The sequence below is a fragment of the Equus przewalskii genome, chromosome 5, assembly GCF_037783145.1.
Source record: "Equus przewalskii isolate Varuska chromosome 5, EquPr2, whole genome shotgun sequence".
NCBI lineage: Eukaryota > Metazoa > Chordata > Mammalia > Perissodactyla > Equidae > Equus > Equus przewalskii.
This window is the reverse complement of record NC_091835.1, coordinates 15,561,212-15,705,390: the sequence shown is the minus strand read 5'-3', so window position 1 is coordinate 15,705,390 and position 144,179 is coordinate 15,561,212. Positions and strand designations below refer to the sequence as shown.

The window sequence follows — 144,179 nt, the reverse complement described above, 5'->3', positions numbered from 1 at the left end:
ATTATAAAATGGATTTCTCCTGGAAATGTATCTTGTTTGTATATGTGCTCCCAACCAGTTGGTTAGTTCGGTCAGGGTTTCTCGTCGTCAGCACTATTGACATTTGGGGTGGGGTAATTCTTTGTCATGGGGGGCTGTCCTGTGCATTGCAGGATGTTGAGCAGCATCCCCAGCCTCCTACCAACTAGATCCCAGTAGCAACTCACACCCCCAGTCCTGACAACCAAAAATGTCTTCAAATACTGCCATCTGACCCCTGGAGGGCAATTATATAATGAAAATTATAAGGAGAACCTCTGGGTTAGGGTTAGGTTAGAACTGAGTCAGGATCAGAGCTTTGACAATCCTTATCACACTATATTAAAACAACCAATTTATTTATCAAATTACCCCAGGAAGCTGTATTATTTTCAAGAGCAAGGATCCAAAGTTTACCACCATATTTTCCCATAGAGAAGCTCAAAAGTGCTTGATGGGTGAATGAGTGAACAAATATAGAAGAAATGATCAAACCCACAAGTGGGGAAGAAGTATACAGACAGCATTCTTGAAAATAAGTTTGGATTCAGTCAGGGATCTTGAGGAAATTTTTTAAATACTGTTACAGAGAAGAAAGAGAAAACAGAGATAAGGGCAAAGAGAGAGGCCATCCTTGCTGGAGACATCAGTTACCTAGCACAGAGAAGGGCATAGTAGAAAGAGGTGGCATTCCGTTTGAAGAACTTGGCACCTCACTGTCACCAAGTGTTCACAATTGCCCATTTCTTACCCCTGCTTTGCTTTGACCAAACTCTAGTCAGGTTCCTCTCTTTCCTACAGGCCCCTAAACCTGGCTTGCCCACAACCCTGAGCAAGCACAAAAAAATGTGGAATGTCCGTCATCTGTCCCCGGCCATCAGCTGCTCCTGGGAACTGGCTGACCACAGCGGGACACTTTCCTGTCAGATTCCACTGGTCACTTCCCCGTGCTTGTCCAGCTTCCCCTCCAAAGATCCTGCTTATCTCTGCCTGTTCCATAGCAAAATATTACCCTATAAAAGAAAACCCTTTTTCTGTTTGATTTTAAGACACATTCAAATTTCTGCAATCAGAGCATTCTCCCTATTACAATAGCCTTTCTTCTAAATAAACCCTCTCCCTATGGAAGTCCAGATTTGTTTTTATTTGACACCAGGTTTCTGAACCTGAGTTTTATATTCTGCAAAGGGAAGAGGCAAGAAAAAATGGCCTGTACGGGTCCTTTCCAGTCTATGATTTACGGAAACCCAATCTCAGTTGGTCTGTTTCAAACACACAGTTCAAAGAGCTGGATCAAGTGGTTTTTCATTCAATCAAAGGTCGCAGTAAGTTAACATTTTTTACCACAGCCTGGAAATGTCTCAATGCCTATACAATGTGGATTTTAACAAACGGTATGCTACTTTATCATGCATAGAATAACAAGATGTAATATACGCTGATTCCTTTCTTTTCAGGGCCTTTGGCAGCGTTCACAGTGGGCTGCATGAAAGTCACCTAGGATCTTCTGGGAGAGCTGGCTTTGGGGGTCTTCTCAGCAGCACATGCAGCTTCTCTATTTCTTAAGCATTTCACAACTAATACTTGGGTGTGCTATGCTGGGTTTTTGGGTTTTTTTTAAGATTGGCCCTGAGCTGGGGCCACCCCATGGCTGAGTGGTTAAGTTTGCTTTGTGGCCCAGGGTTTCACCAGTTCGGATCCTGGGTGCAGACCCAGCTCTGTTCATCAAGCCATGCTGAGGTGGCGTCCCACATGGCACAACCAGAAGGACCTACAGCTAGAATATATAACTATGTACTGGGAGGCTTGGGGAGAAGAAGAAAATAATAAATAAAAAGTAAAAATAAAAGAAGATTGGCAACAGATGTTAGCTCAGGTGTCAATCTTAAAAAAAAAAAAATAACATAAAAAAAAGATTGGCCCCGAGCTAACATCTGTTGTCAATCTTCCTCTCCTTTTTTTTTCTCCTCCCCAAGGCCCCCCAGTGCATAGTGGATGTGTTGAAAATTTTTCAGAATGTTTATTATAGGCATGAAGAAAGTCAAGGGGTAAGTCATATGAATAGTGAGAATGCTGATGAGAAAATGGGACTCATAATATGACTGTCAGGGTTTTCCCAGAGAGTATGTCTAGAACTTTCTACTTAACACCCAATTTGTCAATTCAGTCCGATGATCAGTAAGTTTAGTGAAGAGAGGAATTAGTTCAGACACAATTAATTTTGGCTGCATTTTAAAAATTATCTAATCACTGGGAAGGACTGAACAAACCTGGTATTTTAACTTCAGGAGACACACAGTGAGAAGAAAGAAGAGAACTTGACCTCACTGATGTGTGAAATTTGGTGCTAAATGAAATTATCGCTCACATATCAAGCTCAGAATACTGATAGAAGATCATTTTCTGTATAGCTGAATCCAATCTCTATAATGTCACTCACATCTAATTACTACTCTAAGTTCTAGGCAAATTCTAAAGTAAATTTAGCAAGTGTAGGATAAATGTATCTCTAATGCAAAGGATTAGCACTCAGGTTTGGAAGAAATTTTAGGATTATTGACCATCCATGGTTTCAACCATCATGACATGTGAGAAGTTCACACAAAATAATTTGTGATTCTTCTATAAGAAGATATTTACTTCTTATTTCTTTTTGATGATATAAGAACTAATAAATTGAATTAAATATCAGTCAAAGCAATTATCTAGTACCAATTAATTATTCCCTGATGGAGTGCAAGCTCTGTGAGGGTAGAGTTAAGCTTGTTCATTATAATGCTCCTTGTGTTTACCCTAGTTCTTGCTCCATAGTGTGCACTTGATTAGCATTTCTTGAAAAAAAAATGAATTAATACAATATAAAAAACAAGGTAACTTTGGGCTATCAAATTTTTAAAAATTTGGTCATTCTATTTTTATATAGGTACAAACTAATGTTTTCCTGTTAAATGCTTTTAAGAACATTCTTGTTACTTTCCTTTAAATTACAGGGTAAACTGGTAAGTGCCAGTCCCATAATTCACGATACATGGGACATAAATGATCAAATAAAATTTCAAGGTGGTTCTAACTTTTAAACTACAGACTATCCCAGAAGCTCATCTGTGTTTAGTGCTAAATGCTCACTAAAAGAACATGAGTACAATTCTTTTTCCAAGAACTTACTAGTCGTGGGCAAAGTACTCTGCATGGTGGTATTATGTCTCCACAGTGAGCAAGTGGATACCATTGAGAAATGATCCGGTGGGAGCTTTGAAATAAGATTTTAGATAGTATGACTACATGTAATTCACGTACTGGGAAGGTAATTACTGGGTTTAGATGGAAAAATCTTAGATTCAAAGCCACTCTCAGCCTGCCATCGGAATTGTTTTTCTTCCAAATCCACCACATGTACAGGTCTTATTCAAAACCAAGTAATCACTGACAAGCTGTTTAAGCATCTGTACAATTAAATCAAGATTCCAGGCTGGAATAATTTGCATACTAAAAGGGAATCTGCCACTTGATTTAATCTAGTTTTCAAAAGCATCAATCTAGTATAACATTTGTTCAAGGGAAAACTTGTTGGCTGAACAAGTGGCTCTTGAAATTACAAGGCCCATTTGGACCACCTGCTATGTTTTCTTCATGGGACCTAGGGTTATTTATGGTTTTTGTGATGTTTAGTTGGTAATTTTTTGCACTGAAATGCATTTTCATTGAATCACATAATTTTCAAACGCTTGTATCTGTTTTTTAATATGAAGATTTTTGGAAGGGATGTAAAAATAGTTAAAATCTTTCATTTGGTTTCATATTTTGAAATAGATTCAAGTTACAAATGTTTTAGCTAAATTACATGGAGGAATTCTATTGCATATATGTCTGATTAAATTTAAAAACCCAATACAATTATTTAAAACGAATTAATTTCAGATTGAATCAACTGTGAAAGGAAATAATTTGTGGGTTTTCCAAAAGAAAAATATTCGACTCTGAAACTGCTAACTTAAACAATCAATGACCCAGTGAACATTCTTCAAATAAGTCAAAATACATTAAATTGACCTGTGTTTTCACTCACTGATATGTCTCATTTAAAATGCGACTGCTAAACCATATCTATATCAAATAATGTTCAATTTTTTTCTCCAATGTTTGGAATATTTGGTTTAATTTTAGAAAAGGTTAACTAACTTTAAATTCTTACCATAATATATCACATGCCATGGAATGTTAAAATACAACATTTCACTATTCCATTTATCCTTCTTTCCTTTTTCTCTGCTAGAAGAGCTTATAGCAAGAAACTGCCAACAAAAGCCTGGGTTTCCTGAGCAGAGCAGTCTCAGGAACAACACAATTTACTGTTCTGTATTTAAAAGCCCACGTATGTGTTCTTTCAAAACTCTTTCCGTTTGCACAATGTTAGATTTTAGATTGCCCTTAATCTCAGCGTGCTCTGAACACTATGCTCTGGTGTTTGGAATCAATACCTTCATTGTCTTGGTGATCCAGACCATCACGACTGTGGCTGTGGTTGACAGCCAGGAACTAGGGTTTCCGGTCAACATTCAGGTAAGTGCAGAGCTTCTGTGCCCCCACTGACACAGGGGAATATCTTTAAAACTGTATGTATACAGACATACATATATTTTTTAATCAGATTTACTGAGATATAGTTTATATACATGAATACACACCTTTTTATGTACAGTTCTATGAATTTGGGCAAACATACAGCTGTGTAGCCACCACCTCAAGGAAGATAAAGAAGAATTCCTTCACCCCAAACAGTGCCCCATGCCCCTTTGTAGTCAATCCCCTCTCTCAACTCCTACTCCCACCCATAAGCGACCACTCATTGGTTTTCTGTCCCTATAGCTTTGTCATTTTAGAAAGTCATATAAATGGAATCATATAGTAGGTAGCCTTTTGTCTGGGGTTCCTTTCATTTAGCATAATGTCTTCACTGGAATAATTTTGTATTCGGACATATAAATATGTCGTAGTTAAGATATATTCTATTTCTTAAGAAATCTTTTAATTACAGTGACCTTTTCACAATATAAGTGAAAGAATAAAAGAACTACGTAAGATAGAGCCATAAAGTCCTTCCAGTTTAAGTGGTTCTCATTACCTACAGATGAAGGTTTTTCCTTGCCCTCGCTAAAGTTCAACCTTATTAAAGCTTAATTCACAAGTTCCATAAGACTACACATTCTCCTGGATAAAATAGTCAGTCTTAAAAATCTCTACAAATATTCAGTACAAAACATTTAGAATACTGAGCTATCTTCTTTAAAAACAAAAAGATAGGAAGAAATCATTTCAGAAAACACAATTAAATGAAATAACACCAGGACACTAAAAAAATCTATTTTAATCTCACGCTTGTTCAGTAGAAGGAAGGATGGCTTCATTTAATATAAAAACTAAGATTCGTGCAGGTCGATACCTTTTGAGATCCTAAAACAAGCAATTGTTACTTTCTAAAAGAAAATTTGAATTTCTGATTTATTCTCCAGTTTGTGATTTGCTCTCCAGTTTTTCAGAAATTACTAAGTGTGTGGTATGATGGAGAGAGTACAACTTGAAATCATCAAAATTTGGATTTGAATCTTAGAGTTTACTAGTGACTTTTTATCTTGGAAAATTTCAAATACATTTTTTTAAAATAGAGAGAATAGAATAACGAAGCCTCGTGTACCCATCACCCAACTTTACGATTAGCATTTTATGGTGACTCTTGTTTCTTGACCACTGTTTCTTGTTTCATTTGCACCCACCATGCAATTCCTCACCCCGCCCCAGAGATGTAAACTTTTTAAAAATTTCTCAGTTTTCTCATCAGTAAAACGGAGAATATAAAACCTGCTTCATGAAGTCTTAGATTAAAACACACCATTTCTGTCTCGTGATGTCCTCAATATGTGAGTGGGTTTGTCTCTTTTCCTAATAAATGACATATATTCACATTAGTCAACTCTGTTAGGAGGCATTTATCTTTTCTAAAGTCCTCTACCTTCATCATCTCCAAATATTTCCTTTACTTTTCCACAAATCTGTTGTCTCCTAATTTGAATTAATGAATCCTATACCTGAAGTAGGCAAAATAGAACTTGAGATGAAAATTACCCATCAAATCTGTCCATCCTCCTTTCTGCACTATTTGGTATAACCTGATTTAAATGTCTGCTTTGTTGTCAAATCAATACGTTTTAACCTTTCCAGGGAGTTCACACAATCAAAAGCTAGGGAAAAAATTAATTTTGGCAGAAAACATCAAGCTTCACCTTTGTTTCCCCTGATAATTCAAGATTCCAAACCTTTTCACCTCCTTGACCAAGGGAAATTCAGACGTAAGCCACTCCTTTTAAAATCGTTGTATTTATTTCTGTCATAGCTCCTCTTCTAGTCTCTGCCAACATCCTCAATGTGAGAGCAACTTTCATTGAGGTTCTTTCGTGGAAATTATTCTAAAACTCAGCTCCTAAAGAAAGGACTAGTTTACCCAGGTGCCAGAACAGGGTAAGCAAAAAATATACAGGACAAAATCATAACGGAAGACAAATCCTATTTCTATAAAATATTTCCCTAGATAAAAAGGGGTAAATGCAGATCCCTGGTTTTGAAAAGCAAGCTTTTTAAAAATTGACTTTTGGTAGGAATCTAATTAAATATGCTTGAATTAAATTTCCAAGAGCCAAGAATACAGAGGTATATTGATTAATAACTCCAAAATCGCTGCCATAAATGTTCATTTATCATTAATTATGCACTTATGATATCCCATGAGCTCCTTAATATAATGCCAAATGCCATTTTAAAAGATTGGAATTGAAAAATAGAAAATACAGCCAGAGTCAGCATTTTCACACGACACAGGGATTCATCAGAGAGAAGGCTGCATTGAGACATCTTGAAGTAATTCTCCATTTTCTAAGCATTTCTCTGTTGTCATTATGACAACAGAGGCTATTGATGGATTTCTCAGTTTAAGAGGACCATGGAGATCTTAAAAAGAAGTTTCAAGCACATCTTCAAAGATTACGGAAAGGTCAGGGGGGAAAGCCCCATGAGAAAAGCTAAAACAATCTTTTTATTTCCCCTAGAAAAAGCTAAAGAGTGATTTAGTAATAATCTTTAAGTATATAACTAGTTATATAAGGAGTGGTAACTATAGAATCTCTGTCTTTAATGAAGGCGTAAGAATATACCGGTATACTGATGATATAAAATAATTTGGGGGGATTATTTTTCTAAAATAGATGAAATTCATAAGTCTAAATTACGAGGGGATTTGGAGGGAGTGGGTGAATAATCACACAACCTCTCAAAAAAGGTTAATTTTTTAAAAATAATCCTTTAGTTAGGTAAGTGAAGTAATAACACCCCACAAATTTCACACCAAAATACCCCACTATTCACAAATTGGTTGCCTGTTACCATACGTCTCCATCTCGCTCATCCTCATCCCCTAGTTCCACCCTCCAATTTGCAGCAATACCCTTTGGAATAGGGAACAAATTGGGTAAACATCAATTTCTTCTTGATTAAGGCCATTGACTGTAAGACGACCTCCCATTCATGAATCTAATTGCCTTCACCCTCTGCCTCCCTGGATCGTCTTGAGGCTTAAGATATGAAAATCAACTCTTTTTTTTTTTTTTTTTTTTTTTTGAGGAAGATTAGCCGTGAGCTAACTGCTGCCAATCCTCCTCTTTTTGCTGAGGAAGACTGGCCCTGAGCTAACATCCGTGTCCATCTTCTTCTACTTTATACGTGGGACACCTACCACAGCATGGCTTGCCAAGCAGTGCCATGTCCGCACTCGGGATCCAAACCAGCGAACCGGGGGCCACTGAGAAGCGGAACGCGCACACATAACCGCTGCACCACCGGGCCAGCCCCTGAAAATCAACCCTTGATACAGTAGATGGGAAAAAATATTTTTTCCTCCTACTCTATTTGGTTCTCAGCTGGGTCTCTGTAACAAAAGACAGATTAATAAGAGAAAAGCATATAAATTTGTTTGATATAGGTTTTAGGTAACATGGGACCCTTCATATGGAAATGAAAACACAAAGAAACGGGTAGACCTGAGTGTTTTTGTACTAGATTGGACGAAGAGTGGAGAGTCATGGAAAAAAATGTGATAGGACGAAAAGGATATGAGCTAAGAATAGTAAACTAGGGGGAACTTCTTAGCATGGCCTGTTCCTTCAGATTCCTCTCAGTGTCCCTTTGTCTTTAGAGTGAAGGCTGTTCCTTTCCTCTGGGTTTAGGGAGGGCACTTCTCACATAAGGGTCTTATGACCTGCTTCAGGGGAAGGTCAGAGAGTCTTTCTAGTACCTGCTGTGTCTCAAGTTCCTTCAGCTAGACATATTCAGTATGCCAAGTTTCCATCTTTTGGGGTAGCACGTCCTAAAGTCTGTCACCACCAAGTTTGGAAAGTCCACATGAAAAAGAAAAGGGAAAACCAGTGTGCAAAGTGGCCCCTTGATGTCATGAAAACCACAGCTACTTTGCTGCGCCATCTTTCCTGTGCTCCCTGGGAAATGAAAAGCGATCCTCTCTAGCTCCCTTGGCAGGAAGCCATTGCACTCAGCCACTCTGGGACCAGTCAGATGGACCCTGATTACACACTCCATTAGATTATCCAGCTAGGATAACTGGTACTTTTGTCTATCTTAAATTAAATAAAAATTAGAATCATGAAAATGGATTTTTAGTTGCAACCCCAAAGGGCTTTATAAGGGAAGGGGCACTTTAAGTAGAAAGATGACCTCACGAAAAGCAGTACAGTGATGCTATTATTTTAATTGCATGAAATGAAGATTCATTCAGATTTTGGGCAACCTCACATACATCAAAATGGAAATTTTTCAGATGTGTTTAAAGCATGTAGTATTTTCCAGTCCAGATAGCTCTGATGAGCATTTTCATTTCATATCCATTAACTCAAACATGAGAATAGTGAAATAGTGAAACCTTAGGTTTCACTGTTTCATAAACTGTTTTGGTGTCTCAACTCAAATAGCTGAGGTTGAAAGCCGTATTTTCATTCTCAAACAAAAGAGCTACTTATGTGGATTTTCAGGAAGTTTGGGTCCAGCTCATTTAGACAATGTCTTGTTTTCTTACTTTTCTGTTCTAATGGAGATGACCTCAGTCCAGGGACCTTCAGGGTACTGGGATTGAGGGACTGAGCTTGACAAAGGAGAAGGGAGGGTTCTGGGTTGTTTGAAATTTAAACAAATTTCAACAAGTGTTTTTGAAAATATTAAATTAAGAAAGACTTATCGCCATTAAAAGCAACTAACTCTTAAAAATATTAAAATAATAAAGGCTTACTTCCATTAAAGCAACAACAGACTAGCTATCGGAAAAATTCTTATACTACAAAATGCTTAAAACTCCTGGATAATATTAAAACACTTTTTTTTTTTAAATAAAGGGCTGAATTGGTAAAACAAAAAAACAAGAAAAATCCTCAGAAGCCAAAGCAGGAACAGGAAACCAGATAGATAAGGAAGCACCGAATCTGTCATGTGCTCAAGGCATCTGCTGATTCTCCCGGTGACCTGGAATTTTGGCTTCAGTGGCCACTCCAGAGGGTTACCTCCTCAGTCAGTGGTGAAACAGAAGAAAATATCAAATTAAAGGGGGGAGAAAATCCCAGTAAAGAAGACTAATCTGGGTGGTGTCAGAGGAATTTACCCTAGGAATTTGTCTTCATAAGCTAGCACTCACGTAATTCTGGGGCCCATTTCCTACAGGCTAGATTTTTTTTTTTTAAGTTGAGAATTTAGTTGAAAGAACTCCTGAACAGGAACAGCTCTAAGCACCTATATGAATCAAAGGCAAATGCGCTCTGGAAGAAGATCCTACAAGACAGGGATCAAAAAACTGCCACAGGTAAAATTCCATCAAATATGAACTTGCGATTTAAAAAAATCCAAAATTATATAAGGACATAAAGTATCGGGAGCAAGGCAACTGAAATAATAGGTGGCAGAATCAGACCAACAAAGACTGAGACTGAAAAATTACCAGTATTAGAATATAAAATAACATGCTTATATGTTTATACACAGAGAAAAATAATAACATAAGAATGGAACAAGATACATCAAGAATGATCATGAATATTTGGGAAAAATAAAACTAACCAAATTAGAAAAAGTAAACACGTTCAGAGCAATTTAGACAGATATATAGGAAAAATTATCGAACTGGAAGAAATAACCTAGAATGTAGCACAGAGAGATAGAAATGGAAACCTTATTAACACCCATGGGGATTAAAGTGAGAAAGTTCAACAATTGTCTATTTGGAGTTCCTTGAGGAGATAATAAAGGTGGTAAAGAGAGGTAGATAAAGAAATATTCACTAAGAATGTTCCAGAAGTAATAAAAGGCATGCATTCTCGGATTTAGGAAGCCCCAAAAAATCTCAAAAAGAATAAGTGAAAAGAAATTCATATCTGCAGAAAAATAAGGAAAAAGATATCTTAAAAACAGTCAGGGGAATGAAAGCAACAGGAGTTACAGAGAAATGACAACTAGACTGACAAGTGACTTCTAGGTAGCACACAGCAGAAGCCGGGAAAACGATGGCTTCAATGTGTTGGAGAAAATAATTGTCAGCCTAGAATTATACACAAAGAGAAACTATGTTTCATCAAGGAGGGGAAAACGAACACATTTTCATAAAAACAGAAACAGAATGCGTGTGTTATCACCAACAGACTCTCAGGAAAGCAGTTTCTCAGGAATGTGCTTGAGGGAGAAGGAAAATTATTCCAAAAGAAGGTATACAATGCAAGAAGGAACGTGAGAAAAGAGATGAACGTGTAAATCTAAACAAACACAGTAATATTTAAATATTACATCTTCAGGAGTTTTCAAAAAGATGAATAAAATACTGAAAAACAATAGTATATCAATCAGTAGAAGAATGTTCAAAACTAAAGATTTTTGCACTGTTCTGGAGGAGAGTAAAGATTATTGATTAGACCCTGCTAAGGTGGCACACCAAGCAGAGTGGGATAGCAGTCCATCTGGCAGGGAGGTCTGTTTTATCACCATCATTGTTTAGAATTGCTGGGACATGGCAATAACAAAATGCAGACAGACTTTTAATCAGTTTTATTATTGTTTTTAAATTCTCTACAGACAATTCTCCTCCTTACAGCCTATGTCCAGAGCACACAACTCCCACCATCATCGCCTTTGTACACCACTGCTTTGTTAACTTCAGAGTCAACGTTTCAAGTGTAACTACTAAAAAATTATAAATAGATTATGTCATGTCTTTACAGAAGAGAGGAATAAAACATATGATGTGAAAAACATTAACACAAAAGAATTCAAGAAAGGAAGGGGAAAATTAAGGAGCTTGAAAATTAGGAAAAATATGATGGTAAAAAAATAAATACAAATTTGTGAATTATCACTAAAATCATAAATGAGCTTCTAGAATGAACTGGCAATTCACAAGAAATAGAGGAAACAGAAGAATTCATTAAATGACTTCTAAGGATGTCACCAAAAAACCTCCAGAATCTGGGAAACTCTATAGTTTTTTCAACAAATAAAATTCAAGGGGAAAAGACAGAAAGATTGATAATGTCTTAGGAGGTCTATCAATCAGTTGCAATGTGTTAATCTTATTTGAAAATATGAGAAAATATTATCATAAAAGTATTATGAGGGGCTGGCCCCATGGCCAAGTGTTTAAGTTTGCATGTTCTGCTTCGGCAGCCCGGGGTTTCACCGGTTCAAATCCTGGGTGCGGACATGGCACCGCTCATCAGGCCATGCTGAGGCGGCGTCCCATGTACCACAACTAGAAGGACCCACAACTAAAATATATACAACTATGTACTGGGAGGCATTGGGGAGAAAAAGGAAAAATAAAATCTTTAAAAAAAAATGTTATGAGAGGGAAATTTGAACATTGACTAGACGATATTAAAGAATTGTTCATTTTTTTAGGTGTGATAGTGGTTTTTCGTTATGCTTTCATGAGTCCTTATTTTTAAAGATACAAACTAAAATATTTATTAAATTATATGATACAGGATTCAAATTAATCTATGTAGGGAAAGGGTGAGTGGTTGGGGCATTGATGAAGCAAGAGTGGCTATGAATTGGTAATTGATGAAATCAGGTGATAGATATATGGGCATTTGTATATTATTCTGTCCATGTTTGAGAATGTTTATGGTTTTCCAAAAACAAAAATCAAACAATTCTAAGCTAAACTACCCAGTAAAAAAAATAAAAATAAAATTTTGTCAGGCTGGATTTTAAAAGAGTCATAACTACGTTCTATTTATAGGAAACACATCTAAAATATAGACACATATAAAGTGGGAGGAGGGAAGAGGAAAATTCATACCATGCAAACAAAAATTTTAAGTTAACAGTTAAATTTTTTAAAAGATAAAATACAATTAAGACCTCTTGATTTAGATACATAAAGAGAGTCATTAAAAATGATCAAAGGATTAATTTATTCATTAGGAATATATAAAAATTCTAAACTTCTATACATCTATTAATATAATTTCAATATTTTGGATAGAAACACTGTGCAATTTTTTTCAAATATATTACATTCTAGGAAAAATGAACTCCCAATTTCATATGCTAAATGTGAATGTGAAGAAAAAAGAAAAGCAAGAAGGAAGTTTATATATATATACATATATTTGAAGAGTTTCAGTTAAAATTTATTGAATTCTAACTATCCAGATACTCTTCTACATGCCTTATATGTAATAACTCATTTAATCCTCACCACAAATGTGTGAGTAGATATTATTCTAATTTTACAAACAAGAAAATTGAGACAGGGAATCAGTGACCTGCTGAAAATCTCTCAGCTAGTAGGAAAGCATTATTATATATTTTAGTGTCAAACATCCATTTTTATGTGATTCACTGATTTCTCTTTCTTTTTCCTTTTTAGTTTTTGGTTTATGGAAGTTATTTTTCTGTCACTGCTGTAATTTTCCTAATGAGAAGCATTTACATAATCTGTTCAGCCAAATGTAGAAAGAAAATGTCTAATTCTACTACTAGTCAGAATCCAAAGGAATCAGAGGACTCAATTCCTGATATGAGCACAACAACACGATTTTAGCCAGGGCCTCAGAGGCTGGGCTACCCGAATATTTATAGTGCTAAACTACATGGCATTTTAATGTTTTGTCCTAGATTAAAATACCACGAAAGGCTGAATCATCATAAATCTCATCAACACTACATCAAAACCTCAGCTATTGGCTAGTGAAATAGGTACAATCGAAAAATGGAGCTGATCAAATTGAAACATGCCATCTACCTGGCCTCTGTGAGCAACTGGGGCTTCAAATACTGTTTCAATACTTTCAAGTCCACCCCCAAAACAACATGGAAATCAGACAAGCGGGACCAGCTAAGAGCAGAAACATGAACTATCCTAGAGTGAATGATACATATTAGCCTTCCGTGACCTATCTCTTAAAGTGTGATTTGTTTTGATTTGGATAATAGATAAAGAAATGTATAGTGCAGGCATGGTACATATTAAGTGATCAATATACGATAATCATTTTATTATGATACTAATAGTGTTACCAGTAAAAAGTTAGAATGGGGGGAAATGTTTAATTTCCACAAACTGGGGCAAAAAAATTAAGGAAAAAATTTTAATTAAACTTTACCATGACCCTGCATGGAAAAATGGAATATTGTCATGATTTCAATTTTTCTCAAACTAATTTATAAGTTCATTGCAATTTGTGATGGTCAGTTTTATGTGTCAACTTAGCTAGGCTATACTCCTCATTTATTCAGGTACAAACCTGGGTGTTGGTGTGAGGCATTCTGCAGATGTGATTAAGGTCCACAATCAGTTGACTTTAAGTAAGGGCTATTACCCTAGATAATCTGGGTGGCCCCGATTCAATCAGTTACGAGGGCCGAGGGGAAGAACTGAGACTTCCCAGAAGAAGGAGAAATTCCACCAGCGGATAGGAGCTTCTGCTCATCCCTGAGAGTTCGAGTCTGCCCATCCTGATGGCCTGCTCTGCGAATTTTGGGCTTGGCTTCACCAGCCCCCACAACCATGTGAGCCAATTTCTTGAAATAAATCTCTTAATATATATCTCAGCGTTAACAGACTGGTTCTGTTTCTCAGGTTGAACACTGGCTGATACAGATTTTGGTGTTGGGAGTGGGTGTAGAGGACAGAATTTTAGGGGTGAGTTTTCTGAACTGTTTCTGGGTTTTCTAGACCTGGTCATCTAAGCTGGCTAGGTTTAAAGTCACTAATGAATCTATTTCCAGCTGTAAAGAGGGCACTAGAAGTCATGCCATAATGTGGCTATAGACACAAATTATCACCATGGGATGCACCTAATCAGATACGATATTAGTTTCGTAGGGTTTAATTGCCTTAAACTGTGTGGCTTAACGCAATAGAAACTTATTCTCTCACAGTTCTGGAAGCTAGAAGTCTGATATCGAAGTGTTGGCAGAATCATACTTTCTCTGAAAGCTCATTCTTGGGGAAGGTACTTCCTTGCCTCTTCCTAGTTTCTGGCAGTTGCTAGCAATTCTTAGCATTTCTTGACTTGCAGATGCATCACTCGAATCTCCTCCCTCCTTGTCATATGGTGTCCTCCCTGTGTGTCTGTGTCTCTACTCCAAATTCCCCTCTTCTTGTAAGGAGACCGATAATAGGACCCGCCCTAATGCAATATGACCTCATATTAACTCGATTACCTCTGCAAAGTCCCTGTTTCCAAATAAAGTCACATTCACACGTTCCAAGTGAAAATAAATTTGGGGGGGTGGAGGGGAGCGGAATATTCAGCCCAGTATAAATGCCTATAGAAGGTAAGGTCCTGGGTTGCCATGTATTTGTCACCTTAGAAAATTTTAGTTAAACTAAGGAGTATAATGGAATTGTTTGGTTGTTCCTAACAGGACTGGAGAAAACAGAGGGAAAAAAGGATGAGCTCAGGGCTTCAAATTTCCAGGTCAAATGCTGCATTAATGGCCTGAAAGCTTCAACATCTGCCCTGAAATAAATGCTTGTCTCCTGCAGCCACAGAGCTGAGATTTCTGAGAGCCAAACCCAGAGTCTCATTCTACAAGTGGCTGAATTACAATGCAAACTGAATTCTTAACCTGCAGAATGTCTTCTGATAAAGTGAGGGCGTTCATCAGGAAGGAATGGAATCCTGAACACTGGAATGGAGACAGACGGTCAGATCCCAAGGATGCTGGAGACATCTGACTCCTATATCTGCCAAGGCTTCTTTGCTGGTAAAAGCAGCCCTTCCGCCTCTGCCTAAGGAAGTGGTCCAGTAATGGCCTCCCCTAGGATAATGCCTTGCAAGGCATTGCTGCACCCCTCTTTGCTTCTGGACCTGTAACTGTTCCTCGTTGCTTCTAGCCTAGAGTCTCACCAGGCCCCGAAAGGTGAGGTACAAAGTGTGAGCCATGAGAAGATGCACTAGACTCCGAGAGAGGTGCATGATTCTTCCAATTGTTTAGACAGTAATCTGAAGACTATGTCTGGGAATGGATCTTAAGGGTGTGGGATCATGGTAGAAGGAATATAAAGTTGGATCGAGCAGAATATGTTGAGATGGATGACTAAATAGAGATTCTGGACTCAACGTTTTAGCATCAGAGGGTAGAAAGGGCTCTAACAGTCTGGTTGCTTGGCTGAAACATGGAGCCACAGGTGGCCTACACTAAATAAGTTGAAATGCCAGAACTACCTTGGTATACGTTGCAGGAAGGTATTGAAAGGCTTAGGGAAATTGTAATGTTAGAGTGAATTTATGATGTAAGATTTGCTCAACCACCTTGGGAGGGTCCAGAGGTCACAGCTTTTAGCATGACTGTGAGAAATACGTTTGTGAGGGGAGGCCCAGCATTCTCGAAGAATTCTATGGTTGCCTTTCTCTGGAGGTCAGAATTTACACTGGGAAGTGCTATCATTGATAGTACTAACACTAATGGAGTTCTTAGAAAAGAAATAGATAAGCAGTGTATTAAATTCTTACTTGATCTGTATCAGTGGAAGTGTTTTAGTTAATTTTAAGCAACTCAATATTCACTGACAGTCATAATGCAAAACTCTGATGTCATTGCTTTGTGATAATTTGGAGTCCAATGTTTCTAATAGAATAAAAGCTGCCTGAAATTTAATCCACCCAGGAGTACCTGGAATTGAAGTCCAAGGTGAACAAGTTTGGGCTTAGGGAAAGAAATGCTTGGGCCCAGGAGGCAGCCCATTGGGAAAATCTTCAAAGTGTTTTTCTCAGATAAGATGTTATGTTGAGACAAATGACTTCAGTTTCTACTCTGGTCTCTGTCTCTCTCTGCTGCACGCTGAGTGAACACCTCGTATGTATTTTGCAATTCACAAATTCTCTCTTTGATGGTGTTCTCATTTATGTTGTTTGAGTTTTTATTTCAACTCTATGTTTTTTTATTTCCAAGATTTCAAATTGGTTGTTTTGATATAAACCTATTCTTGTTTCACTTTTACCTGTTTTTACCTTATAAATCCTTGTTCTTTTTTATTGAAGTCTTTCTTTTATTTATTGCTTTGAGGATGCAAAAACTCTTACTTAAAAGACATTGTCAGTTCTATAAAGTCAATTTCATCTGAAATGAATTCATCTTCCAAGTTTTCTTTTGTTGTCCTTTCTTAACATTAGATGTCTTCAAATGTGTATTCATTATTCATTACTACATAACAAATTACCCCAACACTTAGTCACTTAAAACAACACACGTTTATTATCTCATAGTTTCTGAGTCAGAAATCTGGGCACGGCTTAGCTGGGTCCTTTGCCATAGAGTCCCCTACAGCTACACTCAAGGTGTTGCCTGGGCTGTGGTCTTCTCAAGGCTTGACAGGGGCAGGATCCATTTCCCAGTTCCAGTGATTGTTGGCAGGATTCAGTTCCTCAGGAGCTATTGAGCCAAGGGCTTTAATTACTTGCTGGCTGTTGACTGGAGACCACCCTTAGTTCCTTGCCATGTGGGCCTTTCCAACATGGCAGCCTGCTTCATCAAAGTGTACAAGCCAAGAAATCACAAGTCAGCTTGAAGATGGAAGCCACAGATTTTTGTAACCTAAACAAGGAAGTGACAGCCTATCACTTTTGTGGTATTCTCTTCATTGGACACTGGATTCAGCCAATACTCAAGTGAGGTTGATTACACAGAAGGCAGTGATCATTGGGGGCCATCTTAGAAGCTTCTTACTACATGTATTTTTTGAAACTTTGTTTGCTGACTCACTTTAAGTGTAGAGTGTTTTGCTGTTGTTTTCACTACCTCTCACTCTCTTTTCTCATGCAACCCCACTTTTTGCTTCACATTGTCTGGAAGTTTTGCAGGTATCTTTTCCTGCCCCATCTCTTGGCCACATCCTACAATGGTCATGGGCTATCATAGATTATTCTCAAACTTGTAGATGATTTAAGTCAATTTGTGGTCTCAGGGCTGTGTCCATATCCTCTCTAGTGGACAGCAGTTTATAAGTGATAATTCCAAGCATCAAAGAGCAGTTGATCTTTTTTCAAGACCAAAGGGGCCCTGCCCTGGCACCTCACCTCAAAAGTGAGGCTGGCTCTAGTCCCGCATCTCACATGGGATCTCTAAGTGATCCTATGGTCATGCAGAGTCTGTACAAATATCCACTCACCCAGACTTCTGTTGCTAAGACTCCATTAAGGGAGAGATTTGGAGAGAGTTTAGTTTAAGAAATTGAGTGATAAGATTAAGGATGTGCTCCTAAGTTCTTCACTTCTTGATAAACCCGCAGTGGATTAATCATTCATCAATTCACCTACGTCTATCGCAAACAAATTATCCAGTTTTTGATTCATTGCTGCCTTTGCACACATAATGTCTACCTCTTCTGTGGGGATCAAAATGCATTTTCCCTGTGGACAGACAGTTTAGAGACTGGAAAGAGAAAAAGACATGACTCTTTGAGGCCGATTTAGTATCCTTTATTAAGAAAACTGTTGCTCTGCGTTATGCAGAGATGACATTGCAGTGGTAAGAACAGGACACAAATAAACACAAAGTGAGAGGCATTTCAAGGAGGTGGAACATTCCTTGTCTTGACTCTATTTTGTAGAGGACGTGACTCGGACGGTAACTGACAGAGAAGACTGCACGTTTATGACTTTGGTTGGTGTTTATGAAATGCAGGCAGGATCACAGAAACTACAGAAATGTGAGATTTCCGTGGGCTGCTGATGAGGCTAAAGTCATGCTTGTGACTTGACTTACAAGTCAGAGAGGAGCAGCCAGGCGGGGAGGGGGAGTCTTACCTGGAGCAGGGTTACCTGCAGCACCTCCCCAGAGGCCAGCTGGCCCGCCTAGTGGCAGCATTGCTTCTGGCAGCAGCACTTCTGCTGGCAGCAGCACTTCTGCTGGCAACAGCCCTTCCCACAGCCGCACGAGCCACACGAGCCACACGAGCCACACGAGCCACAGGAGCCACAGCCACAGGAGTGGCGGCAGCAGCAGACCACGGGGACACTGCAGCAGCCCCCACAGCAGCCACAGCAGCAGGGGCAGCAGCCGGAGCAGCAGCCGACCCGGTAGCATCTGCAGGTGGTGCAGCTGCCGCAGCCACCACCACAACCACCACCACAGCCGCCACCGCAGCCACCACAGCCACCACCGCAGCCACCACAGCCACCGCAGCCACCACAGCTTCCACAGCCACAGCACCCCATGGTGTCAGTAGAGAGGACTCAGGAGAGGTGAGGACGGATGTTCAGGAGGTGAGGGAGGTCTGATGCCACCTTCTGCTGGGGGAGGCCCTTATATACCAGCTCTGGGGATGGGGGGGAGACATGTGACCACTTCCCTGTTGCTATTTGGCTCTGTTTACATGGAAGAATGCCATTGTTTCTTATTTACTTCCCTTTTAGGTGTCTGCACCACCTTTTCAATTTTGTTTATTTTTTCATAAAACTGTGTTCCACTGTGAGTAAAAAAGGCCTAAACGTTCTAGGGAAGCATTCTGGGAACTAGGCTGTCAACAGGAATGGGGATATTTCTCTATCCTCCCACGATGCCCAGGGAGCACATGCTGTGTATGAGCTGTTGGCAGGACTTGCAAACACACACATCATCAGTCAGCTACTGGGCCAGGTGATCTGCGAGTGCTGAGGGGGTGAGTACAGTGAAGTTCAAGGTACAGTCCCTGACCTCAGAGCTTGCAATAGACAGGAACACTGAGCTAGAGACGTGAAAATGGCAACAGACTCAAAGGCGTCTACCCAGGTCCAATGCCATGATCGTATTTGTCGACGACCAGCGGAAACGCTGAGGCTGGAGACGTGAACTTCCTACATCTACATTTGAAGCATACCATTGTGATTTGTCTTCTCACACCCAGGCCATAATGATTATTTTAAAAACAGAAATAACTTCTCTCAAGAGTCTGCATTTTGATGATAAAATTCTTGGTATGTTTTGCTTTGGATGAGGAGCTAATGTTTGTCCTTGAGTGAATGACATCAATTGATATCTGCAACACCACTGTGTTGACCAGCCTGACCTAGGTGATTTTGAGAGTTGGGGGGGGGGGGGGTGGGCGGCCCTCACAGAGTGCAGGTGCAGAAGCTAGGGAAGTGGGGAGAGGCCTGACTTGGGGAGAAAAAGAGTTTGTGGCTACAAGAAGAAGCATGTAGCTGTGGATCCTGGCGGGATCTGAGGGCTGGTGACCACCAAGGCTTTAAAAACATAGGGCAAGGAAAATGAGGGTCCAGGAGGGCTCTCCATCACATGTGCTGATGTAGGAGCATCTCTGGCCATCAATGAGAGCTCAGAGGACCTTGATGAGGAGGTTTGGTGGCCACCAGATCCCCCAAGCTTTATTTTGTACCAGGCTTGCTGCTCAGAGCCCATTTTCCCAATTTGGTAGGATTGTTCTTCAGAAATTTGAGTGAGAGGAAATACTGTAATGTCCCTAGAGCTGACTGGCTTGTTATCAACGATCCCAAACCACTTCTGTTGTAAGTAGACCAACGAGAGCATTTCAGGGGGGTCCTTGAACTGGGGTGAGGTGTACAGTGGAGCTAGAGATAGGAAAGTAGGTTTGAGAGCTTTTAAGGAGGCAGAATCAACAGAATTTGGTGAAAGACTAAATTTGGGGCTGAAAGAAAAGAAGGATTCAAAGTTAATCTTTTTTTAAAGGATTGCCAACTTCATGAATAAGGAACGGTGGAGGAAAAATTTGCTCATATTGCTGGTGATGGGGATTAAGGAAGGAAGATTGTGATGTGGGTCTGGGGCCAGCGGCACTGGAGAGGCCCCGAGACACCTGGGGGGAGATGGTGGAGTTATGAGTTGGCTCTCTATGGATCTGAAGCCTGGAGGAAATTCTAAGCTGGAGGGAAAATACATGTGGAAATCGGAACTGTGGGAAGGATGTGAGCACTAAGGGAGAGACAGAGTAGAGTGAGAGAAGGGAGCACTGGAGAAGAAAAGAGGGTCATTTAGTTTAAAAATAATTCAAATATCTTTGGAAATATAGCTGTGAACATGTAACCTCACAAGAACTAAAATGGCCAATTTAGTGAGGTGTAAGGCACACAAAAATAGTGGATGTGAACATTTTTGAAAGAAAATGACTTGTTCTATGTGGATATTCATATTTACTTTTCCGCATCTGGGAGGTTTCTGTTAAAGCAGGATGATTTCGACTGAATAAATGGAGAGAAAACCATCAAGGAGAAGTGGAAAAGGAGCTGGCAACAATTGAGTGCCTTCTTCAATCAAAATCTCAAAGATTCAAATGGTGTTTCTGTGAAAATGAAGCTCCCCTCCAAAATGTTATCTCTTGGCTTGCTTTTAAAGTGACTTTAAAAAGAAAAGCTAAAATTAGCAAAAGTATTGGGTCAAATATGTCCCATAGGAATGTAAACAAGGAATAGCCGTACATTTGGAAACTGCAATAGCAACAATGAGGAAGTGACCGCCGGTCATGCGTCTTGGGTCACTCCTTCTCCCTGTTCCCAAGATGGTATTTAAGGGCCTCCCAGCAGAAGGCAGCATCAGACCTCACTCATCTCCTGAACTTCCCTCCTCACCTCTCCTGAGTCCTCTCTACTGACACCATGGGGTGCTGTGGCTGTGGAAGCTGTGGTGGCTGCGGTGGCTGTGGTGGCTGCGGTGGTGGCTGCGGTGGTGGCTGTGGTGGCTGCGGTGGCGGCTGCGGTGGTGGTTGTGGTGGTGGCTGCGGCAGCTGCACCACCTGCAGATGCTACCGGGTCGGCTGCTGCTCCGGCTGCTGCCCCTGCTGCTGTGGCTGCTGTGGGGGCTGCTGCAGTGTCCCCGTGGTCTGCTGCTGCCGCCGCTCCTGTGGCTGTGGCTCCTGTGGCTCATGTGGCTCGTGCGGCTGTGGGAAGGGCTGTTGCCAGCAGAAGTGCTGCTGCCAGCAGAAGTGCTGCTGCCAGAAGCAATGCTGCCACTAGGCGGGCCAGCTGGCCTCTGGGGAGGTGCTGCAGGTAACCCTGCTCCAGGTAAGACTCCCCCTCCCCGCCTGGCTGCTCCTCTCTGACTTGTAAGTCAAGTCACAAGCATGACTTTAGCCTCATCAGCAGCCCACGGAAATCTCACATTTCTGTAGTTTCTGTGATCCTGCCTGCATTTCATAAACACCAACCAAAGTCATAAACGTGCAGTCTTCTCTGTCAGTTACCGTCCGAGTCACGTCCTCTACAAAATAGAGTCAAGACAAGGAATGTTCCACCTCCTTGAAATGCCTCTCACTTTGTGTTTATTTGTGTCCTGTTCTTACCACTGCAATGTCATCTCTGCATAACGCAGAGCAACAGTTTTCTTAATAAAGGATACTAAATCGGCCTCAAAGAGTCATGTCTTTTTCTCTTTCCAGTCTCTAAACTGTCTGTCCACAGGGAAAATGCATTTTGATCCCCACAGAAGAGGTAGACATTATGTGTGCAAAGGCAGCAATGAATCAAAAACTGGATAATTTGTTTGCAATAGATGTAAGTGGACTAACGAATGATTAATCCATTGTGGGTTTATCAAGAAGTGAAGGATTTAGGGGCCCCTCCTCAATCTTAGCACTTCAATATTGTAAACTAAACTTTTCCCAAATCTCTCCCTTAATGGAATCTTAGCAACAGAAGTCTGGGTGTGTGAATAATTGGGCAGATCCTGCGTGATCATGGGATCATCACTTAGCAGCATGGTCACTTTTGAGGCTCATTGTTTATCATGGTCACTGTTTGTCTACTCCCAGAGTCCTTTCTACTCTGTGTTGATCTTAGTTGTCATGGCCTTATTGCTGAGAATTATTTCGAAATGCAACATAAACAGAGGCCTTGGGTTCATCACATATCTTTGTCCTTTAGCTTTGTAGTCCACGTTGCTTTCCATTCAGCCATCACTCCTCACTAAGCACCTGTGTCCTCTAACTCAGCTCTCCCAGAGCCAGACGACCAAGTTTGGCTCTAGTCATAGCAAGGACCATGGAAGTCTGTCTATCAGCCACTACAAACTACAAAATCAGCTTTCAGTTATAACATGAGAAGATGAGCATTAGATTCAAAATAATCATAATGGGCAACTTTCATCCCACCCCTTCAGCGTTCTCTGAAAGATTCTCCATACACAATAAAATGTGTTCCTAAACACCCCTTCTGTTAATTTCCCATAGTGCTTCCTGGCCATCTTCTGTGTAGACTCCAGATTCTTGGTCCATCCCGGTTGGTTTAGCAGCAAGGTAAGAGGGGAAGGAATCAGGGGGCTTCCAGTTGTGTTGGGTGGTGGGAAGCTGAGCACCTTGGGTGTGTCTCCCAGGAGAAGGATATTCTTGCACCAACCCCATAAGGCCCTCTTGGGGTGTTTCCTTGTCACTCGAAGCAGAACCTGACATAAGATAGATGCTTAAACAGGTTGAGCTGACCAAATGGAATAAAATAACCAAAGGAAACATGAGTTGAGTAATCATGTCAAATAAGACTTCCAAAGGGGGTCTTCCCTTCCCGTTGGAATTCAGAAGCTAGCGTTTGAGGAGGTGGGTATGAGACCAGCCTCCCCAAGTTCTAGGTTGACACAGTTGGTTTGGGTACCCATGTGGCTCCGTTTCTGTTTCTTTTTCCACCTCTAAGAGCCCTGAGCCACTAGTGGCCTGAGGCTACCCAGCACTCTGTAGTTACCCTCAGCTTCTAGCATTTATCTCTGGGGTCCCCACTTTCTGACTCATCTTTCCCCTCCCAGACTCCTAGACTTAGAACCACCTCTGGTCATGTGTTCAGCTTGGAGGGAAGGGTCAGGGGAGATGCCCCAGTCCATCTCTCACCCAACTCTTCCTCACTGACAACTCCTTGAGGCAGTTTTCCCACAAAGCAAGGCTGATCGGCACAGTTCTAGGACATGCAGCCTCTCTCAGCAATGAAGATGTAACCCTTCTTAGGCTCTTGCTCCCCTGGCCCAATCACTAGAAACGTGAGTTTGTTTTCAGTGAGTGTGAATAGAAGATGTGGGGCTGTCTCAATTTGCTGAGGTGTCATTACTCAGTGTTGACATTGATTTGCAGAAAAGGACCCAGCTGGCAGGGTGAACCAGTGACACTTCTGAACATTTATTTGCCAGGAATCGTGCTGGGTCCTATCGGGGTACTCCAAGACAATTCCTTCAGCTAAATGTGTGATAATTTGATATGGAAAAGAAGATAAGTGTAAATCCATAATGGCTACTGAAAAAAAAAAAGCAAAGTCATGTTATATGGAACATAGGTCACTAGCAAAATCACATGAATGAAGGACAAAGCATTTGACATCTCTATGTTTCGTTACTTTCTTGTTAGGGGCTGAATTGCGTCCCGCTCAAAATCTGTATGTTGAAATCCTAACTCCCAGTACATCAGAAGGTGACTGTATTTAGAGATAGGATCTTTAAAGAGGTGACTAAGTTAAAAGAAGGTCATTAAGGTGAGTCCTAAACAAATATGACTGGTTTCCTTATAAGAAGAGGAAATTATGACACAGACATATACGGAGGACCAGGTGAGGACACGACAAGAAGGTGGCCATCTGCGAGCCAAGGAGAGAATCTGGAGAAGAAACTAAATCTGCTGACACCTTGATGTTGGACTCCCAGGCTCCGGAATTATGAGAAAACAAATTCTCGTTGTTTAAGCCACCCAGTCTATGGTACTTTTTTATGGCACTCCTGGCAAACTAATACTCTTTTGGTCATGTGTGATGAATGTCAACGACACAAACGTGTTTGTGTGGAAGCTGAGCTGTTGGCCTAAAGAGATGCTGTGGCTTAAATGAATCTGTGTGACTGATCATCCTTGATGTTTAAATGAAAGAATTGTGCTGCTGTTGTATCCACGATGTGGCACGTGGATGCACTATAGTTCCTGGCTTTCCTTGACACGCTCAGCTCTCTCTTCCTCCTCCTGAGCAGGGTCCACACTAATTCCCACCACATGAAGCTACCATGAAATGCACAAGGAAATCAGACAGGATCTACACATGGGGCTTTGTGAGAGGGCCGGCAGCTATAGGAAGAGCACTCTGCATGCCCACATCCTGCATCTCACTTCAGTTGGTGAATGGTTGTAGGTTCCTCTCTGTAGTCCGATTGCGAATTTGGGTCCTTGTTTAGGTTACCTGAATAATTGGCATAAACGTGATCTGCATCCTTTACTGTGGGAAATTTATAGGCAGGGCCTATAAGGATTTGAAAACCAAGTGAGAATAATTTCAGATTGAGAAGTGAAAATATTTGCTGAGCTCAATTGAACTATAGAAATACTTTCTTTAAATTGTGGCCCATCTTTTTCTCTGCAGTACTTTATCCACCTGAGAAACTCACACCTTGTGGCAAAGAGATGAAGAAACTTATTGCAAAGACAGTGATGGCTGGCCTGACATTGCAGGGATGACAGCCTCTGCCACTCCAAAATAGACCAAATGTGACAGAGAAAAGATACACTAAGTCCACAGAGAATAAGAAGCCACAAGATTCAGTGCTATGAAGCCATCTGGATGTTTTCAAGAACTATCTTCCCACCTCTGATGGAAATGCCCACAGCTAGTGTCACACTTGGCCTTGGATACAATCCCTTGTGCACAACCCATCACACCCAAAGACACTTCAAGGCAGGATGTGCTCCGTCTTTGAACTGGCCTCAGCACTTGAGAGCTTCACTGATATCTAGGAGTTTCTCAATGAATATTTGTCAACAGAAAGCAGACTCTCCTAAAATATTTAAATCCTTCTAAATACTACTCGTGGTCTGAATCATAAAATATCATTTGTATTTCAGTTTGTATCTTCAAAGTGAATGATGTTTATTGAGGATTAAGTAAGGTCTAGTTTTCTCTCTAGATATAAAACAAATAGATCCTACACATGTAGCAGTTTTCCTATCAGGAAGGGACTACCACAGTCTGGTCAAAGGACAGGGATTAGCTGACTGCTCAAGGCCCCTCTAGGCTTATGAGTCTAAAAAATGGAAAGAAAGAAACAGAAACATAAATCATGGTTTAAGTTATTAAGTAAGATCTGAAATGAACTTGGAAGAAAACCCAAGCCGTAAAAATACCCAATTGATGTTAAATTAATTTAGACAGAAAGGCAAATAGCAATTCACTTGAGGCCCAAGGCTGGAGCAGGACAACCAAGATAAATCCCACATCCGCCAATGCCAACTCATTTAGCACAACCTGATGGCATTATTTTTTGTAGTTAGGGATATAGAAGAGCTAAACTAAGAACACCAAAGTTCTAAATGTGCGCTGCTGGCTGAATTTATAGAGAAAAAAATAAAAAGGCCTGCACTGCATGGGTGGAACTTTGCCCTCCAAGCAAAGAGTAAATGGCTCGAGCAGATGGAAATCTAAAGCAATTCAGCCATCCATATTTTTGGTAGTAAGTACGTTCCTGAATATTTGTTTAAATTGGTCCTTTGTGAATAAAATAGGACTTTTTAATGAATTAGGGACATTTCTCTATCTGCAAATAAAGCTGTCACTTCAATATAAAATCCAAATTGTAGATAAAGCCACACTTTCCAGTGTTCTGTTTGCATTGTAAGAGAATGTGTGGACAGCGGTGGTGGGAAAGCTATTCTCATGGTCCCTGTCTTGCTCTGCTATCTCTGCCCATCACCAAGGGCCTTTGAAAAGAGATTAAGATCTTTAGGAAGTGGGATATGCTCAAACCAAAGTAAAGGCAAAAAGAAACTTTGAGTGATATATTTATTTTATTAGGAAATTTAGGAAACAGCTGTTGACAAATAGGGATGCAAGATAGAAAAGGAGCCAAGATAGAAGCACATGAATGGGAAGGAAATAATCAGGTAAGTTTAAAGAATATTGGGAATTATGATCCTACTTGATGGAACTCAGTGACGTCAACTGTTTTTTAGGAGCTAGGCTGTCCTCATCTCTTTGTTTTGGCTGTTTGCTGTTTGATTGGAAACTGAAAACAGCCAAAGCAGAAAGGCCAGGAACCCAAATGCAAGAGCAAATTCATAGTCCAAAAGGATAAGTCCCAGCATACCAGAACACAGGTAGACCAGGCGGACGGAGTGGAGGACAGTCCTCAGCATCTCCTGCCCAGGGACAGAGGCTCTGCTGGCTGCCTAAGGGCAACACTGCTTCTTGCAGCAGCCCTTCCGTTGGCAGCAGCCCTGCCCACAGCCATACGAGCCACAGCCAAAGGACCTGCAGCCACAGGAGGGGCGGCAGCAGCAGACCACGGGGACACTGCAGCAGCCACAGCAGCAGGGTCAGCAGCTGGAGCAGCAGCCAACCCGGTAGCATCTGCAGGTGGTACAGCTGCCGTAGCCACTGCCACAGTCACTGTAGCCACTGCTGCAGCCACCACAAATTCCACAGCCACAGCACCCCACGGTGTCAGTAGAGAGGACTCAGGAGAGGTGAAGAGGGAGACAGGAGATGAGAGAGGTCTGATGCTTGCCTCTGCCAGGGGGCCCAATACTCCCTCTGGGAGAGTATTGACCCAAGACACAAGGCCACTTCCCTGTTGTTGAGGCAAGTACCCACAGCAGAATCTCACATGGCCTCTTGTGCACTTCCTTCATGAGTTCTTCTGACTTGAATAACTTGCTAAATTTAGCTTTTATGTGTCTTTTTAAAGCCATCTTTAAAATAGAACAGGAAACAACTATTAACTCCCTTTTTTTTTTTTTCGGTAATTGTGAAAGTCTGATTCCCCTCAGTTACTTTCACATTTCTCAGTTATTTCAGCCCAAGACAAAGATTTTTCATTCTTGCACCATTTACAACCATTTACTACGTTGTGAAACATCTCTTTAGACAGAAGAGAACATTTTGAAACTCAAAAGGGAAAGGGTGATCTCAGGTCACATCATTTCATCCTCCCCAGGCTGAGTGCCTTGGGTATTTCTTCATCCTGTCACATAGGTTAGGAGCCTGAATCAGAGGAGACGGGATCCTGGGTTATCAGAGTTTATTACAGAGCATCCTTAGCATCATGCCAGATGATAGAAGTACATCCTGTGCACAATATTCCCGAGCCACTTGCCAAACTCAAGGAGGCTTCTGCTATCATCAACCTATTAAAAAAGAAAGACAAACCTAAAGGCTCGTTTCTGACAGTTGCATGGTGCCTGGGTGATCATGGCGCAGTCCCCCATGGAACTTGTACTTGAAATGGTTCCTTCCCATTGGCCATCCCTACACCAACCACTCTTTTCTGTTAAAGGTAAACAGTGACAGTAATCAGTGGAGTCTGCAGGTCTGTCCTGTTGGCTGTTGTCAGAATAGAGAAGAGCTCTGATGGGTCACCCAAGCCAGTCCAAGCAGCACACTGCAGAGGAAAGCCAGGGGTTCTCTCAGCCCTCTGAGATGAAGGAAGTTGTAATTCCCCTGGAATAGTGTTATGATCTGAGTCTTTAATACTGGGCTCTCTTTAGGTTAATTTTTAGTTACGGTTAAGGAAGTCTTAAAGATGACTTCTTTGAGAATGCAGCTGTGCCCTACTTATCAAACTAGAAAGATAATAAAATGGTTTGGCACACCGTGGTTCAGTTGTACAGCCTCTAAACCCCACCTACACTTATCTGGCATCAATAGTTACACTTCTAGGATAACCCCTTCATAAAATAGCCAATTCATTTCTGGTTGACACTTTGTTGCTGAAATTTTGGAATATAGTTATGTCCTGTGAATGTTTGATAGTTTTTCTTTCCTATTCTAGAGTAAAGACAGAACAGTAAAATTATTTAAATAACTGTCCTGGAAAACACACAATGAACAAGGATGTCCTCCATGCCCTCAGCTAGTATACATTTCATCCCAACCCGCTAATCTTCAGATTTGCCTGTTTTTATTAAAAGGGCCCATGAACTTCTGCTTTAATGCACCTTAATACTTTTCCATCATATAAACAGGGGGGAGGGGGCAATATATTCAGTTTAATAAACATGTATTGAATTATCCTTCTCTTATAAGGAAGTGACTCTGCAGGGCACTGTGAGAACATAACAAGATGAATCCACAGGCTCTCGGTGTGGTAAGAAATTCATGTAAAGAAATTCCAGTAGAATGGGATAAGAACAAGAATAACCCTACCAATTGACTTTCTTAGAGGTATGGGGGGAAAGAGTTGACTCTGAGTGTGTGTGACAGGAGAATTGGGAAAACTAGGACAGGGACTATGTATCACAGGGTAGGGCTTTCCATGTAAGAGCTTCAGCAGAGACTGGAGATAGGAAAATGTGAGGGTGGCCAGGCAGCCCCTTCTATAGGCCTACAGGTGAGACCTACAGGATGGGACTGGAGGGAGGCATGGAAGCTAAGAAAGTGAGATCCGAGCCTGGGAAAATAGAGTCAAAAGGTATAAATCCGAGCCAGCCCTGATGGCCTAGTTGTTAAAGTTTGGGGGGCTCTGCTTCTGTGGCCCGGGTTCAGTTCCTGGGCATGGAACCACACCACTCATCTGTCGGTAGCCATGCTGTGGTAGTGGCTCACATAGAAGAACTAGAAGGACTTACAATAAGAATATACAACTATGTACTGGGGCTTTGGGGGGAAAAAAAGGTATAAATCCTTGGGTGCCATATTGAAGAAGCGTTGGAAGTTTGGAAGTCAGTGGGAACTGGGATTCATGTTTAAGAAGGTGACTGACAACACAACCAGCACGTGGGAAGGTGAGACTGATATTGGGGACCAGTTAAAAGGCTTTTGCAACAAACAGTCTTAACCAGAGAGAATATGGGTCTCAATGGGCCAAAGGCTGGGGAAGTGAGGGATGGAAAGAGTGATAAGCTGGACACAGAACATTCTCAGGGGAACGTCATTGCAGGAGAGAAAACAGGGTCACATTAAGAGTCTAAAGATCTGCTATTTAGTCAGTTAGTAAGTGGCCAGTAAATACTTGTTAAATGTGTTGATCACTGGTTGATTAATTAAATTAAATCCACCAATATGTGCTGCGTGGGTCCTCTTACCCTCTTCAAAGTCCTCCTGCTCCAACAAATATTATTCTGGGGGGGGTCCTCAAGAGGTGTCAGTGTGCTCAGGAACACAGCACGCTCAACTGCCCTGTAGAATGGCCCTTTCATTTGCTTCATAATCTACCCAGAGCAGTCTCCCAGGGCCAGCAGTGATGCATCTCTGAGGCCGTATCAGCAGAAAAAACCATGAAGGCACATGATGGTACATTCCTGTAGGTACTGGTTGAAGGTCCTAAGCCACAGCTGTACTGTGATGGAGCCCACCACTGCCACCAGCCACCACATTGTGTTGTATTTGCTGCCAGTGCCAATACTCCTAGCCGCATCTGCACCAACGTCACCCTGCCTTGATGTCACTCTGCTGCAATGAAGAGAATGTCCTTCCCCCACCTTGTACCACATTCTGTTACGTGGTCCCAAAATGCTGCCCTGGACTCTCCATGTCTTACAAGGGATTTTCCTCATTGCATTTTCTCTGCATGCCTCAGGCACAAGACCATAATGGGGTACAATTATTATAGGTCCATGACATGAGCCACTCAAAAGATCTCTAGTAACTGCGGCATTGTCATAACCCCAACTTCACTGCCTGATTCCTTTCCCTTATAGTGACTGTATGTGCTTTTGTTAGGATGTCCCTCAGTGTCCATCTCAAGGGACCCCTGACAGGCCCAGTTCACCATTTCTCTAAACCTCAGCAGACAAGTCAGAATCAACAAAGTTTAAGTTCCATTTGGGACAGTCACTGCCTAAGTGTAAATGACGTCATGGAAGTAGAATTGATAAAAATCTGTGGTTACCCAAATAGTTTTCCAATTACTTTTCTAGCTTAAAAAGCTAGTTAACTTTATACCTTTTCCTCACATATTTGCTACTTCTCACTGTTTTTGTACCAATCCTCCATACAATTAGGTTAAAATGCAAATTTCTTCATGTAGTACATGTGCTCAGTGTATTTGTGGGAAGTAAAGTTGAAAAAGTAAGAGTGATGCTTCGTTAGCTTCCCTCACTCTCCAAGCCATCTTTCAAACAAGGTATTCAGAAAATGAATAAGGCAGTAACAAGCCTTCATTTAGAGGCTTTGGTCTTGATTGAACTGATATGGAACTTGATTTGCTCTTGCTATCTATAAGGGAAATTGAATTATTTGTTTTTATCTTGAATATCATAACTGTGCATTTTTCCCTATATTTTGTGAGTGAAAAGGTGAGAGAATACTTACGTTAATGAAAAGTAATCTGTTTCTCTTTCCTTCTTAAGGAAAGGTAGAGAGTTTCTGCACACTGTTGTAGAGGAAAGAACAGACATTGATGGATGCGGCAAAAAGATGTCTATCAGGGACACTTCACAGAGCCAGAAAAGTGACGGAAAGGACTGGTTAAGCTGCGAAAAGGCAGATAGAGGCTAAAGAAATAAGCACTCACAGCACACTGAGATCACCTCTAGATCCTAGACCGCCATGTTAAATCCTAGCAACAATGCTTTCCATTGTCAAAAAGGATAGGGATCTCTATAATTCCCTGAAGATTAAACTAGGCTCCTACATAAATACCATCTGGTGGATTCTTTGCTTTTCTTGAACTTTTTAACTAAAATCATAAAAAATAACATGGGGCAATGATCAAAAATCACTCAAAGTGTGTCTGCATTCAGATTCACCTACATATCGGGCCATCAGCTAGGCTCCACTCTGTGGGGGTAGACAACAGTCCCAACCCCCATTCAGCCAACTTGTACAATGTAGGTCATTGGAAACCATAGGCCACTCAAATGTGTGAGCCATTAGTCAGTAGCATAAATTCCTACATAAAGCATGGCTCAAATGCATGAGCATGCCAGCTAAAAATAACCAAGTGTTGCTGACCTAAATAGAGGATACTATTTAGCGCATCTATCAATTAACTTCCTGCCTATAGTTCTATTGCAAAAGACAAACATTTGAGCAAAAGTAAACTAAATCAACAAATATTTGTTGAACCCATTTTATGTGTAAGGCAACATGGGTGACACAAACAAATGTACTTCTAAGTAACTCCAAACTAATCAAAGAGATGACCAAAAAAAAATATTGGATAAATTAAGAAAGAAAAAAGATTTAAATAATAGTCCAATAAGAAAAGAGTTGACCCAAAGTACTGGCTGATTAAGTTCCAAGTGAATATTAAGACTTACAAGGGTTCCAAACATTGGAACTCTAAGTTCCAATGACGTGGTGAAGAAAGGAAGGCTTTAGGAAGAAGGCAGAGCTTGAGCTGGTCTTGCAGGGGAAACTGGACGTGCATAGGTAGAGAGCAGGAAGGAGGGGATGGTGGAGGGTGTAGTCTGGGATCATCCTGCATGAGCTGCTTTCTCCTTCCACCTCCAGGTGTGTGACCCTGATCTTTCTATACCTCAATTTTCTGATAAAAACAATAATACCTATATGAAAGGTTATTGTGAAATGTAAATGTGAAACCACATATAAAACACTTAGAATAGAGCCTGGGACTTAATATGTGCCTAACAAATGCTAGCCAGTATCAGTATTTCGAGGTAGGCTACCCAATGTATGGGAAAATGCAAGATTTGTTTGGGAGACTGAAGGAAAGCAAATTTACATAAAGTAGAAAGTTTATTCAAGGGAGTTAGTAGGTATTCAAGCTAAAAATGAAAGTTGAGAATAGTTATGAACTTTAGGGCATGGAAAATTTGATGCTTCCTTTGCAAGTGAATTATATGGCATGGTAAAAATGTATTTCTGGAAGATGTAGCTGGCAGCAGCTCACAGGATAACTTAAAAAAGAAAAGCTGGAGAGAGACCAGTTAGATGGCTATAGGTAAAGAGTTTCATCCCCATTAAAAATGCAAGATTCTCACTACTCAGCCATAAGAAATGGTGAAATCCGGCCATTTGCAACAACATGGATGCACCTTGAGGATATTATGCTAAGTGAAATAAGTCAGAAGGAGAAAGTCAAATACCATGTGATCTCACTCATAAGCAGAAGATAAAAACAATGACAAACACTTGGAAACGGAGACTGGATTGGTGGTGACCAGAAGAGAAGGGGGGAGGGAGGAGGGCAAAAGTGGTGATTAGGCCCATGTGTATGGTAATGGAAGGTAATTAGTCCTTGGGTGGTGAACATGATGTAATCCATGCAGAAACTGAAATGTATAACGATGTACACCTGAAATTTATATAACATTATAAACCAATGTTACTGCAATAAAAAAAAAGCAAAACTCTCAAACGCAAACATTCTTACTAAAATTCTTGTTCATCACAATATGTTACACTAATGACTACGATAAAGATACTCCTTCAAAGCAACTACAGTTGACAACAGAAACACAAGCTGATGTGCTCCTTGTCATTCCCAGCTGACAGAACAACCAAATCATGTTGTGCTCTTCTTTGTCAATCACTGTGCTGGGCATTGGGCTTGGGTGGGGGCCAGAGGGGTCATCTACACAGGTGACTGAGGCAGGGCTCCTGCTCTGTGCTTCCATTGTCTCATAGTCTAAGGGGAAACTGATCAGATGCTCTTAGTCCAATGTCAAAGGGTTTTGTTAGAGATGTGTGAGAGGGCCATGGGTCCTAGGAGAGAGCAGTCTCAGGGCCCAGGCTTTGGAGGGAGTTGAGAGCTGAGGAATGAGGAGAGAGCCCATGCCCTGAAGGAGCTCAGATTCCCTGCAGGGTCCTGCCAAGTCAGGCTCTACCAGCACAAAGATGTGCTTTTCCCAATTGCAGAGAAAGTCAAATTCCTATTTCAAGTTCTTCCTCCATGATGCTTAACACTTTTCTGGTTCTCGGAACCAATATTTTTGAGCCCTTATAACATTCTAGATACAATTCTAAGTATTTTACACATATCACTTGACTTAATTCTTGTAATAACCTTCCAAAGAGTATGCTGTTAATTCTCCCATTTTACAGATGAAGGAAAGGCCAGATACTGGAATATTTACTGTCTGAGGTCACAAAGAAATTGGAGAGGCAAGAAACAAGCCCAGCAGCCTGGTCTTGGAGCCACCCCTCTCAACCACTATGTGACACCGCACCTCATATCTTCAAAGTTCAATGTCTAGATCAGGAATCAACAAACTAAGGCCCCCTTTTGGCTTGCCATCTGTTTTTGTAAACAGGTCTTATTGGAACAAAGCCACTCATACATTTATACGTCATCTATGGTTATTTCAAGTTACAATGGCTGAGCTGGGTAGTCACAACAGAGATCACATGGCTGGCAAAGCAGAAAATATTTACTATCTGGTCATTTACAGAAAAATTTGCCAAACACTGGTCTGGATCATGCAGAATGTCTAGTCAAAAAGGAATTTTTGAGCACAAGCAAACTGCTTTCGGCCTGATTTACTGTGACGAGCTGCAATGCAATACACCTTTGACCCCTTCTTCTCTCTCCCACCTCAAACAAGCCTCACACATCTCAGAATGTGCAGCTGACTTCCCTCTGAAGTGGAATCTGTTTTGTTCCCATAACCAGCATTAGGATGACTTTCCTATTCATTTACCAGTCCTTAGGATCACTGATGCCTAGTCATGGTCTGAGAATCACCAATGGGAAGTAGTCATTCTTTCCAACAAATGAATATCATGTCACATAGAAAATTTATTTAAATCTGCATAGAAACAACAGTGGTGGGGTAAGTAGAGAATATTTAGATCCATATAATGCTTCTTCCCAGGGCCAGGACTCGGGTGAGGTGAATGAAGCACTCGCCTGGGATGCAAAATTTAAGGTGGCATCAAAAACTCAAGTAATCAAGAAGAATAATATTTTTAAAAATCAAAATTAATGCTAAACATCCATGATGAATAAAATATCAAAATTTGACATAAGGGCAAGACTGGACTCTGTACTTGCCTGAGTCAGCCTCCCCTAGTCCTGGCCCTGACTCTTACTTTACAGGAGTTTGACACAGTTTCGTACTGACTGAGTATTTAAATGGCACCGTGATTCTGCAAATATGAGCATGGCTCCACCTCCCACCTATTGAAGACAGTGGCAGGATGGAAGATACATATGGTTAGCGGGAATCCAAAGAACTTAAGGTCCCAGGTCCCATGGAGCAAATTTTCAATTATATTCACTCCAAGAAGGAGCCCTCCACCATGAATACGGTGCCAGGTTCTGAAAGTCCACAAAGATGAGCAAGGCTCACTTCCACCCCCATTCCTTCTCTACAGACTGCACAGTCTGGGAGTTAAGAAAGCGAGCTTTGGTGTCAAGGATAGTGGATTTGCATCCTGGCCCTGCCATGCAATGGCTGAGAGACATCCCCTCACAATCTTGATTTCCTAAAGTAAGCAGTGGGGATGATATGTGCCTGTTAGATTGTTGTGAGGACTAAACAGGATGATGCTTTCGGGCAGTGTCAGCTGCTACCATCATCATCACCATCTCAGTGGGTGACCAGATGATCCATTCACCCTGCTCCCCAACCTGTCCATGTTAGATCACCCACCATTTATCACCACCCACTCGTCAAAGCTGGAACCATCACTCTTGAATTCTCCTTGGGTCTACTAGTGTAGTTCCCACTCTACATTTAAGCATTTCTCAAGTCTCTCCATTGCACTGCAGTTTAGGCTCCCACCATCAGTGCCTAGATCACTATAGCAGCTTCTCATCTGTAATTCTGCCTCTGGACTCATCCCCCTCTGGTCCATTCTCCCTGGGCTGCCAGGCCGATATTTTCTACAAAGTATGTCACTCCCCAACTAAAATCCTTCAAAGAAGCCTTCAGTGTGGAGTACAATGTCCAAACACTTGAGTGAGGTCTTTCCTGACCTGGACTTTGCTCACCTTTCCAGCCTCATCTCTCCTCACATTTCGCTCACACTCAACTCTGCAGCCACACTGAGCTCAGGCCATTCATCCAGTGGGCATGCTGCCTTTTACATCTGGTCTTTGCACACATAGCTGCCTCTGCCTGAAATAGACCTCCCCCTCCATGTCTCCTGACACACCCTCATCCCAGCAATTGTGTTTATCCTTCATGACTTGGTCTAAGTGTCACTTCCTCCATGAGCTTTCTATGGCTCTCTCACCTGATTCAAAACCTGGGCTAGGTACCCTTCCTGTATTTCTTTACACTCTGGGCTGTTCCCAGCCATAGCACTTATCACATGGCACAATATTTATCCTTTACTTGTGAGTCTCCCCCATCAGACCATGGGCACCACAGGGCCAGGAGCCATTCCTTATCGTCTTCCATCCCCAGTATTGACACAGTGCATGGCAGATTGAGTTGAGATTCATTCTGGAGCCTGAATAGACAAATACATCAGTGAAACAGAACAGAAAAGTTATACACGTATATATAATTATAAAAAATTATATATATACAATTTTATGAAGACGAGAGTCTCTATCATCTCCTGTTCATAAGTAACAATAGTAAAATACAGCATATATTATCTGATATCAAAGAAACAAAGAAGCATTATGGGAGCTCAGACAGAGATAACTTCCCTGGGGTAGGAGTGGGGAGTTTTAGTGGGAAAGATGGGACTTAAGCTGAAATCATGCCACCTCTAAATGCTCTTAGGTGGGTGCAAGAGGCATAAGTAATAAGACTTAAAAAATAGCTAAAATTCCGCCAACGTGGGACCCATATTTCCTAGGAATAGATAGTATAGGTATACTTCCTACATCATTTATCATGGAACCCAGGTGAATACAGTGACTTCAAAACCACTTCTGGAGACTGTTAAGAGACTCGTCTTCCTTCCAGTGTTAAGCGTCGGTAGACATTCACATCTTGTCAGTAATGAGCTGATAAAGTAGACAACACCTGAGTAAGCAGAGAGTATGCCCTTGTGCAACCAAGAAATATCCCTGAGGAGGACTGAAAAGGAACTAGCTGGAATGCAGCTCTCACCCAGCAAGCGGAATTCAAGGACTGCCTGGCAGTGTGAGAACAGCCAGATAAGAGCACGTGGATGCATGACCTTCGGAAGGTGAGACAGGCAAAAGAAGAAATGAACAAGGATACAGGTCTAAACTTCAAGAATCAATATGGTATAGAAAAAGGATTGTCAGATTTGGTGTCAGAGAACCCTGGGATTAAATCAGGATTTATTAGTTTCGTTTCTTTGGGTGAGTTTCTTAACTGTCCCAGCCTCAGTCTCTTCCTCTGTGAAATGTGTCTAATACAACCCACCTGGAAGGGTTGTAGTGAGGAACAGAGTAACCCTGTGTGTAGAGGGGGTTCAGGGGAACTCACCACCCACCCCTTCTTCTATGAATGGACATGGGTACTGGGTGCAAATGAAAGTGAGGATCCCTCTGCTGCAGTGCTGTGGACTTGGGCTGGAAACTAGGGTTTGGACCTGACATCAAAATGGAGCTCCCATTCCTGCCTACTGAGCTGAATCAACTCACCCAGTCAGCAGCTGAAGAACAGTAGGTCTCCCCTCCACAAGGGCCTGCCTGGTGAGGGTACTGCGAATAATCCACAGAAGCAGAGAGAAGAGGTACCGCTGTGGAGGCAAGGCCAAGGACACTAGCAAGAGCAAGAGCCTTCCAGAACCCTCCATAGCGCTCAAGCTTGGCCACCGTGTTCCAGGGTATGTGCATTCTTCCTTCCTTCAGGGCCCATTTTTCATTTCTTAGGTCAGTTTCAAGAAACAAAGACCCACGACCATCACTGATCCCCACCACCTCCAGCCCACCCTGGAAAATCCTTGGGCGAGTCTGAGCACTGAGGTCCCCCAAAGTGTCATTTCAGGGCAGCAGCAAAGGGGACTGTGCACCCCTCTAATAGACACTATGGATGCAGGTCCAGTCCCAGGGCTGGCCTCAGGAAGGTGCAAAGTGTAAGACCCAGAACTGAATTTGCAGTGCAGTGGCCAGCGTAGCCAACAAAGGAACTGATACAAACGTGACTAATGAAGAGATTTGATTATGCATCAAGTCATTTTATTAGGAAATTTAAAACAGCAAATATAGACAAAGCAACAGAAAAGACCACTCAGGCAAAAAAAAACCTCCAAAATGGCCAAATCCAGGCCTGAGTATGTATAAAAGAACATTACAAATGAGTAAACTATTAGGGTTTCTGGAAGACATTGAGTTTGTCCAAGCTATCTTATCATCAGCTCTTGGGTTGCATAGTTGTTTCATGTTGTGTAGTTTGGGCAAAATTGTGCCAAGTTTGGGCAAAGGAAGATCTCAGAAGGACAAAGCATGAGGCACAGAAGCAGGAGGGGAAAAGCTGGTGACAACGAGGTCAGGAAAAGGAGTCAGTGGAATGGATTGAAGCAACGTCTTACCAGCAGGAGAGAGTGTGGCCTCCCACAGCTCCTGGGCAGGGGTGAAGCCGGCCGGCCACCTAGGAGCAGCATTGCCTCTGGCAGCAGCACTTCTGCTGGCAGCAGCACTTCTGCTGGCAACAGCCCTTCCCACAGCCGCACGAGCCACACGAGCCACACGAGCCACACAAGCCACAGCCACAGGAGCGGCGGCAGCAGCAGACCACGGGGACACTGCAGCAGCCCCCACAGCAGCCACAGCAGCAGGGGCAGCAGTTGGAGCAGCAGCCGACCCGGTAGCATCTGCAGGTGGTGCAGCTGCCACAGCCACCACCACAACCACCACCACAGCCACCACTGCAGCCACCACCGCAGCCACCACAGCTTCCACAGCCACAGCACCCCATGGTGTCAGTAGAGAGGACTCGGGAGAGGTGAGGACGGATGTTCAGGAGGTGAGGGAGGTCTGATGCCACCTCCCACTGGGGAGGCCCTTAAATACCAACTCTGGGGACAGGAGAGGGAAGACACATGACCACTTCCTTGTTATTGTTTATTTCAGTTTCTATAGGAAAGCCTCAGGCTCCTCCTGTTTATTTCCCTACTAGACACCTGTAGTCTCATTAAGTCACATATTTTCAGTTTAGCTAAATTTGCCTCCATTTCACCCAATGGGAATATTTAGCAAAGGACCTATCCCTGTTTTAAATACAGCTGATCTTGGAACAGATGAGCCAGGGAGACCCATCTGCCCGTTGACGATTTCCTTGCTCACTAACACTTTCCCAGGGGATTCATGTATTTCCCTTGATACTTCTCCAGGGGAAGTTCCTAGGGGTTCTTTCAGTAGGAGAAAGAGAACATAGAACCTTAAACAAAGAAAGTTGCTTCCAACATTGCTATTGCCACCATTGGTCTGGATGTCACAGATCAGAGGCCAGACACATCTGAACTAGTGGATCTGTCTGTTTCTTCTGCCTGGGATAGAGGCGGTGCCTGCAAAGGGTGAACTCATTCAGTGAATGATAAAGTCATCCTCAGCGGGGAAGCCCTCAGTCTCCAGATCCATCTTCAGGACCTTCTCATCCTTGAACTTCTGCCTCATAATTAATTCTTCTTACATGAGTCATGTTTGTAAGTCCAGTCCTAATCAGAGAGCAGGTGACAGGCAATGACAAGGTGAGGTTTCAGAGGCCCTGGGAAGCTCCTCTGTCCCCAAGGGGTCTCCCTCTGATGCCTGACTTCTGCAGCACAGCTCCAGACTCACGTAGATCACTGGGCGCAGAAGGGCTACAATCAATCTTGGGTTTCCCAAAATTTGTTTGGTATAACAATTAGTTTGGTAGAAGGTTAAAATATACAACACAAAAAAGATTCAAATATGTTTGAGAAGGAATACATTTAAATAAAGTCAAAAGCTTTTTGACTCTGGATCTTTTCAGAGGCTTTACTTGGTCATGAGTTCTGTGACTCTCAAAGGGGCAAACCTACTAAGCCACTGAACTTACTTTCACTCCAGAAAACCCTGCTTTTCTTCAGTCCTCAGGTGAGAGAGCTCCCAGGACTGTCGCAAGTTCAGATTTTGATGGTAGATTTAGCAAAACACATGAACATTTTTACTGCAGAGAGTAGAAAAAGTAGAGCAGTGGTTCTGAAACCTTTTAGTCTCCAGATTGCTCATGCTCTTAAAAAGCCTTCAGGACCCCAAAGAGCTCTTCTTGTATGCCTTATATTTATTGATAGTTATTGTACAGTATTCAAAACTAACACTGAGACTTTAAAAAAATTTGTTAATTCATTTAAAAATAACAATATAAGCCCATGACATGCTCACATAAATGACACTTTTTTGAGAAAAATAACCATATTTTCCAAAAGTTTACTGAGCACAGTGGCATTGTTTTACATTTTTGCAAATCTCTCTAATGTCTGACTTAACCAAAGACAGCTGGATTCTCATATCTACCTCTGTGTTGAATCTAACGTACCATGTTGTTTTGGCTGAAGTACGTAAAGAAAACCCAACCTCACACAGATACAAAGGTGGAAAAAAGAGCATTACCTTTCTAGCCTCAGGGCCCCCAGGGGTCCTTGAACCACACTTTGAGGACTGCCAGGGCAGAGATTCGGAAAATCTTCCTCTCTGAGGAAACGAACAACTTAACATTGTTCCCAACTACTGACTGTAGCCTCATCAAGCATAAATCTCCATACACGGTCAGCATCCGGCACAATGACGACCTAATGTCATTTTATGGAATTTCAGTGCTTCTTTATTTAAAAACCTACCTTGAGCTGCTATGTTTTCCAATGGTGCACATTTTGTTCCTACTCAACAATCCTCATTTGATCACCTTTGTCTTTAAAATAAAGTCCAGAGACACCAGAATGGCATTAAACGCCCTCGACAGTCTGGCTTCACTCTGCCCTTGCAGCTAATCCAGGGCTCTAGGGTAACCCAAGGCTGAAGCAGAAGGGAGACCTTGGGAATTAATGACACTATCACAAGAGGTAATTCTTATGGTACAGGTAGTACGTGCAGAACAGCGTTCTAAGCACTTAGAAATGAGACAGAGACAACAGCAATGAAACAGGCAAGATTTAGCAAAGAACATGCAGCACAAGGAGGAACGGTGTCAAGACACCGAAAGGCCCCTTGGGAGGAAGGTGACAAATCGCAAAGTTGTGCACTTTAAATTTCTTACCATTTATCTGTCAATTATACCTCAATAAAGCTGGGGGAAAGAATGAAATAAAATAGGAAATGAGTGGGGAGCATGAATGTGGGAAAGTGCAGTCAGCAACGTATGCATAAGATTATATACAATAAAATGTATTGGCAAATCTTTTAAAATATAGAAAAAATGAAGAAACAACATATTACTCATAATTTCACTATTTAAACCAACTTCAGAATGCATGCATATACATCTTTAATACAATTTTTGCTTTTTCTAACATGGCAGCCATACGTGTTCATTGTAGAAAATTTGAAAAATACACAGAAATACAAAGAAAATAAATATTACCCACAATCACACCTTACTGAAATAACTACTGTTCACATTGTAATTTTCTTCCAGAATTTTGTGTACAAACGTATGCATTATTTAAAAACAAAATTGGGGATTATAGTGTATATTCTGGGTATATTATAGCAATATACCATAATATTGCTATAATAAATATAAATCTTCACCAAAATCCCCCCAAAACTTCTCCACTCCTACCTGGACAACCACTTCACAGGAACAGCTCTATCTCAAGTCCTTAATGGCCTCCGCGTGGCTAAGCCCGACGTATCCTGTTCTCAGCACGATGCAATTGGCAAATCTCTTTGTTGACACACTCTCATCTCTTGGCTTTTACGAGACAAGATTCTGTCTTTCTCATCCTACTTTTGTCATCCCTCCTCAGTCTACTTCCAAAAAATGACTCTATTTCAGAGGCTTGAGACTTGGTTTATAGTCTTGCTTATAGTTGTCTCTTTGGGAAAAGTTCACTTTCTTTATGTCTTATTTACTCCTTTGTTGAATACTGTAGACTTTATTATGTGGATCTACTTTCTTTTAAAATCTTATTTTTCTGAAGACCTTCAGTCTCAAATGTTTTCAATAACGTTTTTCTAAATGTGGAATATTTGTTCTTTCTTGTGGGGAGGTCAGGGGGTCTCACCAGGTCATCTGAGAATGATCTGGATAATGAAGGAGCTATAACTCTCCATCCACTAACATCTAGACCAGCACTGATCAATGGAACTTTCTGCAATGATGGAAATGTTCTATTCTGAGCTGGCCAATATGGTAGCCACTTGCCACATGTGCTATTGAGTACTAATGAGGCTGAAGGATAAAGTTTTTTATTATTTAATTTCGATTAATTTAAATTTAAATAGCCATACGTGGGTAGTGGCTACCATGTTGGAGAGCACAGTTCTAAACTGACATCACCTTGAAAGGAGGGACCACGCCTTATCCTTCTTGCATCAATTCCTCAAAAGTTTAACAATTGTCTACTACATTCCAGACACTGTGTAGCACTTGGGAGAGTAAGATGAATGAGAGATGAAACTGATCCTAAAGAAGCATATAAAGTCCATCAAAAAAGACAGACACAGAAGCAAACCATCTTAATATAATATGAAAAGCCCTATAACAGAAGGCCAAATGGAAAACATACAGAAGATCAATTAATTAAATTCCCAACACCTAATATAATATAGTCAGTTCTGCTATAACACTTCTTTTGAAAATGCAAATTTGTTCCAAGCAAGGGATTATGCTAAATGAAATAAGCCAGACATAGAAAAACAAATACTGCATGTTCTCACTTATATGTAGAATCTGAAAAAGTCACACTCATAGAACCACAGAGTAGAATGGCGGTTGCTGGGGGCTGGGGGGTGGGGGAAACGGGGGACACGGGGGAAATGGGAGACATTGGTCAAAGGGTACAAAGCTTCAGTTATAAGATGAGTAAGTTCTGGGATCTGATATACAGCATGGTGAATACCGTTAATAATACTGTATTGCACACGGTACTTGAAATTTGCTTAAGAGAGTAGATCTCAAATATTCTCACTACACACAAAAAATGGTAACGATGTGTGGTGATAGATGTGTTAATTAACTTGATTACAGTAATCATTTCACAATGTATATATATATATATATCAAGTCATGTTGTACATCTTAAATATATACAATTTTTACTTGTCAATTATACCTCAATAAATCTGGAAAAAAATTTGTTCCAAGAAGATGGATATATTAGGAACAATTTGAGCATAGCGCAAATTTTGTGTTTGCTTATGCAGGATTTTGTCCATGAGAAACACCAAGAAATGCAGAAAGCAGCACCCAGCTAAAACATGCACACACACGCTTCAAACACTACCAGCTACCTGTGCACCATATGTATTATGACCTACGCTCATCCACACCTACAGCTATAACTTCTGCTCCTATTTCCAATACGTCCCCTTCCACCACTTGACAATACCACAAGCTGGAGTCCTTCTCAGGGCCACTTCCACAGGCAAACTTCAGGTGTTTTACAAGGTAAACTGCCATAGTCATTAAACGACTTACATATTTTTAAACATGTGTGTAAAGTCGTGCACAACGTTTATTGTTTCTATTTTTTTAATAAGTCACTGATGAAGTTTTTGAGTGCTGTTCCCCAACCACATAGCCCTGTGGTTTTTATTGCACAATTTTGTAGAGCGCCATGGTTTTTAGGAACACATGTGTTGTGTCATAGCAGAACTGACTGTAGGTACAGAAAAAAAATCTTAGCAATGAGCACAACTGGCACCCAGATCTTGCATTCTAAAAACCATTCTCCATTAAAAGGAACCAGACTTCTTGGAGAAAAGACTGATTCCAGGTCTCAGGCTGGGAAAGGATGAAATGGGCCATGAACATCTTGTGCCAGAATATAAGTCAGAACTCAAAAAAAGGATGGAGATGTTTTTAAAGCTACAGAAGCCATCTGCAAGATGTGGCCGCTAGCAAAATCTGAGGCAACTTGAGCATCAAAATAATGATGGTAACAGATTATAACTCATTGACTAGAATAGAATTATTCTCTTCATTAACCTCCACTGAAATAAATGAATAAATGGGAGAATGCACATCTTCGACGTGACCAGATGTTGCTGAATTACTCTGCAAATAGGTCATAGCAATTTGCACAACCACTGAACAGTGTATGAAAAGTCCAATCACTCAACATCTTCACCAGTATTTGGTATCTTCACATTTGAACATGATGGCAATCACGGGGTTACAAAATGTACTGCACTGTGGTTTTAATTCAAACTTTTCTGATTACTAGTGGGGTACAAATCATAGCCTTCAAAGGATTTTCTGTGGTTTTTCTCTTAAAAATTGCTTTGCTCTTTAGCCTGTGGCTAGTTTTAATCTTTGCTTTAAGTACGTTTTTTTGTAAAGATGTTTTCTTTTCTTTCATGTATTTTTCATTGAATCAGTCTATTGCTTTTATGTTGAAGAAGTACTTTACTAATTTGATGTCATAAAAATGATTTTCCATATCTTCTTAAAATGTTAAGTTTGTGGGCCGGCCCGGTGGCATAGTGGTTAAGTTCACGTGCTCTGCTTTGGCAGCCCCCAGTTTTGCTGGTTCAGATCCTGGGCGCGGACCTAGCCCCACTCATCAAGCCATGCTGTGGCAGCATCCCACACAGAAGAACTAGAAGGACATGCAACTAGGTTACACAACTGGGGCTTTGGAAAGAGAAAAAAATAAAAGGAAGATTGGCAACAGATGTTAGCTCAGGGCCAATCTTAAAAAAAAATGTCGTTTTCTTTTCATTTTTGGATCTTAAAATCATACGGAACTTATTTTGATGTGTGGTATGAAGAACCCCAGAATTATTTTTTATCCATATAGATAATGTTATTTCAGCATCAATATTGAATAGCAGTATTTTCTCCTGATTTGTAATGCTTCTGCCATATACCAAATTCCAAAATTTGTGTGATTTTATTTCTGGGATCTCTATTCCCATCCATTAGTCTCTCTCTATCTCTCAGTAAGAAAATATCACACTGTTTTAATGATCATAGCTTTAGAATTAGTCCCAATATCTGATAAGTGAATGCCCCCCCCCCCATTCTTCTTAAAAAATGTCTTTGACATTCTTGGGCTTTTGTTTTGTCAAACATATTTTAGGGGAAGCTGTCGAGTTTTTCTTTAGAAAAAGTAAAGAATGAAAATAGACAATTTTTTAAAAAATCTCTTAGGGCTTTTAATAGAGTTGCGATGAATTTATTAATTACTTTAGAAAGGATTGACATCTGTATTAGGGTTCTTCAGAGAAACAGAACCAATAGGATAGATATAGATATAAACATACAGGTTTACTATAAAAATTGGCTCACATGATTATGGAGGCTGAGAAGTCCCACGATTTGCCATCTGCAAGCTAGAGACCCAGGAAAGCCAGCAGTGTAACTCAGTCTGAGTCTGGGGGTGTGAGGACCAGGGGAGCTGATGGTGTAAATCACAATCTGAGTCCGAAGGCCTGAGAACCAGGAGCACTGATGCTCGAGGGCAGGAGACAATGATGTCCCAGCTCAAAGAGAGCAAGTTTGCCCTTCCTCCACTGCTAGCTCTCCTCAGGCCCCAAGGGACTGGATGATGCCCACCCGCTTTGGTGAGGGTTTTAGATCTTCCTTACTCAGTCTACAGATTCAAATGCCAATCTCTTCCAGAAACACCCTCACAGATACCCCCAGAAATAATGTTTTATCAGATATCTGGGCACCTCTTAGCCCAGGCAAGTTGATACATAAAATTAACCATCACAACATCTTTTAGATATTGAGACTTCCCATCCATAAACCTAGTATATTTCTCCATTTATTTCTTTTTGTATGTCCTTCAATACAATTTAATAATTTTCAGCATAAAAATCTTGCATGTCATTAGATTTATTCATTGTTATAATTTTGTTGCCATTCTGAATGGGTTCTTTTTTCAATGACATTTTCTATTTGATGTGTAAGAAATTTCTTTATTGCTGAATATTGATCTTTTTAAAGTTTTTTTCTCCTCCTGGACTTATTATTATCTCTAATGTATTAGTGGCAATTTCCCAAATGGAGATGTAAGATATAGCATTTCCTAGGCTTATTTGACTATGAAGTCTTTTGAATAGAGACTCTATACCCCTATTGCATTGGGTTTTTTAGGGTGATTAGATGAGATAAGGTACATAAAATGTATATAATTAGACTGAAAGATAAAATTAGAGTTGGGAATCTTTCCTCTGGGCGGCTATTACTCATCTGTGAAAGGAGAGGAAAAGCTGACCTCCTCAGCTTAGATCATCTAATACTAATCAAAAGAATAGCACCCTCAGGCAGACATACTGAAAAAATGCGGAGTTTTATTAAATATTTCAGTCAGTTCTGATTCCATTTTTGAAATAGGAGTGAATTTATCTGAAACTGAAAAAAAATCAAGTTGTGTGTACCCACAAGGAAGTAACAAACAAGAAATAAGCATCTGCCACAGAAACTGGTCAAAACAACAACAAGGAAGTGACTACGGACCATGTGCCAGGCCCCCAGAGGGAGTATTTAAGGGCCCCCGTTAGGGGCAAACATCAGACCTCCCTCACCTCCTGCACATCCCTCCTCACCTCTCCTGAGTCCTCTCTACTGACACCATGGGGTGCTGTGGCTGTGGAAGCTGTGGTGGCTGCGGTGGCTGTGGTGGCTGCGGTGGTGGCTGCGGTGGTGGCTGTGGTGGCTGCAGTGGCGGCTGCGGTGGTGGTTGTGGTGGTGGCTGCGGCAGCTGCACCACCTGCAGATGCTACCGGGTCGGCTGCTGCTCCGGCTGCTGCCCCTGCTGCTGTGGCTGCTGTGGGGGCTGCTGCAGTGTCCCCGTGGTCTGCTGCTGCCGCCGCTCCTGTGGCTGTGGCTCTTGTGGCTCATGTGGCTCGTGCGGCTGTGGGAAGGGCTGTTGCCAGCAGAAGTGCTGCTGCCAGAAGCAATGCTGCCACTAGGCAGGTGGCCCAGTCTCTGGTAGCATTTGCTGAAATTGCATTCACCCGTTGGTAACTTTCTTGCAACCCTCCCCATTTCTCTTTCTGTGACCTAGAAGTCACTCGCGTGAAATCAAGGGCTGTAATTTGATATTCTCCTCTCTGTCACATCACAAATCGATAATTTCAAAAGACCCTGCTATTAATGTGAACCAGGAGAACTACGAAAACAGGAGACAGCCCAGTTGCTGGAGACAAATTCGCATAGTGAGCAAACTGAAAATGGAATCAGTTACTAACTTTTCTGTTTTTCTGAAATTGTTTCACACAAGCTCAGTGCCTGAAACGTCTTTTCATTGTGTGCATATTACATGCCATTTCTGCTATATTCTTATGCCCGACAGTCTGGACTGCTGAAAATTAAATGCATAAGTAGAATAATGTACCATGCATTGATGGCTAAAGACCTTTTTTACTTTTATTTATTGTCTTGCTATGAAAGGACCTTTTGTGTTCTGTAAATTTATGCAAGTTAAATAAGCAAACCCTTGTCAGGAAGAATTTCCCCCATTGTTAGATTCATTTACGATCGCAGTTGCACTGAGATGCACTATGGGCCCAACACCCAGGGCAGAAGCACTGTTCACAATGACAAGCAAGTCTCGGAGCAGCTTTATATCCAAGTTCCATTTCTTTGTCTCACTGTTAGTGACACTCTTTTCTTTGAAGTCAATGGGAATGTTATTTTTCTTTCCAAAAATGCCTACATCTCACTTCGGGTGGAAGGAACATGAACCGCATTTGAGTAGTTGCCACTCTACTTAACCCACCCCCGAAAAGGCTATTCTTAGGACAAATGTAGTACATTTTCAAAGCTGCCATAAAAAAAGACAAAATCTTGCCATTTGCAATAAGATGGATGAAGCTTGTGGGCATTGTGCTAAGCAAAACAAGTCAGAGGAAGATGAATAGCACATCACCTGAGTATGATTTCACTCACGTGTGGAAGATAAACAAACACATGGACAAAGAGAACACATGGGTGGTCACCAGAGGAGAAGGGGGTGGGATGAGGGTGAAAGGAGTAAAGGGGCGCATGGGTACCGTGACAGTTGGAAACTAGACTGTTGGCAGTGAATATGATGCAGTCTCTACACAAACTGATATACAATAATGTAACCTGAAATTCACACAATGTTATAAGCCAATGTGACCTCAATAAAATACGTTTTCTAAAAAAAAAAAAAATCTGCCTTGAATCTTTCTTTTTCAAATCCCAATTGGAAGTATACGGCTTTCAACACAAAATGCCTCTCACAGAGAGTGAGTTTAGGAAGAGGTCTTGACCAGGTCAGGACAGCAGGTATTGGCTCTTCTGTAGAAGCAGCTCTGAGCCAGGATGGGTTGAGATGGATTGGGAGTGTAATGCAGGTGCCATCAAAGTTCACTGACTCCAAGTTAGGCCTACACCTGAAGATTCTGGTCCCAATCTCTTCAATTTTACTCTGGCATCATTCTTAGAAATGGTGAGGGGCTGGCCTGGTGGTGCAGCGGTTAAGCGCACATGTTCCGCTTCTTGGCACCCTGGGGTTCACCGGTTCAGATCCCGGGTACAAACATGGCACCGCTTGGCAAGCCATGCTGTGGCAGGCGTCCCACTATAAAGTAGAGGAAGATGGACACAGATGTCAGCTCAGGGCCTGTCTTCCTCAGCAAAAAGAGGAGTATTGGAAGCAGTTAGCTCAGGGCTAATCAACCTCAAAATAAAAGAAATGGTGAAAATGTTTTAATTTTGTCTTTGCCGGTTTCTGAGAACAATTCTCCACCTCACTCCCATGAGAAGAACAAAGTCAATGAGCAAAATGGATTTAAGATGTATCAAGAACCCATCACACTATCTACACACATATGTGTGCAAGAGGAAGATTTTTGAAATCTCTGTGTCGGACAAGGATGGCAATGACTCAGCCAAGCCAAGAATATACCAAGAGCACCTGATTGTTAAGACCCAGGAAGATTTTCCTCACATGTAACTAAGGGAATACAAGTCAAACACAGAGAGAAAACATCTACAGAATTGAAGAATTCAATGACTATGCTTAGTTGACTTAGAAATTGGAAAGAATTAGCCTATGTCAACTTAGTGGCATATCCTACATTTTTAGAAATTTAATCATTTACCTTAAGACAGAAGGACTTCTAAACAGGACAAAGCATGGCCCATGGCCTATTTTCTTTGGAAGGACTCTAGGTATAGAAAACCCATTGGCCCACCTGATGCACTGTCCTGGTACTTAATGTCTTCCATGCGTACAACTGAAATCTTCTCTGCTTTCATGTTTCCCCTTGTCCAAGGACACCTGAGAGTAACATCTAAGAGTCTGCTCATCAAAACTCTTTATTGATCTGAGAACAGTCTGCAGCCTTTTTCTTGCAATATCTAACAACCTCGGTTTTTTTAGCTTTCAGTGGAGTTAGTAATAGGTTCTATTAGTAGATCTCAATGTGAGGCCCCCCAGGACCAGCAGCATAAGCATCACAAGGGAATGAGCTAGAAATGCAAATTCTCAGAGGTTCTGGGGGTGGGGCCCAGTAATCTGTGTTCTAGCAGGTCCTCTAGGTGATTCTGATGCATGCTCAAGGTTGAGACCTTTGGCCTATGTCAATATAGAGGAAGAAGCAAGTTTCCATTTAGATTTGGAGTACCATTCCATTATTATAGGCATTTAGTTAACTATTTCTATCCCATTTTTCCAGTGAAGATATTTTTAAATAGAGAAGATAATTTTTCACTATTTTGCTTTATTCGGTCACTTTTTTAATGCTTACCTTGTTCTAAGTATTTTCTTTCCATATGTCTTCTTAGACCTATGAGTTGATGAAGTCTATTATTTTGAAAGCAGTATCTTTTCTAAGACTATATCATCTGCTAAATTTGCACAAATATAACACAAAATGCAGTGTTCCCTAATAATTACCCTGTGCTTCTGGGTTCACATCTCAACACAGACATCTCAACATATATGTAATAGAACTCATTTACTGAAGTATAAGGCCCAGTTTGGGGTTTGGAAGTGTGATTATCCTAACAATACCAAGAGTTGAACATTCTTCTCAAGATGTCAGTCAATTATACAATAACAATTCTTGGCTTCGCAGCTGCTAGTCAAGCTAACCATGTGCATTGACCTTTTCTTCAAGGACCAGTGTAGCCACCTCCCAAGTTACTTATCTTGTTTTGGTTCTTAGACTAATAAGTGAAGAAAACAGAAGCATGTTCTTACAGCAGTACATTTAATATTTCCCAACAAAATACAAAAACCAAAGAGAATAAAATAAACGTAGCTGGTATGAAAGTTCTTTTAGGCTACCTGCCTAATTCTAGATACATCCAAAGGGCCAAAAATAGCTAATGCAGAGGGTAGTGTGACTGCCTGAACAACAACAAAATCCCTGTCTCTACAAACCATACTCCCCTCTTCTCTGATACAAACTCACAATGAATCCCAACCAAACATCACAGGCTTCCATGGATGCAGAGGTGGCCTAACCCTTACCTAGAAGAAGATTCCAGAAAATCAGGATTGAAATTGTGTCGGGAAAATTGTGTTTCTGGGACTAGCAATTCTCTTAGTGATTTATATTTGGTACAAGGCATAATCTTCCACCTGAGGACAGGTGAAAAAAAAAAAGAAGAGTAGGGCTAACCCCAGTGGCCTAGTGGTTGAGTTTGGCGTGCTCTGGGTTTGGCTCCCAGGTGTGGACCTACACTACTCGTCAGTGGCCATGCTGTGGTGGCAGCTCACATACAAAAAGAGGAAGATTGGCAACAGATTAGCTCAGGGTGAATCTTCCTCACCAAAAAAAAAAAGAAGAGCAAAAAATAAACTATATACTAACCAAAAAAGCTACGTGGAAACAGATTTAGAATAATATCATTTACAATTACTCCAAAGAAAATGAAATACTTAGATATAAATCTAACAACACATGTACAAGATCTGTATCCTACAAGTTACAAAATGCAGATGGAAGAAATCAAAGAAGACCTAAATAAGTGGAGAGACATATCATGTTCATGGACTGGAAAATTCAACATAGGAAAGATGCCAGTTCTCCTCAAATTGATCTACAGGTTTAATGCAATTCCATCTTGCAGATATAGACAAGCTTATTCTAAAATTTGTTTGGAAAGGCGGAAGACTTATAATAGCTAAAATAATTTTTAAAAAGAAAAATAAAATGAAAGGAGTCACTCTATTTGATGTTTATACAGATACAGGATTATTACAGGATATTTATGGTATTATACAGATACAGGACTACAGGATTATGATACAGATATGTAATCAAGACAGTGTGGGATGGGAAGAGGAACAGACATGTAGATCAATGGAACAGAACAGAGGATCCATTAGAGGACCAACACAAATATGCCCAATTGATTTTTGACAAAGGAGCAAAAGCAATTCAATGGAGAAGAATAGTCTTCTGAATAGATGTTGCTGGAGCAACTGGACATCCACAGGCACAAAAAATGAATGCCAAACTAAATTTCACATCTTATTCAAAAATTACAGTCAAAATTCATCATGGACTTAAATATAAAACATAAAACTATAAAATTTTTAGGAAAAAAAACATAGGAGAAAATCTTTGGGATCAAGGGCTAGAAGAGCTCTTAGACTTGACTCCAAAAGCACGAACCATAAAAGAAAAAACTGATAAAGTGGACCTTATCAAAATTAGCAATGTTTGCTCTGTGAAAGACCGTCTTGAGAGGATAAGAAATGATGCTACAGACTGGAGAAGATATTTGTAAAGCACGTATCTGACAAAGGATTTGTATCTAGAATACATAAAGAACTCTCAAAACTCAACAGTAGGAAAGCAAACTAATTAGAAAATGGGCAAAAGACATGAACATATGTTTCACCGAAGAGGATACACAGATGGCAAATAAGCACATGGCAAGGTGTTCAACATCATTAGCCATTAGGGAAATGTAAATTAAAACCACAATGAGACAGCACTACATACCTACCAGAACGGCTAAAATAAAAAATAGTGACACCACCAAAAGCCAGTGAGGATGCAGAGAAACTAGATCCCTCATGCATTATTAGCCAGAATACAAAAGGGTATAGCAATTCTGCAAAAGCATGTGGCAGTTTCTTACAAAACCAAACGTGCTTATGATACAATTTAGCAATGGTACTCTCAGATATTTATCCCGGAGATGAAAACTTATGTTCACACAAAAATCTATACACAAATGTTTACAGTATCTTTATTTATAGTAGCCCCCAAACGGGAAAAAGCTCAGCTGTCCTTCAACAGGTGAATGGTTAAAAGGCTATGGTCCATCCATCTCATGGAATACTAGCCTGCCACAAAGGAACGAACTACTGATACAGGCAAAACTTGGATTTTCTCAATGGAATTACGCTGAGTGAAAAATCAATCTCAAAAAGATACATACTGTATAATTCCATTTACATCACATTCTTGAAATGACATAAGTATGGAGATAGGGAACAGATTAGTGGTTCCTATAGAGGAACAGAGGGAGGGAGGCGGGTGTGACTGTAAAATGGTGGCGCAAGGGGGTCGTTGTGATGGAACTGTTCTTTGTCGTCACTGTGTGGTCACATGAATCTACACACTTGATAAACTGCATAGAAGTAAACATACACAAATGAGTGTGTGTAAAACCACTGAAATCTGAACATGGTCAATGTAATGTCAATTTCTCAGCTGTGATGTTGTACTATCGTTATGCAAGATGTTACTCTTGGGGGAAACTGGGTGATGGATGTGCAGAACCTCTCTGTATTAGTTCTTACAAGTGCCTATGAATCTACAATTATCTCCAATTAAAAAAGTTTTAAAAAATAAACTAAAACTGCAAGGAACATGTCTAGGTGAATATGGCATCTGGGCAGAGTGAGTCCCCAAAGCGCTCCTTTCCAGCTTCTCTCTGACTTCTCCACTTGCTCACTCTCAGCCCTGACTATGAAGAATTGATGATGATTCTCCCATGCCCACTTCTGTGTGTCTTGTCTCACCTTCACCTTGGATACTTGGCGAATTCCTTTCCTCTTTCACAAACCTCCACTTCTTTCCCCAGGACCACCAATTGCTGGTGGGGCTCCCCATGCTTCACTCTCACCCCCAATAAATTCCATTTTCCACACAGCAGCTGGGGTTTGGACCACACCACATCCATGCTGACAACCCACCAACGGCTTCCCTTCACACTCTGAGTTTGTTGTAACCTCCTCCCCTGGCCCACAAAGCCTGACATGATCTGACCCCTGCCCCCATCACCAGCCTCACCAGCCAGCCACGCTTGCCTTCTTTCTATTTCTCAAACACATAAAGCTTGTGCCAACTTGAAGTCCTTTGCCTTAGTTGTTTCCTCTGCTGGGAAATTTTTTTCCAATCTTTGCACAATTGACACCTGCTTATCTTTCAGGTCTAAGATTAATTCTCACCTTCTCACAGTGAACTTTTCTGACCACTCCATCTGAAGTAGCCCTTAGGTGATGTTTTACCTGATATTTGCTTGTCGGTTGCCCCTTAATTATTTGACTCCTATATGGCTATCGACCCACTCAGTGCTGTGTTCTTGGCCTGCAGCAGTGTCTGGCACATACTCAGTAAATGCCCACTGAACAAAGAAAAAGGAAGCCTGATGAGGCTTTCTCTGACCACCTGTCCTCCTCCCAATCATTCAGAGTCCATTACTCCCTCACCCGTGCTAGAACCTGCTTTTTACGTCATCTCACTGGTACATGGACACAATTGCACCCAAGCCTGTTTATAAGACCTTGAAGATCTGGAGGGCAGGAATCATGTGGTTTTTGTTTTGAATTCCCAAGTCCTTTCACAGTATGAGGCATCAATTAATATTTGATGAATGAATGACTTCACCCTCTTTCCAGGGGACGACACCAGGTGGTCACATCACCGAGAATCCATTTAAAGCCATTTACAAGGTCAGCGATGATGGGTATTGAACAGTGTCTTACGTGAGGCATATGGGTCAGACACCGAAGACCTGACACTTCCCTTCTCATTAAAGTACCCAATTCAGCCGTGTCCTTAAGCTTCCGGCCAAAGACATTCTTCACAGAAAACTCACAAAATGAAGGAGCAAAGTCACAAACCAAAAGCACAATTGTGTCTTCTAGAACGATTTTGAATTGGAAGGCTTTTTAAGCAGGCACATCATGTAAAATAGCAGGGAAAGGAAAGCCCCATAATAATACAACAAAGTTCATTCAAAATTAAATCAATGGTTTTCATAAGCTATGTTCAAGAGATGTGGGCATCCACCAAGCTTCTGAGAGGTCACCAGAGTGGGTGATGGAAACTCTATGTCATCTTGAAATCAGATATTCCTCTTCTTAATCCACACCATTATAGGATCATGCTGATTCCCTTTTTAAAAAGACATTAAAATCCCCCAATTCATCTAGAGTTTTTGTTATTGTAGTTTTTATTGCTTATACAAAAAAGTGTAGATACAAGCAAAATTGAGCTACAAAAATAAATAAATAAAACACAAACCAAATAGTTGGGCAACACAAAGAAAACCTTCGGAATGAGGTACCTAAAATGGTCAATCTTCATGGATACTTCACAACACTCACCATCTAAGTGTGTCAACAGGTTTTCAACAAGCTGAAAACTCAGCTTCCAGAGAGAAGATTTACCCCCAGCTGCCTGCCACCCAGCCCACACCTGCAGACCTCCTGTGCCCAGCTACATTAGCCCCAGGGGGCAGTGCCTTTGTTCATTTCCATCACTGGCCTCTTGATCCTGGGTAAAAGGTTTTGTCGGCAGTACCAAGACAAGAACAAAAGACACACCCCTATTCCCTGGAACCCAAGGTCTTCAAAAATGGCTTTTGACTATTTTTCAAGGAGGATATTAGTGGATATTCTTTTCCCTTTGAGTTATTCTGACACAGAACAGAATAAAGAATTGGAAACTAAGAGCCATTGAAGGGAACATAAAACAGGTGTCTGGGAAATGTTGCTAACCCACCAGGAGACAGCAGGTAGGACCAAAATCTTCATCACACACTTCTCAATGAGAGCCATGGGATATGGGGCTAAGTATTTTTACCCAGAAATAACCAGCTCTGTGATTGTTCATAAGACTGTGGGAATACAGTGTGGGAGGCTGTAATTACCACTGGCAGCTCCACAAAGCCTTTTGAACTTGAGGTCAGAAAAGAGCCTGGGTGTTGTGAGGTTGATGAACTAGGATGGGTTAGGAGGACGTGAGAGATGGAAGATGTTCATTGGAGAGCTCAAACAGGTAACTGAAGGAACAACATAAAGTAAAACCTTAGGGCAAGTGACCAGTAATCACTATTTGTCTTTTTCTTAATACAGGAGTTGGTACCTTGGAACAAGCATTGAATGGGAATCGGGGATCTGGTTTTGTCTGCCTGTCAATATGTCACTAACATTGGATTCAGACTCTCCCAAGGGTCTTTCCAGCTCTTAAATTTTTCAACGAGTTCAACAATACAGAATGGTCCACTTTAACTAGAAAGTATTCCCTAGATATATGTTTATTGTGGGAATTACTGATTTACCTAAAGAGGTTAGAAGGAGCTATTTTTATTTGATGTGGATTGAAGATCTTTTTATTAACTTGATGTATACAACCAATGTGTGAATTGATTTCAAATAAATTTATTTTCATGATGAGAGGTTAAGCAGATAATGGTAGAATTATAATCTAAATTAAGATAAGCACATAGAATAAAATTTTATTCTTAAAAACTAGGCCAAACCTAAAAGACATTTAGACTCTGAACAAGTGAAACCTTGAAAATAAAACTCACGGTGATAATAACGATGATCTAATAATTGTTAGCACTTACGGAGGGCTTACACACACCAATGTAACTTAATTCTGAAGACAATCCTGAAAGATCAATATCATGATCCACATTTGACAAATGGAAAAACGAACATTCAGGGAAATTAAATAAGCTGCCAAAGGTGCAGGGCGTTCTGAGGTGTGGAGCAGGCATTTGAATCCAGATTTGAGAGATTCTACAGCCCCTGCTCTTGGTGACCGGCCCACAACCACCAGCAGAGTCATGGGAATAGCAGGTTGCTGGCTAAACAAGCAAATGACGGGGTGGGGATGAGTAGATGTCGTATATTTTAGCATAACTACTAGCATTGTTCATTCTTTCTGCATAAGGAGAGTCCATTTACGAGGGAATATTTGAAGGGCAACTAAACTCTTTCTTGATTTGAGCAGTGTCAGCGCTCTACCACTTTAAAAACAGTCGAGAACTGTAATATCCGGTTCTTTCTAAACTGGGGACAGGACCATTTTCCATTTGCACCTTGGCTAGTCCATCCCTTGCTTTTCTCACTGTTGCCTGTATCTTCTCTTCCTCCTCCCATGCCATCTCAACTCATACCTGACAGGGTAAAAGTAGTCGGACTCTTCCATGGCAGAAACGTCCCATGTGCTTTCCTCATCCATGTTACCATGGTGTCCTATGTGAAATCTTAGAATGATCTTAACAAAGTGCTGGAAGGTAATCAATTGTGGCTAGGCTGTTCATTACATCACTTGAGCAAGTGGATAATATTTGGGAAGTGACTGATGGCAAAAGCCATTCCAGGAAGGGAAGCCATAGCACCACCAGCAGCCACATCATCACTGGGAAATGAGTCATAGGGACCTAATTTTACCACCCCTGGGAAATGAGTCAAAAGAAATCAATTTAGGATGACACGTATTTAGTTCAGTTGTTTAATTGCTCAAAAAAAAAAAAAAAAAAAAGAGAGAGTGCTTACCACTTGGTAGGCACTAGTTAGGTGCATTTTAAATTCCCACTAGCAACTCCTATTTTCCCAGAAGCTGATTCAAAACTTGGATGATTCATTCATCCAAGCAACATTTATTGAATGTCCAGCATGTGCCCAGCCAAGTGGTGGTCATAGTAATCCAGACTTATCTGAGACAGAGCCACTGCCATGGAAGAGTTCACTGCCTAGTGGGGCGGCAAGTGAATAAACGAATTATAAATATCATGTGGCCTGCAAAATCTAAAATATATACTATCTGGCTATTTAAAGAAAAAGTGTGTGGATCCCTAGGTTATAGGACTAGTGAAGAAATTTACGGTCTGATCAAAAAGATACAGATATCACAGCCATTAAAAATGACTTCACAGGGGCCAGGCAGGTGGTGCAGCGGTTAAGTTCGTACGTTCCACTTTGGCGGGCCAGGGTTCACCAGTTCGGATCCCGGGTGTGGACATGGTACCACTTGGCACACCATGCTGTGGTAGGCATCCCACATATAAAGTAGAGGAAGATGGGCACAGATGTTAGCTCAGGGCCAGTCTTCCTCAGCAAAAAGAGGAGGGTTGGCAGCAGATGTTAGCTCAGAGCTAATCTTCCTCAAAAAAATAAAAAAATGACTTCACACACCAGTAAATGATGGGGAAAGGTACCTGCCAATTATCAAAATGTAAAAGCAGATGATACAATATTTACATCAATTGTATGCAAAGAAACAATTACAGGTGGGAAAAATTCTACACCAAAATGCTAATATTGGTGATCTCAAGCTGATGACGTTACTTTTTTGGGTGAGGAGGAGGGCTCTTTAAAAGTTTTCTTCAATAAACATACTTTTGTAAAAACGCAAAACAACCGATCTGTGAAGGGAGTGCTTTTAAATTTTTGAAGGTAAATGATTGGGGTATAAAGAAAACAATTTCAAACACCATTTCTTTAAAATCACCATGGGAACCACTGCCCCTCTTCGGCCAGTTCCCAGTGCCTGGGTCATACCTCAGCCAGCGAGGGATGTGACACACACATATCAGCACCCTCTAAGTCACCACTCTTCTAAGCCAACTGCTCCAATATGGATGGGCACAGTTCAACTACTGCCACCAAGAAATACTTCCGGTGCCCTTAGGTGCTTCTGTTCTGTCATCTGCAGAGCTTCCTTCCCTTTTCCAGTGACTGGCTTCAGGGCGACAGTAAAACCCGTGCTCTCTGAACTCACCTCTTCCACAATACCCTTGGAGGGGCAGGTCCTGCCTCCTCCACACACACCTTCATTTGACAGCATCGCCTGATGCCGTTATGTGTTATGAGGTCCATATGGACATACTTCTTTATTAATTCCTTTTTTAGTAAATACCCTCAGCACTGACTCCCAATTTCTAGAAACACTTAAACTGGACATGCTTAAAAGGGAACTTAATTCAAATGTGCTTTTATATTCTTTCTTTTGATGAGTTTTTCTTTATCTACCTTTTTTAAAAAAAGATTCTCTAGAGCAATTTTAGCATAACAAATTAACTTCTATAAAAATATTTAAAAAGCTGAATTCAAAAATTATTTATTGAACACAGACAGGACCTAAATCAGGGCTTCGTGATCTAGAAGATGAACGCTGGTCACCTGGGACTTAAAATGCAGATTTTCATTACTACCTTGGGCTGAGAATTTGCTTGGCTAACACGCTCCCAGCAACATCCAGGCTATAGGTTCTCAGACCACACTTTTGAGTAGCAAATGACCATAATTATTTTTAATACACCAGACTATCTCTCTCTATATATATGTTGTGGAGCATTCCAAACTAATACTATTTTGCACTAACTTTAAACACATTTATCACTGACTCTTACACTGCTTTCCACGTGCTTTGTGCCCTTGGAACCTGGAAGGGAAGTATTTGCAAAAAGTACTCCTACAGCCACAAAGACCCTGTTCTTTAATCAAATGCTCCACTATACAGAGTACCCACAACACATAAACTCCTCCTTCAAGGCTGCTACTCCTTGATACATCTACAGCAGGCAGGGCAGAGATCTCTCCTACTCTCCAGATGCCCTTTTCCCTGCCCTTATGTGTACATCAGCCTTTCCCCATCTAGGTGACACTTCCTTTAAGGCACTGTGGTGGAGTGGTTCTGGACACTTGCTTCGAGTCAGAGCTGGTTCAAGGCTCAGTTCTGCCCCTTACTTTACTCTAGCAAGTAAACCACTATCTCCAAGTCTGTTTTGTCTGGTAAAATAGAAATCATCCCTGTATATAGAGATGTGAAGATCACAGGAAATAATGTTTAAAAATCATTTAGCAAAGTGGCACCAAATTAACACCTACTAAAATGGAAACTACTTTGACAATGACATACATTTAGTGTAATTTCTTTTACACGGGCAGTTCTCAAACATCACTTAAAAGTCAAAATTGTTCTGCACTTTTAAAGTTATTCTCTCTAAATAGGAGAAACTCAAAATGTTGGAAGTCTCTGAATGACCCACTGGCATTTCCAGGTTTCTCTAGTCTAAAATTCCCAGGTTAGGATGCTGGAATCTTACGTGGAAGGCCTGGTAGTTCGTCTTCTCTCTTTATTTGAGAGAGCTAGCCAAGTATATTTAGTAACTGAAAAGAATAAGGCCTGAAAAGAACTGTACTGTTCTAAAATCAGAACTCATTTATTCTATAAATTTACAATATTCTGCAATAACTCTATGGAAATTTCATCTGCATTGTTATTTAGAACCATAAACATTTTAAACGTTTAAAATTCTAGGATTCCACAGAATTTTATTTAGTTCCTTCATTAAAACTTTTCTCTCTTAAAAACCTTAAAAGTTACTGCAGAAGAGCATACAACAGAGATGACATTTGAAGATAGAAGAGTGGAGAAACTGGCAGAACAGGTAAAAACAGCAGTCCAGACTCAAGGAGCTCATCAAATTCCAAGCACAAAATAAACACCCACATCCAGACATGTCATAGTAAAACTAACACACCAGAAAAATAGGCATTTTTGTGTGTAGCAAATACAGGGTAGGGAGGAAGATGAGCCTGTGAGCTTGAATAATGATCAGTTCAAACCAGAGAATCTGAATAAGTAATCCTTCTCCAACTGATTTAAAATATATATATATGGGGACCAGCCTGGTGGCACAGCAGGTAAGTTCACACATTCCACTATGGCAGCCCAGGGTTCGCCAGTTCAGATCACAGGTGCGGACCTACACACCACTTGTCAAGTCATGCTGTGGCAGGCATCCCACATAAAATAGAGGAAGATGGGCATGGATGTTAGCTTCAGGGCTCATCTTCCTCAAAAAAAAAAAGGAACTAGAATTAAACCGAGCATTTATTTGGATTTGAAATCCCATTACAGATGAAGTTACTCAGCCTAAAAGTTAAATGATATATTAGCAATAGAAAAGTCCTCCTTTGCGCCTGTGTAATCCCAAAATATAAGACAATGGGATGAATAACATAAATTTAGGTGATCCAAACAATATTTTTAAAATAACTTTTAAAACTATTCATCAAGAAGAAAATGCAACTAGTAAATTACAGGGAAAATCAATCTCAACAGCAATCAAAGAAACTAGGGGCTGGCCCCGTGGCCAAATGGTTAAGTTCATGCGCTCCGCTTCGGCAGCCCAGGGTTTTGCTGGTTCGGATCCTGGGCGCAGACGTGGCACCACTCATTAGGCCATGCTGAGCCAGTGTCCCATATGCTTAAACTAGAAGGACCCATAACTAAAATATACAACTATGTACTGGGGGGATTGGGGGAGAAAAAGCAAAAAAAAGGAAAAAAAAAGATTGGCAACAGTTGTTAGCTCAGGTGCCAATCTTTAAAAAAAAAAAAAACCAAAGTAATCAAAGAAAGGAAAGTAAGATAAGGCTTTACTTCATAGCCCTTAAATCAGTAATCATTAAGAATAATTCCCGCTGACAACTGGAGGTTAAAGTAAAAATGGTCCACAGGCTTGGTTTTGGTAAAAATTAAAACAATTCTTTTAAGTAGTAATTTGGTTGAGAGAACAAAATGTTAATTCTTATAAGCCAATAGTGATTTTATAAGAATTTATTCCAAGATATAATACAAATGAAAGGTTATATATGTCAAGGTATTCAATTAACATTAAAATTATGAAAAATGATAAATGACCATGAGGACTACAGAGCAATATAAAAAACGTTTGGGACGCATCCAAGTTCTTAAGATAGATGAACACTGTTCACTCAGCAGTTCCATTTCTAAGAAAACATGACACAAATTAAAAATGTGCAAAAGTATAGGTAAAATTCCTGATGCTGAAAAATTGGAAACGATCTCAATGTTCATCCTAAGGATGAGAACCCCGTATAACGAAACATCACTGGAAGAGAATGCAGACCTACATTTGGAAATCAAACCCACGATAACTGAGGAAAAGGTTACAAAATAGTAAACATAGCACGATTCCATTCTGGAGGAGGTCTTTAAATTTACTGACAGAAGCAACAAAACCCAGAAGCACTTACAATGTATATGCACAGGATTACAGTTAAAAAAAAAAAAACTTTCTGTATTTTCAACTTCTTTAAATAAGCATATATTATTTTCACAATCAGAAACAATAATAAATGTATTTCCAGTTTGGAAGAAAATTATGTGGGAAAAATACAATATTAAAAATTAACTGGCTATGATCACAATGCAAAATTTCATATGGGCAAGAAGCAAATACGGAGGGGAAAAAAACAAAACTGAATCATTTGGGATACGAAGGCTGTGAGTAGTTTGACTGCCATTAACGTTTGTGTACCAGGTTGTCTTTAAAACCCACACCCCTCTTATTAAAACTGCTGGAACTAGGAGTTTCAAAGCAGGAATACAACGTGAGAGGATGAATTTTAAAGTCAGAATTCTACTCCTGCCACTTACTTAACAGCTGTATAATCTCGGCCAAGTAAACACCTAAATGTCAAGTGACAAGGAAGCAGCAGTTGTGGCCATTAAACCACATCAATTATAAAAGATGCATGTCATAAAGTTGGTAATAGTGGTGCTAATATTAACCTATATAATGTTGTTGACGCCTGGTATTTCTGATCTACAAAAACACTAGTTTCATATGTTCAACCTAACAGCTATTATTCCGAAATGTTTAATTCCAGTTCCCAAAGCCAAATACTCTCTAATTTAAATTCGTGTTCCAAATGGCTGATGGGCACCGCGTTTAGCCATTTGGAAGAGATCTCATTTTAAACTTGGGGAACTGGAAGCATCTAAATTACCTGCTTGAATGCCAGCTAAAGAAAACTTAGGACTGCAACATGGGAACCGTGACCCTGGTTTAGTACTTTTCAGAGCCTCAATTTTAGTAAAAATTGTTAGCAGACGAAGAAAAAAAAATGGATGAAGAGAATTTGAATCTTTCCTCATTAAGTGAGACTAAAATAAACATCAGTTTTCCTGGAGGGGTGGGAGGTGGGTGGGAGGGACACAGTGGTGGTGCTGGAAATACTGATTCTAAGAAAGAAAATTTTCTTTCAGGTTCTGGTGATGGTTAAATGAAAATAATTTAAACAAGAGCAAAAATGTAGAGAATAATTCAGATGGATACACAACAAATAACACTGACTACTATCAGGAAATAAGATTAGGGGTGTGAAGAAGTGGGAAGTAGTTCACTATTTGCCGTTTAAATTTCTATACGTAGAAGAAGAGGTAAATCCCAATTACAATAAATTCTGTCTTAAAACCAAGCTAGACCAACATGTATCTCAAGAAAAAGATATTATCCCCTGGGGGAAAAAAGAATCAATATTGAAAGTTCAGTAACAAACATGTGCTTTCAAAAAATACAGGTTTTGTAATTTAAAAAGCACACAAAAACGTGGCAAAGCAGTTATTAATGTATAATTAACAGAACAGAAAAGGTTAAGCTGGAGGTAGTCGCATGAGCGGCTTTACAGAATACATAATGTGAACGGCGAAAGGAAAAAAGGCTATTCTTCCAATATTCCAGATGTTTTGTTATATTACATGACATTAATTAAAGGAAACAGGCTATTCTCAAATGGTACACAAATTCAGGAGACTTTATTTTGAAAAGATTCTTCCAACAATATTTCACAACGAACAAGAACTTATTAACCAAATTTATCTACCATACTAAAGGGTTTTAGTAATGAGTATTGAAATCAGCCTATAAATTTTCGTCCACTACCTAAGACCACCTTCTGCACAGAGACTGGCCTTCATAAATCCTGGCATATTAACACACCTTCCAATATCTGCCCTGCTGACTTTTTAAAGGGGCCTCATTCTTTGAAAGCTCTTTCGGACTTGTCAGTAAACTCTCTTGCTAACTATTCCTAGCCTTAAGGTATTTAAGGTACTTTCTCTATCAGCAAATAGGGCTGATATAAGTCCTCATTAACTATTCCAGGAAGCAAATCCTGACCTTGACTAATGGTAAATATGTTAAGAAATTCTCTGGACTCTAATCTTGTGAAGAACGAGAAGCAGAACTTTCAGTTATTACCCAAATCTTTTCTAAGGCAAAGGGAGCTAATTTTGAAGAAATAATGAATAAAACATGTGGTTGTGCCAAAATAGATTTTGACATAGTAAATTTGTATTTTCTCTTGTTAAAAACAAGGTATAGTCTAAGCTAATGTAGTTAAGGAAAGGTACAATACCAACAAGCAGTAACAGAAAATGGCCCCAAAGGGCAGTGTAGAAACTCCAAGGGTCATGGGTAGTGACGATGGAAAAATGAGGGTGTAAAACAGACGTGAACGTGCACAATCTTTCAGTGAAGTGACTGAATGCCTTCAGAGTTCAAGTAAAAAGCATAGGACTTTTCAAATATTTTAAGATAGTCAATTTGAGCAATTTTTTTGCTTCCCTAAATGGAAGAACTTCCTAAATGGAAGCACAAAATCATACTTAAACAGCTGGTGAGCCTCAAAATAGAACGAGGTCTATTTTATTGAGTTTCCAGTCAGGCAGAAGCAAGAGGAATCTTCATAGATGCATAAGGATATCCTCACTGTAACAACGTTTCTGGTAGAGAAATCTATAAACAAATGTTCTTCAAAAGGGACATCCAAAAAACGAAATCTTCGAGCCATTAAAATAACGAGTTAGAGCTGGATGTGGATAACCAAGAACCAAGTTACAAAACTGTACATCTAAAATAAGAGAGGACAGTGAGAGACATATATATGAATATAAAGACATATAGATAAGTAATAACATTTGTGAAAGACTATACAAGAATACAGGAAACTATATTCCTCTGGGATATGGGAATAAAGTCACAGAAAGGAGACATACTTTTTCACTTTATCCCCTGTGTATACTGTGTAATTTTTAAATATCATAAGCATGGATTATTTTATGATAATATATAAAAACCTTTAAAGTCTTTAAAAAGCCGATTGTGCCCGCAGCGTTCTATGGAACACGGACTGCAGAAGATCAGCGCGCAGTCCTCCGCTGCCTTCACTCACCCGCCACTCAGTCAGAACTAGAAGGCTCCTCGGTGCTTGCCTCCTCTGGCCCTCCATACAAGACTGAGAGAAAACGTTGAAAATTCAGCAAATCTTGCTCTCATTGCTTAAACAGTAACTGGGATAATATCTACTCAAGATTCCAGAGAACTAATAAAAAAGTTAACTAATGAGCATTTTAATCACCAATTAAAATATTTTATCCAGGATCACTTTTCCCTTACACAAAAGCCTGAATCACAACATTTCTATTTAATTAAACTCCAGTGTTTGTGACTTGAACAAGCATAGATTCCAAAAATATATTTAAATATATGTTGAATTCTTATCCATTGGCGTAAAATAAGCAAAACACAGAGGTTAGCAGCTTTGAAAGGAAATACATTCTTGGCAAGTCTTCACTTGAAAATAAGATCATAAATTCAAACCTTACAGAGTTGACTCCACTATCAGAATAAAAGGTGGCATAAGAAGAGCCATTTATATCAGCTCAGGATTTGCCAATTCAATGACCTTAAAATGCATTTGAATGTTTGAGGCTACAAAAATTGGGAGTGGTAGATTAGCGGCCACCTTAAGAGTACATACCCCCTTAAAACTATTCGAAATCGAACTTTTTAAAACACTGTGCTGGTCAAGCAAAATACAACTGCAGACAGAATTCAGAGTACATTCCATGAACGTGCAACCCCTACATTAGCCCAGTCATTGGACTTTTTAAAACCAGGTTCACCATATTTGGAGTCTTTCCAGATTAAATACTTCAGTGCCCAGTAGACTTCTAGAAATAAACTAGCACCCAAATGCTTGCTGAATAATACAAATAAAAGACTCTTCAAATACTTGACACAATCACCAAATAACCAAAAAAGTTAATGACTTTGTGGAATTCTGTCAGTGCTGTGCTGGAGCTGGCCTGCGAAGGCTCGGGAGGGCCACGGTGTGTGTGTCTTTTTTTGTTTTTTAAAGATTGGCACCTAGGCTAACAACTGTTGCCAATCTTCCTTTTTTTTTTTTATTAAGGATTGGCACCTGAGCTAACAACAGTTGCCCATCTTTTTTTTTTTCTGCTTTATCTCCCCCAACTCCCCCTCTACACAGTTGTATATCTTAGTTGCATGTCCTTCTAGTTGTGGGATGTGGGACGCCGCTTCAACGTGGCCTGACGAGAGGCGCCATGTCCGCGCCCAGGATCCGAACCCTGGGCCGCCGCAGCAGAGCGCATGAACTTAACCATTCGGCCACGGAGCCGGCCCCAGTGTGCCTCTTTCTAACCCCAAGTTTAATGACATCAGATGGGTAGGTGAAACCATCCAGGGTGAGAGTATTTACACTACATGGATCAGAAACCACTATGAAGCAAGGCATTTTTTCACGAGAAAAAGTTGTTAAACAGTCACCAGCGCAACGCTGGATTACATCTTGGTCGTATATTCTTTTGTTCAAATATACCACACAAAAATTTTAATTAATGACACTATAAAGTTTTAAAATATACAAAGAAAAATTTAACTAATGAGGATGAATTCAATACAATACACTAAGAACACAAATTTTAATAACAGCATCTTCTAAAAAGTACATTTTAAAACTGTCTAGGGCACAAACTCTATCAATAAAGTTAGAATGTTTCACAAAACAGCAATCACTGTGATACTTCAGATTTCTCTTTAATTTAAAACACGCACCACTAATTATGCCATTAATTTACTTGGAAAGTTTAAATAAAATCCTAAAGAATAAACTGCACTGATTTCGTCAAATTATGACTGGAACCCAAATTAAATGATTATGTTTTATTAGGCATATAGGATATACAAAGTAACTCTCCTGGAATTTCGAAAGATTAAAAAAAAATCCACTTACACATAAATGTGACAGCATTTTAATCCAACAATAAAATATTTGCTCCCCAGAGCAGCTCTGTCATTAGCTTAACCTCTCTATGCCTTGCTTCTTTCATCCTTCAAGCACAAATCCACATTAAGGATTGTATGAGATACTCTGAGAAGCATTTAGCAAGTTTTTGATACACTGAAAGGGCTTAATAAACCACACCCCAAAATCCCACCACCATATTACTTTGAAGTCATTACTATTTAAAAGAACACATCTTCATAATGGTCCCCTAGAGTCATTTTCTGATATAAGTCTGAGACTTGAAGTGCAGGCCAAAGATGAGGTGAGTCTTTCTGAACAGGAGCTCGGTGTAGGAGTACAAACATATGGATTAAGACGGCTCAAGAAGCAAGGCACAGGGCCCACCTCAGGATGGAAATGGAACATCACCTCATGAAAGCGTTATTTGACAGAACACCAACAGCAGCAGCACCAAAGCCAGAGCATGTGGAGGCTACTGATGGTAAACTACCTTTTAAAACGTCACTATGTCTTCAAAAGAATTTTAAAATATTTTGTTTAAATGAGAAGCAATAGCAAGTACTCTCTTTAAAAATGGACAAAGTGTAAAAAACCACTGGGGGAAAAAACCATACCAAACCTTTTCTTAAGAAGTAAACACATTCCTTTAATTGTACTAGCTGATAGCCTGGAGGGTAGTGATTTTTGTCAGAGGAAGCCACTTTTCATTAAAAAATATATATGTGTGTGTGCATATATAAAGCTAAAATTCTTTATTAATTATAAACATAAGAGAGATAAGAAACTAGTCTTCAGTTTGAACTTTTCTTCAGCAAGGTGTTCTATTAAAATTTTAAAATAGCTATTTGATACTTCCCCAAAACAACTCCACAATTTCAAAGTGGTCAGAATAGTAAATGATACCAAAAATAAACACCAATAACCATGAATCTGAACTTGCAATATCCTTCTAGAGGAGATACCAATCTTATCATTATTAAATTACTTTCAAATAAAAATACAAGGAAGAAAAGTCCAAAAACAATGTTTAAAATGTTTGAAATTTCAAGTGGAATTTCAATTTTTCACACCAAGCAAACAAAACACTTAGAAGTTCATAAAGTAGTATGCTTACCCTACAACTAAACACTGCTGTTCCAGAAACATACAAATTTAAAGGACGGTGCGGGGGTTCTCAACGGGTTCTCACAGGACCCTGGAGGGTCTCCAAAACCCAAGGCCAAAACTATCTTCATAATAATACTAAGAAGTTATATGTTGGTTTTACTCATGATTTCACAAATGCACAGCAGAGTTCTCTAGTGTACACATGCCATGCGATATAAAAAGAACCAAAATGCAAAAATAGTATGAGAATCCTACTGCTTCTATTGAGCCAGAAGATTTGTGCAAACTCTAAGACAATGTTCTTTTCGTTAACTGTTTTTGGAAAACAGTTTTTTCTTATCAAAAATGGTATTTATGTTAACATGTAAAGGGTTTATTAATGTTATATTTAAACAAACATGCTTTTTAAATGTCTCAGTATCAATTTCTAACACAGTAAAATTCTGATAGATAGACGCTATATAAAAAATGCCCTTTCGGGATCTTCAATAATTTAAGAGGTATGGTCCTGAGACCAAAATGTCGCAGAACTGTTGGCCCTGTGGTAGGAAGCAGCCAGTCCCTCTGCCCTTTTACCCACCCACAGCGACCACAGCACGGAGGCGTGTGTAGGGAACAGGCGCAATTCAGGTAAAAGCACTGATACGCTTCTTCATTTTCACAGACGGAATTATTTTAAGAAAGTGACTACCTAATCTCTATTTTCACAAAAATGAGAATAAAACATGCCTTTTCACTGTATCAGCAAAGCTTGCCACCCTAAGAGAAAAGAAACTTTTCTTTCCTGAGCAAAGACAGAAGAGGAGAGATCTGATTCAACCAATCAGCCAGGGCACATGAGGGTCTTCAAGCTCTCACCTTCAAGGACTTTCTCCTGTTCAGGACTCAACATAATTCTGATGGTCTACGTAGAACTAGAAGCATATCTGAATATCAAAGTCTAACAGAAACTGATTTAAATCTACATTATAGCTGGACTGCTTCTTCAGCTAAGCATTTTGATTTTATAAGCACTCATTTAAAGTAAGTCGACAGGAGTTCCCATTTAATTACAAACTTCAAGATTTACCCAGAAAAAAATAGTCTTTAAAATTATTTTAATAACAACTGTTTAATTTACTTATTTCTTAGACGGAAAGCCTGGTAGCTTATTTGGGTAATGGCCTACAATTATATAACTTTGTACATATGAATTGATTGGGACCCAATACAATCTAAAACAGAGAAATTCAAAGACATTTCTTAAGTATTCCCTCCGTGAAAATGGGGCTGGAGGGAGACCCAAAAATGTAGAAACATTTCAAGTAGACACCAACACACACCTAGACCTTTGCAGCATTCATTTAATTCTAAGAGAAGAGGCATACTACTCAGAAAAGGGGCAGAGATTTCCTAGTCTTCTTGATCAAAATGGTTCAGCTAGATATGCAATGGATAGCAATATTTTAACAAGTCTAAATTATCACAACAGATTTTAATATAGTATGGTAATTCATGTAGTCATCACTGAAAAAGGTATTCAACGTGAATAAAATGTTTGAGGAAACTAATGTTCACCTCTTTTAATACCAAAGCTTTTTAAAAAATTTTAATCATTATAAGATAAAACTTTTCAAACTTGTATTACATATATGTATATGTAATTTCACCTTTTCTTGATGACACAGAGTCACAGTAATAGACAATTATCAGAAGATGATAACAGAGTGATGTCCTCTAGGCTGGCCTGGCTGCCCCTACGATAATGGTCTTCGACAGTGTATGCTCTTCGTAATTTGTTCTATCTCGTTCCTTTCAAGCCCTCATTCTGAACAGCTAAGATGCTATGGGCTGGAAAATCAAATAATTAAAATTTCACATAAAAACAAATGCATGAGCTCTAACTTACAGACTTTGTGATCTATGTGCATTGCTCAAAGGCATTTGTTAAAAAAACTATTCCAATTTTCTCAGTTTGTTCTGTTTTGATGAGACTGAAAGCTTATCTCTGGATGAATGAGGCATTACTGTACATAAATATTTAAACAAGTCCATTTGAATATTAACAAAAAGATATAACTAAACATTAGTATTGTTGTCTTTTTAAACAAAGTATTCTATAACTTTAGAGTAACACTGGGTTCCAGTTTCTTTCCCCCAGAAATGAACATAAACAAATGTCCTATTAATAATATCAGCTTGTCCAAACAAATGAAAAACAAAAAACAAAAAACTGAGGTGCAATCATGTCACAGTTAATGCATGTCTGCTTCCAATACATTCAAAGACAATAGTTTTTTTAAAAAAAATCAATAGTTAAAATAGGCCTTTTGCAGTCTGAGAATTCAAGATACTTAAAAAAATTTGTAAATACACACACATGCAAATTCTTCATATATACAAATTTTCACAAAATTAAGAAGTTGCAAAGAAATTAGAAGGATTACGGTGAATCTGACAAGCTACATTTAAATGCTTTACCACTGACATATTCCTGAATACAGCAGTCATAGTAGTTTTAATAAATTTTCTACATGGCCTTTTATAAAATTTCTTCTTTTAGACATAAAAGTCACTAAACGTCTTCTGAAATTCTAATTTAAGAATTCAAGATGTTCTCAATTCACTACTCATATTTAAGGCCACTTTGGTAAAGGCATTGCAGCAAGAACACAAAAACAATAGCATATTTTCTAATATTTATTTTTTCACCTGCAAACTGTAGCAAAACATGATCAGCTTTATTATGCAGACAGGTATCCCTCTACATTTTTAAAGAATTTAGGCATGTATAAATAGAAGAGCTCTTTAGAAAGGAAAAATTCAAGAATGAATAAAACCTTCCAATTTTGACTTTGTAACTTTCCAGTAGCAATATGGTTAAAATGATTTTAGATCATTCATTCCAAGATATACGACAGCACCTTAAAAGTGGCTGATCTATTTCCCCAGTAACGTTTCTCACATAACAATGTGTTAAAGTTACAAATACTGATATGCACAAATAGCTAATTTCTAAGAAAAATATGTACAGTACTGCAGCATAATGAATGTGGTATCTGCAATAACTTAATATTAGCCAATTTTTAATATACATGATACCGCTACCTTTTTCTGCCAATTCACAGGTTAAAAGTTGTTACTGGAGCCCTCTGTTTTGCACATATTACCTGGTGTTTAATACACAATGCAGGCTTTTTAAAGACGTCTCTTGTGTTTAAAGCTAAGATCAGTGAAACAAGACAACAGTGCAAGAGGCGGAGAGATGTAATGTGACCACGTAAAAGTTCGTTCCAGTAAAGTGTCTATATAAGGCTATAAGAAAGGATTGGTTGATGAGCTTCCTGTTGGAAATTGTCCTGTTGGTGCACCAGTCTAAAGGAAAACATAAGACAAAACAAGCAGACAAATAAGAGTAGTGTGTGGAAAAGATGAAAATATTAAACAGTATTTAGATTAGGAAATATTTTATAATTATTGGCAATCATATTTATTCATTATTCTTATTAGCAACATACTATAATGAAACTATTAGGTATCAGGCACTTGCTGGGCCTCTATATCCATTATTTCATATACTTCTCATAATAGATTCTAAGAAGGGACTTAGCTCTAAAAAAAATATTTATGATTCAAACCAAATCTCTGACTCCAAGACCCCTTTTCACACTAATTCACTTAATCTATAGCCTCTCATAAGATGTTACTTCGACAAGGAAGCAGACACGTTTCATGTTATAAAACAGCTTATTTACTGTCAATGCTTTGATTTGCAACTGATTAATGTGTGGGGTTTTTTTAAGTCAAAAAAGGATCGGGGGCCAGTCCAGTGGCATAGTGGTTAAGTTTGCACGCTCCACTTTGGGAGCCTGGGGTTCGGATGCGGGCACGGACCTACATACCGCTCATCAAGCCATGCTGTGGCGGTCCCCCACATACAAAATAAGAGGAAGACTGGCACAGATGTTAGCTCAGAGACAATCTTCCTCAAGCAAAAAGAGGAAGATTGGCAACAGATGTTGGCTCAGGAACAATCTTCCTCACTCCCTCGCCCCCGCAAAAAAAGGATCGCGCATGATGGCTGCCTCAATTTGCACAATCTTACGTTGTCATATTAGTAGAACACCAAACAACATCTAGGAGGAGTCAATCCTGCTTTTCCTAATTTGAAAATAACATGCAACAATTTATAAAGTGTTTAAAATTGCATCCCACTTACCATAAAAGGATTACTAGATACTCCTGCAGCTGCAACTTGACCAAAAGGAGTTACCACCGGCTTTGTTTGTCCAAATGCTGCAAAACCTGCACCTTGTTAAAACAGAAGCCCCAATTATAACCCATGCCTTTGAGAGACAATCTGATGCTTACAAAGCCTCATAGTGAGTTTCAGAGAAATTCCTACCAGAGCAACCAAATAAAATATCAATGTTAAGTTCTTGGGTCTCATGCTCTTTCAAATACTAGAGACAAACTTCCTGTGGCATGTCTTAAAAGAGCTTTCATGTAGCTCTCCAGAAATGGTTAATTCCAATTGGTCTCAGCTTTGTAAACTGCTGACAGTCAAAAGATTTAATTAACAGATGAGCTTGTGAGAGCTATCTGAGAAGAGCTAAGAGGACAACACATTGTTTCTTTTTTTTTCCCTCCCCAAAGCCTCAGTACATAGTTATATATCCTAGTTGTATACACAATGGTTCCTATGTGAACATCACAGTATTCCCTAGGAAATATTTTATTTCCAAAGTTTTAGTTAACCACTGACTTTAAAAAAAGAAATACATAATCGTAATTCAAGAATAATCTTCAAATCTATGGGCTTCAAACTTTAGGAAATGAGAGAAATGGGTTAAAAAACTGGTCTCTAAGAATCTTCCCAAAGACAATTAACAAAACTTTAAACATAATATAGTTACCTATTTATAAGTCTATGTTACCATACATACTTAAACAAAATGGCACATAACATTTTTCTGATACAAAACAAAAACACTCCAAGTCTATAACATTTCCTTTTAAAATCAAGAAGCATAATAGAACACATAAGACAAATCAATAAGAAAGACACCAGAGATTCTGAGGAAAAAAGGGTACTCTTTAGAGAGTCTCTGATTTCTCCTAAATCTGTAATCTGGCCACAAAAACTTATTACATCATTCAACTTTCTGAGGCCCAAATCATCAAAGGCTTTTACATTTGTGTAGTAAACATGCAGTGGACAGTGCTCCAGCATTCTCTAGGTAAGTCTTTTTGTCCAAACACATATTATGATATTGGATCCCTAAAGGGGACTTACAGCTAGCCAGGTGTCAGCTCTTACCATTAGGCTGTTGAGAAAAAGCTGTCTGCTGAGGGAAAGTTGCTTGGGCTGGGAAGGCAGGCTGCTGGAAGCTGCCACTAAAGCTGGTGGGAAGACTATAGGGAGCAGGAGTACCGAACCCCGCAGGCATGCTCATGGACGCGGTGCCAAAGGTAGCCGCTGACAGGAGAAAAGAAGGGCTGATCACTTACTTACACAATGGTAGGTTTTGTTTCTCGTACTCAACATTATAGAATATACAACACTTACCTTGAAAAATATTAAGATGTACATTAAGGACATTTTAAATTCCAAAACTCGAACAGTTAGTATAAGTTTTAGCGCTATACAGTTTGACATAATCTATAAAATTTTGTTCTCCTGAAACCCAACGACCAGAATAAAACTAATAAAGCTATCATTTGAAATCACAAGAAAATTTTTCAAAGTAATTATATAAAGTTCAAGTCTACTTTTTAAAGCACACCAACAAGCAATTTACATGTATACTAGTATACACAGTTTTTAGTTTTGTTTTGCTATATACAGTAAAATAGCCCAAAGTTTAATTTTATCTATTGAATTGTCTGCTATAATATGTACATGCCTGGAAAAAAATTTATAAAACCTCTGCAAAACAGTTCACTAAAAATAACAAGATTTATAGAAGAAATTGGGTTAGAGGTAGGCCACTCAAAACCTATGCAGCTTTGTAACTGGGGCCAAAAAGGGGGACGGGGGAGCTTAATAAAAACACTAACACAACTAAAAGGACACGGGCATTCTTAATAAATCAATTCCAAAGGAAATATATGAACTCCCATTCCTTACTGGAAGGTAAATGAAGGCTGCTTTGGATAAAGGGTACAAGGAAGGTTAAGACTGCTGAGTTACAGAAATTAAGACAAAATGCACAAAGATTGAAAAGGGAGTGAAATAAGCATTCTTAGAAGAGACAAAGAATGGAGGGTAAATGAGTACTGTGTTCAATACTGTACTCCTCCATGGCTTGCCACGTCTAGCCACTGTCACCTGGTGGGATAGAGCACGCACAGCTTGGGGAATCTGTGTGTGAACTACCACTACATATGTGGTATGCTGCCATCATTCCCCCATTCATGAATTACAGTCGTGCGCCACATAACGATGTTTCAGTCAATGACAGATGGCAAATACGATGGTGGTCCCACAAGATTAGTACCATAGAGCCTACGTGTGTAGTAGGCTATACCATCCAGGTTTGGGTCAGTACACTCTATGATATTCGCACAATAATGAAATCAGCCAACAACACATTTCTCAGAACGTATCCCTGTCGTTGTGACGCATGACTGTCCTTATGAACTAACTTGCATTACAGAAACACATGTAGTACAACAGTGTATTACTTATTGTTAGAGAAGATTAAAAACAGAATCTTCCAACTATACACACATTCCAAAAAAGGTCTCAGTGAAACGCTGCTTTTCATACACAATACTAGTAATGAAACAGTGAAATATTCTTAGCATGATGCTAAAACATGATATTTCACTGAAATTCCTAATTTAAAAAAATTTGCCAACTTGACCACTGATTTAAGGCACAGAAATTAATACTAGAAATGTTACACAGAATCATCTTTTATTAAAAAAAACTAAAGAACATGTTATAGATGTTGCCCAAAGTAATCCTAATTCTAATGTTTATAACAATGTAATTTTCCTCAATGTACCTAATCAGAATGTCAGATTTTTTAAATTACTTTTTTACTGTTGACGAGGAAAAAGGGAAAACAAGCTACCAGGAAGCAAGTGAATTAAAGAATAATAAGCACATTGCAAGGGAAAGAGGGCTTCATAACAGACGACAATGCACTGACATAACTTTGACAATTACTTTTTAAGAAAGCACTAAGAAGCAAAACTTGGATACAGTTAAGCAAAACTAAACTCCATGGAATAATGTGGTAAATGGTTTGGTATATCGAAAAGGTGCCACTCAAAGTACTATGAATTCAAACTCAAGAAAAACAATCGCAAAAGCTATTAACATTCTACTGTGACCATGGAGGTAAGCAACAATGCTTTTCAGCAGTAAAAACATAAACCACTACAAAAAATTTTCATATAACTTTAAATGTAATCCCAATGCCACACATCCATGCCCACTCCATTTTAAAACATAGGAAAAACTTAATTCCACATGCAGGGATCCAGAACACTAGCAGAAGCTTCCACAAGCAGGTAGACAAACTGCCACACAAATCTAGACATTAGTTGTGGCCACCTACCAAAATGAGCGTGAGGAAACACTTGAGAATGCATTGCTCCAGAAAGGCCTTATGGAAAGCCATAAAGAGACCAAAGTCAATTAACTTATGGATAACTACTGTCAAATAAAAGTAAATTTGTTTCATTAAAAAGCTCTAAAATTAGAATGTACTGTTACAAAGTGGGTAGCATAAGAACATATTATAAAAACACATCCACAAAGAGTTGTTTTATTTCAACTATATTCATGACACTGTAATATTTACAGTTTGAAATAAAAGGGAGGTTAAAATAATAAATACCAGAATAAAAAATACCAAATTAAGAAACATTTATGAAATTCATTTTTTAAATAAACACTAACATTTTTTTCATGTGAAGATACAACCATATCCATAAAAAGACTCTGTAGGCCTCATGAGTTACATCCAAAAAAGCTATTCATAGGATCATCTAAAAGGATTTAGCATCTACCTTTAGCATCTAGGAAAGTCAAATCTTGGAGAGGGCACCAGAATAATGCTTGACTGTTTTATTTACAACTCTGTACATTAACTGGAATACATAAAGATAACACAAGGGAACTATGAAGCATTATGAGGGGAAACTATTCAACGTAGTTCATTAGAAAGGTGAGCAGCACTTTCTGTTTAAAATGCAGTGGCTGAAAAGGGAGGAAAAAGAAACATGCTCCTTGTGCAGATCTTACTCCCCTGGCATGACTAAGGTCAGAGAGGTTACATATAAATAAATGTAATTAATAAAACACAAATGTAGGTTGTTGCACACCAAACCTTTCTATGTTTGTTTGTTATAAGCATCTGGAGTGGGACTGTCTCTAAAATAGATGTCCATGCATTTAAATTAGCATACTAAACCAATTAAACTGTGGGAAACAGCAAATGAGAGACTGGAGTGGTTTTGAGTCTTGGTTCTGTTATTTTCTAACTATAGGAAATTACTTAAATTCTATAAGCCTCAGTTTCCTCATGTGCAAATAGGAGTGGAGAGACAGGGACGATAATAGTACTTACTTTGCAAAGCTGCTGTGAGGATTAAACGTAACAAGGAATTTTAAAAGTACTATATAGTTAATATTCAATGAACGTATTTTTCGTGCTAACTTAAAAAGATGTTTTTTAAACTGTGATGTGTTTCCCATATCATTCTGGCATAGAACCCTGTTCCATGGAGTACTGATACAACATCTCAGGAGACATGTTCTACAAAACATACTTTGGCAAAAACTAACTTTCAGTCAACAGTGACTGTTAACCACTCTTAATGACTATACCTCAGTCTGCAACAATGATACCCTCCTAAGCTCTAGTCTCGGGCTGCCATAAAAAATTCTTAGACTTTTTTTGACAGCTTTTTGAGATATAATTCACATATCATATAATTTGTCCACTTAAAATATAGCGTTCAATGTTTTGTAATATATTCATAGGATTATCCAACCATCATCAAAATCTAATTTTAAAACGTTTTCATCCCTAAAAGAAATTCCCTACCTATCAGCTGTCACTCTGCATTTCACCACACCTACTTGCTGTCTCTATAGATTTGCCCATTCTGGACATACTATATAAATGGAATCATACATAATATGCCATTTTGTGACTAGCTGGTTTTATTTAGCCCAGTATTTTCAAGGTTCACCCATGTTGTAGTGTCTATCAGTACTTCACTACCTTTTATTATCAAACAAATTCCATTGCATGGCTATAACATACTCGGTTTGTCCATTCATCAGATGATGGACATTTGGGGCGTCCCCACTTTTTGGCTATTATGAATAACGCTGCTATGAACATTTGTGTACAAGTTTTTGTGTGGATGTATGTTTTTATTTCTCTTGGGTATATTCCCGTAAGTGGAACTGCTAGGTCATATGATACTCTATGTTTAACTTTTTGAGAAACTGATTTCCAAAGGAGTTATACCATTTTACATCCCCACTAGCAAAAGTTTTCTAATTCCCTCAGTGCTTATTATTGTCTCTTTTTGATTACAGCAATCCTAGTGGGTATGAAGTGATATCTCACTGTGGTGTTTTCTGGTTTTTGGTTTTTTGGGGGGATTTTTTTGCTGAGGAAGATTAGCCCTGAGCTAACATCTGTGCCAGTCTTCCTCCACTTTATATGTGGGTTGCTGCTATAGTATGGCTGACAAATGTTATACGTTTGCTCCTGGGATCCAAACCTACAAACCAGGGCTGCGAAAGCAGAGCGTGCCAAACTTAACCACTACTCCATGGAGCCAGCCCCCTCACTGTGGTTTTGATTTATATTTCCCTAATGACTAACGATGTTCAATATCTTTTCATGAGCTTACTGAACATCTGTATATCTTCTTTACAGTAATGTCTATTCAAATCCTCTGCTCATTTTTTAACTGAGTTGTCCCGTTATTACTAAGTTGTAAGCGTCATTATATATTCTGCACACAAGTATCAGATAAATGATTTGCAAATATTTTCTCAAGACCACTATGAAGTTTAATTTTGTGTATGTGTTATTTTTTTAAACTTTACTGTCTTTATTGGCTGGTAAAAGTGCCAAGTGCAGATTATTAAATGTTAGAGATGTTCAAATATCCAAACATTAAGAGTAAACTGAGGGTGAGAATGTAGGGAGAATAAATCACTTCTATAAACAAACATGTTCTACACAGTCCATGTAACTTTCTATTTAGGTTTTTTCCTTTGCTTTTCCTTATCCATGACCATCCCATTTTTGTATTAATCTCCATTTCCAGAATATACTAGATAGGTTAGGTGGGCTTACTGAGTATTTAGATGAAAACAAGAAATAGCATATAATGCTGACATGTATGAGTTTCATCAATGCAAAAATAAATTATAAATATGGAGGCTATATGTTCCACTGGAATGAAAATAGTGCTGGTTTAGAAGAGTTCTAGATACTAATATTAGATTAGTCATTAATTAATTTTGAACCCTCAAGGCAAATTCATGAAATTGGTTTCCACCTAGGTAATAAAACAGGGATAGTGGGCTAGATGCTACTATGATTCCTTGAGCTCTACATTTCTCTAAGTCTATCTCCTTGGGGAAAAAAATCTTTAAAATCATTCATTCATTCATTAAAATGAATGTTAGGAAATAAAGGCTATTCGTTCAGTGGCAAAGGAGAGATTTAAGAGTTATAAGAGAATTTCCTAAAAATTAAAAATTATATTAACTCAATTAGATTTAAGGGATCGAGGGCTCTGAAAAAAAAAGAATGTTAAATATTTTATAGAAGCCTAAAATAAGAAAGGACTTAGGACATACTGGCTCATCTCCTAATGAAGGTTTCCATGTAACATAAAGTTAAAGCGCCAAAGCTTTAGAAATGCAGAAAAAAAAAATTATTAAAATGTGTATTTAAAGCATGAAATATATCAGTAAAATGGTTAAAATTTCACATAAAACTATTATGCAATTCCCTCTTTCAAAAGCTACCTCAAATGGAATTTAGCAATATTATTACATGTGAAAGAAATAAAAAATATTTCCTAAAGAAATAATATTAATTTTGATGGCATAAAACATTGGAAATTCCTAAGCATAAAGTATTTGTCAAAGAAATGTTTATATTTCAGCTTCAATAAGAACATACGTAGTTAACATTTACTTTTAGTTAATTCAATAACTAATAAAGGTGATCAATATGAAAAATTCAAAATAGTTTATAATTGAAAAATTTTACCCTGAACTAAAAATTTGTAAACACAGTAGATTTACCTCTCGATAAATTTTGCTTAGGTTAATCTTAAAATTACTTTATATCATGTCAACATACATTGTACGTTATATATTATTTTACATCCTACTGAGAACCTTAACTTTAAAGGACTTTCATACTCTAAATAACCTAAGCAAAAAAAAGCCCTTAACTCTGACAGAACCAACTCAGAGGTACAGTCATGAAAGGAAAATAACAGGAAAGATTTACCAAGTACATACAATAATTCAAAGACCACGCACAGTGGTCTGCATCATCTAATTCTCACAAAACCCTGCCAGTCAGAGAATATTGTTCACATTCTACAGAAAAGGACAACAATAAGGCTCAGAGAAGTTAGAATAACACACCCTCAGTCAAGGTATAATCTATGTTTCCATTCTTCAGCTGTTAAATGGGGTCATAACAGCTATAAACAGCTCAACAGTATCTTGCAAATAACTTTAAACACTCAACAAATGTTAGTACATCTCCCTTTCATCTTTACTTCATTCATTAAAAAAAGAATATACAAAAAGCTTTCTTTGGATCACCTAGCAAGTAAATACTAAATCAGGATTTGAACACAAGTTTGGCTGCACCCAAAACATATTCACTTAACTTTTCTGCGCCTTAGTTCCCTCTGCTGTCAAAAAGTAATTAAAACATTTATTTGATGAGAGTTAAGAGGATTACACGAGACAATGTACAAAAACTCATGTGCCATGAGACATTTTACAAATTCAAGTAGAAATAATATACTAAGAAACAGAAAACTGCATATATCACAACTGATGAATAATATATTTTTGTCCAAAACACAAAAGAAATGTAAAACAATCGAGTAGGTATACTTGAATTAAAACAAACCATTTTTTAAAAATTAAATTGTGTGAAATTCAAATACCTATTAAACACCTATTATGCAAGACACCAACAAATTATGACTAAAGACATTTATGTGAAAAAGCAAAATTATACTTCAAACTCCTAAAATCACAATTCTTAATCTTGCCAGTGACAAAGAGGTTTGCTAAAAATTACTTTTTTTTTTTTTTTTAAAGATTTTATGTTTTCCTTTTTTTCCCCAAAGCCCCCTGGTACATAGTTGTATATTTTTAGTTGTGAGTCCTTCTAGTTGTGGCATGTGGGATGTCGCCTCAGCATGGCTTGATGAGCGGTGCCATGTCCACGTCCAGGATCTGAACTGGTGAAATCCTGGGCCACTGAAGCAGAGTGCACAAACTTAACCACTCAGCCATGGGGCAAACCCCTAATTACTAAATCTTCTTCTTTTTTTTTTTTGAGGAAGATTAGCCCTGAGCTAACATCTGCCGCCAATCCTCCTCTTTTTGTTAAGGAAGACTGGCCCTGAGCTAACATCCGTGCCCATGTTCCTCTACTTTATATGTGGGATGGCCACCACAGCATGGCTTGCCAAGCAGTGCCATGTCCGCACCCAGGATCCAAACTGGTGAACCCTGGGCCCCCAAAATGGAACGTGTGAACTTAACTCCTGCGCCACCAGGCCAGCCCCACTAACTCTTAATGGAGCAAATTTAATTGCAATGTTCCAAAGTACCTTATCTCTCAAGATTTCACATTAACATATGCTATAACTGGAGTTTAGGCTTTAGTTCTAAAATTATTGGGGCACAAAACAAAGCTGACAAACTCTAGACTTAATGGGTATTAAGCCACACCACATGCACTTGCTGACAGTCTGAAGTATTGCCAAATAGCTCTGGTGTTCAGAGTAATAAGACAAAGATCGAAAGGTACATTACAAGACACGCTGGTCCCATGGCCAAGTGGTTAAAATCACGTGCTCTGCTTTGGCAGCCCCGGGTTTCACTGGTTCAGATCCTGGGCGCAGACATGGCACTGCTAGTCAGGCCACGCTGAGGCGGTGTCCCACGTGCCACAACTAGAAGGACTCACAACTAAAATATACAATGAGGAACTGGGGAGATTTGAGGAGAAAAAGGAAAAAAAAATTGACAACAGCTGTTAGCTCAGGTGCCAATCTAAAACAAAAAGGTACATTACAAGAAAGATATGTCTGGCTTGCAGTATGAACCAAAAAAAAAAAAAGAGAGAGAGGGATAAAGAGGATTAAGACAAAAAAGGCTATCAAAAGAAAAAATATTCAAATATTATTCCCACAAGTTAAAAAATGTTGGGCCAGCCCAGGTTGCCTAGTGGTTAAGTTCAGCACACTCCGCTCCAGCAGCCCAGGTTCAGTTCCCAAGCATGGACCTACACCACTTGTCTGCCAGTGGCTATGCTGTTGCTGTGGTGGTGGCTCACATACAAAAAGAGGAAGACTGGCAGTGGAACTTAGCTTAGGGTGAATCTTCCTCAGAAAAATTAAATAAATAGATAATTAAAAATGTTAACACTCTAAAAGAGATATGCATTAGAAAAAGACCTGATTATTAAGTCCTCATGTAACAAAGTCCATTCATCCCTTGCAATCTCATGAGAAGCAAAAAACAAAACAAAACAAACTTCTCATAAATTTTTCCTATTGAGATTGAATGAGTTATAACCAGTAACTCTGAAACCAGGCAACCAAATAAGTCAGAATTACTGTGTTCAAGTACTATCTCTGTCATAAGTTAGCTGTGTGGCTCAAGGAAGTTTCGTCTCCATGCTTGAGCTTCCTCACCTGAAAAATGAAAGCTTTAACTGAGTAGCAGTGGGCACTAGATAACTTTTAAGGTCCCTTTCAAATATTAAATTTCAGGATTTTATAAATTTTCAGTTAGCATTTGCCTTTATAGACAGACTCTCCCATCTATCTCCCATTCACTTCAGGAAGAAAGACACCTTATTTTCTGATGTTTTTCACATGGTGTCTCTGCAACAAATACCTTTTCCAAAGTTTACTGTTCTATAATCTATCTTTATTTCTTACCTGTTGCTCCTCTGGCATTGGTCTGAAATGGATTTGTAGAAGATGCCACAGAAGGACCAGCAGCAGCAACAAATGGATTTGTGGAAGGTGTAGCTTTAAAAAATTATAAAATACACAATAAAATCCTAATACATTTGTATTCAATTATCTAAAGTATTTGTTTATATATTTTTAAAGATAGATAACTAGAGCTGTCTCATAATAAATCCTTGCTTTGACTGTCTTCTGGTACCCCTAAGAAAATGCTTTACAATATACATTTGGCTCTTCATAAAAACCAGTATATATACAGCAGAAACACATACCTCCGAATGGAGCAGGCACACTTGAAGAAGCAGGCTGTGTCTGTGCAGAAGCACCCACTGGCACTGTTCCAAAAACATTGCTAAAAACAAATATTGAAACAGTTCATATAAAAAAAGAAAGGGTAATCTATCTACAGGGTGGCCATAAAATGTGGAAACAAATAATTATGAACATTCATGTATCACAGCAGTTCTCAAACTTTAAGTCTCAGGACACATTTAAATTCTGAAAAATTATGAAGAACCCCAAAGAGCCTTTGTTTAAGTGTGGTATATTTATCAATACATACAGTACAGAAATTTTTAAAAATTTATTCATTTGAAAATAATACAGCAATCACTACATGCTAACATATGGAGCATTTTTATGACAAATAACTAGATTTTCCAAAATAAAAGGAACTTACTGAGAAGAGTAACACTTTGATACTTTTGCAAATCCCTTTAATGGCTGGCTTACTAGAAGATCAATCTGCTGCGGTATGTTATTTAGGTTGAAGTATAGGAAGAAAAACTGGCCTCACATAGATACGAAGTTGAACAATAAATAGGGATATTTTAACAGATTTTTCAGATAATTGTGGATATTTTCTTTATCATACCAAAAACAACAGTGATAGTTTCCTAAAGGTTGGTTGCAATATGGAATTTGAAACCATATCAATAAAGATTTTTGTACTCTCTTAAAGTAACATCCACTAGTCTATCTCGCACTTTAAATGAATCTTCTACAGCTTTTATATCATTTGGAAAATACTTGATGCCAGTCTTCCAAATGTCAACACATTTCTTTACACAAAATCAAAAAATTACAGTCATTAATATCACCACCCATTTCATCAGAAAAGTAATGGGAAGCTGTCAAGCTCATGGTGAGGTCAATAAGTTTTGCAAAATTCTAATAATTGCTTGAAAGTGTGAATATTATCAGTTATTTTCCTTAAAGTGACAGAATAAAATATTCCATTTTTGAGAAAATGTTTGCCAAATATCTATCACAGTCATACATTCAAGGAAAAATTGTGTTCCATAAAACAAGTGGCTGGTTCATTCCACAACTCAAACAACCACACAAGTTGGTTTACCTCAAAACAGCCATCACACTTCAATATGCATCGATACATCAAGAACCGCTTGATGTACACCTCACTTCAACACAGGGACAATTAAGAAGACATAGTTAAAGGTCAAGATTTCACTAACTGACATTTTTACTGATGGTGCAAGAACAATGGCAGGTAAAACATGCCGGCGTCTTAGCACGAATTGAGGCCATGGCACCAAACCATGCGAGTAGCCACCTATGAATCATCATATTTCTTACCACCACACATTCAGTTTTACTTATGAATATTGTTGGTTCAGTTTTTCTTAATATTCTTGATGAAGCAGTAAAAATGTAATTTTATTAAATTTTATTAAAACACAAATAAACCTCTCAGAATCACTATGAATATAATTTTAACCTTGAAAGGGACTCAGGTATTCCAAACATTCCATGGACCACACTCTGTGGCCCACTACGTACAGTAATGTAGTATCAATAAACTATTTGTTTTGTATACCTGTCTATGTTTCCAGACTTCATGGCCACTTTGTTTTGGCCCACTATTACATATGTCCAACGTAGACAATATTAATAAAACAAAAAATATATAAACATTTTAAATTTTATTCTTTGGATTCAATTTTTTCCATCTGGCATACAAAAAATTTATTACTGGAGAACCCAAGTAGTTAGTGCTACAATCCCACCATTTCTCTCTAGAAAAGGTGCTAAAGGGAAATCAGCTACTAGGATAACAAAAGAAAGAAGAAGAGACAAGCTTAGAAATGGAAAACAAAGAGATGCATAAAACACTGTACAGGTAATTCACCTGTACTTCTAGGTCTGTTTCCTTAACTCTTAAATGAAGAAGTCAAAACTAGAAGAGTTTTTAAAGATCTGATGTTGTTAAAATGTGTTAGGCTTCCTGCTGCCAAGAATTCCTTTACGCCAGATACCCCAGAACACAGTAACAGATATGACTATTTGTAAATACCACTGTGACATGGAAGAGAGAGAGAAGTGGTGTCGGGTCCTGGTACAAACATCTCTAAAAATGTTTATTTACAACTAAGGCTACAATATGTTACTTTCAGTATTTAGCCTTCATGACTGAAAACTGTACCCTAAACAGTTCTCTGCTGAGTATAATTAAATCTGTAAATAACTGACCATTTGGAGACGTGTACATACTCTTAATTACATTTTGGTATTTCAAGGAGGAATACTTCTGATTAAATGAAAAGATAAAATTATGGTAATTATTCAAAGTGTATTATTTTATTAGCAAATTAAACTCAGTCTCCTCAAATTTATACAAATATTAAATACTTTAAAAATTACACCCCAAAATAGTTATTATTTAACAACATTATTATTCAGAGTTGAAAAAAGATTAAAAGATAAAACACAAAGCAGGAACACTAAGCAGGTACCTGCTAGCATTACTTGTGGAAGTATATGCATTACTGGAGGTGGCTGCAGAGCTGAAAACGCTGTCTAATTCAGCCAGGGCTGCATACTTGTCTGAAGATGCACTTGACTGACTGGGAACTGAAACCACAGAACCAACAGGAGCTTTACCTGTGGTCCCAAAGCCACTGCCCTGATCACCACCTGTGAACAAACAAACACAATTTACACCAAAAATTTAAAGTTACACTTTCAACTTATCAACCAAATTTGCAATGGAACATATATAAATTTAAAACTGATCTGGAACTAAGCAAATAAATGGACAGGATTCTGGAGTTTTACCTAATAAATAATCTAGGAAATACTGGACCATTATTAGTAGCTATACACACCACTGTGGTAAAGACAGAATATTGTTTCTACAAACACTAAGACTCTGTACCAATAACAAATCTAAACTGTGCATAAAGAAGAAATTCTCAAAGTGCTACATTACCATCTCTAAAACACAGGCATCTCATTCAAGTGAACATATAAATTCATAAAATGCTGGACTTAATGTGAACAACCTATTAATACCATTTTCCCAAGACTGTCCAGGAAAACTTAGAGTGAGTAGTAAGAGGAAACATTTACTAAGCACTCACTATAGGCCATGCACTGTGCTAAATGCCTTACATGCAACAACAGATGGAACACAACTCCATGAGTTCAGTGCTACTCCTACACTCACTCTGGGGATGAGAAAGCAGGCCCAGACATCAGGGGACAGAATCCAGCCTGAAAGCAGGCCCTTGCTTGCACTATGCATTTTGAGAGGCAAAATACTGGTCTTTAAGACCAAAGCTGAGTATAAAAATACAGTGTAAAAATCATGTTTTCTTTAAAAAAATAAATATTAAGAGAAAATGGTTCAAGATGAATATATTATAGACCTTCCAGTCAGCTCTATTAAAAGGATTTCTTGGCCCTTTTTGGACTTAGAACAGTAAAGCATGCTTTCTAATACAAAATTAAATATTTGTCAATTATTTTCTTCTAAAACTAGAAGTTTATAAATTCATTTCTATGCCTTCAGTTTTGTAGTTGATATTTCAGATTCAAAATGTGCCATATAGTCATGAACATTTACTGTAGACAAAATTTCTATATAACAACTAAGAATAGCACAGCATCCTCAGATTTTAAGAAATACAACCAAACTTAGAGGACTGCTGAACACAAAAATTTGTATTTGTTGTGTGTAAAGCTTGGTACCTTGCCCAGCACTGAAGATATTGTCTAAATTGGCAAGTGCTGCGTATTTGTCTGCAGTCTGTAGACCAGCTTTATTCGTCGAAACTTTACTAACAGCTGATGCTGTTTGATGACTCTGGGAAGCATTGAAGGTTCCAAAATCAGCACTGGAGGATTTGGGGAAGTTATCAAAATGAGCAAAATTAGCATTTACTGATCCAGCACTTCCACCTGTAACAGAATAAACAGAACACTTGAAGTTTCTACACTTTTCCCAATATCCTTTGATAGATTATATGATCATTTCTTCCTAAATAACATGTTCTAGAAGCAATCCTACATTCTTAAAATTAATAACTGGAAAACAGCATTTAACTTTAATCATCTACATACGACTTTTTATAATTTGTGAAGCTAGATTTTCAAAGGCCTGGCAACATGAAGGGTAACAAGTTTCTATGTGTAATTATCTACCCTGGGAGCGAAGAATGTAATTCACAAGGGGAGCAACTCCATGCTACCTGGTTTGACTCAGTTACTTTACAGAACATTGAGCTACACACTATGACCTTTTACTAGTTCTCCCTAAACAGACTCCACAAGCAAGACACAAAGTGTCTTCCACCACATGCTTTTGCATCTCCATGGAGATTTGGTTGAAACAAATCTCAGGGTAGAGATTTAAAATGTTTAAGATATAAGATTTTCATCCAAAATTTCTTAAAAGGTGGTCTTTGAGCTTTAGACTTCTTTTACTTGAAGAGCTATTAATTCCACCTAATAACTAACAATGTGCATACACCACCATAATGTCCTCAGTAAAACCATGCTCTATTATATAGTTCAAGGAATAAAAATTACAGTACACAATATATAAATAATTTAAATACTATTGCAATTTTTTACTTCATAGAGCACAATTCACCTAATGGTCACTATTTTATATTTCCTGCTAAGATTTTAATGTCTGCTCTGGACCTAAAGTACTAAGAAAAGAGCAAAGCCAGTACTTCATTCTATGCTTCTGATCCTACTCTTTTGAAATTGGTTCTTTATGCCTAAACATTAGTTTCAGCAATCAAAATAGTATTTACATTAGTTATATATTAAAGTGATAGCAAAGCACACAAATATTTTTAAAACAGAAAAGATATATTGCTACTAAAAAGAAAAACACAAACTTTCCATCGATCAGTTTTTTAAACATTATAAAACAAATATATATGGGTAAAATTTCTTTCAGAAATTAAACTCTGGCTGTTTTCCATTAAAACTAAGTAACGTGTGTTTGTATTTGAAAGATTATGATCTGTTACAAGTAGCTGGTGAACAAAGTACATATTCAGCTTTCAAAACTGCATGAAGAAATTATTAAAAATTGAATTATTAAATCAACTAATTCTTTTATTACATACCATTGTGTTCTGAGCCTGAGTTTAGTAATAGTGAAGAGGGAGTAAAAGCGGGAATGTATGTAGGATTATTATTAAAAGACGATTACCATTTTATAATTGAAAACCCATGAAATACAGTATAAAACATACAAATTAGTAAAAGACGCCTACTTGACAACAGAACTTACTGTTGGTAGCCTGGAGAGGAAAAGCTGAAGTAAATTCCCCAAAACTGCAGCTAGATGAAAGCATTCTAAATGCTGGACAGCCAGAAATTATGTAAATGATGAAATTTAAAGGAAAAAAAAAAAGAAAATTGAAAGAAAAGGATTTAAGACAATACACAGAGCTAAAAGTTGAAAGAAAAGTAATCAGCCAAAGATCTAAACAAGGGTTTAATGAGTTTCTGAAAGCAATACAGTTTACATGAGAGTATCCATGTTTAAAGACCAATTCCTGCACAGAAAAGTATTTCAAAATTTGATTAAAGTGATCATTAAAAAATCTACTCTTGACTAATAACACTTATTTTCTCAAGCTTTTTGCTCTGAATATTACTTAAACTTTTAGTTCTATGGAAGCGATCAATTAGCTTCCTTTATTCAGAGCCTCAATCAATGTGTTCTGTGAACTAAAAACTTTTAGTACTTTAATGCCTCTGTGTCCAAGAAATTTAAGGAAGATTCATGTGCAGGAAAAGGAGGAGAACAGATGTCGTGAATTAGACAACATACCAAAGAGTTCAGAAAAACAAATGAACACAGAAAAAATACAAACGTCAGGTTTCCCCAGAGCTTTGTAAGACAGAACTATTTTAAAATTAGGTAATTATAGAATTTAAGTTTAGAGTAATTTTTCAAAAATACGCCTAGAGACTTTTCTTTTGTTTTTAAAGTAAACATTTAAGCATAATGCTGGAGAAGCTCTACCTGTAGTTTGGGGCTGAAAAGGAGAGTGACTTGCTGTGGGGAAACCTCCAAAATTACTCGAACCACTAGACTGTCCAAATGCATCAAAGTTTGCAAAATCTGCATTTGCAGAATTCTGAGCTGTAAATGGTAAGGAACAATATATGTTAACGAATATGAAAACGATAAATGAAAACACCACAAATGAATTTAAGAACTTCATGAAAAGTTTCTATTTCTCAAAACTTCACTTCAAAGAGAATTGACTTATAAATCAGATTTTAAATCCTACCAGTATTTAACCCAATTTCAAGCAATTTATTAAAGGGTATCCAGAAATTTCCAAAAACACTGAAGTGTAAAATGATAAATTTGTACACCATACTCTTTGAGTGACCCCAGGAATAGTACTGTAAAAATGACTCTATTAAAGGAAACTCTGAATTAAGAGCACTAAATACATGAGTTACAGTAAAGCAGACAGAAATTTAGGACATAGGATACATTCTGGAAAATTCAGAGTTAAAATGGTAATGAGTGATTCTTCAGCTATGTGAATCTAAAATAATGATAGAAGATGGTTTAATTACATTATTTTGGGGGGGTCGTTTATTAAAGTTTACAGCTATGTTACACCATGGCATATAAAAATGGAAAACAAAAACAAACGTGGCTGTATAACAAGAGATACATGACTGTCAAATAAATTGAAGATAATCACATTCTATTAGAAGCCTGCCATTTTTAAGCACATACTAAAATTTAAGAAATGATAAAAACTACTAAAAATTATAACAAAAGTCTACTCATACTCAGCAAAAAAGACCAACTGATACTTCCCAACTGGTCATCAACCTGAGAGCAAAATTCTAGGCTTCTCTAAACTTAAAATATGTAACAAAGTAAAACAACTCAAAAGATTTCTTTTTTAAAGGCCAAAACAGAAGCTGCATAAAATTTTTATAGAGGGTATGATGAGAATAAGAAGTGGTTGGGATGCGGGAAAGGGACTACTATGTGGTAGGAATGAAAAGCAGGTCCAAAAGATGGAGAAATGTTCAATGTCATCAACAGAGTACAAGTCAGCCATTTTAGATCCTGTGCAGGTAGTTCTACTTCTAGGAAGTTCTTGTAAAGAAATAATCTTGCAAATGAGTTAGGTTGTACCTAATAGCTAAACAACGTGTTTTTTATTTTAATGAAAAAATCAGACTCAAATGGCTAGCAATGAAGGATCGGTAAATATATTATGGATCATACTATGAAATGCAGCCATTAAAGAAATCATATAAAAGAACAAAAAGGCTTATGACAAACTAAGTAAGATAAACAGGTTAATAAATTCCAGTGTACTCACACCCAGCACTTCTGACATGCAAGGTGCTTTCCCACATATCACTGCTCACATTTTGTTGTTGAAAATCTTTTTTAAACTTGCTTGTCCTATCTCTCAAACACCACAAAGAAGTACCTAAAAGGCTGCTTATTGCTTAACAATATAAATTCTGTATTTTCTGAATACCATGTAATGTTGTCACTATTTTTACTTAATAGGATAAAATTCAATTTCTCTATAGGCTGAAATTTTACTTTCCTCAAAATAAATATAATGGAAGAAACTCTAACAGACAAATAATAAATTTAAAAATTAACTTCTTGAAAAACATTTTGGAAACACGTTTAAATAGTAAATATAATACAAGTTTAAACACAGTTACCTCTTAGTATTGCTGAGAATACCAATAACCAAGCAGAGTTTGGTGGAAAGAGAATCTGAGATAACAGTCAGAGTTGCATCCTAACATAGGTAACTGCACAGCCTCGGACAAGGCCTCAGTTGTTCTGGCTGCACGTTTCCTCACTAGCCAAATGAGAGGACCCACTAGAAGGTCTCTGCCTGCAAATCCAGCACTACCGCTCTACAACTTACGAGACAGTAAGAATACACTCTTTAAGAGCTTTGAAATACTAGGCCAAAAAGAAGAAAATTCTGCTAAAAGACAAAATAAGTTTATGAGGCCAAAATATATTATAGATAATACAATTATAAAGCAAATGAAAAGAGAACATGTTATAGGAAGCTCTCAAATTCAGAGTGAATTAATATTCCAAAATGCAAGTTTCTAAGTTTTTTGAACAATTCAGTTGTGCATTTGAGAACAACAAATGAAATATAGCTGTCCCTTGTAGAAATAGGAATTAGATCCCAAAGCTAGTTTATTGCTTATACCTCAAATATATATGAACATGTAGTATATAATAATATATACTCTACATTTAACTTATATTTAAAACATGGGGGGAAAACATAAATTTAGCACATTTCAAACATCATCAGGAAAACATCAGTCCAATACAATCCATTTTGTTTGGTCAAGTCTATTTTATCACATTTATATTTCCCCAGTGATTTCCAACCAGAGCACTAAACACATTAATCAAATACTTATTCATTATGGCAAGACACAGCTTTATAATACTTCTATCAAGTTTTTATTTGGAGACACTGAATCTATTCACTGTCTTCAACAACTGGTTATAGCAACTTTTAAAATTTCTAAGTGCTGTGGAATGAAACTTTGGTAAACACAACTTTGGAAATTAAACTAATAAATTCAATAATACAAAAATTATAATCTGGAACCTCAAGCAATAACTATACAAAGAAATCCAAACTAAAAAGAATGCTACAAAATAGTAAAGATGCTTTTTAAATAATCTTATTTCAAAAAGTACAAAGATGTTGACTCAGTTTAGAATTTAACGAACTATGTTAATGAGCCTGAGTCTTGCTGAGAATAGTCTTTCCTCCTCCATGAGAAACAAGTACTCAAAGATAAATGTAGAGACCAGAGGATGGAAACTAACATCCCTTATCAAATTCAGCTGACAAATACACTTTATTTCACCTATACAATATTTTAAATTTTTTTGTCAATTCCCAAAGTTTAAAAAGACAACATTTCACATTAAACAAGATTTCTTGCTTTTCTTAAAAGAAAATCAATATAACTAGTAATGCTAAATCTATATTTCCATGTGGCAACAGGAGATTTTAACATCCCCACAATTCCTTCCACACTTCCAAATATCACTCACTTGGGTTAACCGGGTGGCAAGCCAACTGAATTTGACATCCCTAGTATAAGGTGGGACAAAAATCACCTGCAGTTTACAGTTCATAGGTTTGGTGATATGTTTATTACCAGGCAGAATGACTACTACATTCTGTAGGTAAATTATGTTTTTAACTGCATGTATATTTCTGTAGATGACTTTTCCTGAACACAATGATCCCACCGCTGACAGACAACCACATACACCATCTTAGCCAGAATGTTCAGATGAAAGGTAAAGACTTCCGGCTTTTAAGCTATTAAACTATCTGCAAAAGAACAGGTTTCCCTACAAAACAATGCTAACCAGACTGGCATATCTGAATAATTATCATTTGCTATTAAAGCTCCCATTTGTCACATCAATCTGCTCAGGCGAAAATTTTCACCTACTACTAAAAAAAAAAAGAATTTCAGAGCGAGAACTCAGCTATCAATAACTTCTATCTGTGAACCATATATGGAAAAATAAAGATTCAGAGTGCTTGCAAAGGCTCTGGAAAAAAACATTTCAGATTGAACCATGACACTGATTTACACCTAAAATCTACTGCAAAGTAAAATGTAAAAGATGACATCAACTATACTAGAAGGGAAATTAAATGAGTAATTTTATTAGCTTCTTCTTGCAATATGCATATATATTTTATTCTCCTGCAATCAAATGAAGTTTTAAAAAGGCGGTTTGAGTAGTCATTTGTAAATAAGAATTTCAGGCTAAAAAACTACTACCCTTAGGCAACCTGACCTAATCTACATAGTTATTAACCTATTTCCTCATAGAGTCATCTATCTTACCATTTCCACTATACGTAAAAAGGAGACAAAATAGTTAAGATCTTCCATCTCCTATCAATCTGATAAAATCATAGGTTTCATTTATTTTTCTTTATAATTTTCTACTATTAAACGATGGCTATTATTTTCAAAGAAGATTTTCAGGGAGCTGTTTTTCAAAAGCCTGAGTGCAACCATGGTATGAATTACATCAGTCTGCAGACCTGCAGTGACACGGCTACACAGAAAAGTTTAACATTAATTCCCTGATCAGTGAATACTCACAAATTGCACTAAAAACAAAAACACACGGGAAACATGAAATAAATGGAAAATTTACAAAAAAGTTTGGTAGTCAGTCATTTTAAATTGTATTTCAATAAACCTAAAATTGAGATAAATCCAGAATATTCATAAAATCCAGAAGGCTAACTCTATATTCATTGATTCTTCTACCAACTCTTTTTGCCTGCATTCAAAAGCAAGGGTGGGAACAGAGAGCTGGGGCTCCTGTCTGGTCAGAGGGGGAACTGGCTTCCCACCTGGAGGGTGAAGGGAAAAGAGGCTCTCCACATTTTCTGGGCTTTTGCTGCTCAGCTAATGTAGGAGAAGGGAAACCTACCACAGCCCCAACAACCAAGCTTCCTGACTTCTACTCTTCTCAGTATAATCTCTCCTGAAAAAGAGATCCTCTTCATCCTAGGATCCCTTTTTAAAGCAAACACAGATGCACACAAATATACATTAAATTACATTATAATTTCCTTCTGTAGCATGTCCTCAGAAAATGCTTTTATTAACATTTGAAACAAAAAAGTTCCTTTAATACTTGCTAGAAAGAAATGAGGCTGAAGAGCAGTTTTTCTACAATTTTTCAAACTATCTCAAATGGCACATTTTGGGGTGTCCATATATGAATGATATATTCTATACCATTACTATCCAACTACAAGTTACTATCCAACTACAAGCCAGATTGTCAAATTGAAAGGAAAGGAAAGGAAAAAAGGTATCACAATCTCAGAGGTGAGTAAAAGAACATAAAATCAGGGGCTGGCCCTGTGGCCAAGTGATTAAGTTTGTGCACTCTGCTTCAGTAGCCCAGGGTTTCACCAGACATGCCACCGCTCGTCAGGCCATGCTGAGGCAGTGTCCCACACGGCACAACCAAAAGGACCTACAACTAGAATATACAACTATGTACTGGGGAGCTTTGGGGAGAAGAAGGAAAAAAAAGAAGATTGCCAATCTTTAAAAAAAAAAATAACAAATAAAAAAACAAAAAATCAGTTCTAAAATACAAATAGGGAATCTAATTCTGTAAGCAGTGGTTTCTGCTGTGCTCTGAAAATAGTGAAATACACATTTTAGAAAGATAGTCTTGAATTTTTCTTGATTATAATTAAAGTTATGGAAATCAGTGACAACGAAATAATAAGCTTTAGCCAATATCCTTATACAAACATGCAAAAATATAAAGCAAGGTTTCAAATTATCAAATAAAACTGCCACAAAATGATTAAATCAATTCTTAAATTAGTGTTCTGCATTTGGTTTGATGCTAATTCAACCACTCACAAATGCAGATGGGTAAACTTTCTATGACACACACAGCAAAGCTTACTGGCATCCAAAATAGATTCCACACATATCTCTAATACAAATACAACTGATGTTTTTAGACTATTTACATCATACCTTCTAAAAAAGTAGAAAGAAGCATAAAGAAACAACTGTGAAGACTCAAAACATTAACAAGCTGTTAGGAAACGACTCTAAACCATTTGGGGAACCTCAGTAAAGATCCAAAGGTTACACAGGATAAAAACTCTATATGGAGTACGATCCTATGTGTTAAATGCATATAGGTATACATACTTGTGTGCGTATATATATATGTGTGTATATATATGAACAACATATATGTGGTATGTGTTGTGTATGTGAGAGAGACAGAAGGAAAAACAATATTTATTGTAGCTTCTATATGCTAAACCCCTTAAATTCCTCACCAGTTAGGAAGTTATCAAAGCCAATTTACAGAATACAAAATGTTAAGTAACTTGCCCAAGGTTATACAGACAATAAGGGACAAGATCAACATCTGAACTCAGGACATTCTGACTCCAAAGCCCATTTGCTGTTACTGTTACAATAACAGAGAGATACAAATGAATCCATCTCTATTTCAATAATCAATTTTTAAATGGTACCTAGGTAACTGCAATATTTGCATATTCGTTAACAAAATAAAACTCCATAATTTCTAACTTTTGGTGAAGTGTGTTAAAATCTTCATAACAAACATGTTAAATCTGGGAATAAAAAAGGGAGTTACAGCCTCAGGAGCCAATTGGAAGATATTCCCAGCCCAAAGATGGGACAAAGGAAGATAATAATGACAACAAAGTTGAGATGCATCAAAGGTTTAAATCTATGAATTCATAATGATACTGAAGAAAAAAGAGGTTACCGTTAAAAAATGCTAAGGAATCAACTCATTCCGGTATCTGACTGATCAGAATCAATTATATATTGACTTTGCTATACTAATTATACCACTGGATAACCAATGTTTTGTAAAGAAGTTTTTCAGCTGATAAATGAAGGAACGATAAATTTGGAATATCCCCATTTTGCATTAATAGATCCAGACTGTGTGTGTGTGTGTATGTGTGAGAACTGGAGTGGAAATCTGAACACTGACTAAGGAATTATTATTACTATTATTTAGGGAGTGGTAATACTACTATGGTTATGTTTAACAAAAAAGTCCTTCTGTTTTATAGATACATATAAAATATTTAAAAATAAAGTAACATGTCTAAAATCTGTTTCAAAACAATATGAGGAGGAAATGAGCAGAATGATAAACAAAACCAGATTAGCCATGAGTGACTACACGAAGGTTACATTATCTGATCACTTTTGAATATTTGCAATTTTCCATAATAAAAGTGTAAAAAAATAACTGAAAAGTCTTTTCCCATTTTTCTGTAGAAAGAGGTCATGTTAACATCTGACATTAAGTATAATCTCTTTTGCGATGAAAAAGCCCCAGGGTTACATGATTACATCACACCTCAATAGCTATGGGGGACCAAATATTCTCAACAGAATGTTTACTGATATTAGGTTTAAAAAAGAATGGATGTTTCTTGGTGCTTTATACACATCTCTGGCAAAAGCTCTCAGGAAAAACACTTACCTGCATGACTGTTGAAATGTGCAAAGTTAGCAAAATTGGCTGTAGCTGTTGACTGAGGAGCTGGAGCAGCAAATATATCTGAGCCAAGATCACTTAAAAGGTCAAACTGCTTCTTTTCCTGCTGCTGCCCTTGAGAGCGACCTACAACAGGGGACTATAAACCACATATTAACCATAAAGAGTTTCCAGTCAGATCTACTAAATTTTGATAACACTATTTCCAATTCACCAAGCTTAAAGCACAGTTTATAAGATTATTATTATTATTATATATCTGTAGTTTTGAGTACTGTATTCTTTGAAAAGCACAAATTTTCAACATCTATTCCTAAACTACCTCTCAATTTTAAGTAGAGAATCAAAAGCAAAGAAATGTAATTACAACAGCTGATATACCTCATGACACAAGAGGGACTTACTGCTAAGAAGTGAGATAAGGCTTTCAGAGAACATCCTTGATTCGTAGGAAGAGTTTCAATATCCTGACTTAACCCTTCTCTGCATTGTTCAAACTTGTTATGAAAATGGAGCAATTTATCCAGATGCCCCAGTGTGCATTATTAAAGAAGTGGGATTTAATTCAAATAGTACCATGCCTCAGAACCAGTGTTGTGTAGAATAGACCTTGGAATGCCACATAGTAACAGATTTGTCACAGCTCAGTAAACTGTAATAAATGCAGAAGTACAAATTCCAGGTACCAACTTATGGAAAGACTTCAGTCTATTCAGTTTTTTAGAATAAGGTACATAATGCAAAGCCACCTGCTTTTCCAAGATAGACATGCTTCACAATCAGGCATGGGGGGAAGTTCTGCTGCTTGAGAAATCCTTTTCTGTGAAAATACATCACAGAGGCTACACTGTTCTAACTCTGATGGTGACCACAGATTCATGTTTTACTAATTGTGTTACATGACAGACAGCTACAGCAATGTTCCTGCATATATTTCAAAGCTGTGGAGAACTCAAAGAAACTCACAGTAGCAAGAGCAAAACAGCAAAAATATACAAAACTCTTACTGTATTATTAACCAAAAATCTTTCAGTGTATTATTAATCATTAGGACATAATGCTACTAGTATACAGGGTTACGCTACTGTCTTAAGGAATTCTCAAATTCATGATACTCAATCCTCCTTAAGTAGAAATCCCTACAAACACTTAAAGACTACTCACCTGACTAGGTGTGCCCTTATTTAAGTGCAGTGCTGGTGCTGAATCTCCTAAAAGAGATTTCAGTGGTTTGACTTCAGGTGTGCTGCTTGTGCTACTGGCCGAGGACCCTGAAATAGATGCATGAACTGATGCCACCACTTTGGCTTGTTCTGGTGGAACATACCTAAAACACAGGCAAAGTTGAACAGGCAGTTAACTAAGAAAAATGGAGGGAATATTACACTCAAAAATGTTAAGCTCAATTCTAATTTTGTACAAGACCGTTTTGACATTAATCTTATTTCAAAACCCTCTTAGAATTCATAGCTTAAGACTACACTTACTTGAAGTATTCAAAGAGAAAGGGCAATAAAAACCAACAAAACTTCTTACAATTATTTACTTACAGTTTTTCTCAAACAATAAATACAGTATAATAAATAACTTATTTTAAAAACAACAGCACCTACAATTAATCATCATGGTGAATACCTAACACTGTACTTATTAATTTTTAAAACCTAAAGTATAATAAGATCATAAATATCATTTGGAAACAGAGCAGAAGGAAGGGAAAATATTTATTATATTACAGTTAATAGCCTAAAATATAAGGGCTTGTTACAAATCTGGAAGAATAAGATCAACAACCTAATGTTTAAATGGACAGAAGCAATTCACAAAGGGAGACATAAAATGAAAACACTCGTAACCTAATAAAAATGCAAATTAAAACATCATTTGCATTTGATCTGAGTATAAATTTTACAAATTTTGTTACTATCTATTAAAATACTTAAATAGGTACACTCTGTGCCCCAGAAATACCCCTTCCAGAAGCTCACCCTTAGGAATTAACCGGATAAGATACATGTAGATGTATGTTACCACAACACTGCTTAAACTTGTATAAGACTAAACGGCTACTCCGTTTCGACATGGAAAGATGGCCATAATACTTTACAGGTCTTTCAGGTTTGATCTCAGTTATGTAAATACAGGATTCATGGAAGGAAGGGCGTAAAGGAAGGAAAGAAAGGCAGTAAGAATATAATACCCAAATACTGGCACTGCTCATTTCTAGTGCTGGGATTACGTAAGAGCTCTAGCTCTCTGTATTTCTGGGTTTTGTCCTACCCTGCCCTCTTCCCCACCATCCATATCAAGCAGGTGGAGGAAGTAAGAAAAGAGAGCGGTTAAAAGCACCCGTCTGTTCCAGAGACAGAGTTCAAACGCCAGCTCCACCACTCAAAGCCATGAAACCTAGGGCAAACTACTTCAACTCTTTGTGCCTCCTATTTCTCACCTATAAAATCGAGGTACGGGTGCTGTGAAGGCTAAACAAGTTAACATTTGTAAAGCACTTAGGAGAGTTCCTGGTACAGATGCTAGCTACATAAGTGTTAGCTATTATCAAATTATACAATAACCACAAACAATAAAACTGCTTTGTTTTTTCCAATAAATGGGAGAGAGGATGAGATGCGTGAAGGAACACAGGAAGTTAAGCCTTCCCATAATTTGACATGTCACTGATGATACCAATGCTTGAGTACAGCCAAGTCTTAGCAAAGGATAAAACCAGATAATAGTACTTGGTTCAAAAGACTCATCTGACTAAAAGTAAGCTAAGCTTATATAACATAGGAAGTGAGTTTGAAAATTGGTTGAAAGAACAATTTCAGAATCCCTTTGGATGACAACAGCCTCACTGTTTTAAGTGTAGTTGCCTTCAGTGAGGATTTTTGGGGAGACTGCATTTGGATAGTGCCTGTGTCACGTTAAAACCCACTGCATTACTCTCTCGTTACAAGTCACAGGTATACAAAAAAGATAGGTTTAAAATAGACAGGTCCTGGCCTCCTGAGTGTTGGTCATTCTCTCTGCCCATCCACCAATTAAAGTCTGTATTTTTATTACTCTTGTTATTACAATCCTGTTTCTCAGAACAGAAAAAAAACAGTATGAATTATAATTATTTGAGGTTTACAGTTACTTGGGTTATGGTCTGAATAATTTTTATTATTGTTTATTATTATTATTCTAAATGCAGGCAGAATCCATAGTTTTAATTCTATCAACTCTTATTCTCACACACTTTTTTCTCTTGCTAACTGAAGCTAAACTATCTCAATCTCAGCTAAGGTTTATTATCCAAACTAACACTCTGAGTTGGTAAAAGAAACTGTCGGGAAAATCAAAAATTAAGCTAGGGATATGCAAAAAGAACGCCCTTAACTACAGTGTGGAAGGTCTAGGAAATTAAGAACTGAAATGATAAAAGGATAATGTATACACTTCATTTTAAGGGAACCATTTATATCACACCATGTTTTTACTATCACCCCACCTTCTAAGATTTTATTCTTTCCTGAACTAAAATTTTACTGGTACATTTTTATCTATATTCGTACTTAATGTATCTAATGCCACTGAATATAGCCCTAGCTAATCCTGCCTTGCAAAAAGTAGTCTCCTCTAGAGAACAATTAGAATGCAAAGTTCGCAGAGCATAAAAATCAGAGCTACGTCTTTCCAATGTGCTCAGTGACTGAAGGGAGAACTATCTCACCCATAAACCACAGCACATATTCCCTCAGGACCAAAACAGGCTCTTGAATATATCACTCTCTGGGTTAAAATACAGCTCCTCAGGAAACAAGAGGCCATTTACTTCCTCATTATTATTCCATCTAATTGTGACTCCCTCCCTCACCTTCTTAACCCCCCAAAGACATATACGCTATTGAATACTGACAAGTAAGAGTTCATTGTTAATGAGCCTTAGTAAATTGGCTTAAATTGTGCTCACAGAACTAAAAATGGAGAGCGCAAAGTATCTGAACACTGGCTGTAAGGATATACTCCCTGCTCTGTTTTAAATGGCTTACTAGCCATATGTCCAACCTGTTTTAATTTCTTTTTAAACATTAACATCTGATGAATTGAGTTAGGGAGTATAGACAGATGCTCCCTTCTTAACAAGGTAGTAAAACGGAAGCAAGGGATGTTTTGAGCAAAGACTTATTGCAAGACACAATTAAGTAAATGGATTACTACACAAGAGCTTTAGCATAGTGCCTACTACATAGAAGATACTAAATAAATACTTGATAAATGAATGAAGACTTTAAAAAAGGAGGCTTTATAAACTAAAAATGTCTAGAGAAGGTAACAGGACTAGAGAAGGATTAGAACGACAGATCCCTAACTTTCCAAAAAGGGGTAGGAGGCCTGTAATTATAAGGAACAGGCTGCTGCTAGACACAGATGAGTTAAGATAAAGTAGAAATAATGTTTTTAGAAACAAAATCCAACGGGCCGGCCTGGTGGCGCAGCGGTTAAGTGCACACGTTCTGCTTCAGCGGCCCAAGGTTCACCGGTTCAGATCCCGGGTGCAGACATGGCACCGCCTGGCACGCCATGCTGTGGCAGGCGCCCCACGTATAAAGTAGAGGAAGATGGGCATGGATGTTAGCTCAGGGTCAGTCCTCCTCAGCAAAAAGAGGAGGATTGGCAGCAGTTAGCTCAGGGCTAATCTTCCTTTAAAAAAAAAAAAAAAAGAAACAAAATCCAATAAAAAGCCAAAGTATAATGGGTATTTATCTACCTACCTATTCCCTCATTTCTTACCTACTTACCTACCTACCTCTCTCCTTCGTTCTATCAGACTAATCTTACCCATAATTATTGTGATTTAGGAAGCCTTTGTTCTCAATATGAACTATTCACTCACCATCTTTTCTTTTCATATTTTTCTTGGAGGAACTCTTTCACTTTTTGTGGATCCCTGAAGTCTGGAATTGCTGAAGATCTATCATCAAATAATCCTAGCCAAATCTGTTTACAGACCTTTGGAAAGAATTAAAAAAAAAAAAGTGTTAAAATCAACATCCTCAATGAAATTTTAAGGGAAAATTATGATTCTTTCAGAAAACTATCCCATTTAATTTTAAGACTGTTTTAAATGAGAATATTTATCATAATGAGAAATGAAGCAGCAACAAATGAACTAAATGTATTTTAATAGGTAACATTAAAATGGAATGGCAACAGCATCATAAAGAACAGCACCTCACAGGGAAACAAATAGTGAAACAGGATTTGAGAGAACCTGGGCTTTTTTTGCTCTTGGAATGATCATAAACTGTAAGCCATCAGCAAAGCCATGTAACCTTCATGAACCTCAGTTCCCTCACCCCATAAAACAGACTAGACCAGGAGCAATTTCACACATCCTTAACAGGTTTAAAAATCAACCAGAAAGAACAAACAAAAAGTACTGGAATCATAAACAATTTGTTACTAAAGTATAATAACAATAACAAAAATACAAGGCAGATGCAACGCTAGCTTTATAGTTGCCTCCGATGATTTTTTTCCTAATTGCTAAAAATGAGAATCTGATTTAACTTTTTAGATAAATCAAAGAAATGAAATGATGCAGAATTCAAATAAGAAACAAAGAGCTTAAATAAAACCATAAAGAAAAATTGATAAATTCATCAAAATTAAAAACTGTTGCTCTTCAAAAAACAAAAGAAAAATGAAAAGGCATGCTACCAACTGATAAAAACTATTAGCAAAATGTCTAAGAATTTGAAAGAATCTGAATCCAGAATATACAAAAAATTCCTAAAACTCAATTATAAAAAAGACCAAAAAAACTCAACTGCACGAAAGAAGATATGCAGATGGCAAATAAGCAGCCCAACACCATAGTCATGTAAATGCAAATTAAAACAACACTGAGATCCCCACTACATAGCTACCCACCGACATCACTGGAACGGCTGAAACAAAGTAAGACTGTCCATATCATATGCTGGTGAGAAGGTGGAACAATTGGAACTCTCAAGAATGTAAAATGGTATAAACAGTTTGGAAGACAGTCAGCAGTTTCCTAAAAGTTAAACACACACTTAACCATATGACCCAGCCATCCCACTTCTAAGTATTTACCCAAGAAAAATAAAAGCATATGTCCATACTCAGATTTGTATACAAATGTTCAAAGCAGCTTTATTAATAATAACTCCAAACTGGAAACAACTCCGATATCCATCAACAAGTAAATGGGTAAATTCTGGAATATCCAAGGATACTTCTTGGCAATAAAAAGGAACAAACTATTAACGTAAGTAACTACATGAATAAACCTCAAGATAATTATGCTGACTGAGAGAAGTCAGGACCCCCTGCCCCCAGCAAAAGTATATACTGTATGATTCCATTCCTTTAAAATTTTAGAAAATGTAACTTGTCTATAGTGACAGAAAGCAATCAGTGAACGCATTACAAAGGGGCACAAGAAAACTCTCAGAGATGATGAAAATGTGTGTTATCTTGCTATTACAGTGATGGTTTCATGTATGTCAAAACTCATCAAACTGTATACTTTAAATATGCACAAGTTATTGTAATTAATTATTCCCAAGTGAAGCTATAAAAAACAAGTCCACAGGTTTCCAAAATTATATTAAAGAATAACCAATTATGAAACTGTGAAAAGAACATAGTATCTAGCTTCAAAAAGCCTGACAAAGATGTGAGAAACCAGAGAAGGAAAAGAAGCATCCTTGTCAATCTTACCTGCTCACAATGTGGGTAAGGGAGAAATAAAAGGAAGGATAGGAAACAGTACTCAACTTTTTCCGTTCCTATCATGTACCCCAAGCATGTTTCAAAACAACATTTCTTATGATTCCCTCCCACTCCGGGCTCAGTACAGATACTATAGTCATTAAAGCAGTAACAGCTGACATACGTGAGGCATAGGCTAAGATGCAATCTCGTTATAAAAATATTCAGTAGCAAAGCTCAAGAAGGGCAGACACCAGAATGGTAATGCAACTTACTGCCAGAAATACTGTAAATCCTGGAGAGGCCCAGATTCTCCAAGGAATACTTAGCTACTCAAAAAGAACCACATGGGACTCTCCTTAGGCAGAAACCTGACTAATGATTCTCCCAAAACGTAATTTTAAAAGATTCTGTGGCTTTACAATTACATTTATAAAGGAAGGATTGGAAATTTCTAATTCTTCTATTTTAAAAATTCCCAAACAAGAAAACAAGACACATGGTAGTCATTTGCCAAAGCCAAAAGATTATTAACTACAACTGACAGAATTAGTTCAGGACACTTTACGACATTTAGTCTTTGTATTTCAAAATCCCTATTAACTACCATGTACAATGTTTTAAACTAAAAACAATTAATGAATAATAAATAATAAACATACAAATAAATAATAAGAAGGAGATGGGTTGAAGACAGATCACAGAGATCTTACTTCTATGTTACCCAACAATAGCTATTTTCTATGTTGCTCAAAATCTTAACCATACCTGCCACTCTCAGAAGCTGAATTCTTACTCAAGTGAAGTGGCGGCTCTCGAAGTGGGATTCCCCAATTCCCCGGACAAGCAGCATCAGTGTTACCTAAGAACTTGTAAATGTAAATTTTCAGAAGCCACCCAACCCTATGAAATCAGAACCTCTGGAAGTGGCGCCCAGCAATCCATGCTTTAGCAAGCCCTCTAGGTGACTGTAAAATAGGCCAAAGTTTGAAAACCAAAGCTTTAGTAAAATCTAGGCCAGGAGATGGAAACTTCCTTTCCATATATATACTACATAGTTTTCAGCATTTCTCCATTTTACTTAGCCACTAACCTGTTATTGGGCAAGATTCATTTAAGAGAGACAATGTTCCAGGGACAAATCTGGGAAAATGTCACAGTCTCTTTATCTCCTTATGACCCATTCACATTTTAGTCCCTTAAAAGCTGGCTTCGTGCTCCCACCATTCTACTAAAATTACTCTTTCAGGTTTGTAGATTTGCTTACAGGAAAGTATAAAGTTCTCTTTTCTGCTTGAGTTTAATTTTTTGTAAAGTAAAATAATAAACACCATCAACTGAAAAGGGAAGGTTTTTCAAAATCGAAGGAGAGTGGGAGAGTGAACTGACTAAGACTGCAGGCAGCAATGAGGCCTTGTAGTCATGAGTATTTAAAGTGAAACTAGTGAGAATAGTTGCGTGTTTTCCTCCAGCCTCATCTGGCTACTAGGTACAAAGTAGGAAGAGTATTGGCTTTAGTCAGGTAAAACAGCACAGGAGTTAAAAGGGAGTGGTTATAACAATAGTCCATGAAATCTAAGCAATGCTAAGAAAAACGAAGACACAATGAGGATATGGACAACAAAGAAGTTTAGTGTCAGTGGACTGCAGGGTCTAATGGTTGTCCCAAAATTGTTAGTTAGAAATTAGAGGGAATGAGCTAGGAAGAGAGAAGCAGTGGTGGTCGGAGAAGAGGAAGCTTGAACTTAAAACCTGAGAGGTGATACAGTAATGGATAAATAAAAAGTCTAAAATAGGATGAAGGATCATTGGAGATAAGAGGTCAAGGAATTCAAGAAGCCAAATTATCTATTATTATGATAATCATGTGGATTACCTACATGGATACTGGGATTGGCAGAAATAATTAACACTAGTGGGGAAAAAACATGTAAGGGGCTAAATCTATAACAAATGAGGGGGGCTGGCTGGTATGACTGCAACAAGAACACACAGCAGGTGATAAAAGTCTACTGACATGAGGAGCATGGTGCTGGGGGACTAGAAACATCACAAGGAGCAAGAATGATACCTAGAAGCCATCACTGGAAAGGGCTGCGCACATGATGGAATTAGTTTTGATAATCTCTTTGGGGCAGGTGGATAATTGCAGACTAAGGCGGTGGTTGTGGTAGTAAGGAGCCTGGACTAGGGAACCAGACTGCCTAAGTGTGAATTCCAACTCTGTTTAATAACAGAACCTGCTTCACAGGAATGCTGAAAGGGTTAAATGAATTACTATACGTTTTGCTCTCATAAGTGGCACGTATGTCAAACTTTAAATAGTATTAGTTATTACTTTTGGGCCTACTCTCTTAAGTGGTTTGCAGTGGTGGTGATGGTAAGCAAGGACTGGGAAGTGGAGGTCTCACCAGGAACACAGGAAACTGTGGGTCTCCCTTCATTCTTGCTGCGGACAGAATCAAAGTGGTCTTTGACGGAATAATCTCCCTCCTCTGAACTCTATATAGCACTTCGTACCTCTCACATGAAACTCGTTACAAACTGCCTCATACTAAAATTACTGAGCATGTGTTTCATTTACTCCTGAATTCCCCACAATGCTTAAAACAATGAGTTGTGCCATATTAAGTGTTCAATAAACAGAGTGATAATACTCAAAACCAAATCTTAGAGGAATTAAAAATAAAATCATATATCAGCCAACAGAATAAATTCATGAAATTGTCAAAATAATTTTTTTTCCTTATTCTAGTGCTAATCCACTTTAGATTTGCAATCATAATAGCCACTTACAGAACCTAAAATATTTAAAAGCTTACTTATCTGTCAGGGTTGCCATAGGAAACAGACAGCACACTCAATTTGGTTGGTTTGAGCAAAGTTTAATGATGTGACTGTTTATAAAGCATAGGTAGGCAGTAATGAAATCACAAGTGAGAGTACAGGATCCCAGAGTTAGTTACAGCAGGGCCTAACACCACCCAATGGCAATGAAGGAGGAGGGGAGAAAGAAGTCAGCAGAACTTTAAAACAAGGAGAGCTCCTTGATGAGAGCCATGACCTTCAACGGAAGAATGTGGCCAGGCTGTAGAAACCCCACAGGGCAGAAGTTAAGAAAGTAAATATCCTACCTTCTCCCTCCTTCCTTTCTTCTACGGGCTGACAGAAAGTTGCACACGAACTGAACTCAACCAGAAGCCAGGAGGCAAGAAAACCCATTTGCAGGTCCAGACAAACCAGCTGCCTGGAGCCAGAGCAGGGTAAAGACAAGAGCTAGAAGGGCAGATGGAAGCTCTCTAGCACAGCGCCCAAATCATGATGATAAATATGTGCAGTGCAAGCAATTTAACAAACTCAATTATGAACATGAAAAATAGGAAGCATCCAGGCCCGGCCCCGCGGCAGAGTGGTTAAGTTCACGTGCTCTGCTTCAGCGGCCCGGGGTTTCACCAGTTCAGATCCTTGGTGCAGACGTGGCACCGCTCATCAGGCCATGCTGAGGCAGGGCCCCACATGGCACAATCAGAAGGACCTACAACTGGAATATGCAACTATGTAGTGGGGGGCTTTGGGGAGAAGAAGAAGAAAAAAGAAAGAACATTGGCAATAGATGTTAGCTCAGATGTCAGTCTTTAAAAAATAAAAAAAAAAGGAAGCATCCATACCAATTCTCAATTAGTCATATGTAAAAGGAAGGGTAAGAAAACTGCTGCATCAGGCTTCAGACGGAAAATAGTAAGAGTAGGGATGACACACTACAGCTTTGTAATCCTCTCAAGGACAATAAAATAGCACAGAAACTTGCTAGAATGGATATTTACCTTTATTCAGATAAATCCTTATTTTCACAAAAAGGATACAAAGAATCAACAATGTGACATGACTCTGCAACCTCTAGGTAGAAAATATAAAAATAAAGAAAGGACAGAAAGATGCTCTGGAATTAGAGAATCCTTTTTTCATTAGCCAATCTATATACATCCAATCAGATTTCAGACTCTTTTTTGTCCTTTCTCTCATTAGTGGAGAGATGGAGGATCACTGCCTCCTCCTGTATGTAAGATATAATTACAGCATCTCATAATACTGTCCATCAAATACAGGGAAAAATAAACAAAGGAGACAAAGAATTGAAAAATTCATGACCAGGTAACTAATATCCACTTTTTGGAAGCAGAAAGATAAATTGAACAGAAGTAAATATTAACAAACAGGAAACACCACTAGAAGCTCTCTGAAGAGTTACCAAGGACCTAGACAAAATTCTATCATCAACACATATTATTCTGCCCTAAAAGGAGGAAACAGTTTTTTGCCCTAAAAATCCACAATCAGAAAAATATCTCAAATATGTGTCATGGCTCAAGTCAACAACTGGAAAAACAAGTAATTAACATTTCCCAAACTCATCCAGCCTACATTAGCATGCCTATGCTGGTATCTCTAGACCACCAGTGATAGGTATCTCAGTGATGGTCTATCTAAAGGATATATACTCATTATACGCTTGCAGAAAAAAACACTATCGATATGCCTTATGCAAGAAAAATGGACAGTCCTGCATATTACATACATCTTTTGAGGACTGTATGGTATACTCCACCTTAAAATATGGTCTTATAAAATATGCAAGAATTAGGGCATACGAAACTGAGTCACTGAAAACGAGCACACCCAAGCTAAATGTGCAGATCACTGAGATACCAAGGGCCTTTGTGAATCGGATACATAAACAGATACATGAAAGAATACCAGACTTATGAGATATCAAATCCAATTTATTTAATTAATCCAACTCACTTAATCCTTTTTTGCTTTTTTCTTTTTAATTTAAGCACAAACTACCTTATAAAGGCTTCCTTAGCACAAGAATCAAATTCTTCATCACAGCCTATTTAGGCCCCACTAAATAAGCCCTGATTAACTCTTCAAATTCATCTTGTATCATCACTCTTTCCAGCCACAGGCCTCCTCAGAAAGTCTTCCCTGACCATCCAATCCAAAGGGGCAGCATCTCCCACACCATACCTCAGATACACATTATCACAACATATTGTTTATTTACACCATACCTCAGATACACATTATCACAACATATTATTTTCACACCCTTTTTCTCACAATTTCTAAATGTAAATTTCATGAGGCAGGAACCTTTTCTCTGATTCACCATTATTTGTATTCTCAGTGTTTGACACATAGTAGACACTAAATAACTATTTTGTGAATGAGTGAAAGCAACTTCCTAAAAGCCCTGGAATATCTGTACAATAGAAAATACCTTTTCTCTTCGTTTCACCTAAAATATTCATGTTGACCTAGAAAATTTACCTTAACCAACTCATTCATTTGGAAGTAATAAATTCACTGATCCAAATTCTCCTATTGTATATAGGCCAGAGGTTAGCAAATTCCATCTCACAGCTAAATCTGGCCTTCGGCCTGAGCTTGTAGTTAAAGTTTAATTAGAACACCACGCCCACCTGTTTATCTATTGTCTATGGCTGGACATAGATGTATGTATGGCCCACAAAACCTAATATTTATTATCTCACCCATTATTATATTTATTTTACAATATTTATTATCTGACAGAAAAAGTTTGCTGGCCCCTGACTTACCTGCAACCATGGACTTATTCCTATGATACCATCCTAACATCCAAGAATAATAATGATTTAAATAGGATAATAAACAAAAGCCTGTTTTAGAGGCAGGTGTTATAATGTGCCTGGGCAATAACAGAGATGAGCATAAAATGAAAGCAGCCTTTCCCTGGAGGAAGAACCTTCCAGGAGTGAGGACTATCTAAGGGCCAATTTATTATACATACCCATTCACTTGAGAATAAAGGAGAAAAAGTACCAGAGTAAGTTTCAGGGAAAGATTAATACATATTTAACACGTTGATAAGCATAAAAAAAATACAAAAGGTAAGAGAAGCAAATATTTAGAACATGAGAGAGAAATTAAAGGCAGTGGAAATAACAATAAAACTTACTTGCAAATGTCTGTGGGTTGTGAAGGAGACTAGTAGCTCTAACTCAAGCACCTACTATAGAGACTTAGTAAAAGGCAGTATACACAAGTCACAGCACATTCTCATGCCTTACTTCATTGAATGTCTCTAATGTCACAAAGAATTGTGTTCCAGAAAGGTTGTAAAAAAACAAAACCCAGACACAAGTTTATGGGAAGCATACAACATTTCAAGAAAACAAAAACTTTATAGGAACCTGGGCTGCACACAGGAAGACACCTGGGACCTAGGTTGTCTGAGTGTCTGTTTCCTAAGCTCCCTCTCTCCACGAGGCCCCAAGCACACAGTCTATCATTTCACTTCTCATGCTAAATCTACTCCCTGCACTTGCTTACCTTAGTACAATTTTTTTCCTGTTTACTTCTTAGACTGCACACGGCCCAATTACAATACTGCCTTTTCAGTCTTAGTGATTCATCATTTGAATCCAGCTTCTATGAACCTTAATTCAGTTTCTTAAAAGAGAGGATCTGATTAGTCACTGGCCCCTAGGGTTAGGTGTCCATTCCTGGTCCAATCAGCTGTGTGTCTTGTGGTTTTCCCAGGGCAGGGACCCTTTCTCCTTTCTTCCTTCGGCAAGAAGCCTGAGCTTGGTAAGCATCCCTTGCCCCCAACCATACGCATTTTTTCATGAATGTGCTTTCTAAGTTATAAAGAGCTTTATAAATGTAAGATTTATTATATTAGTGAAGTCACAGTAGTTTTGAGAAAAATTATCAAATTACCCTGTATGAGTAACAAAACAACTGCTCTGCCTTTTAATTTTGTCTGCTATGTCTTTTACAAGTTTCCATGTTTTAGCTAAATTAATCAATTTTTACTTTGTAATTTCCCATTGCTTTTAGTCTATAAAGTCTTTACACATTTAAATGTTAAATACAGTCAGCTATATTTTCTATTAATTTTTATGGTAATCACTTCTTTTTATTCTCCACCCCCAACTATATACATCCTTAAACACTACAATTTATTTTGTCCATTTATTTAGTTATGAAATAATCTGTATTACAGAAAAGTTGCAAGTATGGTACAAAGAAGTTCCATATACCCTTTACCCAGAGTCTCTAATGTTAACATTTGTTTTACCATTTTCTCTTAAGATAAAACTTTTTCCGAACCCTTCAGACACATAAACCTTTTACCCTTAAATGTCTATGTCCTAAAAATACAGACATTCTTTTATACAACCATAGGACAATTATCAAAATCAGGAAATTAACATTTTACACTATTATTATCTAAACCACAGACTAGCCAGTTATCTTAATAATGTCCTTTATAGCAAAAGGAAAAGGTTCTCCTGGTACAGAATCCATAACAGTCTTGTCTCCTTAGTCTCCTTTAATCTGGAACAGTTACTTAGTCTGACTTTGTCTTTCATGACCTTGACATCTTCGAAGAGTACAGGCCAGTTTTTTTGTAATATGTTCCTTAATTTAGGTTTCCCATGAATAAATTCCTGTTATGCATTTCGGGAAGGAATATCACATAAGTCATGTATCCTTCTTAGTGAATCATATCAGGAGACATATGGTATTGATTTGTCCCATTCCTGGTTAATTTTGATTATTTGGTTAAAATGACATCTGCCAGATTTCTCCATAATAGTCACTCTTTTTCCCTTTGGGATTAATGAGTATCTTGTAGGGAGATACTTTGAGACTATTTTCTACATTTTTATGGCTTTTAAATTTTAACTCTAAAATTTTCCTCAAATCTATTTGGTACACCATGTCCGCTGACATTCTAATTGACTCTCCATTTATTGAATAACCAATTTCTTCCACAATGGACTGCTGAACTTCATGTATTTTATAATAACTTCACACACAGACTTAATATACAGAAATATCAGAGTATATCTCAGGATCTAGTCTACTGATCTGTGCCTATTCTTGCTCTAGTTTCAGACTGTGGTAATTACTACAAGTTTATATTACAAATTATTGCCTATAAATATAGAGATATATTTAATATCTAAGTAGAGCCAATCCCATTTACTCTTTGATTTACAAATTCTTCCCAGCTAGTTTTACTTCTCTGTTCTTTTAGATGAACTTTACAATCATTTTCGAAAAAGGAAAAAAAATTCCCACCAATGTTTGGTTCCAATTGTTCTAAACTTAATTCGTGAAGCCTCTTAAAGCAAAGCATTCTCATTGCCAAAGATAGTATAAATCTGATAAGCAAGCCTGCCAAGAGGGAAAAATTAACCAAAGTTTATATTTCTCTGTCTCTACAGAATAAGTTTTACATTTTTTACACTTTCTAGACTATAAATAAAACAAATGAGGAGCTGAGCAAGTGAGTAGAATGGGCAAGCTGGTCTGATCGTATTTCCTTCAGAACTGAATATTAAGACGAGAGTTTTATTTACTTGCCTTGATATGAAATAAGAACTGCTTGCGGATTATTGGCGGTCTAGGGATAGCATCAATACTAGTGAACCGCCTCTAACATGAACACTACTCATTCACTGTTTAGGTCAATCTAAGGCTCAATGATAGTGACCGATTTGTACTGACACTCTATTGTCTGGTTGTCCTGGTGAGTGAAGGCATGCATCTGCCAGACAGCTGACTAAGGTTGGGAATGCAGCCTTTGGCAAAAGAACAGAGAGACACAAACCAGCCCAAATGCAAAGCAAGCCTCTGAAGTAAGCCTGATCTGTACCATATTCTGTGTAAATCAATCATGAAGAGGAGAAGAAACATTTAGTTTACCTTAAACATCCGCAAATACATGGGTGGCTCACTGGTTTATTAAAAAAATAGAGAAAAAGGAATATTCAGGTAAAGCTCTTCTAAGTAAGCGTGAGATTTGCAGAAGAGGTGTGTTTTCCAAAACAGATTATCTCATTGTTCAAAAGTGAAAATTTGAGCATCAATAAGAATAACTGCAAGCGACTGAAACATATCAAATAAATAATTCCATAATGAAATTTAAAAACAACCCTAATTGGTCACCGTCAGAAGATGCTATGGAACTAACTCATTTTGAAAACAGGTAAATATTGAGGACCACAAATGGTTTTATGCGCAGATATCTACTGATATATTTATGAGTAGTTTTAATGTACTTAAAAAAGAACAACAATAAAACCACTGCATGTTAATGTAAATAACTTTTATTTATGAAAATAGCTATATTTTCTGTAACAAAAAATTAGTGAAAAGAGTGGCCCTGTTTTACATTTTTGCAAATTTCATTAATACCTGGTTAAACAGAAGACAGCTGTTTTCTCATCTGCTTCTGCATTTTTATGTTATGTAGCTTCTGGAAAACTCTACTGTATACTCATGAGAATGCAAGTAAAAACAGCAAGTCAAGTCTTAGAATTATTAAAAATTTTCTTGACCTGAAAAGGTCTCAAGGATCCCCCACAGGTCCTCAAACTGCACTTGTAGGATCACTAAGTTAGAATATTACCCTTTACATGCCTTCATTAAGGCTTGGATGTAGGCATCAAGTATTAAGAGCTGCTAACATAACTCCACACACATACACACAAAACGTACCTCTCCATAAAGGAACACACCAGCCAACCTATGAAAGTGGGTCTGCCCCCTTCCCCAAATTAAACGTGAATCTTAAGGAATTACTAGATCCAACTATTGACTTACAGGTAACTGAGATGACAGAGAACACTGACAGTACATGAATGGAATCGGCAAAATCCAGATATTGGGAAACTACTAACAACTGACTGGGTTGAGAGATGGGGGAGGGAGAAGGAAGAAAAGAAAGAAGGTGAGAGAGCATAGGAGTAAGTAACTGGAGGGGAAACTTAGAGAATAAAAAAGACTTAAAAGGCAAGCAGAGTAGGTCCGCCTCCAGTAATGTCAGAGTAGCTCAGCAGATAACGATAAGCTCTGGACACATTATGAAAACTATCAGAAGACACTAGAGAGCAACCACAAGCAAACAGAAACTGGAGCGGAGTCAACATTTGTAAGAAAGAAACAGCAGTAGGTATTTGCTGTTTTTTAAAGATCATCACTCAAAAGTAGGCCCCAGCCAATGTTAAGTAGAGCCGCTAAAACTTGAAGAGAAATCCATAAATCTTAAAGGTTAGAGACAGAGTTCACCACAACCGCAGCAACTGGAAAGTGAAGGGGAAATGCAAGGAGGGAGAGAGTCAGAGTAGGAACAGTAAAACACGCATATCAACTTTGCCCAAATCTCTGGCTCATCCTTGACCCATGTATATGCAGGGCTGTCTGCAAGCAGTTCAATTAAAGACTAAAAGAACTGAGCAGAGATTTGAGCAGGCACCCACCAGGAGCAGCAGAGTTTGCTAAAGTAAAAAATTAACAAAACAAACAAAACCAATACTTTTTGGAGGAACCAAAGAGAATCCAGAGGGGCCAGCCCCATGGCTGAGTGGTTAAGTTTACGCACTCCACTTCGACGGCCCAGGGTTTCACTGGTTCGGATCCTGGGCGGACATGGCACCACTGGTCAGGCTATGCTGGGGCAGCATCCCACATAGCACAACCAGAAGGACCAACAACTAGAATATAGAACTATGTACTGGGGGGGCTTTGGGGAGAAGTAGTAGAGGAAAAAAAAAAAGGAGAGAATCCAGAGGCTCTACAACCTACAATTTCCAATGTTCTGGATATAATCCCAAATCACTAGATATATAAAGAAACAGGAAAGTGTGACCCATAACCAAAAGAAAAGGCAGTCAGTGAAGAGAGATCTGAGATGATAAAGACTTCAGAATTAGCTGACAATGATTTAAAGCAGCTGGTATACCTATATTCAAGAGTAGAAGAGAAAACATGCTGGGGCCAGCCTCAAGGCTGTGGTAGTGGTTAAGTGTCTCACTTCGGTGGCCCAGGTTCATGGGTTTGGATCTGGGCACAGATCTACACCACTCACCAAAACATGCTGTGGAGGTGACACACATACAAAATAGAAGAAGAGCAGCACAGATGTTAGCTCAGCGACAATCCTTCCCAAGCAAAAAAAGCGGAAGATTGGCAACAGATGTTAGCTCAGAGCAAATCTTCCTCACCAAACAAAAAAAGGGAAAACATGCTTACAATGAATAAAACTGTATGAAATATCCAGAGAGAAACAGAAACTATAGAAAAGAACCAGATGTAAATTCTAGAGCCAGAAAAGATAGTATCACAATAACTCCAAAAAAGAAAAAATTGGACTTTGGAGATAACAGAAGAGGCAGGTGGGGATAAAGAGAAATTAGTCAATCTGATGACTGGAGATTGGAAAAACTAATTAGTAAACTTGAACACAAATTAATAGAAATCTGAAAAGTTGAGGAAAAAAATCAACAGAGCTCAGGAACCTGTGGGACAATATCAAAATGTCTAGCATACATGTAGTTGAAGTCTCAGATGGAAAGCTGAGGGAGAATGAGACAGAAAAATTATTTGAAGAAGAATGGTCAAATTTCTCCAACTTGACAAAAGACAAATTTATAGATTCAAGAAGCTCAGCAAATCCAAAGAAAGATAAAAACACACACAAAAAACGCACATAGGTATATCAAAATCACACTCTGGAAAACGAAGAGTTTCAAAATGGCCTCTCACTACAGAAGAACAACAATATAAATATCAGCTATTCTTTTCCTCGAAAAGTGCTATCTTTACCAAAGATAGACAACATATCGTTATATCGATAAAATGACACCATTATCAGGAAGACATAATAAATGTGTCAGTCTCTAATAACAGTTTCAAAATACTTGAAGCTAAGAATGACATATTTAGAGAAAAATATACAAATCCACAATCAGCTGTCTAACTGCCTTATCAACAACTGATAAGTTAACTAGACAAAATCACGAAGCAGACCTACAAGATCTGAACAACACGACCAATCACAAACCCATTAACTGACACAATACTCAACAACTTCAAAAACACATTCTTTTCAAGTGCACACAGCATGCTTATCCAGGCAGCCTATGTGCTGGACCACATAACAGGTCTCAAAAAGTAAGAAAGGGTTGGGGCCAGCCCGCTGGTGCAGCAGTTAAGTTTGCACGTTCCACTTCAGCGGCCCGGGGTTCACCAGCTCAGGTCCTGGGTGCGGACATGGCACCACTTGTCAAGCCATGATGTGGCAGGCGTCCCACATATAAAGTAGAGGAAGATGGGTACGGATGTTAGCTCAGGGCCATCCTTCCTCGGCAAAAAGAGGAGGATTGGTGGCAGATTTTAGCTCAGGGCTAACCTTCCTCAAAAAAAAAAAAAAAGGTTGAAAGTATACAGAGAATGTTCACTGACAATGACAGAAGCAAATTAGAAATCAATTACAGTAAGAGACCTAGAAAAACCCCAAACATGTGGAAATTAAACAACCACTTCTATATAATCCGTGGGTTAAAGAAGAAATCACAAGGGAAATTGGAAAACATTTTGAACTAAAGGATAAAATACAATATATCAAAATTTGTGCCAAGCAGTTAAAGGAGAGCTGAGAGAGAAATGCATTAATTTAAAATGATAATATCAGGAAAAAAACCTCTCAAATCAATGATCTTAGGTTTCATCTTAACAAGCTAAGAAAGAGTAAATAACCCAGAGTAAAGAGAAGGAATAATAAAAAGCAAAATTACAGACCCTATACACATTACAAAATAGGGACTATTATGAATAACTTTATGTCAATAAATATGACAACTTAGACGAGATGGGCAAATTCCCTGAAAAATACAACTCATCAAAACTGATAAAAGAAACAGATCATGTGAATAACCACTGTGTTCACTTTCATTCTCTGTCCCAGTGACACTCAGATCACAGTGCTCCTTCTTGTCCTCCCAGCGAGCCCAGTCATCGAAATTTGAGCAGCTGGCCAAAGGTGACTGAGTCATAACTCCCAGATAAGATTCCACCACTTGGTATCAGCAGCTGCCTGTAGGGGAGGGAGGAAGCAGGGGCAGAGCGGGGACAACCAAACTTAGTCTTCATGTCAAACGACAGTAGGTCACTCAAGTGGGCCATATAAAAACAGGCAACAGGTCAAATCTGGCTGGGAGCCATAGTTTGCCAACCTCTGACCTAGAATATGTAAAGCAATCTTTAAAAAAGGAAACTGGAGGACTTGCACTACCTAACTTCAAGACTGAAGTCAAGACAGCGCGGGACTGGCATAAGGACCAAGGAATAAATAAATGAAACCGAACAGAGACCAGAAGCATATCCATACTTACACAGTCATTTTTGACAAAGGCTCCAAAGCAGTCCACTGAGGAAAGTGCTTTTAACAAATGGAGCTGGAATGACTACATATATTCATGGAAAAACTTGAATCTCGACATCTAGCACACCATACATGAAAATTAACTTGACACAGATTATACATATAAACATTAAAGCTTTCAAAGGGTCTAAAATAAAATGAGATTCTCATGACTGGGGAGTAGGTAGAGATTTCTTAAGTCAGAGCAGAGAAAGTAATAACTATAAAACTAAAAGTTGATACACTTCATCAAAAGACAAACTTCTGCTTGTCCAAAGACCCCAATAAGAAAATAAGTAAGAAAGCCCGAGACTAGGAGAAAATATTCACTAAACATATATTTGACAAAGAAGAATGAGCAAATTCTGATATATTCATTTAAATATACTCAGTAATAAAAACAGTACTCAGTAATAAAAAAGGAACAAGCTATACGCATCCACATGCATAACTCTCAAAAGAAGTTTTACACCAAAAAGCATACTATTTATTATTTTACTTATACAAATATGAATAACAACCATATGAAAAACATCAAAACAGTGGTTGCCTCTGGAGAGGAGAGGGACTGAATAGGAGGAAAAGTCAGGGAACTTTTTGGGATGATGGTCATGTTCTCCATCTTTCTAGGGCTTTGAGTTAGCACACTGGATACAGTTATCAAAACTCTTCCAAGGGTACACTTAAGATTTTTACCTTTCACTGTAAGTTATACCTACATTTAATTTCACTTTGATGAAATTTAACAAATATTGAAATTTAATTAATTATATAATAAAGATTTTTAGGGGTGCCATGAACTAATATTTGAACTTACTCTGAAATGCAAGAAAAATATAAGATGGATTGATGAAGAGATAACAAATATTTGCTAAAGCAAATAGAGCACAGTGTTTACCTGTATAATTTTTCAACTTTCAAGTATATTTGAATTTTTCATAATAAACTGTTGGGAGGTAGAAGGAAGAAAACAGGGAAATCTGGCCATTGTGTTGTGGCTTTGAGCAGGAGTCTTGCCATGCCCATCCACGAGAGGGTGTTCTGAGAGACAGTGCAGCAAATAGCCCAGCCAGGCCCCGTGCAAGCAGAGCAGCTGCTGCACCACAGTGCTCACATTACCAAGAGACCCTGCTCACCTGTAGTAAGACCTATGGCACCATGCTGCAGTTAAATGGCACAAAACAGGACAAGTTCTGGTACCAGAAGATGACTGCTCACAGCCACCTCATCCTTGGAAACATCCTAGCATCACGGGCCAGTACGGGATTGTCCCTGGGAATTGGTAGAGTCCATAGTCCAGTAGAAGACTAACAAAAGATATCATCTAAATCTCCAAGTTTCTGATAGGCATGGCCTTTGGCTACTCCTAGCCAAAGCTGACCTTGCCTGTGCAGGATTGGGCTTGAATTTCATGAAACAGAATCAAAACACCTTCAATGTGATCAACAATCCCTCTTTCAAATTTCTTCTTACCAGCTCATAAGGCACCCCCAACCAGATGGCACCCTCTGTTGCCAAGATGAATGTCAAGTTACTGTTCTAGCAGCTAAAGAGGCTTCTTGCTCTGTAGTAAGAACCCAGCATCAATTTCCAAGGCAACAGGAAAAAAATGAAATTCATGAAATGAAAGGAAAGTTGAACACTGGCTAAATAATTCGATTACTAATTTTTACAGACATGAAAAAGAGTACTGTGGTTATATTATTTTTAAAAGTCCTTGTTTTTTTAGAGATAACATTAGTTGATGAATTTACAGATGAAATTCTGTCTTGGATTTGCTTCAAAATAAAAAAGAAGGGACAGGGCCATGAGTTGATGGGAGTTTGTCATATTATTCTGACCCCTTATGTAGATACGATGAACATCTCCATATTGAAAAGTTTACACCAGAACAAAAAGTCTAAAAATTTATATTTTTAATTCGATTCAAATAAGATTGTTTTTTAAAGATCACATAGTTACTGACAAGAAAGAAAGAAACAAGAATAGGTGAGAGATCAGTGAAAGCTAGAACAGCTGAGGCAAACAGCTAGAAGGAAATAAATATTGTGACCTGGGATAGCAATGCAACAAAAAGTTAAATAAATGCTCAGAGCAGCTACAAACTAACCTCTAGCTCCTTCTACAAGACTCTGGGTTTTCAGTCATCATTCAAAAAGACCCACATGTTAAAATATGTGTAAAACAAAGATAACATTTCCTACATTCTTTTTGCTAATTGGTAGAATCAGATATTTCTCTGAAAGCCAACAACTAATATCCAAGAATGCACTCCAAATATTTTAAAGATTACTACGCTACTACTGACTAGATTCAGCTAGAATTAAAAGAGAACTTTAATAGCATGGCTTTCTTTCAAAGTAGAGACTAGACTTTAAAATATTTGCATTTCTTCATAAATATGCAGAAACTGAACAAAAGTTATCTTCTTAAATAATACAACAGTGTGTGCCTCAATATTTCAGTTACATTGTTTTAAACCTTGAGTATCTCACTAGGAAGCTACTCTCTCAAACAATGACATTTTTATAGTTAAAATTTTTTAAATGTTACTATTATTACTAAATTAACTCAATATTTATTAATACCATCATATTAACTCAAATTCTGCAAAAATTTCTTCCTAAACTCACTAAGTTCAACTCAAAGCACATTATTTTCCTATATACTACCTATTTTTTTCCTGAGCTTAGGAATCAATTGAAAAAGTATCTTTTCACATAAAACTAACATCTTACATCTTCATAATACATCAGTTTTCAAAACATTTTCACATACACTATCTAGAAATCAACCTCGTGAAACAGGCAGGACAGGTACTTCTCATGGTACAAAAGCAGCAGCAGCTCAAGGAAAAGTACCTTGTTCAAGGTGACAAGGTTCATTAACCAGTGATGCTGAAACTAGACCACAGATTGTTTCGTGTCCTAGTCTGGAGCCTTTAGGTACTATATACTTTTCTCAAATGGTGGCCCATAGCCATCAGCATCAGAATCACATGGGGTTCTGACTGAAAATGCAGACAGACACTCCTGTGCCTCACCCCACATTCCAGGGTCAGAATCTCCAGGGAGTAGAGCGCAGGAATTTTTACCAAAAAAAAAATTTAACAATCATTACAAGTAATTCCAGTGAAACTCACATGGATATAAAGTTTGAAACTCCCTTGGATATATATATAATTTTATACATTCTCACTGCTCTAGGTATAGTGAAAAAATATGTAAGATTATGCCATAGAAATGTTTATAATGTTATGAGGGTAATAAGACCAATACAGAAGAAACCATGAGAGTGATAAAACAAAAGAGAGATAACTATAGTTAAACATTTCTGGGGCCAGCCCTGTGGCCAAGTGGTTAAGTTCACACTCTCCGCTTTAGCGGCCCAAGTTTCGCCGGTTCAGATCCCGGGCGCAGACCTAGCACTGCTCATCAAGCCATGCTGAGGTGGCATCCCACACAGCACAACTAGAGGCACTCACAATTAGAACATACAACTATGCACTGGGGGGATTTGGGGAGAAGAAAAATAAAAGCTGATTATCCAGCCTTAAAAAAAAAAAATTTTTTCTGGGAATGCAGCAAGAAAAAGATTAACTAGGAGAAGAAGCCAAGTTATAAAAGGATTTATATTGAGAACTGAAAATTTTAGAATTCCACAGACCAGGAGTCTTCAATCAACCATGCATAGATCAAATCGGGCTACTGGCCTATTTTTGTTCTGCCCAATCTAAGAATGGTTTTCACAGGTTTAAAGGGTTATAAAAAAATTTTTTTTTCAAATAACGATAGGCCACAAAGATTATAGGAGGCCCACAAAGCCTACAATATTTACTATCTGGCCTTTTACAGAAACTGTTTGCCAACTTCTGCTACAAGCAAGGTAACTGTAGGTCCTAGAGTAACGAGTATGTAACTTAAATCTGTCACTCAATAACCATATTTAATATATGTTGCTACTAAAACAACTGCCAATTATTATTATTTAAGCTCAGCATAAAACTAAAGTTAAAATGTTCCAAGAGTTTAAATACATAACCCAAATATTAATGTAAATGACACTATAGTATTCTATGAAATTGAAAAATCCCCCTAATGAAACCACCCTGAGCAAGGAGTGAGGGAAAAATATTGATAATCCTTGTCCTATAACTTCTACTATCTTAGATTCTGACTCAGTAAACATCTGAATATCTATCTTATTTGACAAGAAATATGCTGGAACTGTGACAGGCTGCCTCAGTTCAAAGCACTCTAATCTTTCTATATAAAGACATTATTGTACTATATTACAGTTGTAGAAATTGAAGCTCAGATACATCTCGTCCAAGGTTCTCACTCAACCTGCTGAATACAATTCTGATCCTTTCTGCACAAGACCACTGCACTTCCAGAAATATTTAACAAGCCCCACCCAAATTTTATCAATTTCCCTATAGAGTTGCAGTTTGGGTTAGACTGTTTCGTTTTTAATCAAACTTAAAGGAAATCAATACAACACTCTGAAACTACGTGACCCTTCCATACACTGATTCAGGATTCACTTGAAAGCTTGTCATCTTTGCTCTGATAATATCCCATAGATTCTTTCTGATATCGGCCTTCTACTTTTCAGAGTTCACTATTCTGTACTGAGGATGACCATCACTTCTTATTACAGTTTATAGGACAGGATAATTTAGGAAATAACTACGAGTGTCCTGTTTAACCTCATAATAGATTGAATATATAACATATCATAAAATAATACCTGGATATTCCAGCAAAACTGTCACAGCATGTGAACTTGGAATTTTAATTTAAGAAACAAAAATATTTTTATTTGTGGAAGTGCTTGTTTCTGATTATAAAATAGCTCCAATCTTTCCCAAAGATGCAATTTAACTGCCAAAAAGGCCGGAGTGCCTCATAAAATAAGACGTATTTAAAATGGTCAGTATAACTGCTTGATACCACATCTCCACGCTCCCAAGCATCTGCGACTCCAAACTACAGCCCTTTCTCACTCTTACACCAAAACAGAATTGGGAAAAAAAGATTTGTATTATCACTCTCCTCCACTAGACTATAAACTTTACAGAAGCGCAGGCATCATGTCTGTTTTTGTGGATCACTGTATCCCTAACACCCAAGGACAGTCTCTGCATATAGTAGGTAATTAATAAATCTGCCTCAAGAATGAAGAAAGAATAAATCATGAATGTTAACTGGGTAAAAGTGCACCTTACCTTTTGGGTCTACTGTTTTAGGATTTTTTTAAAAGCAACAGTTTCTGTTTTGGGGTCATTTTTACAATCTAGCATAAAAACAATCATATATTGTCCATCACTACATGATTTTACTTCTAAATGTAGACTGGATGGCCGTAGGGCATGAGTAGTAACCCTTTTACTCTCAATCCTAAAATACAATTAGGAAGGTTAATTTGCTACTAGAAAAGAAAAACTATGTTTCAAAAGAAAATTATTTCTACATTTTCTTTTTATTGGATTATCTATAGCCTGTTGAACAGCCCTCCTTCCACTAACTTTGATAATCAGAAGTTAACCCAATAGTGAAATTCCTTTAACTAGAGGACCATGATTTACCCACAATATAATAAAAGAAGACATATGAAGGAAACCACTAAAGATTTTTTCCTAAGTAACTCATGATACAAAAGAAACCAATATAAGATAAATATGTGGAAATTTTCTGTGAAATATTTTACTTTTGGAAAAAATGTCAAAACCATTTCAGCAAATAATAAATACAAAGTGCTTTGCTGCAAAATATTTTACTAACATGTGGCATACTATGTTCTATAACCTATAATGTACACATCTGCTCCACTGAACACATTGTAGGACTCTGAGAATGCTATAGTAATATTAAGTAATCTGTAAACCTTATCTGTAGAAACTAATGATATACTGTTATAAATATTAAGTGTGTCCTTGATATGTATTTATAAATAGTAATACCACTATTTGCTTACCACAGCTACCAACACGGACAACTGTATTAATGACTCAAAATACTATGAGTGGTGTTGCCATCAGTTTTCTAATTTTCCAAAGCAGTGAAAAACTCTTAATAAAGTTCTGGTGAAAAGTGAAATCTTCCCTAGATATATACATGTGCTAACCCACTGCACTGACAGTCTCAATTAATGGCTTCCCTGTATCCATGCCCTGTGCCCTGTAACTTGGTAATCCCCTCCCACTCTGATTCTGGCTTTGCAGCATGACTTTCTTTGGCAATAAGTTGTTCACAACTGTAACGTGAGTATGTAAAACAGATTTAAGTTACACATGGAGAAGACTGTAAACAGGTTTTTCCCATATAAATGTCTGGAGGAACATTCAAAGCATGTGGAATGTAGGTTAATTTTGTTCAACACACTGTGAGTCATGCAGTAACCATGGTGCTTGCCTGGTTAAGCCAGCCAACACTCCCAATCGTGACAACCACGCAGGCCCCTCAGAACACTGAAACTTCCCAGTGCAGACAAAAGATCCAAGACTGCTGCCAGTCAATATACTTTCAGATCTTTTAACTTCTGGAACACTCATCTTCAGACATGAACCCACTCAGGCATAAGATGCATAATAGTGCCTTTTTAATGCAAAATTTATGTGCTTGAGTATGGTCCTTTCCAAATTACTGAAAGATGACACACAGTTGAAATATGGCAACATATTTTGAAATAAAAAAGTAAGATCTGTATACATTTCTCTACGCATGTTATACTTAAGATTTAAATGTTTAAATAAGATAAATAAAGCACTTGCGCTTGAAGTCTATAAAGCTTTTTTATTAAGTTGTACCAACTGTCCTGCACCTCATAATATGAATTCTCACCTTCAACTATCTATTAAGTTTTTAAGAACACAGATACTACTAATATTGTAAAGAATCAAATATACCTAGTCCAATATTTTGGTTCTAAGATGTCCAAAGGCACACAAGAAGGTATGTTTGTCTTCCTTAACAATACCCAAAAGACTGATATATTTTCTAGCAGTAAGAATACTGCAAATTTCCCTTTTTCTTTGTGCACTGTGTTTGCCCTGCCTTCAATATCTTTTCCTGCCAGCATAAGTCCTAGTCACCCTCAAACACCAGCAAATGTTTTACCTCCTCTGTGAGATCATCCCAATCCTCTCCTTTTCACCAACAGATTGAATCCCTCCTACACATAATTTCTGAAACTTTTTATTCTTATCATTAATTATCTCACACCATGTTATAATTTGGTACAAACCTGTCTCACCAAGTAGGCTGTGAGCTTTATGTCAGCTAAGCCTGTGTGCCACATCTGTAACCGCAACTACACTACCTAGCACAATGACTATCACAGTGAGTACTTTAAATGGCCTATGTGAATTTGCATGACTCCTTTTAGGGTCTAAGATTCATGAACCCCTTCCAGTCATCTCTAATTTTGATATTTTGTTTTTACTTTTTGATATAATGAGTTACCTAATTCAAGTATGTCCTTTCATATATCCTAAATTTATTTTACAGTCTTAAAAAATGTTCCTTCAGGGACTGGCCCCGTGGCCAAGTAGTTAAGCTTGTGTGTTCCGCTTCGCTGGCCCAGGGTTTCCCTGGTTTGGATCCTGGGTGTGGACATGGCATCACTTATCAGACCATGCTGAGGCTGCATCCCACATAGCACAACCAGAAGGACCTACAACTAGAATATACAATTATGTCCTGGGGAGCTTTGGGGGGAAGAAGAAGAAGAAGAAAAAAGAAGATTGGCAACAGATGTTAGCTCAGGTGCCAATCTTTAAAAAAAAAAAGTTCCTTCAGAAATTTTGCTGTATGTGACAACATAGATGAACCCTGAGAACATCATGATAAGTGAAATAAGCCAGTAACAGAAGAACAAATGCTGTATCATTCCACTTATATGAGGTATCTAAAATAGTCAAACTCAGAGAAGCAGGAAGTAGAATGGTGGTTGCCAGAAACTGGGAGCAGGAAATGGGTAGTTGCTATTTAACAGGTATTAAGTATAAAGTTCAGTTATGCAAGATGAATAAGCTCTAGAGATCTGCTGTACAACACTACGCCTATAATTATCAATACTGTATTTTACACTTAATATTTTTTTAAGAGAGTAGATCTCATGTTAAGTGTTGTTACCACAATTAAAAAAGAAAAGTTCCTTCAATCTCAGTTTTGGGACCAGTCTCTACCTAACCTTATCTACTGACAAGTTCAAATACTTCTACTTACTTCTCCAATGGACTGTTACCTTTCCAGTTCTGTTACTCTGACTTTATCTATTGTCATTAGATTCTTAATCTAAGAACAATAAATATTCTTTTATTTCTGACTCCATTCTGATGTCCAATATTTTGCAAACTAGGCCAACATCCTAAGAAAGTAATTTAAATTTTGCCCTGCTAGGCAAACCCCAAACTTTATACAAATAGTTCTAACTGTATTTTAACCCATAAACATACAATTCTATACTTACTGTCACTACAAACCTTCTGCCCTTTCATCTAGCTTTAGATTTTCCTGTAATTTATCCACATCATTCTGGAAGTTGATTACTCAAAATAATTTTTTATCAGCAAAGTTTGGAGACTTCAAAGTGTGGTCACTTCTCTAAATAATGTATTTAAAAATATTTTATAAATTTGAATTTACACTTCACTATTTTAGAACCAAAAACACATGCACATCACAAGTAGGTGAATAAGTTTAAGATAATATTATCAAAATGCCAGGAAAAAGGAGAGGCAGAGGACAAAATGCTTGCATACATCTTCTGAAGGTGACAGAGAACACTGAAACTAATAAAATCTTACAACTTCTTTTCTCTCTCATATCAAAAATATGCAACCGGAATAGTATAACTAAAGTAATATTTCTTTTTTAGGAAGTGGTAAGATTCTTCCGTGAAATAATAATGGCTATTAGTAATCAATTGGGTTGAGTGGCTCATCCCTACCCCAAGATTATAAAACATACCCGCCTTCTTCATTAATTTTATAGTTTTTTAAAATATTAGATCACCACTTCTACTAATAGCAAAACATGAAGCTAAAAACAAGAAAGCAAACAGAGTGGAATTACTGAAAGCCCATTAAAGCAGAGTAGAAGGGAAAAGTTCCGCTCCAAATCTTTATTCTATCAGGTTCCCCATGACCCCAGGCTGCCTGCGCAGAACTACTAATGCCCTCCCTACCAAGCCCCTGCTCAATATTAAACACCACATATACGTACAAAGTCAAAAATGTAGTAAGACAACAGGAGGGGACCTCATGTGAAAGCTGATCACACAACAGCCTAACAAAAGTTTACCATAATACTCTTTTTTTTTTTGTCTAACAATTACTCCAATACTAGATATCCTCCAAAAACACCTTCTATATTCAATACTGGTTTTTTTTTTATGAGGAAGACTGTCCCTGAGCTAACATTTGTGCTGATTTTCCTCTACTTTGTATGTGGGATGCCACCACAGAATGCCTTGATGAATGGTGTATAGGTCTGCACCACCCATGGTCTGAACCCGCAAACCCGGGGCCACCAAAGCAGAGCACCACTATGCCACCAGGCCAGTCCTAAAACACCAACGAATTTTAAACACATACGTTTCACTTCAAGTTTAAGGTAAAGTATTTATGTAGTACACACTAATTCTAAATACATTATTAAATGAGTACATTCTCTAAAATATCTAAATATAGAATATAAAAATAACCATTTTAAGACAGTGAAATTCACCATTCTAAACAACTTATTAAATCTTATTAAAATGACTGCCAACAAAAAAGCTGAAAATTGTAAAAACACTTACTTCATTTCCATGTTTTTGCAGAAATTCAATTTCCTGTTGTGTGAATGTTGTCATGGAGATAGACTTCACCCTGTGCGGTGGATTTAACCCTCGCCTAAAAGATAAAATATTTTACAAATTTACTATTAGATGCTACATTTTAAAAATTATACATCAATACAAACTATTTTTCATTAGCATATTTAAACTTGGAACAGTGCCTTCATTCCATAAACTAAAAGTATTTAAAAATTATTTTAAACTATTAATCCCCACAATACATATTTCCAGGGAAGTTTGGCTAGACCCACACTAAATAATATATTTAAAAATAAATTCAGGGGCCGGCCCGGTGGCGCAGCGGTTAAGTTTGCACGTTCCGCTTCTCGGCGGCCCGGGGTTCGCTGGTTCGGATCCCGGGTGCGGACATGGCACTGCTTGGCAGCCATGCTGTGGTAGGCGTCCCACGTATAAACTAGAGGAAGATGGGCACGGATGTTAGCTCAGAGCCAGGCTTCCTCAGCAAAAAGAGGAGGACTGGCAGTAGTTAGCTGAGGGCGAATCTTCCTCCAAAAAAAAAAAACAAAACAAAACAAAAATAAATAAATAAATAAATAAATAAATTCAAGCGACTACCTAGTTAGGAAGACATAGGACCTGTAACATACGAGCTTCTAGGAAAAACAAATATTGCTTTAGCGTGTTTCTCATGGTGGAAGAAGCCTATGTGAAGAGCTCTATGGTAAAGAATTGAAAAAGAATTATTTAAATATTTTCATACTTCCTAAGAGAGTGATGATGATATGTTAAGTTTTGAGCTATACAAATATTCTCATCAAATAGCTACTACCTTTAAGTTTGAGGTTAATTTAGAAAATTGAAAACTAACCCAAGGAAACCTGAAGTTATTAACCAGTAAGAATAAAGCCCCATCTCTCCATCAATTCAAATAAGGATTTATAATAAAGAACATTTTTTTTTTTTTAGGAAGATTAGCCCTGAGCTAACATCTGCCGCCAATCCTCCTCTTTTTGCTGAGGAAGACTGGCCCTGAGCTAACATCCGTGCCCATCTTCCTCTACTTTAAATGTGGGACGCCTGCCACAGCATGGCTTGCCAAGCGGTGCCATGTCCGCACCTGGGATCTGAACCGGCGAACCCCAGGCTGCCGAAGCGGAAGGTGCGCACTTAACCACCGCACCACCAGGCCGGCCCCATGAACATTTTTAATCTCCTCACGAGGCAGTAAGTGTTCAAGAGAAAACTAGGGACATGGAGAAGGGATTCGAGGACTAGATGGATGTACGATTAAATGACTTAAGGTCCTTTACAACCTTGAAGCCTTTTCTGTATAGATTGCCTTAAGAGGACTTAAGTTTCTTGATGATGTTTTATCATGCACATGAAAAACTGAATAGAAATGTACTCAGAAAGAGTAAGAACTATTTACACTTTGTCCAACTATCACAGAGTGGCCTACTCGAGCCACAAGAATAAGAGATAAATAAACTATGCAAAGTAACAAATAAACTGCACAGTTTCATAAAGTGACTCTGGAGTCATGTCCTCTGGTAAAGGCCTCATTTGGAATCCAAGTTCTAGAGCAGACTTTTTACAGAATTTGTCATAGGCATCCTGCAATCATTCATGCTAACTAAATGAGAGATTTAACAATGAACCAACTCTTACAAAAGTATTCTGGAAACATTTTTGAACAATTATAGTGTATAATATTCTAGAAATTCACAATATTTTAAGTCAAAATAACATGGAGAATTCAGAATTAACAGAAGCTCAATTTTCATATCCTGTTGCTTCTTTCTCTCCATTCTGTCAAAGAGATGGCACACCTTTCAGATCACGCTTTGAATTACAACACATTGCACTTTCTCTTTCACGTTTCAAAGTGGAGAAACGTTAAGTTGGGTTGTTGTTTTGGTTTGCTTTGTTTAAATTTTAAACTAATAAATTATTTTCCTTCTAGCTCTTGGTAAGTCATAAAATACAGAAATAAAGATTGCACAGAAGGGAAAATTTAACACAGCAACTTCATCCTAGTAAAACTTTCAAACTACGCTATGAAGAAACAGCTAAGCATGAATTACTTTCAAGAAGCTTTACAACTTGCAATCACAAATAAGGCTTTAAAGATACCTTCTAAATTTCCAAAAGCAAAAATTTAGGAAAAGTCATTATTATTTATTTAAAGTATGACACTCGTTTTCCAATTCATCCATATTATGAGAACAAAACTAAATTCACCATTTTCAGGGAAGCTTATTAATTTATGATATGTACTTGCACCCTACTTTGCTCAAAAACAATTTCAGAAGGAATTAACTTGTTATTGTTCTCTCAAATTCCTCTATTCCCTCCCTCTCAGTTAGCAACATCTCTCCTTGTCCCCTAATACCTCCTCCTTGTTCTAGCCAACCCTTTACCTTTCCACCTCCTTTACAGTATGCTTTTTAAAAATGCAAATGGCATAGGAATTACTTTCTGATGAGAAAATGTCAAACACTGTTACAAGGGGGTATGTTTTGAATAAGAAATTTTGGAGCAAAAAGTTATACCTCTATACTTCTCAAATCATCAAATGAGGAAACTCCTCACTCTTTTAAGTTATAGTATATGTATGTAATCTCATGAAAGCAGTACAGTGTATAGCTTATTCATTCATATATCTCAAGGCCCTACCATATTACAGAGTCCATTTATGCATAAAGAAGGTACTCATATTTCTCAAATAAGTGAACAAAATTTTGAACTTATGAAACAAATACAACCAAAACGTATTCATAACCAAACTACGTAGGGACATTTTCCTCCACTTAACAAGAACACCTATTACAAGATTTCTTTTTATGAGCCTCTCAGTGAACTTAAAATAGGACTTGATTTACGAAACTGGTAGACACAATTTTGCAAGGCTACGTTAACTACATTAATGGTGTAACTCCCAGGAAATGTTACATTTGTTCATGTTGCTTCCTCTAATCGCTCTTTTATGTTTCATTTACTCAGATTAACTATATTCTCATGCAAGGATATACAAGGATTTTTCCTTCTTTAGCCTCCCAAAAGCTTTGTACATGGATATTACATGCTATTAAAATAGTCTGGCAAAAGAACCAAAGATTGACCATCAAACTCTTAAGTAGAATGCAAAATGATGAGTATGCAGTGAATATAGGTAGTCTCATACACTGATGACGGGATAAATTCACCAATTTGTATCAGGAACCTCATTCATGCCTTCTGACCCAGTAATATCCTTTTAGGAATCTGAAACATAGCTAGCTAACTATGTACAAGATGTTCATCAAACATGATTCATAATAGGAAAACATCAGAAACACTTCAATACCAAAGGGGAGTGGTTAAATAAATAACAATAAAACTGTACAACATCATGCACACTTATGTTTTAATTTTTTTAAGATGAAAATTATATAGTATTCTCAGACCTACATTAAAAAAAACCTGCCAAGACAAACCAAATACCCCAAAGTATTAACAATCCTTGCATACAGATGATGAGACTGAATTTCTTTTTCTATTTATAATTTTCTATTCTCTCCAAGTATTCCACAACGAATCTGTATTACTCTACAATAGAAAAAAGTAGTAAGAAATAGGAAAGTCCAACTGATTACAAGTAGTAGTCAAAAAACTTGGACTTTAAAATTTGTATAGAATATGTATATTAAAACCTAAATTAGGAAAGACTACAGAGAGTGACATCAGCAACATGGCAGAGTGAGCTGTTCCCTTTATCTCTTTTCCTTCAAACTACAATCAAATGGCCATTCACTGACCAACAGAGGATACCCACACAGCACAATAGGAAGCCTAAAGACCTGCACAGCTATATATCTGAAGGTTGATGGATTACCCACAGGGAGATGGTGGAGGTAGGTGAGCACTCTCTAGCTCCCTGGCAGCCCTGTGCATTCATGCAACTGCTCTCCCAGACGGATTGCCCATAGCACTGCTGCGGCCCAGAGGGTGGGAGCGCACCTCAGCATGACTACAAGAACCCGTGACAGCAGCCCTGAGCCCCTGCATGATCACTTTCCCATCCACTGGGAGAGCCCACAGTGCTGCCACGGTCCTAGGGAGTAGCCCAGGCTTGGACCTAGTGGGGAGGCCCTGCCCACCAAGCATGACAGCTAGTGCAACCTAGGAAGAGGCAGTGGTGGATCTGCGCACCCAGGCAAACACCTTCCCAGCTGCCAAGAATACCCATAGTACCACTGCAGTCCCAAAGGTAGAAGCGTGCCTTGGCAGGACCATGGGAGCAGGCAGTGGCAGCCGTGAGCCTCCGTGTGATGGCTTTCCCATTTGGTGGTAGAGCCTACACTGCTGCTGAGGTCCCAAGGAGTGACCCAGACTCGGACAGGAACAGCTGCCAGGGATCACGGCAGGCTCAGAATATACAGCTCCTGCCCTCCCCAGTAGCAGCAGGCAGAATCTGCAATCAGATACTATCTATGTGAAGGCACAAATCCATCCCATCAAATGGTATAAAGAGGTATATTAATACCCCAGGCCAAAAGGAAAAAGACAAACACCCAGAAATCAATCCTGAAGGCACAGAAATTTACAATCTAAATGACGGAGAATTCAAAATAGTTATCATAAAAAATCTCAATGAGTTACAAGAAAACTCAGAAACACAACTCAATGAAATCAGGAATAAAAATTAACAAAGAGAGGGAATTCTTCACAAAAGACATTGAAACTATAAAGAAAAAACAACCAGAAATGTTAGAGATGAAAAGCACAATGAATGAGCTAAAGACCTGGAATCCTTATATAACAGAGCTGATATTACGGAGGACAGAATTAGCAATTTATAGGAGAGAAATATGGAAAAGCTTCAGATGGAGGAGAGAGAACTAAGACTAAAAAGAAATGAAGATATTCTCCAAGAAATATCTGACTCAATCAGGAAATGCAACATAAGGATTACAGGTATTCCAAAGCAGAAAGGGAGAATGGAGCAGAGAACTTGTTCAAAGAAATAATAGCTGAGAACTTCCCAAACCTGGGGAAGGAGTTGGAATTACAAGTAAAAGAAGCTAACATAACTCCTAATTACATCAATGTAAAAAGACCTTCTCCAAGACATATATTAATAAAACTGGCAAAAGTCAATGATAAAGAAAAAATATTAAGGGCAGCAAGGTAGAAGAAAATAACCTACAGAGGAACCCCTAATCAGGCTTTCAATGGATTTCTCAGCAGAAACCTTACAGCATAGTAGAGGGTGGAATGACATATTTCAAATTCTGAAAGACAAAAATCTTCAGGCAAGGAGACTCTATCCAGTGAAAATATCCTTCAGATATGAGGGAGAAAGAAAAACTTTCCCAAATAAACAAAAACTGAGGGAGTTCATCACCATAAGACCTCCCCTACAAGAAAAGATCAAGAAGGACCTCATACCTGAAAAAATAAAAGACTTTACAAAGCCTTGAGCAAGGAAATAAATAGGCAGACAAAATCAGAAAATTGCAACTCTATCAGAACAGGTTAGAACACTTAATTATAACATTAAAGATAAAGGGAAGGAAAACATTAAGAATAAATATAATGATTTCATTTTAACTACAAACTCACAAAACAAAACAGAGTAAGTTGTAATAACAATAACTTAGATGGGGAAGAGGAAAGAGATGGAACCTGTTTAGACTAAGGAAATATGAGGCTATCAGAAAATGGACTATCTCATCTATGAGATCTTTTATACAAACCTCACAGTAACCACTGAACAAAAAATCACAACAGAAACATAAATGATAAAGAGAAAACAGAAAACCATCATAGAGAGTGACCAAACTGAATTGGCAGTCCGAAATATATGGGACAAGAAACAAGGGAAATACAGAACCACCAGAAAACGAGTGATAAAATGGTGGCATTAAGCCATCATATATCAATAATCACTCTAAATGTAAATGGATTGAATTCTACAATTAAAAGACACACAGTGGCTGGGGCCAGCCTGGTGATATAGTGGTTAAGTTCACGTGCTCTGCTTCAGCCGCCCAGGGTTCACAGGTTTGGATCCTGGGTACAGACCTACACACCACTCATCAAGCCACACTGTGGCAGCATCCCACATACAAAATGGAGGAAGAATGGCACAGATGTTAGCTCAGCAACAATCTTCCTCACCAAAAAAGAAATTCAGCAAATCAGTTGAAGAGCAAATTAGACACTCCAAGAGAAAATTGGTGAATTAGAAGACAAGAGAGAGGGGCTGGCCCTGTGACCAAGTGGTTAAGTTTGCACACTCCACTTCAGTGGCCCAGAGTTTCACCAGCTTGAATCCTGGATACAAACATGACATCGCTCATCAAGCCATGCTGAGGTGGTGTCCCACAACCAGAAGGACCTACAGCTCGAATACACAACTATGTACTGGGGGACTCTGGGGAGAAGAAGAAGAAAAAAATAAGATCTGCAACAGATGTTAGCTCAGGTGCCAATCTGAAAAAAAAAGACGAGGATGACAACAAAGAGGAAAAACAACCCAAAAGGTAGTAAAGACATGTAAGGAGACAGAAAAGGGGTTTTAGGGAAAAAAAAGAAAGTATTAGAAAGTATAACAACTAATACTCTTGCTTTTGAAAGACTAAAAGAATGGAAAGGTGATATTTAAAGAGATAATGGCTGAGAGTTTTCAGATCCAATGAAAGGCATTTATCTACATATATAGGAAGCATAGCTTATTAAAATCAGAATAAAATCCACACTTAGAAACATTTTGGTGACAAAATATCTTAAAAGCAATCACAAAGAAAAGACAATGGAAAAAATATGACTGAAAGTAGACTTCTCGGAAGAAATCAAAACACAGCAGAATATTATCTTTAAGTAGTAAGAAATAAAACAACAGTTGTGAACCCAGCAAAACTACCTTTGAAGTATAAGATCAAAATAATGATATTTTCAGACAAACAAAAACCAAGAGTTTACCCCAGAAGATCTTTGTTCAAGAAACATACGACATATACACTTTAACAAGAAAAATGACCCCACAAAAGTGCTGAGATGCAAAGGGGCAAGCAAAGAAACTGGTAAACACATAGCCAAATCTAAACAAACATCATTTGATTTAAAAAATGTCCAATTTATGGGAGGGGAAGACAAATTTAACATTTTGCCAATAAGAGCAATTAAGTGAAGGTACTTTCCATTTTTAAAGACCTTGGATTATTGAAAGGGAAGGTAAAATACTGATTAATTCTAGAACGTTAGTATGGAAAAGAAAATTTCAAAGGTGACCATAAAAGAACATGGAACTTACAGCTTCCAATACAGTATAATGGGAAAATCAAAACAAAACAAACAAAAAACTTTATTATTTTTTTAATAAAATTAAACATACACTTGCCATGAAACCTAGCAACTCCACTCCTTATTTACCAGGGTGAAATGAAAACTTATGTTCACTCAAAAATCCGTCCATAAATATTTGTAGCAGCTCTATTCATATGCATCAAAAACTAGAAACAATTCCAATTGTTCCTCAAATGGGAAATGGATAAATACACAAGCAATGGAATACTATCCAGCAATAAGGAGAAACAAATAATTGGAATACTCAACAACTAAGTTGGATTAATCTTAAAGGTACTATGCTGAGCAAAGAAGGCAACCTGAAATGATGATACACTGTATGATTCCATTTACACGACATTTTCAAAAAAAAAACTCTACAGTGTTGGAGATCAGATCAGTTCTTGCCAGGGGTTAAGGAAAGACAAGGGTTACGAAGAATCTTGAGGGGTGATGGAACAGTTCCATGTTCTGATTGTGGTGGTAGTTACATCAATCTCCACCTATATAATCTATACAGCCTATATATATACAGACTTACAGAACCATACACCAAAAAGTTAATGTATGTTAACTTAAGAAATAAGACACTATAGTCCAGAGTCCATGTTACTATCTATAGGAATCTCCACTTTTAGGTGAATTAAAATAAAATCTCTCTCATTAGCAGACCATCTTCTCCATCTATCAGGTTTGATCATTTAAATGAGCAAAATCCTTTACTGATCAATGCAATTTTTATTTATCTGGCTATTTTTAAAGCATATTCCTGGAAGCTGGTGCCACTTCCCTTTTTTGCTCAGCCTAGTCTAGCTGTCATGTGAACTTAGTGTTTATAAAACACTTTACTGTAATGACATTAGTCATAACCATTGGATGAAAGTGTTGAGCAAGTAAACCATATCATTTTTACAGTGCCAATATTGAAGTACCACCCATTCCAGATCCTAAAATACACATTTTAAGTCTCCAGTTTAGTGCAAAAAAAAAAAATTAAATAATGACTCATTTAATAACAGCAGTGTTGATATTTTGAAAGCATGCTTGCCAGTTAACTGGTTTCAAGAAGTTCCAAAGTCACCCACTGGTGGAGCCCAATATGTTTTTGCAGTATAATTAAGTCACGTGCAGCTCTCCAGGAGTTTTAGTTTTAAAGACCACCACCCAGGTATGACTGCAACCAGATGGTGTGACTTGTTCCATATGTCCACCAGTATGCTGCTCTTAACCATGCCTCTAACAATCTTGCAAATAGCCATTTGTTCAATTCAAATAACAATGTGCGCTAGATGAATACGTAAGAAGGCTTATTTAGTTAGTTTTATTAATTTTCTCCTGCTGGGAGAGAAGCTGGTTAAAATACTTTAATAGGCTGTGGAAATATATGTGGTATTGCTAATGTTGGCATGAAGTAATAAAGTTAATTTGACATTTAGATCTATTCTTAGTTATTTAGCAAAAATATTACATATAAATAATGTTTCACATTGTAAAAATTATACATTTAAAATCTATAACAGATGGAAGATGTCTTTAACTTGTTACCAAGATTCCACAGACTGCTGATGCCAAGACACTGTATGTATTGGATAGTCCAAAATATTAGTCTCAGAACCCAACTTTAAAACACTGAAAAAACACACAGAACATGGTGTAAACCATAATTGTTATTTTGGAGGTTTCTTTGAAAGTCACAAATACTACCCTGTAAGGACCTTGTAACACTTAGGGCAAGCATCTAAAAAATAATACTCAGTGACAATTTAAACCTAATTAAGATATTCCAGTTAAAAGTGGACAAAACTCAAGAATGTCTTCACTACCCCTCCAAACTGCACTGAAATGACAGCAAAGGAATTAAAAACACATTAACCCACAAAGAGACAGAGGGACAGAGAACAAGGGAGGAGCCCAAAAGCACACTACACTTCTCTAATAACAAAATTTGGAAGATAAAAAGTGAATATATCAGCAGTATCTGACTATGCAGAGGAAAGAAAGCCAGTAATGAGAAGCCCAACTGGAAGCTGAGTCCCACCACACAGCCCCTGAAAGACTCACGAAAGGAATCAGATGCAGGCTCGGTGATTTAGGTAGGGTGGAATATAGTTAAGACTCCCAGTTCCCCTACCGCCACAGGACTATCCCTACCAGGCCCCAGGCAGAAGTCTGAAGGAAAATTTAATCTGGAGAGATTATATCAAATAGACTCTGGACTCAAGCACAGCTCAGGATTGCTATTAGGTACCATGCTAAAAACTGGGGTCTCAGCTGAGACTCTATATACTGAGTGATAAATTCTAGGCCCTCAGTCCCCTCCCTCAACTTGGTTCCTAGAAGAGTGACAGCAAGGCTTTTTTATTCCCCAAGATTGGAGAAAATATCTCGAAACTAAAAACAGCATGAGTTTCCAAATCAATGAATCAAAAAAAAAAATGCCTAAAACATTAAACAAAAGACCTATAATTAAAAACTTCAATATAAGGTTCAGAATAAGACAGATAAAAAGATTTATATATACTCCCAAAAAAGGAGGGAAAAAATGGGGTAAAAAGAATCAGTAATAAGAACAGCATCAGACTTCTCTACAGCAATACTGAAGGTTTGAAGACAACTAAGCAATGCCTTAAAAATTTCAAAGGTAAAGTATTTTCATCTTTGTGAATACAGATAAACTATTAATTTAAAAATGAGGGCAGAATAAGATATTTTCAGCCATGCAGTTCTCAAAACTGATCATAACCTTTAATTAGGAGGCTAATGGAGATGTGGGGGTCCTGGAAAGAAAGGGTTGAGCACAGCTTAGGCATGAAGGGAATTTCCAGAATGAAGGTAGGAGTAAAGTCCCAAGATGACAGCTGCATAGCAGGCCTAGAGAGCGGCATTTCCAGACCAGAGGTGACAGAAGTACCCACAAAAGACTTATCAAAATAAAAAGTACCTGATGTGTCTGATCATATTGCAGAGGTAATTTATATGGGGATACAGTAATGATACTTACATGGAAAACAAAGCAAATGAAGAAAACTAGATAATTATAAACTTCAGGGGGGAAAAGGTGGTACAAGAAAGAAAATACAGTAGTAATATACCACGTGACTCAGCTGGGAATATGGACATAGACAAAATAAGGCAAATATTGAATAGTGATTTAACCAAAACTTGAGATATCATTATATTGAAGGACCAGAAGCAGAGTGCAAGTGGAGAGGATGAGAGGAGTGTTAAGAGCACCAAACCCTTATCTTCCTCCTTGTATAGTAAACAACTGACAAAAGCCAACATTGAAAAATCCAAAATATAGCTATAAGTATGTTAGTTAGAAATATTAAGGTAAATATAGGATAAGGGAACAGACAAGAGTCCAAAGTCACTGTCTATGGTAATCAAAAATGGAGAAAGGGAATAGATGACTGTCGTCCAATACAAGCCTTTGCTTTTTTAAATTACATCATGTATTCTTCTGAGAAAAATTAAAATTGCATTAAAAATTAAACAAAAAAAACAGAAAATAAATGGTTCTTGCTCTTCAAAATTAAACTTAACTAACACATACTTACAGGTTGTTTTCTTTAACTGATTAAAAAAGCATTCCTAAAAAACTTAAAGAATTTTTTAAATTTCAAAAATATCAAGTTTCTTTACCAGACACTAGCAATCTTTTTATAGAAGTACCTACTGAACACAACTGTTCCAAGTTCGAGCTGCCAAGACTCACTGAGTAAGAGAGAAAAGTTTGAAGAGAGAAATGAGGAAGAGTTTTCACATCTTCCCATGTTATTAGTTCTACTGATTTTCATACTTCCTCCCCCAAAGAGCTTGCAAAATTTAAGAAAAAATGGGAGAACAAGAATTTTTCAAATCTGACAATCACAAGGAAAATTCCTCTTCCTTTTCTAAACATTTACGTTTCTCTGTAACTTCCATACACTGGTCTCGTGTCTCCCCCTAGAGAATAAATCTATTACCTCTTCCACATGACAGGGCTTAAATTAGGCAACGATAGCGATCGTATGTATAGCTCCCCCACTCCCTAGTCCTCTCTTCTTTAAGCTGAAGACATTTCTGGTTTCTGGAAATGTTCCAATCATACAGTTTCAAATCTCCTTATCATCCTGATCAAATTCTTAGAGCATGCTCCAGTTTGTTAATGTCTCTCCTAAATTAAACAACCAGAAGAAAAGCAGGGTGTAATTATGGCTCTCCTCTCTCTAAAGAACAGTTATGGTACCAATCGGAGACTACGTCCTACTCAGGAGTCTTTAAAAAATATGTTCTAACTTAAAAAAAAAAACCAAAACTGCCATTTCCCATGCTTCAAACAATTCAAACAAGATTCCCATCCCTACCGTAAAGTAAGTTAATGAATTTCCTTCTAATCATGTCCAATCAGGTGTCCTTAAGGCAACAGCTGCCACGTGTGAGGTTGCAAAGAATGTCAACAAGGAACCTACCACTAATGTAATGAAACTACATGTAATCAAAGTATCCAAAGTTTTGAATGATTTACTTTTTTTATATACATTAGAAGAATTCAAGGTGTATATTCCCAGACAATCACCACTTTGACTAGGTGAATTGGGAAATGCATTATTGAGTTGGGGGAGAAAACAGGAAGGGCAATGGCACCTAGTCCTGAATATGTCCACAGGAGTTTCTCAGGAATGTGAGCATTAGACTGAAAATATCAGTGATACTGGAATATATATAAAGGTTTCTAAAGAGGCAAAGCTTTCTACAGTGAGGTACAGAGGTCACCAAGTTCCTTACAAGAATGTTTTAATTCTTTTTACTTATAATCCAACGCACTGGGGCCAGCCCGGTGGTGCAGCAGTTAAGTTCACGTGCTGCCCTGTGGCAGCACGGGGTTCGCCAGTTCAGATCCCAGGCACAGACCTACGCACCACTTATCAAGCCACACTGTGGCAGGCGTCCCACAGATAAAATAGAGGTAAACGGGCACAGATGTTAGCTCAGGGCTAACCTTCCTCAAATAAATAAATAAATCCAGCTCACTGATAATATTTGAAGTTTTAATATAAATTTAATCTAGACAAATCGTACAACCACTACTTTAGAACTGACTAAACATCAAAGTGTTTACAATCACATTGTGCCAAAAATCACAGACTAATGAGACGATCAGAGACAAACTTGATATGAAAATGATGCCTTTGCACCAAGTTACATGCAAATGATGTCACCACATCCTGTATGCTGGAGTTTTCCTAGGACAGAAAGTGCTTACAGCACTAGAGAAGAGCCCCTCTTAATCAATTTGCAGGATGAATCCATGTTTCTCCTTCGCGCTGACAAACCCAGAGCAAATGCCTATTGCACAATGAACATTCATGGCTAGAAGACCACTCTCTCCTGCTCTTTCCAACTGAGTTTTATGCTTATCGAGAGTGGTATCATTCTTGGTGATATAGTTTGTAATATTCAGTAAATATATAGTTTAACTGAATATTATGTGACACACTGACAGAAGTGAGAATAGTTTCCATGAAAACTAAGTGAAGTAGTTTAGAGATTTAACTAAATCGAGTCACTATGAAAAGCTGAATTTAACTGTGAACAAAAATTCTAAGACTGAAAAAAAGATCTAGAACAATTCAGCACTGAAAACTACTTTAAAAAGTAACAAAATTCCAAAAATCATGAACACCACAATGTGAGTCTGGGTTATATCGAGGGGACAAAGAATTTAATCAGTGGAACTACAGCCGAAGTCCTAGGTGTTACCTAAAAGTTCTGGCAAATTAAGAATTATATGTTAAAATAAAAAACCTAAGTTATATATATATACACACACATATATATAAATATTTTTTTATGATTGCTTGCTTTAATTGACTTTTTTGATAAACCTAACCACTATCAATCCTATCAACCCTGAACGTGTAGAACGAGGGGTTTTAATTAAAATCCCAATACAGAAAATAGCAACAGAATTACTCATGGCAGTACAGATATGCCAAATTCAAAAGAACAGGTATTTCGCATTCTTTTTCCACATTCCCACTGCACTCACAATACACAACAGCAGTTTCTGAATAAAATTAAAAGTTAAGAACACACACTTGAAGCTAAGAAGCTCTTTTAAAAATAAAGCATGACACAGCTATAAAACAAAAATGTATGATACATTCATAAACTATCTGTCCTGCCTTTTAAAAGCCAATGAAGTAAAATCTACCATTTAAATCCCCAAAATACAGAATTCACAACAATTTATAATAATCCACTGGAACTCCTTATCCATTCACTTGTGGTGGAAGTGGCATTAGTCTGGATCCCAATATCAAGCAGAGCATCACAGCAAAGCATTAAGAGTGTATGCTAATCTTACCATTTAAAGTTGGGCAGGGGTTACAGTACTTTCCTCCTGATTGTTACTAGAACAAGGCCTGACACACAGCTAGCACTCAATAAATGCTACTAATCGTTACTATTATATTTTTCATTCCAATAAACACTTTGTTGCATCCGCAGTACATGTACTAGTGCCTGGCACTTAATATCTGCTTTAAAAAAAATTCTGTCCTTCACCATTGGAAAAGTATCAAATAGTTTTCCCACTTACACTGAATTGAAATTGTACTACATTGTCAAAATATCTCCCTGAATGTAGGCACATTAGCGTACTAAAAGAACTGGACAAGGAATTAAGGATATTTACTGGCCACTGTGACCTCATGAGGTCCTGAATGTTATAAACAGAGCTCCTAAAGGGTATTAATTACAATCCACTCTAATGTTAATAACTGCAAAATAACAAACTAAATGCCTCTTTTCACTTGTCCAGCTTTAAACTTAAAAAGTGAAAATTCTTGCAATAAAGATTCACCATAAGAGTTGCACTAGAATGTAAGTCACTGTCCAGCTACATTTATCCACCCGTGAAATTTTAAGTTTAAATGCAACTGTCCACATAACATAGAGGTATTAAAGAGGAACATAATGTTTCTCAAATATTATTTTTTATTTTATCTAAACCCCCTCTGAAAAATTCATGAATCATTGTTTAAGGATAAAACAATTCTTAAACTATTTACTGATTGCATCAGTGTTAGTCTATACAAAACAAATAATTTGGTCTAAAACTAGTCTTGAACTAAAAGTTCTTTAACATGAAGGTAATGTTTTATTGTTGGCTATAAAGGAATGTCCATTCATAATTTTAAATACTTCTGTAGACAGAACCAGAAAGTAACAAATTAATCTCTTGGAACACTCCCTATCTGCCTCAATAACAAATAGTTTAACTGTACCTAAATCTAAAGTCTATTTTAAAGTTTCACAATCTGAATTCAGTTATATAATCTGAGTGAACATCATACAAACATACAGGACAGTCTCTGGGAAAAGAAGAAAGAAAAGATTAGCTGTGGGTCTAGTAATATTAACAATAAGATGCTTGTTCAATTTACTTGAACAGAGATCTTGCTAAATGAATGATAAAAGGTGTGTGACTCTCCTAAAATTTAGAATTCATGATGGGAGATACCATTCCTGTGTATCAGCATTTCTCAGCAAATCGAGGTTTCTGAATGGTAGCTAGCACGCCTTATTTCATATTTGTATATCCACTGCTTAGCCCCATCCTTGAATACAGTATGTCTTCAATAAATATTCAATTAACTGTACCATTTAATTGTACTATTGTACAACTGTAAGCTATATATTATCATCTTCTTTTCAGAAATAAAGAAACTTTGAGGATGAGAGGATGGATCCAGGCCAACCTGCACATAGTGGCCTGGCTTCATACCTTGCTCTAAGTCATAAAGTTAGTGGCAATGTGAAAATCTGACTCCAGGGGCCGGCCCAGTGGCTCAGCGGTTAAGTGCGCACGTTTCGCTTGGGCGGCCCCGGGTTCACCGGTTCAGATCCCAGGTGCAGACACGGCACCGCCTGGCAAGCCATGCTGTGGTAGGCGTCCCACACATAAAGTAGAGGAAGATGGGCACAAATGTTAGCTCAGGGCCAGTCTTCCTCAGCTAAAAAAAGGAGGAGGACTGGCAGCAGATGTTAGCTCAGGGCTAATCTTCCTCAAAAAAAAATAAAACAAAAACAGATCTGACTCCAAAATTTATATTCTTCCCATTATACCATGTCATCTAAATAGCAAACATATAATTATTACTAAACTCAATAGTTACATTATTCTTCTTAAATTATTTTCCTACATTATTGCTTTTCAAAGAAAAAAATCCTCAGGAGTTACTGTCCCTTCAATATCTCTGCAGCAGACATTTGACCCAGCATCCATTCCTTCCTTCCCCCAAATCCAAGATTTCTGATTTGGGAACTCTATTTGAGGATCCTTGTTCCAATGAAGTCAGCACAGAACACGTGTCAAATCAGGGCACTGGTTCAAGGAAGCCATATGACCTAAGCTAACCCAAAGTGAACTGCAGAACTTCTGGAAGAGTTGGAATAACAATATAAAATTAAGGCAGTATGTAGCTCCAGGAGCTGGAGGCAGCCACCTTTGGAAGAGGGAAATCTAGGCAACATTATTAAGCCACTGAATAAAGTCTTACTTAAAACCAAATGATAAATTCCCGTCATATTTTTAAACCAATTTGACTCAGGTTTTAAGTTACACATCTAAAAAATCAAAACTGACAGATTTTTACAAGGGTGCTTCTCATTTCAATGTCTTTCACGTATTGTTCCCTACTCACGGAATGTCCTCTCCTCCCAGAGAGGAGCTCTTATGTTCAGGCATTGTGTGAGAGGTTAAACACACATTATCTCTAATATTGAAAACTAATCTACATCCAAAATCTACAAAGTAAACCTTATCCTCACCATTTCACAGATGAGAAAGCTCAAGCTTAAAGGGACTGAGTGACATTCTCAATACCACATAGCTAATAAGTGGAGCCAGAATTCAAAACCAGGTTTATCTAGCTCATAAGCACATGTTCTTTCAACTACAGGAACCCGCCTGCCACGTGGATCTTGTCTTTGCTCAGGCATCAAATCCTCTGTGAAGCTTTCCCCATCCACTTACATATTTCATGGATAGCTCATTCAGAGAAAACATTACAATGTACTGTAACCATGTTTACATACTTAGAAAGTAAGCTTCTTAAGGATAGTAGAATCCAAGAAACACCAGTGCCTCTAACAGTGTATAACAAAGCCAAGTGAGCAACAAATATTTGTGGAATCACCACTAAACAGACATATGAAGTCCTATCTATTACAGATTAAATCCCATTAAAATAAACAATTGTCACCATACTGAGACATCCTTTTATACAGGATGTTTCTGAAATGTGGAACCTAGGAAGAAATATTTCTCGATAAAATACATTTGCTGCAATAAACTAAATGTTGCCCTGCTATACTTACAAAGAACTGTCAGAAATCCAGAGCAGTAAATATATACATATTTTTTTTGTTTTTATAAAGATTGGCACCTGAGCTAACATCTGTTGCCAATCTTCTTTTTTTTCCCTCCTTTTTCTCCCCAAAACCCCCCAGTATCTAGTTTTGTAGTCTAGTTGTAGGTCCTTCTGGCTCTGCTACGTGGGACGCCGCCTCAGCATGGCTTAATGAGTGGTGCTACCTCTGTGCGAGAACTTAACCACTTGGCCACGGGGCCAGCCCCTATATATATTTTTTTTAAACCAAACACTTTAAATGTATCAGAGAACCTTATTTCATACATAATAAAAGTCAAATACACTTAAAACAAACGGGACTATTGGTTTCATTTTAAAACCAAAGTTGCGCAACATAAGCCATTTAACTTTATCTGTAAATGAAAATCATGACCCAGATTATCTCGTAGATACCACCTAGCTCTAGGATTCTGTCGTAATTCAATAATATCACTAACTGTCAGCTTCTTAGAGTGCTTCATACCATTTTAGCGCATACTTACCCCTGACATTTTTCTCACTTAATTACTTATGTATTACCACCTCCCCCACTAGAATGTAAGCACCAAGAGAACAAGGATTTTGCTGTATTTATCAGCACACTCCAAGGTTTCACTTAGAACCTAGCAGGCACCCAAAACATGTTTGCTGAAGAAATAACAGTCATGAAAGACTGAGAATGCTTCTTCACCCAATTAAAAAAAAAAGGAAATCGTACACTACCAGGCATGTCCTGCATTTTTCAAATACGAGTTTTCTCATATATTACATACTTTGTCTCCATATTAATCTTACAGAAGTTTTTTGGGGGGGGTACCAAATACTTTATTCGAGGGAATGGTACAAATGAAAGAACTTAAGTAGATGTTTTGGAACAACAAAGGCTTTGAGAATATTTAGTAACTACCACTTCGTCAATAATTTACTTTGAATTACTGCATAAAAGCAACTTATCATCAGTCCCAAAATCACCTGCAAACTTTCCAAAGGAAATTTCACAGCAACAAAAATCTTATCAAAACAAAGCGTAATGAAGCAAAGAAAAACAAATACAAACCATCCCACCAGTTCACGTTCTGAAACAATGCTGTCTTTCCATCTCTCCCCATGTCTGTATACAGCCAGGACACTCGGGTATTGATAGAGGAGTCTCACACATACCACCACCATATTTAGAATGACACAGCTTCTAGTTAGTACCTTATTTCCGTTAAAACTTTCCCCCAAACTCTTCGAGACTCTCTGGACCATAAAGCTAAAACCCCACAACCTCACCTCGGTTTCTCCACCTTCCTCTCTCGCAATTAATCCTCTCCAACTTTTTCCCTTGGGATTCACATCTCAGCCATCAAGACCTTTTAAGCCCGCTACTATTGCTAAGTGCCTGCTTTCTCCTAGTGACCTAGGGACTCTCGACCCGAGGAATAAAAGCCCAGGCCACGTCCCTGCTCTCTCCCACCCCAGCATCTCCCCCACCCCCTCCACGGCGCCCGGCAGGTGCCTCGCTGGGACCGCCGCGCCCCGGCCGCCGAGAGGCGGGGCGCACAAAGGACCCGCACGGCCCTCCCCAGCCTCCTCCCGTCCTTCCCCCACAGCCCCGGCGGGTCAGCGCCCCGGGGAGCGGAGGCCCTGGGGAGGCGGCGCCGGCTCCGCGGGGACCAGAGATGCGCGCCCGGGGCGCCCCCTGCCGACCCCAACCCCGCCCACGCCCCACCCACGAAGGCTGCCCGGAGCCTGGACCCTCGCCCTGCGAAACTGAAAGCGCATCCCCAGCCCGGCGGCCGAGCGCATCCCGCCCGCCGCTCGCCGCCGCCCCGCCCGCGAGCCCGCGCCCCAACGGCCGCCCCCGCCCCGACCCCCGCAGGGCCCGCGGCCCGGGGAAGGGCCCCCCGCCCGCCCGGCGGCCGGCACTCACAGGCTGCCGGAGCAGGAGGTACAGACGAAGGAGCCGACCGTCATGTTCACGTAGGTGGGGCCCCTCTGGTCGCAGTCGAAGCACTTGCGGTTGTGCGGGAGGCCGGTCATGTCCCGCAGCATCTTCAGGTGCTTCTCCTCCTGCTTCCGCTTCGCGCTGGCCGCCATGGCCGCGGCGCCGAGGGAGGAGGCCGGCAGGGCCGGGAGCCGGGCGGCGCTGCGCCGGGGGCCCGCGGTCCCACGGGCCGCCCTGGCCGCGGCCGCCGCCCTCCGTCAGCGCGCGCCGCCCGCGCCGACCTGGCCGCCGCGGCTCGACTCGACCGGGCTGGGCGCGGCGCGGACGCTGCGGAGCGCGAGCTGACGGCCACACCAACCGGCCCGGCCGGGACAACCGTCGCCGCCGCCGCCGCCACCTTCCCGACTTCTCCTGAGGGGGAGAGACGAGGAAGGGGGACGGCAAGAGGAGGCCCGCCCCGGGCGGCCTCGGGCCAAGTGCCGGCCCGCGCCCTCTGCTGGCCGGGAGGAGTTACTGCGGCCGCGCCGAGGCCTGGGTTCCGGCTGGGGCCAACCAGAGAAGGCGCGAGGATGATGATGACAGTATTTATTGAGCGCTTGTATATGCTAAGCGCATTGCATGGGTTACTCTCGTCTCCTGCGTAAAACTCTCCAAGGGCTGCGCACTGCTTTGGGGACAATTCCAAGTTCCCCACGGTGCCCAAAAACGCTCTCCATCATCTAGCCCAGCCTGCCTCTCTCACTTCATCCTGGTTTACTCAGCCACACTGGATTTCCCTTTGTACCGCGAAGCTCCCTTTGGACCCAAGACCCTTGCTCTTCTCTCTGTATCAGAGTTTCTCAACTTTGCCACTATGGACGTTTGGGACTAGATAAGTTTTTGGTGTAGGGGCTGTCCTATGCATTGTAGGATATGGGGCAGCATCCCTGGCCTTTACCCACTAGTTGCCAGAACGATCTCCCCCCACCTCCCTAGTTATGGCTACCAGAAATCCCCAGGCGTTGCCAAATGTGGAGCGGTGGTAGAGACATGAAATCAGCAGAGCTGAGGACCACTGCTACGCGTGGAAGCCCACGTCATCCGAGCATCCATGGCAGGCAGTCCCTCAGCGCAGTCAACCCATTCGGTGTTGCAGCCCACCTTCCTGCAAAGTCGCTGTCGGTGAAATGGCTGTGTTGTGTTTTCTTCATAGTTCCAGCTCTTTGAAATCCTGCTTCTTATTTAGTGCTTGCCGTGTGTTGTCTGGGGTCTCCGTTTAGGCTCCAAACAGCATGTCCCCCTGTGTTTTCTTCACTACTCCACTGTCTGCCCCTCCCAGAGCTAGAGGCTAGGTGCTCCATGTTTGTGGAATGAATACATTAGGTATCTCATTTAATCTTCACAAGATCTCTTTGCGGTAAGCATGATTGCTCTTTCCATTTTACAAATCTGGAAGCTGAAACTCTGGGGGATTAGGTTAATTTATCCTGGGATACCTATG

General features: G+C 38.4%; 2 protein-coding genes and 1 pseudogene across 26 annotated transcripts; 1 reads left to right on the top strand and 2 right to left on the bottom strand.

The window, feature by feature from the left end:
* Window positions 1-13,536, top strand: part of LOC139083198 (thiamine transporter 2-like) — a 16,250-nt pseudogene extending 2,714 nt beyond the window's left edge.
* Window positions 13,537-18,025: 4,489 nt separating this feature from the next.
* LOC139083252 (small cysteine and glycine repeat-containing protein 7-like) lies at window positions 18,026-18,836 on the bottom strand. Its single transcript, XM_070618510.1, has one exon. The coding sequence runs from the start codon at window positions 18,777-18,779 to the stop codon at window positions 18,417-18,419; it is 363 nt and encodes a 120-aa protein (XP_070474611.1). The 5' UTR covers window positions 18,780-18,836; the 3' UTR covers window positions 18,026-18,416.
* A 48,897-nt stretch (window positions 18,837-67,733) lies between these two features.
* On the bottom strand, window positions 67,734-143,201 carry AGFG1 (ArfGAP with FG repeats 1). 25 transcript variants are annotated; one of them, XM_070618490.1, is made up of 15 exons: window positions 142,685-143,112; window positions 124,040-124,133; window positions 99,122-99,237; window positions 95,407-95,569; window positions 94,228-94,381; window positions 87,148-87,267; window positions 86,407-86,478; window positions 84,846-85,055; window positions 83,609-83,789; window positions 81,128-81,207; window positions 80,823-80,915; window positions 74,192-74,239; window positions 71,941-72,099; window positions 70,840-70,931; window positions 67,734-69,995 (listed from the first exon to the last, which is right to left on the bottom strand). In XM_070618490.1, the coding sequence occupies exons 1-15, from the start codon at window positions 142,849-142,851 to the stop codon at window positions 69,936-69,938; spliced, it is 1,809 nt and encodes a 602-aa protein (XP_070474591.1). In that variant the 5' UTR covers window positions 142,852-143,112; the 3' UTR covers window positions 67,734-69,935. The 25 variants fall into 25 exon arrangements, with proteins under 25 accessions (XP_070474591.1, XP_008512392.2, XP_008512393.2 ...); XM_008514170.2 differs by lacking the exon at window positions 142,685-143,112 and adding an exon at window positions 141,827-142,376; XM_008514171.2 differs by lacking the exon at window positions 142,685-143,112 and adding an exon at window positions 141,827-142,371 and having other exon boundaries at window positions 70,840-70,925.
* Window positions 143,202-144,179: the final 978 nt, after the last annotated feature.

Excerpts from the sequence above, each read along its gene's own strand:
- LOC139083252 (XM_070618510.1), bottom strand. The coding sequence starts at position 18,779 with ATGGGGTGCTGTGGCTGTGGAAGCTGTGGTGGCTGCGGTGGCTGTGGT.
- AGFG1 (XM_008514170.2), bottom strand. The coding sequence starts at position 142,020 with ATGGTCCAGAGAGTCTCGAAGAGTTTGGGGGAAAGTTTTAACGGAAAT. Across the intron at positions 85,056-86,406 it reads TCCTCTCCAGGCTACCAACA|GTGGAAGTGCTGGATCAGTA; the intron begins GTAAGTTCTGTT and ends ATTCTGTTACAG. Across the intron at positions 69,996-70,839 it reads TATCTAGTAATCCTTTTATG|ACTGGTGCACCAACAGGACA; the intron begins GTAAGTGGGATG and ends GTTTTCCTTTAG.